General features: G+C 34.0%; 4 protein-coding genes across 8 annotated transcripts; 2 read left to right on the forward strand and 2 right to left on the reverse strand.

Annotated features, from left to right (window-relative positions):
- Nucleotides 1-1214: 1214 nt before the first annotated feature.
- On the reverse strand, nucleotides 1215-38594 carry LOC141447414 (uncharacterized). Of its 3 annotated transcripts, none has more exons than XM_074114926.1 (6): nucleotides 38065-38594; nucleotides 36304-36576; nucleotides 19241-19354; nucleotides 11382-11697; nucleotides 10347-10746; nucleotides 1215-6308 (listed from the first exon to the last, which is right to left on the reverse strand). In XM_074114926.1, exons 1-5 carry the CDS (start codon nucleotides 38209-38211, stop codon nucleotides 10352-10354), a joined length of 1245 nt encoding a protein of 414 aa, XP_073971027.1. In that variant the 5' UTR covers nucleotides 38212-38594; the 3' UTR covers nucleotides 1215-6308; nucleotides 10347-10351. The 3 variants fall into 3 exon arrangements, with proteins under 3 accessions (XP_073971027.1, XP_073971028.1, XP_073971029.1); XM_074114927.1 differs by having other exon boundaries at nucleotides 1215-8402; XM_074114928.1 differs by lacking the exon at nucleotides 38065-38594 and adding an exon at nucleotides 37673-37693.
- Nucleotides 38595-40648: 2054 nt separating this feature from the next.
- Nucleotides 40649-55533, reverse strand: Trc8 (TRC8 ring finger protein). 3 transcript variants are annotated; one of them, XM_074114924.1, is made up of 9 exons: nucleotides 54853-55533; nucleotides 52606-53107; nucleotides 52090-52345; nucleotides 49051-49280; nucleotides 47135-47381; nucleotides 45985-46100; nucleotides 45701-45908; nucleotides 44443-44599; nucleotides 40649-40791 (listed from the first exon to the last, which is right to left on the reverse strand). In XM_074114924.1, exons 1-8 carry the CDS (start codon nucleotides 55121-55123, stop codon nucleotides 44462-44464), a joined length of 1968 nt encoding a protein of 655 aa, XP_073971025.1. In that variant the 5' UTR covers nucleotides 55124-55533; the 3' UTR covers nucleotides 40649-40791; nucleotides 44443-44461. The 3 variants fall into 3 exon arrangements, with proteins under 3 accessions (XP_073971025.1, XP_073971026.1, XP_073971024.1); XM_074114925.1 differs by lacking the exon at nucleotides 40649-40791 and adding an exon at nucleotides 41072-41905; XM_074114923.1 differs by lacking the exon at nucleotides 40649-40791 and adding an exon at nucleotides 41072-44342.
- Nucleotides 55534-59078: 3545 nt separating this feature from the next.
- Nucleotides 59079-62729, forward strand: LOC141446602 (cytochrome P450 6a2-like). The gene is made up of 4 exons (XM_074113147.1): nucleotides 59079-60087; nucleotides 60924-61148; nucleotides 61552-61800; nucleotides 61884-62729. The coding sequence occupies exons 1-4, from the start codon at nucleotides 59187-59189 to the stop codon at nucleotides 62048-62050; spliced, it is 1542 nt and encodes a 513-aa protein (XP_073969248.1). The 5' UTR covers nucleotides 59079-59186; the 3' UTR covers nucleotides 62051-62729.
- Nucleotides 62730-137803: 75074 nt separating this feature from the next.
- Nucleotides 137804-139831, forward strand: LOC141447412 (uncharacterized). Its single transcript, XM_074114922.1, has one exon. It carries the CDS (start codon nucleotides 137865-137867, stop codon nucleotides 139716-139718), a length of 1854 nt encoding a protein of 617 aa, XP_073971023.1. The 5' UTR covers nucleotides 137804-137864; the 3' UTR covers nucleotides 139719-139831.
- The last annotated feature ends 4348 nt before the right edge of the window (nucleotides 139832-144179 follow it).

The raw sequence follows: 144179 nt of genomic DNA on the forward strand, positions 1-144179 counted from the left end.
TCAAGAAAAAATAAGAAAAACCATTGGAAAAAGATGATATTATCATCTAACTTTACAGGAATGATGCTGCTCCTGGATTTAATAGTTGACACTCAAGCCAATGCTAGATTGCAAGGGTCGATCTATTTTGAAAAACAAGAAGTAAAAACAGTTGGGAAAAATGGAATTTTTCTCCAAATTTTACTAGAATACCTATGTTTCCGTATTTAAAAGTTAATTTTAAGACCAAAGGTAGATTATGTAAGCTGGATCAATCAATTTTGGGAAACTAGAAAGAAAAACCATTGGAAAAAGTGAATCAGCAGTCTTCCTGGGGACAATTTCTTCTATATCCAATACAATTAAAGATTGCCTTTAACACTAACTATTAAATGCAGAAACAGAATTAAGAGACTATTTCCATTTTTTCCAATGGTTTTTCTTCTTGTTTTTCAAAACACATCAATCCAAAATTGACCAACTTTAATTGACCTTATTATTAACAATCAAATACAGAAACAGCAGTATTCGGAGAAATGAGGCAAGAACTTCAACTTTTTCCAACGGTTTTTATGCTTTCTTGTTACAAAAAGATCGATGCTACATTTACATTCATAAATCTGATTTAATACTAACTATCAAATACGAAACAGGGGTTTCGATGTATTCAATGTTTCTACTCGACACAGTTTCAGCGTTTGAAGACTTCTGATTGAGCAAAATTTCGCATGGATCCTTAAGAATAAACAACGAGATATTGTAAGTCGAAATTTGGGTGCTTTGTGTGACCCTAAATTTTCAACATCCTGTATCTCCGGCACTAATGTACGTTCAATGTTTCTATTCGATACTGTTGTAGGGTTTGAAAATGTATTTAATTCAGCAAAATTTATGATATTAGTATCATAAAATTGTTTTTCTAGACAATCGCATAGATCATTCAATAATAAGGGTGTTAAACAAAAGAGAAAAATTAAATCGTAAGATTTCAGAAAACCTAATTTTATAACTTATTTGGATGCTTGATTACTCGTACGTGTGAAATAATTAATTTTTCAAGCAAAATATTTATTAAAAATTTACCTGAAAGCTTTAATATTTTGTTTTGTAAGAAAATAACATTAAGAAGTGCACATTGCAGTTTATTTCCAGGAACAAAGGAAAGTGTTTAAAGGAATATTTTCATTAATTTAGATTTTATTATTCCAAAATTATATAACAAATAAATCAAAAGATATTTATACATTATAATTTATTTATTTTTTTAAATAGAAATTATAAATTTTTGTGAATAAGCTCAACATACCCTTAAAGCAAGTTGTTTTGTAATTTCAAGGAGTTTTGTTCATTTAATTTCTATTTCTTCTTTGTTCCCCTTTGCACTCACCACACACTTTATAAGGTTATTTGAAGTAATTTCACTTTATTTGAACAGAAAAATAAGTACCTCATTTTTACATTTATAATTATAGGAAGATAAAAAAAAAAAAAGGAATGTAGAAAATTTTAAGATTCAATAAAAATCATAATAGAAAATTAATACATAAATATAGAGAAATCTTGGCAAGCACTTATAATTTAAGAACAAAGAAGTGTTCAGAGTTTAATAATTCACTTTTTGAAGTTTAAATGTCTAAGCATGAATTGAGAATGAAGCAAACCCCAGGTACGTATGAATCAAAGTGAAAATAAGTTATCAATATCTTAATTTAAGAGTGATGTCCGGGTCATCTGGCTTATTCCTTACTAAGATTCCTGTAGAATCTTAAATGGCTGGGGGTCTTAGATCACGCTCTCAGCTTTACTTTTGCATCACAATCTATTTATTTATTATGTTTATAATCAAGAATAAATTTACCCGGCGTAGAACATCCTTCGATATGTACCCCAGCAAAATTAATCAAACAACATATCCACCAAATGTTCTTTGAAAGTCATCGGTTCGTTTCAGCAGCCTCTATATTCCAAATAAGCGTACCAAAATTTCTAAACAGCATCCCATAGATGAAACAGAATGTCTTATCTTCTTCTATTGCCCTGTATAAGATACAATTCTCTGCTAAAATAAAAATGCTTGGTTTGCTCGTAAGATGTCAAGCACTATCCACCATTCCCTTATCATTTGCAGAGATACTCGTATTTAGTTGGAAAGTAGATCAAGTTAAGTTCAATCGTAACTTGTTTGCTTCTTCTACTTTCAAATTAAACTTAGCTCGATTAACTTATAATAGAAACCACGATGTTACGTGTTATTCGATACGTTCCTTTAGTTTGCCTAATTCTTGTTCATGAGCAAAGTGCATCACCACCTCCCTTTAGTAAAAACAATACAATAGACAAAACTAGAAATGCGATTCCTAAAAATAAAAACTAATACACCAAGTTTTTGTTTTTGACTAGTTACACGATTAACTTCAATAATGTTATAACAATGACAATTGTGAAAATAATACAATTAATATAAGTTTTATTTCATCACTTTTGTTGTTAAGGTACTTAGAAAATTTTAATTGTTCTTCTCACAAAAAAAAATGTATTGATCTTTAATCAAATCTTGAAACAACATCAATACAATTTTGTTTTTTCAATATATGAGCTGCAAATATTTATTCCCTTTTTTCCATATTGTTCTCAATAGTTACTGATATAATTTAAAGTATTTTTTAGATCTTTATGATTAATATAATAATGAAAATAGATACTTTTTGTTTGGTTTTTTATTTTATAATTTTAAAAAATCTTTTATTTTATTACCTGTTCTTGGTTTTATACTTTGTATCCCATTTGCCAGACTTTATAGTTTGTTTTTTTTCAATTCTTTAATATTCTAAATTGTAGAAAACATATATGTATATAATATAAATATATTCTCCATTAAGAAAGAGACAATCAATTTTTATATATATATGTATTTTTGTTGTTGTTAATTATTAGCAAAAAATGTCTAAACTATTTTAATAATGTTTTATGGACATATGGAAAGATTACTTATTTTCGTAATAGAATATTTTTCTTTTTATATTAAATTCTATAAAAAACTTTGAAAAGGGGAATAACAAATTAGTGAAACTATACTAATTACATTCAATTCTAAGGAGAGAGAAAATTTTATTTAAAAAACTTTATTTCCAAAATCCTACTTCCATTTTATACTTGTACTAACAATTTATATGAATATTTAATTTTGATTTGAATATTAATAAAAAAAAAGAAGAAAGCTTTCAGGAAAGACAAATATAATAACCAACGTTACATTGAGCTATTTCTTATCAATGTAGAATTTATATTTTGGGATTGTCTAGAGTCATAGCTGTATTTTATCATAGAACTGTTAAAACTAAAATGAGAAGCTTCATCAAATTACTCTCAGCAAATAAAGCTTTAGTAAAATAAAACGAGGAAAATTCTCTTAAATATACATATATGTATATATAAATTTAAGAGAAGAGATTTGACAACAGCTCCGGGCAAGTAGGCGGAAAAGGAGAAAATACTTTTCTAGGATTCATAACTAAGAGATTGACTGGGAAATAGAAATTGGGTTGATACAGAAATTCGTGAGTTCTATTACGAGATTTTTCTACAGGAGAGTAGACTGTGCGATGATAATAATAATAATAATAAAAATGTAACTAGTTATATTCCGTACCTTATCATATTAAGGCGTTTCGAGCGTCTGATGGTAGTTCCTGAAGCATGGAATGTCAAGTAAACCTGAAGTTTCATCTATTAACTGATCCTGATGTAAGAGTTTCTTCCACTCCAGAACTGCTCAAATTTGGCATAACTGGATGGACCCAAAATATTAATCATTTGACTTTAGTAAGTGTTGCAATTGTCGAACATCATCAAGTATACCTTCCACCACATTTTGACGTGTCAAAGTGTGATGTGAATATTCAGAGTATAGAGTCAATGTTGTTGTCTAAATCGTCCCTTCAAAGAAAAAAAAAAAAAAAAAAAAAAAATCACGTCAAACCAGTTTCTGGCCGTCCGTTATACTTGTACAGGAGAAGATTTTCGGTGATAGAACTAATTGAAGATCCATTAGACATTCCATACTTCAGGACCTGCAAAGAGATGGTACTTTTATCCATAATCAGACAACTAATAGTTTACATAAACAATAATAAGTAAACTACATGTGCACATACTGAAAATGATCTTGAAATCTCATGTCACAAATTTCTGCATTAACTCCATAATTTTAGGGTTTGAAAAGTAAATGAAATAGTTTTATAGTGCTTTAATATCAAAACAGCTTCATTTTAATGAACTAATTCATTACGTTGAAGATAATGCTCAAATGTTAATTAGATTCCGATGATTTCTCAACAAATTCATTCAAAAAAATTCTATTTCACTTCTCTTATAATGTGAGTACGAAAAGCATCAGATTATCTTATTTACTACAGGAAACAAAACAAAAAACAAATACAAACATAAAAGAACATTCTTTTATGTATTTGAAGAACAAGATATTTTTACTTTGGGACAATAATTATCAATTTAAAGGGCTTTAACGAAGAAGTAGCTTTATTTAAATAAACATTTCTGCAAATAATACTTAAAGGGCATCTATTTGAGATTGTAATATTCTATATAAATTATGATAAAAAATATTTAAAAATAATTTACCAGTTGTACAATTATTACATTATTCAACACACATATATATACTTTTTAAGCACCTACTATTAAATAAATAAATAAAAATTCTTACAATGAAATTTAATTATTTACAAAAAATAAAAGAAAATAAAGCACTGAGCACAAAACTAAGTTACAATCTCTTAAGGAAGATTAAAACTTCAAATATGAACTATAAAACATGCCGACACTAATCTTTTTATTTAAATTTAGAATATCTCTTCTATTAAAATAATTTAAATAAATAATTATAAAAACAAAATTCAACTAGTAGGCACTGTTGTTTTAATTTACGTTTCTGAATTTTTTTCTTTTTTTTTTTTTAATTAAATATATAAGCGTTTTTACCCTTACATTGTTTCATTTGTTTGAAGCACGAGCATTCAGCATACTTTCAAATTATAAATTTGTAACCTAAGAGCAAATTAATGGCAAAAAAAAGAGGGGTAAACTTGGTATCAGATCTAATAAGCACTTCCTGACATTATTTGTGATGTCAATATTTTCTTTCCCTGAGACTGAATCTACTTTTATACGGAAATTTGATTAATATAAGTTAATCAATTCCTAAGGGTTTTTAAAATACCTTTATTTTTCGAAATTTAAATAAAAATTTATCATTTATTAGAAGCAAGTTTTGAAAAATACTTGAAACAGAAAACTTACAATTTGTGTTTTGTGCTTTAACAGTGAAGACTGTTGCCCAGACGTCCTGTGGGAATCATCAACTACTTTGAGTTTGATGCGAATGCATGGGCAAGCGCATTTAGCTCACCAATTCCTGAGAGTATCTAGCTATTTGATTCATAGAGGCATGGGTAGTAGTTATAAAAGGTCGGCTCCTCCTCATGGCAGAAATAATAAATATGTCCGCTCAAACCACAGGGAAAAAGTGAACCAGTCAAACAAACAATGTAATAAACTAATCTGAAGCTAACATTAATGAATCATCTATATCTTTTCACTAATTACAAAGCAAAAATATTAAAAAGAGAAATCAAAAAAAAGTCTATACATTGTAAATTATTTTTTGTTCACCGTTTTTGGTGACTGATTCATTAATCCAAAGATGAAAGAATATTGCCAATTACTGTAATTATTTCTTTTATATTTTGCCAAATTTTCGATCTAGAGAGTAGGCTATATTAGGAGGGATTATGCTATAAATAATTTCATAATTCTTTTTACATTGTTATATTTATAATTTGCATGTCTTCTGTACTGAATGTGAAGGTGTACATGAACATTCAGGGCAGAAGACACCAACTTTAGACTCAGCAATGCAATATAAAATATTATTATAATTGATTTAGCATAACACCCTGAAGATGGCTTAGTCCCTAGATTGACAAAATATAAACAAATAATTACTGAATTGGCAATAATCTATCTTCCTTAAAAAATCTCTATACAAATCGTTCTTTAATTACATCTACACTCTCGGATCTTCGATCTCAGAACTAAATTAAGACATTCACCAAGCCCATATACATTCACATGTTAGCAATTAGCTTGAAAGATGTTTTAACTACCTGAAAGGCTAGTGAATCTTCTTGTACACCTTAAGAATGATAGCTAGTAAAAGTCTGGGCGAACACAAAGTAAAGGTGGTACTGCAGCAATTACTTCAGAAAAAATTCTTCCACTAGGCATTCTCAGCAAAAATACTAGATGAATTTCTACAAAAACATAATAATTGTAACGTTGGTTTTAAATAAAAAAATTGAAAACATAACAAAACAAAATTAAAATTAAAAAAAAAATGAAAAATATATTTATATCGGAAAGAATAAGCACTTATCACAATATTTCAACTATTCAAAAATATAGTTCAAAATGATAGTTTCAAGAATTAAAAAAAAAACTATAAAAAGTTAATATTATACAACGATGCGATTATCTGCAGTCTTAGAGAGCTATTAGACTTCCTTTTTTATGCTATATTTTTCTTAAGATTCATCTCGGGTACACTATATAAAGCTTTCAGTAAAAGTGAACGTACATAAGGCTTTTATTTAATCCGGTCTTTGGCAGCAAAATGTTATAACGTTCGAAACTACTAACTGGCATTATTTGAGAAAATATTGTCGTATACTGGATTTTTGGATTTACTTATACTATACCTATAAAATTAGATTACAAACGTAATCTCTAAGGGTACCCTTTACACCTTAATTCAGTTTGGTTTGGTTAGTTTGATTTAAAAAAACTTAAAAGAAAAGGAGTATCAAGTACCATGATAATGATAAGAAATACCTGAACAACCACAATTTCAAAGCTATTTAAAATCAAAAGAAATAACAAAAAGAGAGGGCATTCCCTAAAAAAATCTAGGATAACATAGCACTGTAGTAGGGACAAATTCAAGAAACAGTCTCAATTCACAAAAATTTGGTCTTCCCGTAAGGACAAAAGCCATTAATTCGGACAAACTTGACCGTAACCGTTGCCTTTTGCTGTCCCATTAACTAAAAAACACCATTTGTATTTATGAACAAGAGACCTAATGAAGTTACTTCAATGAATTTGGAAGCATAGTAATGTTCCCAAGGATAAGGGAATTTTTGCTCTTAACGGATTATGCTAAAGAATCTAAAACGTATCTTGGTGCAGTAACATACTAGATAGAACTCACCAGAGTTATATATCTTGTCTATATATTTTGATTGACTGATTGGTACGCTGTGTGTCTAGCAACCCGATCTATTTGGGCAGCACCCTTTGTTTTGCAAATATTTGCATTAAAATGTTTCTCTCTCTAGGTTCTTAGATAAACTAGCTCTAAAAACAACATTTTTTTCAAAAGCTCCTTTGAGCTGTAATGCTTAGGAAACAGGACCCCATATTGTTTTCTAATCTAACGCTAACTACACAGAACAAAAATTCATTACATCATACATACTGTAATGAACATCTATTCTTCATAGCTTGATTTTTACAAATACCTCTACCAGATCACTTCTTTTTTATTATGAATGTAAGAATTTAATAACAACATTGTAGAAGGGGGGGGTCTGCAGATTATCGCATCGCGTATACCATCTTATTTTGATAAATATTCTGTATTTCTTTTTGAAATTTTCAAATTTTAAGCTTTCATTTTCCACTTAAATAATGGGAATTAGTAATTATCAAGGTTAAACTACCTAAATATATTTATATATACATATATATTCAATATAAGGCTCTATAGGTTAAAAAAAGTAGAGGGCATTACAACAGTTAAGCACTATTCTACACTTTGTAAATATACTTTTTGAGACTGGGAAAATATACATAATGTTTACGTTTAAACAATGTAAAAAAAAAAAACAACTAAATGTTCAATTTTGTTTTGTTTCAATTAGATTGCTAAGAATTTTGTTTCCTAAACTTGCTGTTTAACAGCATGAAAAACGATTTCATTGAGATCTTATTATAATTTTTATTTTGTGACGTCTTTAATATTGAACGCATAGCAAGTAATAAATTAGCGTTTTTACGATTACACAAAATAAAAAACATCTTTTAAGCCTACAATTGAAAAATTAATCACAATTTGCTTAAAAAAATTATTTCTTTTTAAGTTTTTTCTTTTTTAAACAAGTATTTTTAAAAACAAGCAAGATAGATTAAATAATAAAAGTATGAGCAATTTTCTAAAACTCCAATGGCAAAGTTTTGGCTTATGAAAAATCAATAATTTATCTTTCAGATGTGATTCAAAAGAAATATCGTATTATTTTCCAACTGTCCTTCAGAATGTGACACATTCTCTAAGTATGCAAGAACTTCTGTAAAGGATAAAATTTGTATTATTAAATTTGCTAATACAAAAAAAATTTATTTTTCCAACTTTCATAAATTGAAAATACATGTAACATGATCATAAAAGAATGGATGAGAAAGGAATCTCGAGTTCAATTTTGAGCAGAAGTAGGTATGAAGATGTCACGGAGAAGAAGATTTGATAAAGAACAATGAAAGACATGCTTTGAAGTTTTGTTCGTAAGCTAAGGGGATTCCTTCACTTGAACAGATTTTTGGGACGTAAAGGGAACCTTAGCGTTACAATATACTGAAAAGGTCCTCCACACAACTGGGCAATACCTTTAATTTTATTCATTGTAGCATGCATTTTCACTTTTCATCCATTATCAGAGGTTGATTAAACAAGTTCGGTGTAGAGATTTCGACATCACTTATGTTCCCGTCACGCTATAACACTTGCTGACTCAAAAATGCAATAAACAATGTGTGCGGATGACGTACAAGATATGAAATTTATTTAAAAATTATTGAAAATGTTTTCTAAACAAATTTTAATATATAATTTCTGGCATACCACTGCCAGGAGTAATAAAATGGTGAATCGCCACCAACTTCTGAGCAGATATATTTTCATTCTTTTTTATAACTATCAGCGCATTCTATTGTCTTATGATGAAAGTCAAAAACTGATTTCACTACCACTAAAACTAAAAGCCAGTTGGAGTATAACGGCCATCATATTATTGACAAAACAAGTCCTTATAATAACCCTATTGCTATAATCGAGTTCGGTATATTCCGTGATTATTACAGGCCATATTGTGGTAAAAAAAAAAAAGAAGAAAAGTATCATGACCTCTATGAACGTATCAAAAGTCGATATTATGGGCCAGAATAATGTCAGTTCGATTGAATAAGAATCCAAATCTTCGCATACGATAATTTTATGTTTATCCACTTATTCGTACGACTTTTTTTTAATATAAATTTTTACGACATAAATAAATTTCTGAAAATTGAAAACATACTTTTTCAAAAAATTGTTTTTGCGTCGTATTTTTTTGTCTTTAAACTAAAAAAAAAAAAAATATTTATTCACAATTCAACATACGTGTATTCTAAGTTAAGCTAGCAAAGTTCATTTTTTGTTTATTTTTAGCAGGGATCTTTCAGATTTTCAAGCGGTAGATGTCATTTTAATTTTACATCATTTATTTAATTTAATGTACATTTTTTTACCTATAATAATAGTGACTGGTAAAAAATACAAACTGCAGATTTATTGCTTTCTAATCGATCTACTATTTTAAGCAATGATTAAATACTTCGCGCTAAAAGTTCATACAATCAAGATATTATTACATGGACCATAGATGCTGCGTGTTTGTAGATCTCCAATAAAAGATGAAAAACCTTTTTTCGTTATATTTTGATGAAGAAGGTTAAAAAAGTACTTACTTTGCACACTCTTCATTCTCGGTTTTGTACTTTCAAACTAAAAACTCTGTTAGTGAAACCAGGTGAATTTATCTAGCACAAATTTAACCTCTTCCAGTCTGAATCGAACCTTGTACAATCAAACTTAATCCAATAATAGTATTGATAATGATAGAATTTCCAATCTTTAGGCATTCATCAAACTGCCCATCTGACCAATACCTTTGATTTTCCTGCTAGAAATAACGCTTTGCAAAGAGAGCTCACTGCTAATACCAAATGAAACCAAATCTAAGAACAAGAAGGATCGTCATTGCATGAGTGCCAAATGTTGAAGCGAGATAAATCTACAATTATAGTATTCTCCATCAATATTAAAAACTAAAAAATAATAATTATCGAAATATCACATAAGACATCTACTCGTCGAAATTTGAAAACCAGATCCTTAATAACTTTTCAAATGTGAGAAAATTATAATATTTTCAAATTATTTAAAAAAGAAAAGAAAAGAAAAGAAATATAATCACCGCCATTATAGTGTAGTAGAATCTGTTGAATTATCTTGTAATGACAATAGTTCTAAAGCTGCTTCAGTGGAATCTACTCGTCGGAAGATGGAGTTCGCTTGACGATGTTTATTATTAGAGGCGGCAACACTTGCACCCAACACATTGAGAGTGCTGCCGCCCCCGCTGGTTGGTGATGTCCCTTCCTCTGTGGGCCAGTTTCCGCCAACACCTGTTCCGCTTCTACTACCCACATTATTATTATTATTATTATTCTCCGGTATTGATATTGAATAAATGTCTGAATCAAAATTATAGAACAATCCTAATAGTACGGATAATGCTGACGCGTCGTGTCCATGGCACCCAGAATATCGATAATTGGGTTTTTTATCGAAACGACAACCACCTGACTGTGCACCTGCAATAAAAACATAATACATAAATTCTACTATTAAGAATAATAAGTGATAATGATAATTAAGATTTTATCATAATTAAATATATGTATCATAAAATACATTATTAATTTTTTAATGACGCCTTTATTCCTCAAACTTTCAAGTAACGTAAAAAAGAAAAGTAATACCTATTTTTCCAGGCGGGCTTTACGTCCAACTACCAAATTCGGAGTCAAGGAAAGGGGGCGACTATTAAATTCTTATATTAACCATTAAATAAAATCCAAGGCCTAGACCTGGAATCGAACCCAGTACCACAATACCCACCAGCTTTGCAGAAGATCTCGCTTCTAACCGCTTGGCTACCGTTTTATTCAATTAAAAATTTCAAAAAGTAACTAGAGAATATGTTAGGAGGGAGTCATGTAATTTGTTTATAAACAGCATGTATATGGAGGTTTGAAAATAAAAATATAGGGCTTAAAATCAGGTTATTTTTCGTTGAACTAAGTACATAAAAAACGGGCTAACTCAAGTTATTTAATAATTGGAAGGAGAGAAATGGCAAGTTTATCTAACCAGATACGTTATCAAATTTGTAGACATTTCTTATATTCAAAAACTTTCATTAATGAATAGACAACAGTCAAATTACCTATTGGTTGTATACAATCATGGTTGAGAGCACATTTAACCCAAGGTAATAGCACACTCTGTCGGACCTGCTGAGTATTATACATTAATAATCTTGATAGATCGACCATTGGCGTAAAATAGAAATATTCAGCCGCAGGACTTTGTAAATATTTAAACATTCTAGGATGTGTCAAAGCGGTAACCGGTCTAGAGGCTACACGCCACGTGACCACACCATTAGAACTTGCACGATGTATTAGTGTGCCAATTTCACTGGTCGTTAAACGTTGATCATTCTCTAAATAGAATACTGCACCCGTACGACTAACTGCATCCTGCAACAAAAAAAAAAATATCACATTAGTTATTATATCAAAGAAGCCGGTAAATATAATAAAGATGCAATTTAATTCTAATTTCAAGGAAGGTTTTATCGAAGTAAAATTGGGAATGGAACTCCCCAAGTTTAAGCTGTTTGCTTCTTGCTTTAAGGCGCTTTCTTGTAAGAATAACGCTCAATCAAACCAGCATTCTTGGTCATGATAATATTTTGATATAATCGAAGTAAAGTTTGAGGAAACCGTAGCTGAGAACTTTTTTTTAAAAAAAATACAGAAATCTGAAGTATCTTTCACAATTTAAAGTGAAATAACGAAATTGGGGCATCACATGACCACAGCAGTCGATGCGCTAAAATAAAGAAACCAAATCAGATTTTAAGAGATGGAATCCCCACGCAGAAATTCCAGGGTTCAAAATTCTCGCTACTGGCACTTACGATTTTCTCGAACTTTCTACAGCTCACTGACTGGTGACAGATAGTCGTAGTGTTGTTTGTAAGGAGGAGAATACATTGCAAAGGCGGCCGGCAAATGCATCTGAGAAGGTCAAAGGTGAAAATGAACTTAGATGTTATTGCACCATTATTAATGCAATAAATACAAAAAAAAAATGTGAAGAGACATGGCTTACTTTTGCAAAATTAATATTAGTGATTAGACCAGCTCAATTTATAGACAATGTAATTACTCACATCCTAAATAAAAACATTAATTAGCATAATTATATAGACATTTTTCACAGACAAAAAATTCAAGGCTATAAAAGTTTTATTGTTAACATAACTTTCCCTAATATTGCATTATATCATTACAATCATGCAGATTTTCAATTTTTCTGGATTTCACCAAAAATAAGTTTTCTGCTTTTCTCTCCGACTGTGAGAGTTTATGTACTCTCCTCTACGAGGGTCGTTTGAAAAGTCCGTGCAAAAATAAAAACTACTTAATTTTTTGGGGTAAACCTTTTTTATTTTTCAACATAGTCTCCTTTTAGGCTTATACACTTCGTCCAACGCTGCTCTAGTTTGTTGATCCCTTCCGAATAATAGGATTTGTCCAAGTCTGAAAAATAGCCATTCGTTTCTGCAATCACCTCCTCGTTTGAATATAATCTTTTTCCCGCCAGCCATTTCTTCATATTGGGCAACAAATAGTAGTCCGAGGGAGCCAAGTCTGGAGAATAGGGGGGATGTGAAACGAGTTGGAACCCTATTTCCATTAATTTTGCGACCACAACTGCTGAGGTGTGAGCTGGTCGTGATGGAAAAGGACTTTTTTGTGGGCCAATCGTGGGCGCTTTTTCTTGCAGCTCGGTTTTCAAACGGTCCAATAACGATGAATAATATGCACCTGTAATAGTTTTACCCTTTTCCAGATAGTCGATGAGGATTATTCCTTGCGAATCCCAAAAGACAGTCGCCATAATCTTTCCGGCCGAAGGAACGGTCTTCGCCTTTTTTGGCGCAGATTCCCCCTTGGTAACCCATTGTTTAGATTGTTCTTTGGTCTCAGGAGTGTAGTGATGTATCCATGTTTCATCCACCGTGACGAAACGACGCTTAAAGTCCTGCGGATTCTTCTGGAACAGCTGCAAACCGTCCTTGCAACACTTCACACGATTTCGTTTTTGGTCAAGCGTGAGCAATCGTGGCACCCGTCTTGCGGATAGCCTTGTCATGTCCAAATGTTGATGCAAAATATTATGTATCCGTTCATTCGAGATGCCCACAGCACTTGCAATCTCACGCACCTTCACTCTTCTGTCATCCATCACCATATCATGGATTTTATCAATGATTTCTGGAGTAGTAACCTCAACAGGGCGTCCAGAACGTTCAGCGTCACTTGTGCCCATATGGCCACTCCGAAAATTTTGAAACCCTTATAAACTGTTCTAATCGAAGGTGCAGAGTCACCATAATGTTTATCAAGCTTCTCTTTAGTCTCCTCAGGCGTTTTGCCTTTCATAAAGTAGTGTTTAATCAACACACGAAATTCTTTTTCGTCCATTTTTTGAAAATCACTCGACTTCCTCGATTCAAACGAATGCCAAACACAAAGAAATAGACCGATCTGGCTGAAACTTGGTGTGTGTTCTTCCAAGAGATGCTACTAACTAAACATAACCTCGATACGCGCCAGTGGTGCTATCTCTCTGACTTTGCACGGACTTTTCAAACGACCCTCGTATAACTCAAATAGCAGAATAATAGCGAACTCTTGTGAATTTTTGTACCAATATTGGCTACTAATTCAAAAAATTTAAGCTTTAAGTATAAATAAAATTGATAACCGACTGAATATTTTTTTTTTAGTCAAAAGTTGATACAAAAATAATTTACAACTAAAATAAATTGCTGTAATGCACCTGTTTGAAAAATGGGTCAAGTAATATTTAAAAAAAAAATAATAATAATAAACTTATTCCATGCTCCTTGATTTTTTCCTTCAACATGCAACCGTTACTGTATTTATTTTTAGTTAAAAATAACATTTAAATACCTCACGGGAGAGTTTTGATTTTTTAAATGTCATATTTTAATAAATATAAGGCAGAATGGTGGCGCCTTCAAGTATAACTTACAGGTACTAGTTTGTCATTTTACATTTTGGCAGACTATCAAGTTAATATCTATTAATCAAATTTATAAACAGTAATTGATGTAGTTCAACTTTTTCAAGTTCATTAAATTTTTATTTATTATTTTATTTATTTTTTCAGGGGAGAATTTAATCATTTTTAGCACCGGCCAACTAATGGGTGTTCTCTTAATTTAAAAAAAAATTTGGCGAGAATACTAACATAATTTTCTCTACATTTTAAACTCCTAACATATTAAATTCTTATGAACAATTTCCAGATTTTGCAACACAGCACATTTCACCTATACTATGCCTGGAACGTATTTATGGCAACCTCATGTTCCTTTTGATACTATTCAGTTGTGTTTCATCTTGGGCAAGGCAGAAAGTTCTGGATCTTATACAGAGTTTTGTTTTTACATTCAGTTGCATAACATATCAACAAAATAAAACTTCATTGAAACAGGTAACCTGGAATATTAGCGCCATTAAAACAATTTCTTTTTGGTCCGTTTACCGCCGACAGAAATTAGAAATTTAAAGTTAGTAAAGGGAATTCTACAGAAATTTGTGATTGAAAAACATTTTGGATACAAATGAAGATTATGTTCATCTTCCCACACTTTAAGGACGAAATTTATTTATAAAAAAAAGCGTTAGATACCTAACTTAAGCAGACGACAAAATAAATAAAATATATTTCGGAATTTAAAAAAGAAAAAATACACACAACTAGACTGTGAAATTTTCACCTTTTTCTTGAAAAACAATCAGGCAAACGAATGTGGATAAGTTGAATTATTTTTATTAAAACTGTCCGGTAGGACAGTTGTATAAGGGTTGATCGTCAAAAACTGTATGAAAAAGCGTAACGTTGAAAAACACCCAACTTTGACAATTTTTTTCTCTTTTTCTATAAAAGATAAAATTTTCTTTAAATTATAGGGCAAACCCTCCTTTATAACTGTAATTTTTTCGCAACAACCAAGATCTAATAGGTTTCGAGAAAAATGTTGCCGAAAATGAGCAAAAACGGCTTTTTCAAAAAATGTTCTTGTTCTTCTTCTTCTTCTTGTTCTTGATACCTTTTTTGTAAACAACGTAGCGCCTAAACGCGCGAACCGATTTTCATGAATGAGGTGTCATTCGATTCGGAATTTTATGTAGATGTGCCTTTTGGGGGTCTCGACGCTGTACATCGAATAGGAGAGGAGTTAGCCCTCTTTATGTAAGGCCCCCTCCAAAATTATTATTACTAATTACTCTGTAAATCTTGGCCCGATTTTGAAAAAATTTGGTAGGATGATAGAGTTAGGGCTCCTCTACGTAACATTAAAGCGGCGATCAGCTCTTACACTTGTTAAGGGAAAGTATAGCAATCGTTTCAAATTATCGACACGAGAACCGATTGTCATGAATGAAGTGTCATTCGAATCGAAATTTTGTACAGATTTGCACTTTAAAAGTCTGAACCCAGGCCTCATAAGGACGGGAGTTTGCCCCACCCAAGTAAGGCCCTTTCTAAAACTATTATTACCAATATTTCTATAACGCTTAGTCCGATTTTGATAAAATTCAGCTCGAATAAGTTGTTAAAGCTCCTCTACTTCCACTTGGCTGTGAAGTGCCATCAAGCTCTTGCACCTACTAAGGGGAAATACTGCAATCGTTTAAATTATCAATGAGTGAACCGATTTAAATCAATGAATTGTCGTTCGATTAAAAAATCTTTGCCTCTTTTCCTAGAAGTACTGCAATCGCAGTTTATTTTTCTTACTTCTCTTAAAAGGAAGTACTGAAAACGCAGTTTAATTTTGCTATTTACGTACAAATTCCTTCCTATGTTATTCAAAACGCTTTTTCAAAAAAAATTGTTATTGAGCATGGTTTGGGGGACCGCAACTATAATCATTCTTAAAAAAGATCTCTCTAGTGGTAGTTACGGTTCCTACTTAACACCTTATCAGGTTATAATGATAGAATTGCTTATTCCAAATTTAAAAAAATCTGTTAAGCAGATATGTAACTCTGCAAAATAGACAAAAAGGAAAATCTATCCAAAAGGTACAAAAATCTCCTTAACAAAAACTTACAGTTTAAAATGTTAAGTATAAAGGTTGATTAAACGCCAAAAGGTACAAAAATCTCCTTAACAAAAACTTACAGTTTAAAATGTTAAGTATAAGGGTTGATTAAACGCCAAAAGGTACACAAATCAGCAAGAACCCAACATTTCATTAATTCTTCATTAATATTTAAGTAATTTTACTGCATTAATATTCATTAATATTTTTTAGAATTTATTAGATGTCACCCTTATGCTGGCCACTTCATTTATAATATTTTTTTGTTATAATTATGATAAATCATATATACGTACATGCATGTTAAAGTAGAAAAATACAAAGTTAGAGTCGGCTACTGTCTTGAATTCGTCTTACCGAAATATTCGTGAGCACAAATAACACACAGTTATTTTTAATTTTTTATAACGTTTTTCTTTTTAACCTGTAATTAACAGTTTGATTATTATAAATAACTAGATATTACAGTCAATCTACAGTGCTACTTGAACATATATTTTGTAGACGAAAATGGCCAGTGACATCTAATAAATTCTAAAAAATATTAATGAATATTAATGCAGTAAAATTACGTAAATATTAATGAATTAATGAAATTGGGTACTTGCTGATTTGTGTACCTTTTGGCGTTTAATCAACCCTTATACTTAACATTTTAAACTGTAATTTTTTGTTGTAATGTCGTAAACAGTTTAAATTTTATAAAATGCCTTTAATCTAATCACACGCTGTATAGTTAATAAATTGATGAAGTGTTACTTCAGAGTTAATAAAGCGTTCCCCCTACAGCGATATAACAATGGGCACACCCCCTATAACATATAACAGTTTTATACTAACAGAATATTTATTTAAGGAAGTAATAATGGTACCAGTTTTATGTAATGATTTTTTTAACTACTCAGCTACGAAAGAGTGAAGGGTCACCTTCTCTTTGTTTGGACCAGTGCCTAAATCAGCTCAACACTTGCAACACTAAATGAAGCTGTCAAAAACAGAACCTCTCAGCTAAACCCTTTTCTTCAAACTTTTAATTCTCAAATTATAGGTTTACTCAAAACTAGTTTAAAATTAGAACCACCTCATATTACTGGCAGTATATACAAGCTTGGTATTTTATTTTATCTAAAATGACTAAGTAATTAATAAAATTTCTCTTGCGATAAAGAAAATTTATAAAATAATAAATCGGGCATAAAATTAGGTACAAAATTTCTGGAGTTGAAAGCTGGATTACTTGGAAAACTTAAAGCATTTAAAAAAAAAATCTGGTCAATAATTTTATTTTCTATAGAATGTAATAAAAGCGCCCGGAAAGTGAAGAGAAAAATGTAAAAGTCTGAATCTAAAGAAGCAGAATTAATAGGTGAGCCATGTTAAAAAGCAAAGTATGTACTTTAACTGCCTGACTTCACACAAAAGGGCCTGCGCCTCTCGACTAGTCATAAATCCCAAGTCTAGAGCATATACGTATACAAAAACCTACCCTACAAAGGTACAAGCTAACCTTCATTAAATTTAGTAGAAGCTATTGAGAATAAATTCATTAAATACGTCTACTTCATAAATAGAAACTTCGCCTTGATACATTATTAGCACACATAAGCGCGCACAAATACCAAAGAGAATTCTTTTTAAAGGTAGCCTAACCGGATAGGTTACGATTAATTAAAACAGTTGAAATTGCACAGTGCACTAAGTGATATAATTTAACGACTAGACGGATCTACTATTCATATAAATTCTTTCACAACTACCTTTCAGATAAATACAGGTATGGTACAAGTTAAATCTCCGCATACAACACGTCATGAATTTTATAACATTACTGACAGTAGCGTAATCTCGCTAATACACTTAATATCACGAATTCACCAAAGGATATCCTGTCATTAGTGTTTCGAAATGCACGTTCGTCCTTCTATTTCACTAAGCCTACTTTTCAGACCGATATCAAGCCGGTAGATAATGTGGAAACCCTAAAAAGAAATTTTACACGAAAGGGTGCCGTTTTAGAATGAGAAAATATTCCATCCCAGATACGGTTTATATAGCATTCATCCAGTTTAACAAAAGCTCTTCACTGACCCTATATTTATGTTCCTCTTTTATGGCACTGAGTGAAGGGAAACAACCTCTTAGGGAACCTCACATTCATCACAATAATAACTTCTCTCTAAAATTCTACCTCAAACCTAAATTTATTTGTGTGGAGAATTTCACTTAACTTGACTTCCAAGTTAACTCAAAAACCAGAATTGAAAAAGAAAGATTACAATTAAATGCTCTATTTGGAGACATTCCATTTCCATGACGCGGTTGAATCCGATATTCGGAATTCGTTATTAGAGGTTTTCCTAATGTTAAATAATTGGTGATTCACCCCAGGCTCCTATCTATCCAGATAAACTAATCACGCTACGCTACTGTACCAAACTCATTAAAATTTTTTATTCAACACATTTATCATAACAGATATAGGCTCCACTATCGTTTAGTTAGTAATAAATAAAACAGAATGGACTAATTCATTAAAATTAACCAATTAATAAAAAAATTAAATTGGGTTAATTAAAAGCGTCAGACACAACATTCCAAAAGATTATGATAAAATGAAAACAGACCCAATCAACACTGGTCAGATGTAAACTGAAGTAATAAAGGGGTTTTAAAAATCTAACCATTAGACAATAGTTTTAATTGCGTGTTCACAACTATAGAGTATTCAGAATAAATTTCCAAATAGACTGAAAGTTTTAGAGCAAGTCGCAATATAAAAATTAAGAATAACAACCCACTACAATTGTACACTTTCGATTCCAAAACATATACATTTTAACAGGATATGCAAAACTAAATTAACCACTAACCTGTATGATAAGAGGACGGAATGCATGAAGATTTTCATCAGATACATGGGGCGGAAATACTGACAGTTCAAATTTCACAAGTACACATCTTGAATTGTTGCAGTAATTGGCAAGCTGTAATTTAAAAAAAAAGGAAAACAACCATTAATGGCTTTTAAATAAAACTTACTTCAAAATAAGCAATGATTATTACATTAAAAGAAATGAATTTTGTATAAAGAAACAAAACTATCTGTGTTCAGCGGAAAAATGATAAATCATTACTTTGCATGCGGTTAGGTAATTGATTACAACGTAGGTAGTAATTATGAAACTAAAGGAACTAGATTACATCACATTGTAATTTATTAAAAATTTAGCAATATTCTAATTTTTATTATTATTAGCAATTTTATTAATTTAATTACTTAATTTCACAAATTTACTAAATTGACATGTTTGAAAATACACTCACAGCTAACACAAAAAAGAGATAAGCAGGGCTAGCCACATTTTCAAACTTGGCTACGCTTTAAGGTGGAGGTTATACTCGTGTTAAGTTACAGGTGACAGGCAGCACTTGCCACCGCCATTTTGATTAAGTTTTGAAAATGCTGTTATATTCTTCGGTTTAAATTATTTAGTCTGTTTTGTAACGAATTAAATTGGAATCTCCATTATTGTATTTCATTTTTGGTTATTTTTTAAAATATTTATATATTTTTTATTATATGTATATTTCTTGTTATTTTTATAAGAAATAAACGTTTATTGAATGTACCTCTTTTTAATCATTTCTATTCCTATTTATTACTTCCACTTACAGCTAATAGACTGCGATCTCGATCAACTTTCGAAATTGACAGTCTGGATCTATCTTTGAGGCCTCTAAATTTAAAAATTATTATACTTAGCTAGGCACTATGTATTGTGGTCCTAGGTTCACTTCCCAGTCTAGGCTTTGGATTTTATTAATTGTAATATAAGAAAAAGTAAGTTCGCTAGTCGCCTCCGTCCAATACAACTCATTTAGTTTGGACTTGAAGCTCACCTGATAAAATTGGCATTACTTTCTCCTTGTTTACTTATTACCAAACTTGTGTAGAGAGAGAAAGGTGGAAGAGAACAAAAAAAAAGAAAGTTTAGAAGGAAAAGAATATGATGGCAAATAATGTTAAGTAAACCAACAGAATTCTATATGATAGAAATGCAACAATTTCTGTCTACAGCGAGAGAATGTCAGAATGATTTGTCTGCACTTAAGAGTGGAGGAAAAAATCAACGCCCAACTGTCACAACAGTTTGTCAAACTGAGGTACAGATAGCAATGAGGGAGAGGCGCTTAAGGAAACTAAGGAAAATGACAATTTTAGTGTTTAGATGAAAGAAACACTGAGGAATCATTACGAATTCTTAATTAAAACAGGTTCATAATAAAAATAAAAAGGAACAATAAACTAGTGAAAATGAAATAATAAAAGAATACAAGGATCAGTGATATTAGACTGAGACAGAGAACGTGTATATCCATTTTTTTTTTTTGTAGGCCCCCATTTGATCGATAGAATAGAAATGAGTTGTAGATATGATGTACTGGCGCACTGAAGTATGGCACCATTCGCGTTTATATGTCTGTCATGACTAAACGGATATTACCATTGTTATTATGATAAATTAATGACTAATCTGAATCTCCGTACCCTCTGCCACTTCTCCACTATCACTCTATAAAATAACAAATCCTCTACACACAATGTGTTTATTTCTAGCTTGCATACTATTAATTGAATTATATTTGTTTGCTTTTTTCTTTTCCTTGTAGAAGTTACACTGGTTTTACTTGTCAGGGGAATTTACCACACAATCTGCTTATGATTTTCTGTAGCAATTCTTGCTTTTATCTACCACAACTACATATTTGCGGTGATAATTCATATCTAGTATGACCGGAAAGAGGTAGCATAAGATATTGATGCTTCCCTAATTTCAAGTATTAGGGTCACCAAACTTCCTTCACATAGGCCTTTTCCATCTCATTAATTGGGTGTCCACGGCTGTTTGTCTCTCCTGTCAATGATAGAATCGTTCTTACCGAGATTACAACGTATTTGGCTGGTCAAGATCCAGACACTTATTCTCTTACACTCCAGTATTTTTATTATACTCCCCCATCTTCTTGATGGTGTAAGTTGCCTTTTATTCCTTTTCAGAACCCCCCTATTTCAGCCCCCATCTCTCACAGGCCCTTCTTTTAAAGTCGTTTCTTTCTATTGAGCTGCCGATTCTGTCATTTCCATCTTCTATAGGAGCACATCATTTCTTACTCTGGTCATTCTGGTCTCCACTGGACGTCTTCTTCAGTGATCCATTTCTAACATTCCTGATTTCTGAGAGTTAGTCCGGATTTCTGGCCGTATAAAACCCCTCCAATAATTTATTTATTTATTTTTTTGTAAATATCCCATCCAACTTCCATTACGAACCCATTAAAAACAAATAAATTTAATTGAATCTTCCTCCAGAATTTACTATTTTCGTCAGACTTCCATTTTGTATTGACGCAAAAAAGCACTGCTAAGGGAACACTGCACCAGTAGACTCCCTGTATAGGTATATAATCGAAGTATTATAATGCTGCATTATGCTTACTTTACCCAGACACGCTACCTTGGGAATTTCCACAGATATGCCCTATCTATAGAACCCTTCCGTAATATTAAGAAGCCCTAAATAAAATAAGAAATCAATAACAGGTAAGGGTAAAAAAAAGGACAATTGTTGACTTTTTTTTTTCTTCTTTCAAAGTTTTTTAAAATAAAGTTAAAAGTTTGTTTTTACTGAGTTGAAATTCTGCTCACTCACTAATTACTGTTAATTAAGTAGAAAAAAAAAAACCTTGGTTATGGAACAGTTTCAACCACGTCAAACTCATTCAACATTCTTTTACTAACTTCAACTACTTCTCAGAGGGAAGGGATTAGCTATGAGGTTAGCGTATTGTATTCCCACGCGGAGGACCCGGGTTCGAATCCAGCTGCTGGCCCCTTAGATTTTCTCTTTCTAAGATCTTCTAACACCACACTGTCCGGTCATGGACAGTGTTGTCTGAAACGAGAGAATACTGTCCGGAGGCCGGCAGTGCACTGAAAAAAAGGTCCGGGCGCCAATAACCTCAGATGTTGATGCGCCTTAAATAATAATTTAAAAAAAAGTAATATGTACTTAATTTTTGAAAACCACTATATTTCAATAGTTTTGGTATGGTTATTAAGTAAAGGATAATGCATTACTATTTAAACAATAAAATGGCGTTAGCGCTCTAAGATGTCGGTGGGTGTCCCCTACTAAACAATCTGATATGACCTCTTACTAATCAGAGTTTACTTAATAATTAAATATTCTTGAATATTTCAAATTGTTATTTAAAAAAAAACAGTTAACTTACATTCAGCGGAATAAAATATTGTTAACGTCACACTCAAAACACACACTGTATTCTCTAATTAAAAGCTTCAAAGCAAACAAAAGGCTTACTTAGCACAAATTTGTAAGTTAGTACAGAATGGTGTTTTATTAGAGATAAGCACATTAAAAATGTAAAGATAAAATAATACAGTCGCTACCTCGCTACTTCGCGGTTCATTTATCGCGGCCACAGTACATTGCGGATTGTTCAAAAATTAAAAATTGAGGAATTATGGCGCGAAAGTTGCCCGCACGCCAACAGAAGGCAGGGAGTTACACCTATCATATTAATATCATTTATACATTATTTTATGTATGTTATTTATACTATTAATATTTTATTTACATGTTTGAAACTATTCTTTAATGTTCTAATGATAACATATACACTTATTGATATTATACATACACTAAAAAATGTCCGTATGTTAAAAATGAGAGGATGACTCTACTTCGCGGTTTTTCACTTAAGGCGGCTGGTTCTAGTCCCTATTAACCGCCATAACTGAGGGATGACTGTACAACACTTATAGGACAATGGACAATCTGTCCGACTGCCAAGTTAGCTTGTAAATATAAACCCAAAACGCTCTCCTTATTTATTATTATTATTTATTTTTTGAACAAGAAATAAACTAGATTACCTACGTTAAAGCCAATTAAAAAAAGAACTAAAATTTGTGAGTTTTTTTGCGTTCAAACGAATTTCTATGGAAACTGTCTATTAAATTACAGAAAATTTAAAAACTCTTTTGTTAAATCGTAGTTCGAAGTACTGATAATTTTGGTTACACATTTCATAATCAAATATTGCTTGGGAGTTTTTTTTTTTCCTGTGGCCGCAGTGTGTCCAAAAAGCACACAGATATCTCGAGATAGAAACATGGTAAAAACTTAATTCTTACCTTTTAAAAATTAAAAACTCTCATGACTACAGTTGGCTGGAAGATCGTAGGAGCCATTTTCAAAATTTTTCAGTAAAGAGTAACTAAAGTATCCTCTTCTGAATCAGAGAATAGAATGACCAGGTAGATTTCAAATAAACCATCTCCTTTGCCAAGCATAACCAAGAATAACTAACTAAGACGTTCCTAGTCTTAAGCAAGACTGGGCGCCTAAATTCTCTCGAGATACAATTTTGAACGCCTTTACTTTGAGTGAATTTGAGATCGTGGTAACTAAAATTGGATCACTGAAGTTAGATTCGAAAATATTTTCACTGAATACAGTTATTTGACTATCTTGGCTAGACTCTTTCCTGTTTTGACTACGTTTTTTATCTCGAGATTGAATTGTGTGATTTTTGGACACACTTCGGCCACAGGAAATGATCACATTTTAAAAAAGACTGGTGGGGAATGATCCTAGCCTTTAAACGGAGATTAATGGATGCACATGCTGATTGTACTGCAATTGGGGGAACAGAAGCCCCCAACGTAATACAATAATAGTATTTTTTCCCCCCATTTCCATAAGTAAATCATACAATAAATAAAACTGGCCCATGTTAATAATTTAAACGTAGCACGATTAACAGTCTGCTGTTATCTAACGAATTACAGCGATAATAAAAAAGCGCACCTCGCCTTAATTCCATTAATCAGTTGGCAATATTGGGTCATAATACTAATACTATCATGTCAGCTTTAATTTATAATGATTGAATATCTAATTGTAAATATTTTAATACCTCAATAAATAATAAAATAAAACGCAATTTTTATTTATTTTTTTGGCTTATGAGTGTGCATGAATTACCCAATTCAACAATTTGGACAGTTTGCGTGAGTGGTGGGCTGTTGAGAAACTTTTGAAAGTGTTAGCAAAAGTGTTGACAAAGATAATCGCTGGACATTTCCACGAAATGAATAATGATGATAATTATTTTTCCTTCAGAAATTTTAAATTATCGAAATTTAAAGTAGATTAAATAAGCTGCCAAATTATCAAAACAGTTTACCATTTATGGTAATTTAATGAGTGTCTAGGGAAGGGATTAGCTATGAGGTTAGCATACTGGACTCCCACGCGGAGGTCCCGGGTTCGAATCCAGCTGCTGACCCTTACATTTTCTCTTCCTAGAAGCTTCTTACAGCTCACTGTCCGGTGATGGACAGTGTTGTCTGTAACGAGAGAACACTATCCGGAGGCCGGCAGTGCACTGGAAAAAGCTCCGGGCGCCAATAACCTTAGATGTTGACGCGCCTTAAATCATTAAAAAAAAAAATAAAAAAATGAGTGTCTATTATCTAGTGGAAACAAGACACGAGTTAATAATCTTCTTCAAATTACCGAAGGAAAAAATAAGTTTCCAATGATTATCTTAGTCGACTGCTGCTTACCTAAAGAAAAGTTCCTTAAGAGCCACTAGCTAGCTGTCCAAATCATTGGTGAGCCTTGCCGAAGCTTTGCTGAATTATTTTCGAATTTATGACAAAGGTCTCAAGGCTTTAGACCCAAAAAAGTTGGATTTGAGCGAGGCCCCAATAAGCTTTTTGCTCTAGTAACTATTCTATCAAAAGATTCTGAAATTATATACTTTATTTAAGGGCAAACAAAATTACTACATAATGAAATAAACTATTATAAACCTCCTTGTATGTTTTCTTTTGTTTTACAGAATTAAAAAAAAAAATTAATTAATTAAGTTGAAGTACCATTACAAAGTTATTTCTAATTTAAAGCAAACAATGTAACGAATGAATATCAAAAGCAATAATAAGGTTTATGTTTGCAACGAACACTGCCAACATATTTAGGTTAATTAAATACATTTAAAAATTCAGGACTAGATCAATATAAATTATGAAATAAATTTAAATTAAAAAGCACAGAGATCCTTGGTGGTTTGAATACAGATTCCTCAATCGTTAGATTTTTCTTTTCATAAAAACCTCTTACAGCTTTATTATAGACAATGTTGTCTGTAACGAGAGAACAAAATCCGAAGGGCGGCAGTGCTCAGGAAAAAGCCTTCGGTGTACTTTAAATGGTAAAACCTTACGCAGCATCCTTATGAGAAATGAGCATGGTGCATTGTCGGTAGACCAAACTGGGGGATCCTTCCAAGAATATCGACTATTTGATCACGATCACAGTACTTCCTCTTGCCACAAGAGGAAGTAAAAAGTATAAAATTCAATGTGCCCTGTTCATCTAAATTAAAAGGGGGAAAAAAAAATTCAGCAAGCGAGTAAGTTGAAAGTACTGAAGACAAAAGTAGAGGGATAAAGAAGCAACAGTGATGTAAAGTAATGAAACAGAAGAAAACCACGTCAACAGGAGAGGGAACAGATGAGGTGGAATCATTGAAGACTGAAAGGAAACTAGGCTTCTAAAAAGAGGCACTCTAGATGATGAAATGAACGGAAAACTAAAGCATAGAAAGTTTTCAAAGTCAGAAGTTTCCTACAGAAAACTTTTGAAAAATATAGCGGAGAAAACAGTCACACCATTTCCCGATACTTTTGATAAAAATTTCCCTTCAATCTAAGCATTTTTTTAATGTTCAACTTTGTATTATGACTTGCAGAGAATAAATCTAAATAATACTAAAAAAATTAATTTTCAAGGTCAAAGTACTTCCAGTTTGAGAGAGAGAGAGAGAGAGAGAGTACTTTAGGCCAGGTGGTAAGCAAGTGACAAAACTGCTATAACCAGAGGGGAATGCTGTTCAAATAAACAGGGAGGCAAAAAAATGGGCACGCCAAAAATTAGATGATTGTATATACAGAAATTGAAACAGGAATACTGATTATCCAAAATTGGGGGCAGATAGCCGGATTGTGGAAGAAAGAAATGCTACGGAAGATTCTTAAGCCTAGCTTTTAGCGCTTGTTTCAGCACCACGAAGAAAGAAATTATTCCTATTTTACTTAAGATGAGGTTAATATCAATGACACCTGCAGCATTGCACTGCCACACACAGGACAATGTTTTCTCTTTGTAGATAACACTTTCCCAATACTAGTAGTGAGCTGTAAAAGGCTACTTAACGAGAAAACTGAAGTACATCGAACCTGACATAACCTTGTGAGAGACAATAATTACACTTAAACACTCACCTAATATCGAGTTCAAGTGGAAGTCAAAATCTCTTTACTAAACCTGGATGAATCAACCTCTGATAATGATTTAAAATAACAAAATTATGCATGCTATGACATGTAACTGTAAGATATATTTATGTGTACACAATTTGTTTGTTTTGGTTTTTTAATCTACATATTTTCAGTTTAAGCTGCATTGATAAAAAGAGTGGAATTTGATTAGATAAGATATTTAACGACCATTTTCAGAATCAGTTTAAAAAAAAATCGTTTAAACGATAATCACTTTAAGTATAATAGTGTAATATTCATTAAAAAAGTAAGTTTCAAATTACTATTTTTTTAAATTATTTATCTTAGCCAAGCTTCGGCCTAAGTAATTTTCAGGACTGTGCAGCATGTATGTCCGAAAACATTAAATTTTACATTATTTGATGATATGCAATATATTTAACAAGATTATTTTTTACTGATGGGACTTAACGGTCAAATTTTTTGTTTTGTTTTCAAATAATCTTTTTTAAAACGGTAAATGTTTTGCCTTCTCAAGGGTCAGTACAAAATTTATATTCAAAAGCGGTTTAAATAATTTAAAAATAAGTAATACATAAACAAATACACAATAAATATACGCATTTGAAAATAACTTAAAGTTTGACTTACAAAATAATTTTCTTTTTAGAGTTCTTGATGATAAACAATCATAATGTTAAGAGATATTATGGAAAAATCTTTCACCCATGTCAAGGTTTTGACTTTAGAAACACATAAATATCTGGCACGAGCACTAATAGAATCAAATATAACATACTAGAAGTGGTACTCATAAAAAACAAACAAAATATTTCCGTTAATTTGTTTGGCAAACACTAAAAACCTCTCCAACTTTTAAATAAATATATATTATCTGTTATTCTGTTATGATGGTGAATTCGACAGAAATGAACTTAAAAGATAACTAAGAGACTACTATTTTCAAAAGTACACACATTGTGTATAAATTAGCTAAGCATTTATAAATTACTAGGTACAGAACCAGAAGATAGCAATAAATTTGCTGAAACTTCAATTCTTAAAAAATAAACAAATAATTATTTTTTACCTCATACCGATCCAACTGCACTTTTTTTTAACATGGTAAATGTTTGTTATCCTAAATGGTTTTCATTTCTTTTTTAGTGACCGCTCGGATACTGACTACTAAGTGGTAGGTTTCGTAAACCTTGTTAGAGTTGTGTCAGTGTTGCCATTTGTCAAAAATGTTTTTAATGGATTGTAGTAAGTTGGTGTTTACGTTATGCCGATTGTTATTATCTGTTTTGAAATTTTGTTTTTGTAAAATGAATGATGAAGCTTACGAAATTTAATTTCCATTTTTTTTTTTTTTAAATACTAAGTAAATCCTGAATTACGCTGCATTCTTCTAATTATTTCCAACTTTTCAGGTCATATCTCACGAATCTTTTTCTATTTATTCAGTAATAAAAAATAAATTATTACTGTCCTTTTTTGTTTGTCATTCCAAAGATAAAAACAGAAAGCAACGTAATAAAAGTTGTTTCTCAAGAAAAAGATAAAAAAAAGTTGATTTTATTTTTATTTATGCTGTTAAATTACTAAGTAAATGGATATCAAATACGAAGTGGCAGCTGGTGGTGTCTACGTAAACAAGTTGGACAGGAGGTATAACTTCCCTGATATTGCTGAAGGTCGTACTCTTAACATGAAATGAAGAGAATCTAAATATTCGACCTTCATCAGAGTTGCAAGTAGGCGTGCCAGTCCAATTTACAAAAAAATGAAAAGAAAAGCAATTCGAATATTAACAATTCAAATGCATTTGTTTACTATTCAATACAGTATTAAAATATACTAATTCAAGCACACAACAATGGGGAAATAGCCTTGACCAAATTCAAAAAAACTGCAATGTGGAACTCACAACCTTACTGCAATTTAAGTAATTAATTTATTTTTTTTCTTATCGAATGGAATAATAGGCTCTCTGTTTATTACAGCATGCACTGCAGATATCCTAATCCATCCTAATATAATCATTTCCATGTATGTATGCTGATGACACTGCTCTGATCCATTCCTCTACCAATTAACTACCCAAGGAATAAGTGGCCTTACCTTACAAGTCTAGAGAAATTCTTCCAATCACTGACGTCGTCTGTTACCTTAGGGTGGTTCAACAATACAATGGCACCCTCACAAGTTATGAACACACGATACTGTCAAACCAAACCTTAAACAGTAATTTCTAGTGAGTGTACCGTGGTAGTGTTTTTATTGATGAACAGCCCAAGGCAACAGACATTAGTGTGGTTGGTTGTAATACTTTTTTGTGCACATTTTATAGTTTAATCAAAAACCGTGCACTTTAAATTCTAAGTGTTACTTAAGAAGTAATTAACAGATACTAACTCTCAGATGTACACACACTGCCTAACACCAGTATTGATTACGTAATAGCCCCACATTTCCAATTTGGTAATGCTTGCTTCATTAAATTGTAACTAATTACTTTTAGGAGGTAAATCACAACTATTTTTCATAGGTTCCGTTATTTTATTTTTTCTCTATTTGTGCCCAACTTTTTGGCCATCCTGGGCCATCTTTAGAGGCAAATACAGAGTTACATAATAGAACATTTTCGTATAATATCTTCTTAACAGTTATGTAATTAAAAATATAAGAATATTTTTTTACAGTAAAAATCTTGATTCTTATTTAAATTATTATTATTATTACTATCAGTTTTTCATTTTTATTTACAAGCTTTGTCATTTTAATGCTTTTTGTAGCCATTTTAAAAAACTTATTTTTTCCTTCACAAAGTTTGCTCCAAGATAGTTGTATGGACTTGTTAACCTTGTCTTTCGTATAATTATTTTTTTATTTTTATATTATTTGTTGCATGTTTGTTTATTAAATTGTCCGTATTTTATTATTTTTAAAGAATTTCCAAATCTTTAACGAGTGAACTACGCATATTGGACCGATGTGTTATCTTTAAATTTTATTTTTAATAAGTACTACCAAAATTTTTATGCAACAAAGAGGTAGGAAACTTAGGGAGAAAATAAGAGATCATTAAAATTTAAAAATGGGCAACAACGTCCTTAAAAAAGAAATACAATCAATTTGGTCTCAAACAAGAAAACAAAAATTGCAACTGATAAGAGCGAAAAAATAATTAAGGCAGTAATTAACGATAAAAATAGTTTTAAAAAAGGGAGCATATTTAAGACTAAATTTATTCACCCCTGACAGCTGTTATCATTATTTTCTTTCTAATTATCTGTACGTTACACACAGTTTCAAGTTTACCGATATTTATGATGTAATTATCTAGCTATTAATAAATATTGACAGTGTAGTTACAAAATTTTATTGCCATTTATTTTGTTGTACCAAAATACAACCATTTTATGACACTGACAATTTTTACCTCTCCTAGATATAAGGAAAGTATAGCTAAAATGTAGAAAGTACGTCTAATTTTCTGTATCGAGTTTACAAATTTCATTTTGTGGATCCCAGAGTCACCCCTCTCGCCCCCCCCCAAAAAGAGTTATTTTCAGAAAACAGTTTAGCTCAAAAATGGAAACTTTCAGGAATCTCAGATTTTGGATTGAATTTAAGTAGTCGCTAGGACAGTAAATGTATTGCGATACAGTAACCGTAGCAGAAGTCAAAATCTTTTCACCAAACTGATACAATAAACATGCACGCTACGATAGATAAAAATAAAAAAAATATTATAGAACACTGTGGAGCTAACAACATTTTTCAAGAGGTTATAGATCGAAAAGTATAGTAAAGTTGTTCTTCCAAGTTAACTGATTTAAGATCAAATTCATAAGTGCAATGAATACAAGCATAATTATGCACACACCTTGGGAGGGGAGACCAATTTCTAAAAACTACTTTCAACGTATTCAGCCTGTCCTCAAAACGAATATTTACGTTGAAATCTCAAAATCTATACGATTCCAATTCCTTCTATGAGTATCAGAGTAACAGAAAGCCTCCCCCAAAAAAAGACCTCGTCTTACTGCCTGCAGAAAAAACAATTTATTACAATTCTCTCTAGCTCCTGCTGGTTATAAGAAATATTGGGACAGTATAAGATACTTTGGTAGTAATTGATTTATATTACGTTGAAATATATCCCAGACCTCTCAGCAGGATAAGAAAAATGTTTTTAGAACGTGGACATTCGGTGAGTTGATTATTAGGTCATGACTAAAAATCTGGTGAGTAGAAATATTGACATGATATTTCTTTTAATGCCTAGCAACACAATTCTCAAAATTCTAACTTCAATATTTTTTCGCATTTAAACAAAAATAATAAACTTTGAAATTTAATTGAAAATTAGTAATTTTTGCAAAGTCTTCACAATGAAACTGAACTAATTATGTACCAGTTTACCAAATAATCCCAAAAATGGACTCCAAAAATGTATTTTGAGTCTGAAAACTCACAATATTTTATTTATTTATTTTTTTTTAAAGTAAAACTTTCAAATTTTTTATTGATTTTAAAATGGAATCTGTATTAGAATTCTTCTAATGGTATAATATGTAAGGAATTCAACCACAGAAGGTATAACAATAAAAATAATTTAACCTTTTTTGCTACAAAGTTGCCTATTTTATTTAGTAAAACTAATTTTACAACACTACGGGAACCTGTCTTTCTTGAACAATTTGGAAAAACAGATGAAAAATTAATTGGAGCCTACATATTATTGATATAGTAACTACACAGAAGAATGGATCTATGTTTAGATATCTTATTGAAACGAATCTAATTTTCACTATCTCTGTAAAATGGAAAGAAAACGCGACAGTTCGGAGATAGTTGATCAAACAGATTATAGCGTGAGTCCAAGTATTTTGAAGTAAAATTAATTTTAGAAGATCAAACTATGATAGCATAGTTGAATAGTTAATAGGTAAATATATTTTTATTATTGAGAATTAGTTTGCTGGCAGTAAACACCTATTTAGCGTTTGGCTAACTGAGGTGGTCGTAAAATGATTTTATTTCTAGACTAATCTGTAGGCTCCTTAACTATTAGACTACATATATATTATACATTCTAATCTAGTAGTTTTAGAGCTTACAGTTCGTTAAAACAAACCATATATAGTTACTTACGTACACGCAATGCTGTCAATAAACATCTTATCGATGATTATTTTTCAGGATAAGCAAGCACAATTTGTGATTATCGATAGATCTCACATTAATGATAGGCCTACTGATGCCCATATTCAATATCGGTATGATGCCTAACCATGTTTCATAACCAATAAACTAACACCGGCCCAAGCAAATAAAAAGTACTGAAAATGTGGTTGTTAGGGTCCCGCAGGGCTGGATATTATCGTTTTGATTTCACTCATCGTAACATCGCGTGTTTATTGGACCCCTAACCGATTTCGGACTTCCATACATCATTAGAGGCGGTCGCTTATGTTTCCGTCCCACGCTACACTGAAGTTTAACTGTCAAAACTTATCTAACTGATCTACCTGTGTTGTATGAAAGGAGTACTATAAAAATGCGCATTACGACGAATTAAATCGACGAAATTAAAAAAAAAAAACAGAACTCTAACTTGGGATCTATCTTCCACTAACTAGACCGCACTTACAACCACTACACAAAACCATCTTTTGCTTCAAGATAAAGCACAACTTAAAAGAAAAATTTAGTCTTCCCTTTTAAGGACCATTTCGGTTCTTTTACAATCAAAGAAGCTTAAATATGGTTGCTTTAAGTTTAAAAAAAATTCTTTTTACTATATTTTTATTGTAAATTAATTTTTTACTTTTTGGAGTTTTTTTCGAAAATAATTAGGGGTAGTCCGAAATGTCCAAACGTTTCATTGTATGAGCACTCTCTAAAGGAGGTTACTTGATTGTTTATACAACCAAATATATTTATGTTTAATTTAAGATTATATACTGGTTTATTTTTCGAAAATAATTATACACATTAAAAGCACATAGTTTTTTAATTTAATTTTTTGAATAATAATTTTTTCAAACAAATTCATTTTTTTAGAAAAGAGATAGGAAGGAGGTAACCTCAATTTTTCATTCATTCACTCACTCAGAGTGTGGGCTATTACCCTCCAAACCACAATTTTCTAAAAATTCTTTTACGACTTTCTAGAGGGGTGTCAATGTTTTTACATACGAAGTACTTGTCTAGAAAATGAACAGCGTGAAAATATGGTCAAAGTTTACTCCAAGAGAATAAAGTAGTTTGCTTTCATGAATAAAACTTGCGACTAAATATATTAAAAAAATTGAGGCCTTTGGCAGCAGTAACCCAAAAAAAAAGATGCGAGGTATACGAGCTTTGTTAGAAAAGAGATGGATATTTGACACACAAACTGTGGCTATAAAGGGAGTTCTATTGTTGTAGAGAAGACAGTAAATCTCAAGAAAGATACCTGAATTACCTATCTTCAGGGAATCAGAGAGGAGGGCAAGCGAAATTGTAAAATCTGATATTAATGGATGACGCAAATGGAAACATCTAGCATTGAAGGTAAATAGGTAGAGATACTGCAATTACTTTGGCGAAGCAATTAAGTTAATACAGATGCTGGAAAGTCTAACAGTGTGTACATCAGGCAATTTGATGAAAGGAAAGAAGAAAATACTGACCGAGTTTCACAAACAGAACTGATGAAAAAGATATGGGATATCTCAGGTTCGAATACAATCGTTTGCCCTGAGATTTCCAGCATAAAATTTAAATTAAAGCAGCTCATCAGAATTTTCACGGTGCAAAATAGGACATCGTGAGAATAGAGGCAAATTTTTTTTTTTTTCATGCTCCGCCTTGACTTAGCTGACATAGATAAGATTTACAGGGCAGCAATTATGACTTAGCCTTGAAAAATAACTGACAAGCACAAATAAACCAGACTTTCTAAAAAATTGTAATTATTTAAAGAATAATAAAATAAAGAATATGTACGAGAAAAAGGCAATCGACTTTTATAATAAACATCCCACCGCAGTGAAATGACATTGAAAGCTTGACTTCATAGCTCTCTTACGAGCTACACTAAATTCAATTTCCTCAGAAAAAGATTCCAGTCAAAGTGGTAAGCCCAATGGTAAGTTATCTACAAGTTCAAAAGAAATCCTTTGACAAGACTAGAGATTTACAGACAACTCAAAAAAGTCGTTTTGAACAAGAAACCATCTTGAAACTATCAACACATCTAATACTCATAAATATTTAGGACTGTGCAATATATTAAAACGTTACATTATACGTGAGTTATTTGCCAAAAAAACTATTATAACAAATATTTATTAACATTAATATTAAAAAGAAGAATGTTAAATAATGACAAAGTAGCCATTGAATTGCATTGTGGCGATTTGAATGACCCTGAATTAAAATTTACTGCCCAAGTAATTCGCTAAAATTACTAAAACGGTCGAAATTATATGTGAGCACATTGTGAATAAACTCTACTGTTGGTGTTAATTGGACAAAATAGAAAAATAGCATTGCATAATTCTATAGTTAAATCGTACCATGAATCTTTTGGATGCAATGTCTGTAAATACTACACTTATAGTTCCATTATTTAGCTAGAAGATGTTTTATTAAGAGAGGGAATAAAAAGAACCTTTTGTAAAATATTTTCAAGTCATATCTCTAAACTATAATAATTTCAATCAACACTGATAAATTTTATAACATTGCATTTTTCAAAACCCAAAATTATTCTTAACCAAAATAATCGTATTCCAAGGAGTCAAGTGAAGAGCTAGGAGTTTTGTCGCCCTGTGCAGAATTATACTCCAAAAACATGTAAAGCTTAAGACTACCATAAATTTAAATTGGCGTAAACACGTCTCACCATTAATAATTGGTTAATGTAAAATAACAGCAATAGCATTAATTATCAATTCAAATAATCATAAGAAACGTTTTCACGAAAAAGACAACATTTAAAAGAAGTAATAAAATTGGCAGGCATAGAACGTCCCACTTAGATATAATACAACTGACGCATTGCTAAGCAAAATTATCATGACTTCAGAGATGTTATAATTGATTAGTTGAACTATAATTACCTACTTAAAATCATAAAATGTTTCAATTCTTTTTATTAAATAGTAAAATTTCTCAACTAAATCCAAGATATAGGATAAGAGAAAGAGATTTAATTTAGTGCTGTTTCACTCAAGGATAACGGAAAAAAACCTGCGGAGAAATAAGTTTGAGATAAAGGATATTTTCTTTTATAAAAATCCTTACTCATCGGATAAATTTTCGATTTTCGAAGAGGCCAAAAAAAGAAATTATTTTCAAAGATTTTGGAAGTTAAACAAGCATTCGGAGTTAGTAACCGTAGTGAGTGACAGAAACACATAACTGAAAGTCAAACTCTCTCCAATAAACTGATAAATTAAGCTCTAAAGATGGATGAAAATCCAAAAACCAGTCATAAATACCCATATTCTTTTGATGGGGGAGCTATGGCTTCAAGTTTTCTTTAAAATTGCCACTATTGTAATTTACGTTTGTAATTTTAAGGCTAACTTTTTTTTAAAAAAAGTAAAAATTCTAAGCTTCATGAAAGATTGTTTACGTGAAATTAGAGAAAGACATGTAGATCTTAGCACAAGATTATTCACGTTACATTATTTAATGTTTGTGAAATTTTGGCCACTTATGCTACTATGTGCACATTCGCGTGTTTCAACCATGGTAGAGTCGACCGTTCATATTTATGAAGTTTTTATGAAAAGACAACAGCTGATTCTTCTAAGGCTTTTATAAAGCTTAAAATAAGTAATTACGTAATACTTTTAAAAAATATAGGGCAACAATAAAAATAACTTTTTTCATTAACATATCAACTGAAGTAATTTCAGGAAATAATGGTACATCGCAGGCAGCAAATTGAGGGTAATATCGCCGAAAGCAGTAATGTATTTCATTAATTCATCTTTCGCTAATAAACACTAATATTTTTCTAGGAGATTATATTTAATAACTGTATTGTAAATTAAATTATTGAAATAGTACAGGTAAATTTTGAGAAAAATGGTGGCCAGTGAAGTGCCACATTGCTTAAAAGATTTTTATAGTTTTCACTGATTTTTTTTCTCGAAAATAGTTCCATATTGCCAGAAAAAGTAACAAAAATAATAATAATTAACCTTTGCATCTTCATTCAAACTTTCTCAAATAATATCAGTAAGAGATATACTGGTAGAAATTAAACGAAAATAGTCTTCAAAGGTACAGGTATTAAACTCAAAGGGGCCAAGGTCGACATCAATACGCTGTTGACTTATTTAGATAAGTCGTTATTTGCGAGCTGATTTTTTTTTCTTTTAAAATCATTGGGGAATTTCTTCGATTACTTGCTTAAAGAATTTTTGGGCGATAGCGATTAATAGATAGACAAATGTTTCCAGTTTTCAACTTTGTCTCTCTTTAAAAAACATTTGAGAGTAAAAAAATAATAATAAAAAAAAATATATATACAATAAATCTACTCACCGTTTGTAGTTGTTGTTCAGGTAAACCGAAATTATAGATGAGTAAGGTATGATTTGGTAAGAAGTGGGCAATATTTCTCGCAAGACCTACAGCCTGTCCTAAATCACCAGTTCTAACATAAGATACAACTACTGGTAAAGAGGAATTGGTCCATACATCATCTGGATACAGTCTGGGATGATCACCACTCAAACCGACTAGCGTAAGGTAACGTTCATCAGCGGATGCACCTTCTTCATCCGACGTAAAGTCTCCGCCACCTTCAAACTTTTCCTGAAAGTAAAAGAGAAAAATTTAACTAAATAAATTATTAAAAATGAATCGTTCATTTGATAAGGGCATAGGCCAACATTTTTCACAAAACTCACTTAAGAAAGATTTCGATAGGTCTATGAAACCTGAGCGTGAACAAAAAAAAAAAAGCAACGCTTTTATAAATGAAGTAGAAAAGCTAAGTCTCAAGTTGCATAAACAACTTTTTTCTAAATAGACGTTCTTGAATACACTCCGACACAATTTGTGGATACAGTTAACAGTATAAATTTCTCTCGTAAGAAAAATCAAACTTGATATGACAAATTTACGAAATTCAGTTTTAATTATTTATAAAATTTCATTTAAAATAATACTTTTAGCTCGTAGCCTATATTTACAAAAAATGAAAATCGCATGATGCTCAAACTTAGTATTGGATTTTGATACTATGGTGCCTTCTTTGGGAAACTTTTTCCCAAAATTAGAAATCGGAATAGCAACTGTACTGAGGAGTCTCAAAAATACCAGTTTAACTTTAGGGCCAAATCTTGAAAAACACCTAATCCAATCAATAAACTCGATAAGAGGAATTTTATAAAAGTTTCATAGTGGTTTTTTAGTAACAGAAATTTAAATTTCTCTATTATCACCACTGAAACCACTGAAATTTAAATGAAGATTGAATTGAAGCGCAAGCGGCTAGATAAAAGACAAATAAATACATTGCAATCTGGCTCCCTAGGGCGTGTCAGTGTTTATATCAGAATTCTTAATTGTAAATGAGTGCGTGACGAACTAGAGATAGCCCTTGGGTCAAAGCAGAGCACACATCAACTCTTTTTTTATTGCTTTGTTGGAGGGCCACAATTGAAGTTGTAGGACTTAAGATAACGGTGTACGCCAAGAACCTTGAAAACTAGCTAAATAATTCGTTGAATATGATATCTTGACTAGTTCTCAGACCTAAACAGAACTCGTAAGAAATATATAAATTGACATCAAAAAATTAAACATTCAACAAATATGAAAACTTCCTAATGGTTTTACGTTTTTTAAAGAAATTCTTAACACGTTCACAAGTACAATAAAAGACTGCCAAGTTTAGAAACATAACATTCATTAATGACAGTTGCGGTGATTTCAAATTCGGTAAAACTATAGAATCTTTCCCGGACCTCGAGTGCAGACAGGTAAATTGCCCTCACCGGACTTTACTCTTTAAAGAAATAACCAAAACCCTCCTATTGCTGAACACAATAGCCCGGAAAAGATTCTTAAATTTAACCTCAAATTATTTTTAAAATAAGAAGTAATGTCTTGATTACTTTAAAATTATAAACAAAAAACTATTCAATAACAAGTCAAATATCAACTAATGGGATAGTTGGCAAATCCTAGCATGAATTTAAAACAATATACGACTTTGAAATGATAGGATACAATAAAAAAGTTATTCTATGTATTTTCAAATATATAAATAAACTACTGATAATTACTTAAACATACCTTGATATTTTTGAAATTGTTTTTCAATTGTCTGTGAGTCTCAGATACAAGACTCTGAATCTTAGGCCTTTGATCACCGAATGTCAGCAGGATAATCGTTGTTGCAACCGTGCATATAAATCCTATCAGGGAAGTTTTGGCCCTCATTGATCATGGATAACAGCGGCATTGAGCCTTTTTATTCACAGTTATAACACCGGTAAAATAAAATTTGCACAATATTCGATACTATCCATAGTAAACTTAATTTTCATATTTCTAACTTTGGTTTTAATATAATTAATGTTATAAATCATTTCAAGTCTGTAAAAAATACAATTTACAACCTTACATAATCATTAGAATATGTAACGTTATGACTCAAGCAATATCACTTTTGTTCATAAAAATATAACTCCTTTTTCTTAAACGAAACTCCCAAAACTTCTAAAGCCTCCAGTAAAACGATCGAAATATAGCGTAATATACTTCACGCTCCATCGACAATAATACCCTCGAGCTAACTAAAAACTAAACAGAACTGATTAACAAACATGCTTGATAAACACAGCCCACACAGTGTGACCAACATAATTACTAAAAATACCTTTCATCTATTCTATAATCTATTTCTTTATATTAGAATAAATATAAAAATAATCTCCTAAAAAGTAACTACAAAAAAAGCTTTTAAAATTAAAATAAAAACCAATCCATCAGTATAGGAACCGTAAGGCCCTCTATTTGCTGATATAGATTAATATTTGTAAATTGTACAAATATAACTGAAAGGCCCCCCCACAAATCCCAAGTGATTTTTTTTATAATAGTCTGGATTAAAAGGAACTCGAAAGAATTCTTAGGTACGTCTTTCTAATCATTACACAAGTCTGTAACCATGTATAATGACAATGCGAAATATTTCCACATTCCTAACATTAATCTTTGAATAATCTAGCTACAATCTATTCAAAAACTCAATATGGACGTTGTTTCTACTCCAATTAGACCATGAATGCGTTTAATGAGAAGAGATGGAAAGACCTTTTCCTACAAGTGGAGAGCCATATATCTAACAAACACATTGTTTTCTTAAATTTCTTATTCTTCTTATCATGTTATCGACTTGCTAATGCCTTTTTGAGCCTTGAAGCTTGGATGATTAATTAGGTATCGCTTACCTGGCAAAAAAGGACCTCAATAAATGCTACTGTCTGCTTTGCAAACAATGCTTTACAAAATGTGATGACAAGAGTAGAAACTAATCTTAGAACCTCTCGAAGAACCCGTTAAATCTTAAGAGAAGTGTGAAGTAAAGATGGCATTTCGAGAGAGAGGCACAGTTTAGGGATTTTGTTTATTTAAATTAACTATTTATAACAACAAAAAATATTTGCAATCCTTGTAACGGAAAACCATGTAGTATGCATCAAAAATAACCACTTAGAAGTTGATTCCTTTAGTTCCAAAGCTACAACCAATTGCAAATCAACACTGTGATTGATATTATATCAATATTCTGTAATATTGTTTGAAAAAAAAGCTCAGTTAAGAAGAGAATTTCAGAAAACTAACACGACCCATGATATAAAACCTAACAATTTCTTTTATCCAATTTTCCTCCCTCTCTAAAATTATATCTTTAAATTTGGAATTTAAGAAAAAATTGATTTCATTGAATATAAATTTATAAAAAATAAATTGTAAATTCGGTCTATTATATTTCATTACCTCTTCAAAGGGACATATTTATATGTAACAGCTTGGGGCAGCAAGTAAAACTGTTTTCAGTAAAGCTGAAATTCTGTTCGACATAAATTGTTCCGACAGATTTTTGTGCATTTCAAATCCTTTTGATGACTTAAAACTTTCAAATTCACTTGAGCTAATTCTTAAAAAGTTTCTTTTTAGTATATTATACACATACTGAGCATATATTTCTCGTAAGGAAGCTCGAGTTCCCAAACTAAAAAAAAAAAAATATTCTATAGTTACCTAACTCATTTAATTTTGTAAATAACAATTTTAATCTATAACTCGACATGTTTTTCGTATACTCACCAGCACCTTGATTACTTTAAATTGCCACTGAAGTCCAATCCTTGGTAGTAAGGTGCGACACTTGATGAGCGTACTGAAAATGTTCTGCGAGTTCGCATAATAAATAAAGACGGAGGCAAGTATTTAAAATCGAAACCGCTGGAATTTCCTTCATTTAAAAGAATAATCAGAGCAAACAACCTGCGGTTCGCTTTTATATTCGCTATTGCCGTTCATTAACTTAAATTTCAAATAAAAGAAATTTAAAAACAGCATTGTGCGTCGATGCGTTGTGGTGACACAACCATAGTGTTGTAGTGGTGTAGGCTGTCTATAGCCAAGCCTCACGAAATCTTAATCTAATCTAAAAAGTGGTGGTGTTCATTGGCGCTCGAAGACTTCACACAGTAAACTACTTGCAACCAAACAATATTCTCTCGTTACATCACTGAATAGGGAGTGAGAAATAATGAAGCCTAGGAATCGAAATACTAAAGGTTGTAAGTTGGACTCGTACCCACAATCTCCACGTTAAATGATTTTTGCAGTCAACAATTTCAATAAGTTGATTATTATTGGTATTATATTTTGTAGAAAACAAAGTGAAAAATACTTTTCATTGCTTACATTAAGGTAATTTCGTTTTTGTTTTGTTTTGTTCTATGCGTTGTCTTCTGTATTAAAGCCTAGGGAATCAAATTTCATGACCTAAAACCCATAAAATCAAAATTATTGCACAAATAATATTGAAAAAGTTTACGTTTCCAATCAGTAGCACTAATCAAACTGTCACTCGTTTCAATCATTACTTATGTATAAGATTATTGTTAATAATATTGACAGTATAGGGTTCTTCTTCGCTCTAGTTAAACGTAAATTCTGGATCTGCCTGTACTGAGTTGCCTTCCACATAAGGACAAAAACCCCTGAGAATGGATTCGTGTATAGACACAGCGAAACATATAATAAAGTCACAGAGAGGGAAATGTCACATTTACATATTTAATAACGCTGTAAATTAAATTAAATTAATTAGTAATAAAAATTGAGAATAATATTAAGAAAAGACACAACTTTTTGTCAATTTCTTTTCTTTGTTTTTCTTGTTCATCAGCTTAATTCCAATAGTTATTATTACAATAAATACATAACACAGCTCTAATTGTAATTCTTTGCGAGTATAGAAAGAATAAATGGCGAAAAATAATTAATTTCACATTTCTTTTTCTTAAAATAAACATCATTAAATATTATTTACACAAAAAATAAAACAAATAACCGCAACGATACTATGTTTTCTGAAGTTGAACATTACATGTAAATATAAAAATACACATATCTCAATAATTGTTAGATTTTTCAATTTATTTTATTTTTTGTATATATTATTTACAGTGTAAATAGGATCAAGTAAATATATATCACAATTGTTTTCTAAGAGTTCTTTTTTTGTTTTTAAACAGCAGTGCTCCAAAAAAAATGTTTAAACACTAATTAATTTTTAAAATTATTCTTGTAATAATGGAATGGTAAAGTGATACATTTCTAAATTGAATACTTAAGAATTATGAAAGATTTTCTTTGTGTTTCCCTAAAAAATTAAACATTAGAAAATAAAATTCTTTTTGAAGTTTAGTCAATAATTTAACAATATTTACTTTCCTCTTCAACGTTTCGACTGACGTATAGAGAAAGCCAAGCCCATGCTGGGCCTATCTGACGCCCATTGAGTTCGACACCATGTCCATTAGACGTAGACGTGTTCTTCGAAGGCTAGCAATTTCTTCAGGGATCTTGGCGTCGTCCCGGCGGGAATCCCAACCTACTAACACGAATAATACGCTCACATAATGAAAAAAACGTTTGTACCGTTCCAATTTATTTTGTATTTCATGCCGCCAAAGGTTGGATTTGCATAGAACCGGGGCGACTTCCTACCCTTCTCCCTCATTACTAGACTCGTGATTTGCAGGAGTAAATCACTTTTCATTGAATAAACTGCGTAGGCAGTGAGAATGTGAACTCGCCGAATACATATCTTCCTGAAGACAGTGAATCTAAGAAGGGGGGCTATACTGCCAACAAGAGATTGACACAAAGTCCCATAAATTAATTAGAAAAGTTACATTCAGTAAGAATATGATCTATTTTTATTTATAAATAAATAAAACATTTATTATGAAGAAGAAGTAATTTTAACTCCGTGGAAACGTTGGCTTGAAGTGTAAATGTTTGTTTTATTGACCTTTCCCTCAATGAGAATTTTATTTCGTTTAATAGCCGTAGTCGAAAACTATTTCTACATTATTCATTACCTAAATAAATTAAAAAAACAAATTATTTTCTCTCAGTTAAGGAAGCAAACATTTTATGTTTGTTCTTAGTTGTTTTATTTTTAAAAAAAGTAAAAAGAGAATAGATTTATTGGCAGATTTAATTAAATCTTTTTATTACAACCAGCCACAAAAAAGCTGAAAAGGAAAATATGTACAATACGAGCAAAGCGTATAATTATTTGACTTCGGTAGTGGAAAAAGCTTAAAAATTATAAACAACTCTAAGTAAGGATTTGAACTGCTAAAAAAAAAAAAAATCTAGTGAGTAGAGCAATTTAATTGATTTTAAATTATCCAGTAATAAAAATAATAAAAACCTAAGCCATAAAAAATTCACTTAATTCACTTTTTGTCTCGTTTTCAACTATCATCAAGAGATTGGTTCTTCAGATTTCGTGAAGAGTATTTTGACTCCAACGTAGGAACGTTTCGACACAAAAGAGTATGAACTTTTTACTGAATGTGGCATGATTACTTTAACACATCTGCAATATTAAAGTTTAGAACCTAACTCAGTCTCTCCAAAAAAAGATAATTATGGTTTTGAAAGAAAGAAGAGTATTATTTATCTAGGTTCTTTGGTGGGCGTACTAAATTGCCAAAAGAAATTCTCACGAGCATGGGAGTCATGGACTGTAAACAAAATTAAAATGAAAAGCGTACCAATCCTTAAGTATATTAAGTTCTCCAATTTAATCCAATGCGAATATACTACACTCTTAACTACCTCAGAGTTTTATCCTTTACAGCATCATCCAAAACCACAATAATATAAGAATCGGGATAGTAAAAGCAGCCATTGAAGAACTAAAATATGCCTTACAAATATCATTTGAAGAAACATGTGTTTTAGTAAGGCCAAGTTCTTGAATTCGCTAGTAAATCGCCCTTATAGTGACGTTGGACTTTACGAAAACTGAAAGGGGACTTAGGATAGAGTGAAAGAAAAAAATCGATTATTAATTAATTATGAAACACTAGTAAGCTGAAGAGAAGCATTACTGGAAAAACGGGTCAGATTTTATTATAACTTACACAACTAAAAAGTTGCTTTCTTTAAGGCCTTTGCATTGATCTCTTTTTTTTTATCAATTTTATCTCTTCATTGTTTGTTACAGGTCTAGAACGATAATAATTGCAGAGTGTGCCTTTTTCAAAAGCTCTGAACTTGTCACAGATTTTTTTTTTTTTTTTTCGAGCAGTATACCTTAAAAGTTTTAAACTATTTGGTTTAGTGATGAAGGAGTCACCTGCAAATATTCTATAAAATAAACTAACACAAAAATTAATTTATTTTTATTAAAAAAATAAAATTAAAAAAATAAATTAAATTCACACATACATACATTATACACTCATGCCATTCAGTCAGTCTCTAGATGTTTTTCAAGATATAAACTCTAAAATATAGCTTATTATCGTTAAAGATTCATCTAAAATCTGATCAGTTAAACTTCACAATTTTTAGAGCAAGCTCTAAAAAATTAAATGAATTTGGGAACTCTTAAAAAAGAAGTTAACTAAAAATTGTTTTCTAAATTTTAAAAAGAAAAGAAAAATAATTCAAGTAAAGCAGGTTATACTGAAAAGCTGTTGTGGCTAAATATATGACGTCAGTTTTTCTTTTGGGGATAATATCAGGTAAAACAGAAAAAGTAAGAAGCCCATTTAAACAAATTAAGTTGTCCGTCAAAAAATAACTAGCAACAAATTGATTTTTTGTTTTTGTTTTTTAAGGTACATATGTCCATTAATAAAAAGAAACAAAACAATATCACTAGATATACCCAAGAAACAGATTCCTCCAGAGATACTTTTATATGCCATAGAATCAAAATAATTATGCGAAGAAATCTATCACCAGGAGTATTTGTATTTTTTTAAATTTATTTCTGAGGTTACCACCGTTGTTAAAAAGTTTACCTGTTGATTAAAATTCAAAAATAAATAATAATGAAATAAAGAAATTAAATTGTTTTTCTGTTCGATGTTTAAGAAAAAGATTTTATTTTGCTTTACTAACCTAAATTTACAGTCGTGATTCACCTAGGTTCTTCGATGTGTTGTACATTTTGGTCCAGTGCAACATCACTTCGATTTGTATTGCTATTTCGTCCTTCTTCATTCTCCTTATCTACTTCTACTTTATAAAGAATATCATGACATAATGGACATCGATCCTGGAAAATTAAATTAAAAACAAACAATAATTACCAATTATAACTAAACACTTTTAAGGTTTTTCTAAGTTCAGATCTCCTCAGATGAAAAAATCTGCTTGCTTAAATCCCAACATTTTTATATTTTATTGTAGCATTTTTATTTTAAACCATGGCATATTACTTGTTTATCGAATTTGGAGCATGCCTTTGATTCAGTTGATTGTAAAAGAATAATATTGGCTATAAGAAGAGGTGAACACGAAAAGTTAATAAAGTTGATTAGAATGAACTAGAAGATATCGAATATAACAGTTTAAATAAGGATTCAAGATTGGCGAGGAATCGGTCTAATAAAAATCTAAATACGGTCACGAAACCATAACAGTTTAAGAATGAGAACAATTCTGTCAACTGAAGACAGAATGACACATTACGGTCAGCCATCTTACAATGAAGCCTTGAAATGCGACATCACGGTAAAGATTAAATCTGCAAAATGTGCTCAGAATACCTTGCATAGCTAGCTGACTTTAAATTGTTCACAGATTTGACTCGCAAGTGCAAAAGCTTTATCAGCCTCAAAGAAAAAAGTTACAAGTTTTATTTTACAAACTTAGAAGTGGTTCTGATTTCAGTATTTATATTTAAGGCTACCCAAATTGTATGCAATTTGTTTTACTTGCATAAAATAAAATATATTTTGCATTTCAGTAAAATGCCACTTACTAAAGACACATGCCTTTTACTTAGTAATGTTGGATGTGACCACAAGAATCTTTTTTGAATTCTTCGACGAAATCAAACCCAAATTCATAAAAAACGAAATCGCGCCATTTTCACTTCTAGTTATTCTCTATGAAATTCCAGATTAAACTGCTAGTGCAGCCAAAATATAAGCAGAAAAGAAATAAACTCGTGTTTAATTTTAAAGCAATTGGAATGCGAGAAAAACCACGGCAGAAATGCTTCCGAAGGCAATAGATTACAGCTAGTAAAACACTAGCCCCATATTTACCCAAATGCAATATCTACAGAACAATTTTTACGACTGCTATTAACTCAGTTCTTAAATTATTAAAAATAATACAATATAAAACTTAATAAAAATCAATGTCTTACCTGTACATAAAGCCATTTCCTGAGACATACACCATGGAAAAAATGATTACATCTGGTTATCTTAGCTGTTCTCATCTCTTGGTAACAGATGGCACATACATCATCCAGACGAGCAAGCTGATGCTCACTAGCTTCTGGTAATGATTCAATTTTATTGACGGCAGTTCTACGTTTCATAAAAACTGACCAACCAGCTCTTGCTTCACACCTGAAGGAAATAAATTATACTCTTTAATATTCATATTTAGTTATTTGATTTATAATCAATCATTTGATAAATTTACCATATATTAAAGTATGCATGTATGCCCATCATCCCAGCACGAATAGCACCACCTGATTCAAACATTAATATCCAAGCTCCGTTGAAAAATAAAAATATTCCAAAGCAGAACTCAACCTAAAATTTATGAAAAAATAACTTTTTATTTTTACAATTAATAATTGTTTTGGGTTAAAGTTCTTAAACTATAGGGCAATACCGGTACTCACACTTAAACTTGTTCCTAATGTTCAGGAGCTCTTACAATAGTGAGAGCTCACAAACTCGCGTGGGACACTTAAGGCAACGCAATATATGAATACATATACGAGTATTTAAACCGAATATCTAAGGAGCAAACGTAAGACCAACCTCCGCCTAGTAGTACTTTTGCGAGTTAAATTGGGGTCTATTGATACTACTGAAAATTCTACAAAATATGTAAGACAAAGATTAATGTTGCACCAATATTAATGTAGTAACTACTGTTATTATTATTTTTATTGAGCTTTTTGAGCTTCTGGGTTTTATGCTCACGATAATTACATTAAATTTATATTTTCGATTTCCAAATTTGGCGCATCGCTCATACTGAATCAGAAGAAACTTTCTTCGAATGTAGACTTAAAGTAGTTAAAAGGACGTGTTTGGGTTCATAGGTTTACATTAAATCTCTTTATTTAGACTTGCTCTGGCCTAAATTGAATTTAACTTGTGTTGGGATCTACATTCCAGCCAAATTTACTACTAGGTAAAATGTCTACGCCATGCGGCCCTGTACTGTTCGTAAAAACATATTTCTGAAATAGTCAATGGCTTTTATTTCAACACCTCTTAAGCTATCTTGTAAGTAAAAAATTCTGTATAATACAATAGAAGATATTTATTATTCTACAAAAAATGTTATGAAAAATCAAGGTTCCCTGGTTAGAAAGTTACGTTTGGCTCCTATAATACATTTATATTTGAACATTTAAAAAATAGCATCCGAAAATCGACCACTTTTCTATTACAGCTATGCTTCTTGTTTGGGGCTTATCACAATTTCCAAGCTAATACCGGATTAAGAAATCATCGCAAAGTATATAGTATACTAAATGCAACTCAAGATGTAAAATAATATTTACAGATATTACTGAATAATAAATTTGTTAAACGCAAAACATACTTACAGTATTTCCAAATGCCCTAATATAGTAAACATAATCATCTAATTTTTCCCAAAATGTAGATCTATAGGCGTCAATAAGGAACAGGGCGTAGATCAACAGCGAAACAACTACCTTAACAATAACTTCAACACTGAACGCTGAAACAGCAAGTAACCAGGTGCTCATTGGATGATGTGACCACAGGTATGCTAATAAGCTCATCGGATATACAATTAGAAATAGACAAACAGCTAGAGCACGTACATGCCTGCAAAAATAATGATTGATAATTAGATAAAAATAATGATAAAAACATATTAATTAAAGAGAAACTGAGCAGAAAACTTTCTCTTTTTGTTAAATATGCAATACTTAGCCGACAAAACTCTCCCTACTTTTAAATTGTTCATTGCTTTTCTGATTACTTCAGCACACAAAAATTCCAAGCAGTAGTTAAAACTAAATTCCGAACAGAGTAAGAAGAAACAATGCTTTTACAAGCAAAATATATTCATTCTACACCTTGGTGACTAACATTTCTATATTACGACTTCTCAAACTTGGAAAGGAAATAAAGATTTTTCACATTCTTAGAGGCACAGATTAGCCATCAAAGATGGAATTTTAAGGAAACCAGGGACGCATCCAGTATTTTTTTTCGGAGGTTTTGGTTTGAGAAGTAAATCTGGTACTTATTCAGTTTAAAATTATATTTTCATTTCAGATAAAACAGCGTAACTTTCTTATTGCAAATGTTTCTGAGAATATGTTTAAAAAATAATAATTTAGGCAACTTGATAGCTTAGGTACAAAATGAACATTAATAAAACACTGTCATTAATAATTACATGGTCATTAGTAATCTCTTTAAACTTAAGACTGTGTTGATCCCGAACGATTTCAGAATAGAAGCAGAGGGAGCCGAAATTTACGGTGATAATCCGAGGTAAGATATCGCGAAATAGGTCTAAAAAAATTGCCTTTTCAGACATAGTTAGTTGTAATTAAAATTGTGATTATACGAGCATAATAATAGCATAGTAATTTCGTTTACTGATTATCAAGTCCTATGAAGTTAATTCAAGGAATGAAACTGCCCTATGGGACATTCTAATGAGTATTGGTTCGTATTGACTCCATGTTTTCAGGATTGTCAGATAATGAGATGGCAGTTTATCTGGCCCAAGAATCCTCCCTATGATACTCACAAAGAATTTGGGCCATTAACAGCGAAATAAAATGCCGCAATAGTAAAAAAAGGCGATGAAATTAGACGTAGCAATTGGTACGAGAAGACCTAAAGCTTGAGGCTTGAAAGAAGTTCATTATTAGCCATTCGAACATTATTAAATTCTTAATGTTTACTAAGGCATTACTTCAACAAGACGTAACTCGGATGATCGTTGGTCTATTGAAGCACATCCTAATTTTCAACGGTTAGCATTAGTAGATTAATAGAAAAGAAAAGAAATAACGCTACACTTATTGAGTATTTCCTGAAAGGGTGAAAAGCATGAAGACTAAATAAGATTCAACACTATTCAACTCGTTCCTCTCTCCGGAAGTCAAACGGACGGGAGAGATGCCACAGGAAATCTCTGGGTTGGTAGAATGTGATGACTAAACAACAAAAATACGTTTAGAACGAAGATGGATTTGGATAGAGTTTACCCACTTAATCTTATAGCCGGAATTTCGTAAATATTGCATGTAATCTTCGTGACAAATACATTTTTTTTATAGCTTATCATTGGAAAACTTTCTTTCTGCAATTTTAGGAGAAGTTATCGACTCATAAACCCTTCTGAGTGCGCCAAATGCACTGATCAAACAGTCACAAATTCCAATTAAATCAGTTTCTACATAGCCAAAGTAATACAACTGCTATCTTTAAATTAAACATATTATAACTATATTTACAAATACCAAATACCAACCTGTGAAGAGATGGATTGTGCGAAGCGCTTAGAGACATCAATAATGGATTAACAATATTATGTATAAAATGCAATAATGCGGTGAAAAGAAGACAGAAATTTCTACATAAGCGGACAAATCTTTTTTCAGGTTCTAATCCCGTAAGTCCAGTTTGCAAAGCAAGTATGTAAAACAGAATAGCCGATACGGTACCAATACTTTTGTCATCTTCATCTTCAGTCAATAGGACCTAAAAAAAAAAAAACGCAGAGATGATAACTATTTACTGGAGTTTATATTATTTACAATATCTAAATTGTTTTACTTCAATCTTTCAAGTATGTGTGTAATATTTAGTTTCATCTTGAATTAACAATAAGAAATAATCTTAATAAAATTTTAATAAGTTTTCTATGTAGCTCCAGTCATCAATGTACAGTGACTCCCATTAATATTGGGACAGTACATACAGAAGTTAAAAACTGACGAAAATTAAAAGTGGCACCCATTTATTCAAATTTTTATAAATTCATTTCATTTTATAATTACTATTAATTAAATAAAAACTATTTAAATAAGTACATAAAAATGTTTTGGTAGATTAAAAAAAATATATATAATAATAAGAGCAAATTCTACCTCTCATAAATATTGGGACACTATTATAATTTATAGTTTGTCCAAGGTTTTGCCCGAATATTTATACAATTTGTAAATATATACCTTAAGCATATATTCAATATGAAATTAATAATTAAATTAGTTTATATAAATCAAGCCAGGTGTAACATGTCGCGCAAAAATACAAATACAACGATTGAACAAAGAAATATTATAATTTCTTTGCACAAAGACAATAAAAAGTGTTAGAGAGACAGAAAAACTGATCGGACCTAAAACATCTACTGCGTGGAACATCATTCAGCGTTACCAAAAAGAAAAAAAGAATTGTTTCAACCCCACAAAAAGTCCGTCCTCAACTGCTCTCTGAGAGGGAGCAGCGTTATATATTAAAAGAATTAAAAAAGATCACCGACTTAGTGCTCCAAAACTTCAATGTGAAATTTTTGACATGTTCAGAGAGCAAAAAAGGAGCAGAAACAGTTCGGAGAGTGTTAAGAAAACTCGACTATCATGGTAGAGTAGCCTGGAAGAATCCTTTTGTCAGTAAGATAAATCGTGTTAAGAGAGTGAAATTTGCCGAAAAATATTCCAATGTAAATAGTGACTTTTGGAATGATATACTCTAGCGATGAATCAAAATTTAATGTTTTCCAGTCAGATGGAAGGGTTATGGTCTGGATATCCTTATTTTACACTTTTTCAAAAAGTGCTACCTAACAGTTTGGAATTTCATCGATTTATACTTATATATAATTTCTACAGATGTTGCTAATGTAATTTAAAAAAAAAAAAATTCCAAACTTTTGTATGTTGTTTTCATTTTCCTTTTAAATCATTTTGTAATAAGTGTCCCAATATTAATGGGAGTCACTGTACATGTCACATATCAAAATTTCAGCAATGCGGTCTCAAAAATTGAAACTGATTAGACATATAACAAAATCTTCAGAGAAATTAAAATTTAAAAACAGAAAAAAAAAAGAAGCTAATTCGTTCAAAGAACCTTCAAAAATGAAACAAGGAAATTAGATCCAGAGGTCATTACAGGTTAAGATATTCTGCATGTTTACATACAAATGAATTGCCCATTTGATTTCTGTTAATGAATAATAATTTTCAGATCTTAAAAAAAGCAAATTTTAGCCCTAGCAGGAGGAATGGTAATGGAAATAAATTTTTAAAAATTTAGTTTTTGCAGTAAATACATGCACATTTTTACTCCAAAATATGATAAATGTAATTTAATATCATGCTCACGAATATAACAAACATAAATAGAGTGAAATGATCATGTCAATGGCTTTATAGTTGAATTTAACTTAAAACATATTTAAATAAAAAAACTCGTAATTTAAACTGTTCGATAGGAGAGTTTGTTTAAGTTAATAAATTAATACTATTTTTTAAAAACCTTCAATAGTATAAGATAATTATTTTATTATTATTTATTCACAAGCTGGGAGTTGTAACAACAATGCAAATACAGTAAAATTAATACAGTAGTAAAGTAAAGGAAATGTAACTATAATAGAATAAGATAATAGAAGATCTAGTGTTGATGCAAAGTTAAATTGAAATTAAGACAGGAATATTTTGTTTAAAAACCAATTAGCAGAAAATAGATTTTTAAAAATATTTTTATCAGAAAGGGTTAAGGGTTAAAAGCGAATTTAACTATTATCAGCTTATTTTTATTTTATTTTTTTAAAAAAGTTTAATATTTTTAACATGAAATTTTAGGAAAGTAATCAGTTTGGAGAGAAAAAATTGAGGAAAAACTACATTAACTTGTTTTTTGTTTTGATGTTAATGAGTTTTACAAGGTTATTCGGAAAATAATCTCAACTGAATGTGTGTGTGTAAATTTATTAAATGAGTAGAACGGAAATCATAATAGCTGAGCTTATCATGATGCCCTCGCAAATGTAACCAAGCTACCGCATAACTATATGTTAAGTTAAATAAAAAAAAAAAATTGGAGTAAATACTCTTTAATAATTTTTCTTGATACATAGAATTTGTAAACTAAAATGAAGATAGTTGACTTAAAGATTATAAATGTTCGCAAAAATAAAATATTTTTAAAAGGAACGTAACGATATACATCAGAACTACAATAAAATAGTTATTTCCTCTGAGGAAGAAAATCTCAAAGCAAATTATAGGTTTAACACACATTGGATTTGACATATGCACAATTTAAAAAATTCACATGAAATCGTTATAACCGTTATCAAGAAAACCGCCAAAAACTATATCTTGTCAAGTTGCCCTAGCAGTTGACCGACTTAGAAGGAAAGATTTCTGCGGGGCCTTCCCAAGAAAGAAAATCTTGTGCAACGGCAATATTTTCTCAAAAGATAGTTAAAAGAAAGTTAAATTCATATAAGCCTTTTATATGTTTCTTAAATTCAAAGTAGAGAGAAGATACTTACCCACTGGAAGAAACAGCCAATATAGTGACAGATATAGGAAATCACCGACGTCATTCCAAGAACAGCAGTCAGCGTTTCACAGCCAGTAATTAGTAATGACTTCCCAGTTAATAGCAAACTTCCAATATTCAATCCAACTGGGAGCTGAAGAGCCACAGCTTGTTCAATCAGACGAACTAACCAGAAAGTACGCAAAACGCAAGGTACATTAAGTCTTAACCATTCAGTTTCCATTAAAGCTGATAATCCAAAATTGCTAGAAAAAAATAAATAAATAAATCAAAATTTTTGATAGCACACACTGTTACAATTAAGTATCATTTAGTTTATCCAAGTTTCAAACAAATAAATCTAATTTAAAAGGTTATTCCCTGAATTCAGAATTTTACTCTTCTTACAGTACCCGTTTTGATGAAAAATTATTTCGTATTTGCACATATAAGAGGGGGATAAAAAAAATATTGTGAAGAATGAATCTTAAATGCAATAACAACCATTACGGCAAACTTTACTTACCTCACAAATGTTCTGGCATGGACGTATCCACCATAGACAGTTTGTATTATAGAAAATGAACTGCTCCATAAAACAAATTTTACCATTGCAAGCGGTAAGACGGCAGCAAAAACTGGTGCATGATGTAATAATGACTGTGGTAACGGCAATAAGCACAAAAATGAAGGAGCAAGAAATATTATAGGCCAAGATTTTTGTAATAAGGGATATTTAGGTCCAAGATGAACGTAGGAGAATATATATGCCATACCACATTGGGCTGCACAATTTTCTAGCAATACCATACCACATCCATCGATTCGCAATAAACGTTCAAAATTTAAGGATAAAATATCTTCAAGTATACTGGTCGGTGATTCATTCATAGACATCATAATTGTTTTTATAGTTGTTACGTTGCCCCAGTAGGATACAAAAACAACTCCTACTGAAATTAGATACATATATACTACAAGCAAATGTTTCGTCCATAGCATAAATGTGCAAAGAGCAGCTAGACAACCTAAATCAACATAAAAAACAAAATAATTGTCAAAAACAAGTAGTTAAAAGTTTTTAATAACAATATAAACTGTAGTAAAATTATCGCAGCACCTTTAAATAAAAATTTAAGTAGTACTCCAGTTCATTTGATTCCAACTACAAAACTTTACATTCCTTAAATTAAATGAATGAAATTAAAGATTCAGAAAATAAAATGTAATTGAAAAAAGTACAAAATGTATATTTCAAAGTGTTTGTTCGATGCTCTTAACACTGTTTGGCATTGTTAAAATAAGGTATTCATTTGTTCTGATGATCATCCCCAAAAACTTAATTAGGATGTGTATCATAACTTCTCTAAAAGTGAGATCCGTGTCTCTCACCCGACATACAAGAAACAATAAAGCAATCTATTGCGAAGAAAAAATTCGACCACTTTGATTCACTTATGTCAAAACAGACCATAACTTCTATCATTCTGGAACCCATTGTGCAATATTTTCTTGTAATTATTAAGTAACAAACTAGGCCAAATTATCATTAAATCCAGTAGACAACGTAATGTCGTCACACACTGCCAGAAAGAGAATCTACTGAAGACTTTAAAAATCATCTCACAAAAACTAGTAGAGTGAATACATCGCTTACCTTGTCTGAAACCTGACGATTAATTCTATAACACTTTCATAGCCAGGTTTTTGTACCTCTTCAAAGGGATGTGGAATCGAATGGGTATAGAGACCCATACCATAATGGAGATTGCTAAGGGTTCTAAGATGTTTCAAAGAAAATATGTATTTGTCTAGAGTTTTCTTTTGGTTCAGAACTTCAAAAGCCCTCTAGAGCACAACAGCCACAAACGATCATTTCTTCACCTTGTTACAGTAAGAAATCAATTTTCTACTGGGCTCACTTGATTAATTTAATTTAAGAGACAAAAACTCTACAAATTCTAGGTTAAACAGCAAGAAGATAGTTAAAAGAACCTGTTGGTGGCTGTTAGAAAACTGCAACAGTTCCTTTAATCTCTAGCAATCACTGAGAAGCCCTGTCGACTATTGCCCAAAACCATCTTCATTGTATACTGAGTTTTTTACTCTGAAATGAAGATAGGTTTGCTCTACCTTCACCAGATGAAAGATAACATGAATGGAAAAGGGAAGAGTAGAGTCAGTTTCGAAGGAAGATCATTATGGTGAGTGGGTGGACAGGAACCAGCTTTCTGGAACACAAGGAATATTTTTCTGCACCAAGTTGCCTTAGGCTGCACAAAGTAAATCTGCTTCAAAGTATAGTATTTCTAAAACGTTGGTATCTCTCCTCTAACAATGCCTGCAATAAATTCTAACCTCAATGCTGTTAGACAACCTCCTTATTGAGAGACAACAATATATTCCAAGTATTTTAAGAACCCTTAGCGATAGTAAGCTATACTATTACAGAGTTAATGTAGAATGGTATAGTATATCGTCAGAACAGATAAAAATCTTATTTCATCCATGCCCCTCACACTAAATGAAGATATCCAAGTTAGTGTAGCTACACAAAATTCTACTGACAATTGTGAAAGATAGAATTTGTATTTTAGTTTCTTGCTATTCAATCAAATAAACTGAAATGATTATATTACACTTTTTGTGAGTTGAATTTCAAATAACATGGAAATATAACATTACTAAAATATATAAATGATTTTTTCTTATTTTGAGGGGAGATGCGATTATTTTGCACAGCAGTACCACAAGAAAAATTAAACCTACTTACCTACACATGAGAAGATAAATTTCAATAGTACCATAAAAAATAATTTATAAAACTGTGCGTCATATTGGAAAATAGGACTACCAGTTTCTGTCACTAATTCACCATCAATATCCACTATATGTATTGTTTCATTACTTTTTTCATAATTTGATGGCAATGAATGTCCTTGAGGTAAACCTAATCCCATTCGAAATAATTCATCTATGATAAAAAGTGGAGGAACTCGTAGTAGTACATCCACTAAACTTAAAAGTCTTGTTTGTAAAGACATTTATTTAATATATTTACACAAAAACTTGGTCCTTCTTCCTGATTAAAAAAAACGGCGAAAAAACTATCTTCTCGTGATCACTATACATGCACTAAAAAACTGAAAACGGACTGTTATCCTTCATTCAAACAACATGTACCTTGCACTGATAATAGTTGAAGTTAGGTAAGGCTATGCCCTTCTCCTACGCCAATACCCCTTACCAAAACAACAATAAAACCCGTTGTGAACAGATGTTGGTCGAACATCACGGCCAGATTAGCCAACGCAATTTAGATTCCCCGCCATTTACCCGTTTCAAATTGGCTGCTTAACTTGTATAATTTTTCCATTATCAATAATTTAATTTGAGTACTAAAACTATGTTTATGAATGAGAGAATGTGACGTGTCTTAGTGATGATTTCAGGTGATTATATGTTTTAAAAATGTTTAACAGTCAGCTGATTATTTTACTTTTAATGATTTATTCTTATCTTATTGATAGGAAACGTAAACTTTTTTTTATATATTTTACTAATTAAGAAAAAAAAACAATAAAAATGGTAAAATATATTATCAATGAAAAATCATCAGAGGCATTTCAGCAAAATAAACCATACTTCTGATTTATAAAATTCGTTTCATTTCTTTCCTGATTAAATATTAAGCTTTACTTTAGATAACAATTATTACAATGAAATTTTATTGGTAAGAGAAAATTGAAAAAATGAAGATAAATTGACTAAAGGGTGGGGTCATTAAAAAAATATCGTTACTCAGCACAATACTATGTATGACCTCCAAATTTAGTGAAACTTTTCTTCACTTCCTTATTTTAACCTTGCAAAGCGATTGTTTGCTACAAATTGATTAGAAAATAAGATGTCCTAATTTTGTAGAATTTTAAAAATAAATTTCTGTTTTTTACTTTTATCCAATTCTTCTACGAGTAAAACTAATTTGAAAACACATATTCGAAGCTTTTAAAGGCTGATTATCCCTTCTAAGGTTGTTATTTTAATGTTGTATACTTTCTTTTCATTTAACAAAGTTATTTGAAAAGTTCAGACTATGTGTATGCTGCAAAAGCGAAAATATGCTTGTTATTTTTGTTACTGTGTAGGAACAGTTTGTTGTATAACTTTTTGTCAAGGACGGTCTATAAATTGCAGGCCATCCTAGAAAGCGGGCACTGCTGAATTTGACTTTGCTGCCCTCTTACAAGCATCTAACTAATCTAATTCGATTTGATCAATAAATGCTTTAAGGATATCCTACTGCTAGTATTACGAACTCTATCAAGGAATTTCTTAAATTAAACCCAGTACCACAATACATATTAGCTTTGCATGTCTCGCCTCTGACCGCTCGGCTACCGTGGCGCCTTCTTATACATATATAATCAATATTTTATAATATGAACGTTTTTTGACAGAATAACAAATTGAACTGACATTTTATTTCCTTCAAAATCATCTACTGCTCGGTGAAGGTGTGTTGTCAAGAGAAAACGTGCAGCAGTTCGTTTTTAATTTAAGAACGTGCAACTCACCGCAACGAAACGGCAAGAGAGGGCCAAAAACACGTGAAAGCGAAGCACGAGGCGCGGCCGCGGATGTCAACTCACCTCTTCTCAGTTATGTAACTATGGCGGATACCCTCAACAATGTTTTTGTTTATTTACTTGCACAAAAACTGCTGATTTGCTTTTATTTGATGTTAACCTGACGAAATACCTCCATATTTTCAGTAGAATATCTATTTGAAAAGCTTTGGAATTTGGTAAGGGGTCATAGATACGTGTAATAACTCCTACAGAAAGACAATTACTACTTACATCCAGTTTGACAATTCTGGGACTTGTCCCTGTTTCACTAGTTCATGTTTTAGTAAGAAACCACGATCCTTGTGCACATTGGAGCACAGTTTTGCTCTTAAAAATTCCTCATTCACTTAATTCGAGTAAATAAAATTGCTGAAAATTTTAATGAACCTAGAATGAGTTAATAAATTAATCATAAAAAAAGATTAATGTAGAGAAGCGAGTGTAATTTTAAACTCACTTCCATGAATTATAATATTTAGCACAAATACACAAACAGGAATAGTAAGAACCAAACATCCTTCTAAACGTGGAAACTTGAATAGCAAGTAGAGGGGAAAACTTCTGGCCAGCACCAAACTGGATTTTTGAAGATCAGAAATACATTTTAAAATCCAGAAAAAAAAGAAAATATGTGATAACGATGTAAGTTACTTATAGTTGTTTCAAAAGGCAGAGGAAAAGAAATGGAAATGGTTCAAAGAATAGAATGGGCAGAAGGAGACTGGTCCAAGAGATCGAGGACTGAAAAACCCGTGACTCGAAGATATAGATGCACAACGAAAGTAAAGAGACTTAGACTTTTTTTTCTGCAAACATTTTTAAAATAAAAATTTTAAATATTACATGTGGAGTGAATAAAAAGAAAACTGGAACTGTTTTAGAAAAAATTATAAAAAAAAAACACCGTAAAGTGGCATTATTGTTTGACCCATATTATCTTCAAGTTTATTTCTGGGTCCCAACGTCGCACAGATTCGAAATTTTACAGCATTACAATTTAATTATCTGCTATGAATGATAATGCGAGTAATGCTGAGTTATGTAGAAAACTATTTTTCAGACTCCGAGACTTGTTCTGCTGAAAACTCAAAATTCGAAAAACAGCACCATCTTTTCTTACTTGAAAAACAAGAGAAAAGACGAAATTCTTCAATTAAATTTTCCATTGAACGAGTTTCTCTTTACGAATTTTTATTTATTTAAAATAAAACTGAAAATAAATCACTTGATTTCGTTAAACCTTGAAGAGAACTTCATTATAGGTCATGGTCTTTTCGGCACAAACTGACACTTGAAGGTGTAAACCCTTAAAAAAAATATTTTTACAAAAATTACTTTGACCTTCAGTCTGAAATGTAGAGCATATTAAATTAGTAATTTAAGTTATTTTCAATTTAGGTTAATACAATTAAAAGTTGAACGTTAATTGAAATTGATAAGAATTTTTTTTATCTTAGTATACATTATGAATGTTAAAGTAGGGTTGAATTCGAATTACAGTATTTTTCGTTGATAGACTGTAATTGTTAGTGATCTAAGTTGGAGTGCCAAGCGCTATTGAAATAACGTCTTCAAAGCTCAGGTAATAAATTGCTCAGGTTACATTAAGTTGAAATGGAATAAAGATAAAATAGTTTCCTATCAAAGAATTGTAATTAAATAGTTTTTGGCCAGTCAAAATTATTAGCTAATTATAGCCAGAATTAGCGTATTGTAACTTTAAACGGTGAATTGTTTAAAAATTAGTTAGGTATAAAGCTTGCTTTTTGGTACAAAACCAATAAAGCATTGGAATCTATCTCTCGGTGAGTAACATCCTGACTATCAACATTCACTTAGCAAAATTGTTGTTGTAAAAGACTATTGAATAAAGTATGATTAAACAAAATAAGCTAACTGCAGCTTACCTCCAATTCTTTATTTTATACACTGCATTCGTAGAATGTATTACTTTTACAAACTGTAATTCTTCATAGATGAATTAAACTCAGTGTAATCTAAACAGCCGAGATTCATAGTTGTATTTCTTTTTGTAAATCTGAGAAAATTATTACCCTTAGGTTATTAAAAAGAATTACAAACTTATCAACTAGTAACATTTTTAACAATGATAAATAAGAAAACTTAGAAGCCTCCACCAAATTTGATATGTAATTTTTTGTAATTATTGAAAATTTTACAATGTTAGAAAATATTACAATCATACATTTAATTAAATATAAATACAAAGTAAATTACATGATATAAATTTCAACTTTTATAAGGAAAAAACTGTAACTTATCTCTTTGATGAGGCACAAAAATTATAGACCCACCTTCAAATATAACTTAACAGCATTTGCTTAATATTATTTCTAGCTGTCTCCTCTGTTGTAAATTAACATTCTGTTAAGAAAACTGTGCACTCTAATTTCAACTTCTTGTCCAATTTCGTTTCTCGAATAATTATTAATTTATTCATTTATTACTTACAGAAATGTGGGAAACTATATCATCAGTTCTTTCTACTGGACTTGTACTCCTAATAATTACATTATTGCTGCTTTATTACTATGGAACCAAGAACTATGGTTACTGGAAGAAGTTAGGCGTACCCTATATGAAACCAAAATATCCATTTCTTGGAACGTTATATGAATTTCAATTCGGCTATAAATCTGTAAAAGAATTTGATGAAGAAATTTATGAAAAGTTCCGAGAGAAACCATACATTGGAACATTCTGTTTTACCGAACCAGAATTATATTTAATAGATATAAAACTAATTGAAGCAGCATTAGTAAAAGATTTCTCTTCATTTTACAACAGAAAGAAACGTATGTTAAAGAAAAGTGGTTACATTACTTCACATTTACCAAATTTGGTTGATCATCAATGGAAAAGTCTAAGACAGAAATTATCACCAGCATTTAGTCTTAATAAATTAAAAGGCATGATTGAACAATTTCTATTTTTTTCTCATGGCCTAATGAAAAATATTGACACCTTTATCGAGAAATCTGAACCAATAGAAAGTGATTTTCTATTTAAAAGATATTTATCGGATGTTATTGGTTCTTGTGCTTTTGGAGTGAATGCAAACGCTTTAGACGATCCAAATGGTGATTATTCACACTTTTGTGAAAATATATATAAACCATCTTCTTACAGATTACTTATGCGTTTGATTAGAGATTATTATCCAAATTTAATGAAATTGATCAGAGGAAATCGTTATGATGAACGTTTAGAAGAGTTTTTTGTGGGGTTAATCAACAAGAACAAGGAGTACAGAGAGAAAAATAATATAGTTAGAAATGATTTTTTCCAGAGTTTAATAGATTTGAGAAAACAGGATGGTGAATTGGCAAAGAATGGTGGACACACTTCGAGTCACCGTAAGTAATTTGTCTAATTACTTTTAGGGGGCACTTTCTTTAGCTTGCATATTGGATTATCACCTACCTACTCACGGAAATCAATTTTTAAACAAGCTAAAAGCAGAGAAATAGAAAATCTGGCCCCTCTCCAAAAGTTTGCAAGCTCTGGCTGGCGATGGCTGTGCATCGAGCTTAATCAGGTCATTTAGTTGACTAACTTAGTTTAAATTAGAGCATGAGACGGGTGCTGTTCTCCACACAGCAAAGAAAGTTTACCGTGCTTAACCCCTGAAAATTCTAGTGGCAGACACCGCTTCTTTTTAGATCCGGCGTTTTTTTGCCGACATTGTTTTTTTTTGCGTTTTATTTCCTCAGATCAGCAAGTAGCAGAAATCACGTAAGTTAAACTAGCGATTACAACGGAATCTTTCCCTCTTTCCGAAGCTACAATCTTCACAGAGTCTCTCCTCACTAGGACATCCAGTAGAGATGTTTTCTGAACTTTTCTAGCATGGGAATGATGACATGGATACAGGTTACAGGCATGACTGATTACAGAAGTGTGATCAGCAGCAATGTTGGGCATAAAAATAAATAATACCTAAAGGGCCTACAGCCCTAAAAACCCTCGAGTAGGATAAGCAGGTTTTTTTTTTGTCAGAAAAATGATTTGTTCGGTCCATTGCAATAGAGGTTTTGTTGGATCCCCCAAATTTATTTATTTATTTTAAAGGGGACATAGAATTAACTTCAATTTAATGTGCCCATAAATAAATTATGCTACGCTATATATATTTTACTCGCTACTACTTAAAATATCTAATAGTGTTCTATTTTCGTGTTTATTTTTTCAGTAATTTTCGATGACGTACTCATGTACTCCAATGCATTTATCTTCTACACAGCTGGTTTCGAAACGGTGGCTTCTACACTTAGTTTTTGCCTTTATGATTTGGCAACACACCACAAAGTACAAGAAAAATTACACCGCCATATTGTAGCCGTATTAAAGGAGCATAAGGGCAAAATAACCTATGAGTCAATTAATGAGATGCATTTTTTAAATCAAGTGGTATCTGGTTAGTATACACAGTAGGTTAAGTCAATATAACACCGGAAAAAAACACGGATATTAAAAGAAATACTACTTATCGCGAAATTCAAATTCTTCTGAAACTTTTTGAATAGTCTCCTACTCACAAAAGAAATGAGAGTTTTTCTGTTGTTGATTGTTATACAGTGTGGTGATGAAATCCGGATGCCGAAGATGCGTGGAAAAAAGCTTTCGGCGCCGACGATGTTAGTTGTTAGCGCGCCTTAAATTAAAAAAAAAAAAAACATTACGGATAAATTCGTTCAAATTCAGCACTCATATCTATCATTGAGCAATCACATTTTTATACACTTAACAAATAAAAACTTATAATTATTTTTATTTATATACTTATTTAAACTTACTAAAATTCTATTTGCTTGTGGCAGAATCACTGAGACTACGCCCACCAATTGGCGAAATACGAAGAGCAGTAACCAAAGCGTATCAAATACCTGGAACAAACATTGTATTACCAAAAGGTATATCAATAGTTGTACCAATACAATGTATCCACATGGATCCTAAATATTTTCCAGAACCGGAAAAATTTCTACCAGAAAGATTTGATCCAGAAAAGAATACAATTAGAAAGGAAGCATATATGCCGTATGGTGCCGGTCCTAGAATGTGTATAGGTATGAAATAATATATGATGAATTCAATGTTTTCAATAATAAACTTTAAATGAATTGATTTTAAATAACTTATACATTTTCAGGAATGCAGTTTTCAAATATACTTTTAAAAATAGTCGTCTGTCAACTTATATTAAATTATAAATTTAAACTTAATCCTAAAACTGAGATACCATTGAAATATGCAACTTCTACTTATTTTACTGCACCAGACGGTGGAATGTGGTTTGATGTTGAAAAAAGAGTGTAAAAGTATTTTAAAAATTCAGCTAAACAAAATTTTTCTCAAATTTACGATGACTATTGATAGATCTTAGAAGTTTAATTCAAAACATAATTATTGATGACCAGATTTAGCTTACTTAACAAGTGGACACCTATGCTATCTAACGACAGAAAAGTAAACTAATAACAGTACGACTAAGAGTTTCAAGCTTTAGTTCACCTTATTGCCACTAGATAGCAGAAGTATTTACATTTCAGTAACTTAACTTTATTTTTTACCAAGCTGCTCGCAACGAAAACTGTGCTCTGCTTTTAGCAGAAATTATTAATTTTTGGATAGCAAAGAATAAACTAATTTAATTACAATTTTTTTTTTCCACAATTATTTTGTATTTACGAATAGCCCTATCTGCAAGCCCTTACAACGTTACAGGTCAAAGGATCATGAATGTTAAATAAATATATCTCCTGTTTTAATCAGAAGTAATGTGTGCAGCAGTTTTTAGATGTTTACATTTGTATTATAAAATTTATGAACATTATTTTTTTTTCTAATTTTGTGCACATATTCTGTGTCTGTTGCATATTTTGCGTGCTATATGAGACATTGTATTTTGAAAACAATATCTTTCTGATATGCTTATGAAATGATTCATACTGCAAATAAAGTAGATTTTGATTAAGAAATTATTTTCATTACATATTTTGTATTTAAAATTCTAGGATTTAAGAAGTTTTGTTTTAGTTGTTTTACTATAATGAGTATTAATAAACATATTATTCTTTCATTCTTTCTAATCACTTCACCCTAACTTTGTGCAAACAATTTAATTCCTCTTTCAGTTCACGAAGGACTTGGTGGCAAAATAGTCACTGTTAATTTATTTTATAGCACTGGGTTTATCAAGAGAAAACTACAATTTAATTGTTGAAACAGCTTCGTAAATCTGACGCAACAAAATTGTATTTGAAAGAGGTACTTACGTAGTAAGACAGTGGTTTTTATGTGGAACTACTTCTGGCCTGGAGAAAGCGATAATTCAGACAGAAATTCCTTGGGTAATTTCTAAAGCTCTTCTCATCTAAAAAATATAGAAAAAACAATGTCACTTTGTGCTGGCAGTCCTTCACTTGTAAGAATATAACCCTCAAATTACCTACTTGCCAATTATGCCAACATGAATCACAATAAATAAACCTATTTTTTTATTTTGCAAAGACAAGATTGTGGCAGCAACTGAGTAAACTTGAGAGCTGAAAAAAAGACACTTAGAAGTGAAATGATGTCACACATATGTATTTTTCTTGCAAAATTCTTGTGTTTAAATTAACCATTTAAAGGGAAGATTGAGTTGGTTAGGAGAGGATGGTGGAGAACAGAATCCTTAAAAGTCAGGGCCGGATTTAGAAGAAATGAGGCCCTAGGCTATTCCACTTATGAGGCCCTTTCACCTCCTATTTTTAAGTTTGTAAATTACATGAGAGATAATAAAATACATCATTACTGTGTTATATATCAATATGTTGAATGAAACATGTTGTTAATTGTACTAACTTTCTGAAAAATGTGGCACGGATAATAAATAAAAAAAAAGTCGACTTTGAATGTAGGCCCCCTCTTGATCTTGAGGCCCTAGGCTGAAGCCTAGTTAGCCAATAGGAAAATCCGGCCCTGCCTATAAGACTTTTATATGGAAGACGTCAGGAGAAGAGGTAGGCCAAGACTAAGTTGGTTTTATGAGGTCGAAGAGGAAGAATGGGTGTGCGAAGGTGGAGACTAAAGGCTTTTGATAGAGCTCAGTGGAGAGCCTTGATTGAGAAGGCCCTGGTTCTTTCAGATATGTAGCGCCGAGGAAGAAGAAGAATGATCTTTTAACATTTTGAAACACTTTCACCCACAGATATTAGCCCGATGTCTATCATACAGGAATCTATTTCTGATGTCCAAAAAACCCCACTATATCTAAAAGCTAAGGTTGGAAAACAAACAAATACCAACTCATAATTTTTACCCACTGTTTGGGCAAAACCATTGAGTATTAAAAGAAAAGATTCGGATACTAGTATCGTATCGGAAATATTGGAACGTCTCCCAGTAATTGGGACACTCCTCGAGGTACCTCCAGGCAACTGATACTCAGAGTAAACAGAATGTACGAGTAACATCACATATTGTAATTCTAAGAACTTATTTTTAAGAACTGAATTTCGGACGTAAGGCTTGAAGCTTACAAGCGTTTAAAAAACAACACAAATTAATCTGGATTGAATTTTTACGTAAAAGATATTTTGCTAAATTCTGGACACCCTTATTAAATCAATAGAAATTTTTCATCCAAAATGTGAACGGAACAGTTTTCTTAAAGAAAAACGTTCGATTACCTTATTGATCCATAATTTCCAATGTAGGCACTTCAAAATAAAGCTGGTAAACTTACCGGAACTATATGTCTAGTCATATAGTTTGTATTAGAGATTATAGGTGACATAAACGTTAGTTCTTAAAACGAAGGAGGATGATAATGTTTGAGGGAGATAAAATATTTGTAATAAATCTAGTAGGAAGATAGAGGTATGGAAAAAGATGGAGATATTAGTGAAGAAGGCGGAGGTGGCACTCAAGTTTACACACACACACACAATCTTGGAGGTGGCATATTGGCGGCGGGGGTTAATAGCAGCATCTCCTTCACTGGCCCCGACAGTCCTGCCAATCACCAAGGCTCACTCAAGCAAAACCGACCAGATAAGCTTTTTCCCTTCAAAGCTCTCCTTTATAAAAGTTTCCTATATATTACCTATACACATGTATAGCTTTTACTGAGCGTGTTTGCTTGTGTTGAGTAAGATATCCTGGCACACAAGCCTTCCTTCAGGATGATAAAAATGGGTGTCGCACCGAATTGGCCGGAGCAAATTCTTTTTTCACGCCATCTTGAATCACCCTTTCCTATCCTCTTTTTCTCTCACAGACGCACGCTCTATATCCTGCGCAACTAGGCAGCCGACTAGGTTACACACCCTTGCTACCTCCGGATATTGCTTTCCGATCTTTTCCCAACACGTATAACCTTCCCCCATTTACAATGCCTCCAGTCAGATAGTATACTTTTATGGGAGGTTTCCAACACTACATAATACCTATTTTCTTTCTTTTTCCACCCACACCCTCGTTTTAGCTTTGGCTACTTCCCATACTACCAAGTACTTTTTTATCGGTCCACAACTTTGCATAGCAGAGCTTGTTAAACAAAATTTCTGATATTAATACGATTTTCTGTTGCTATTACAAAACAAAATCTGACGTAAACAGTTACACTAATACTATTCTCTTTATTTCTGGCTTTATCTCAACTACTATTTATCATAAATGTTTAATATATTTAATCATAAAACCTATTTTTGCAGAATAATTATTCAACTTAAAGCTTTAAATCAATAAATGGAATTTGGATACTATGGAGTTCACTTTATACATGCAACAAAACACTGTTTCTTGAGCAATGAATCGTTTAGAAGACGGTGAATCAAAGTTAATACACAAAAAGTGTTTAAATATCACGTTCATAAAGACCGCAATAGAGCACAGAATCACAACACATCTTAGTTTTGTGGGCCTTGCCTCCAATCACTTGCTACAATGGCGCCTGAGTAAGAGTCCACTGAATTAGAATAGAAAAGAAATTTATTATTCTGGGACAATTGTCCCCTAAGAATAAAAACAGGTACAATTAGTGGTTTTAGTAGTTTGGCCTGTGATTAAACAGAAAATATACGTAAGTATTTACAAAAAGTGAAAATAAAAATAACAATAGAAATTAAGGAAATAAATTAAAACAACTAAAATTCCGGAGGAAGCTGGATAGAAAGGAGATAACTGAATAGACGGGATTTAAAGATGAAAAGGGTAAGAGCATGGCGGACAGATGATGGTAAGGAGTTCCAGAGAGAGGTAGCACGTATAAGGAAGGATTTGTCAAAGGATGAGGTACGGTGAGAGGGAATATAGAGATCAGATCTAGTGTTACGGGAATGGATCGACGATTTAAACTTAAAGATTTGAAAAATATAAGATGGCCTTTGAGACTGGATGACTTGAAAAAGGAAAGAAGCCAAAAAATACTGGCGGCGGTAGACAGGAGAAAAGCCACTTCAACTCATCGTAGCAGTGCGAAATGCGAGAGTCTCTGGAAATGCTGAAAATAAATCTTATGAAGTAGTTCATGGAGGCGCTTGAGCTTAGCTTCAATATCACCAAAAAGACCGCCATACACTAAACAACCATAGTCGACATGGGAGAAAATAAGAGAGGAAACAAGGAGTTGCCGGGTCTTAATTGGGAAAAAGGTGACGGGAACTATTAAACTGCTTTAGGATATGGATGGAACGACGAGAGATTTGAGAAACATGGTTTTTCCAGGATAGGTTTTGGTTAGAATTACGAGTATATCAGACCTTTTCTTTTTCTTCAACAGTTCAGGAAGAAAAACAAATGTTGAGATTCCCCTAAAATAGAAATAAAGTCTAATAAAATGAACTAAGATCACTAGAGTTCCTATTCCCCTTCTTTTTGTTTGCAATGTACGGGATGTTTGTTGTCAAGTAATCTATAAGAAGTTTTGAAATCGTCTCACATCTTACAGTCTTGTATTTGTTTCTTTAACTTTTCCCCTTATTTCCTGTTCTGAAAAACACTCAAGATGCATATCATTTTCATTGGCCTTGGAATGGGAGGGGGCCTGTTTTCCGTTATGGAAATTTACAAAAGAGTAACATTAAAAGATTACCCGAGAAGAGTTTGTGTATTCAGAAGTTGTTAGTGAGAAAGAGAGAGGAGGATGAGTGGACGACCCTATCTGCTCATTAGGACTATTGTTTAAGCCGCTTTACTGAAGGACATTTTAGGGATAACTTAATAAGGGAGTCTGAAAGATTCATGTCTCCAGCGGTAGGGTCCTGTGGATGGGTTACTCCTGCTCCTCTCCTGGACGTCCCTTTATAATAACCGTTCCTCGTTATTTGTTCACGTCAAATACCTCATTAAAAAAAAAGAAGATCATAATCTACACTCCATTAATCCATGCTTCAATTCCCAATATGGCGCTTTGATTATTTACTTCTTTTTCCCTGTTAGTCTGCCGTACCTATTAAAAGTCCTTTGGCGTACTAATCTAGATCTTGTTAATCAATTTATTTAAACAACCCGTAGTTATCTGTGATCAGAAGCCTAAAGAAGATATTAGTCGTAATGAGGACATCGTTTCTACCAAGAGGTGATTAGAATTTCGATGCCTACTACAGTTAAGTTTTCTACAACTACCGTAATCTAAAACTCCCTTGGAATTTGTTTAATGCTGAACATCCTTTTTTTTTTGCTAATTCAGTCAGTCTTAAAATTGCTGAGTTCTTATTAAATTAAAATATTAAGACAAGAAGTGTATATCCTACCTAGAAGTTTCAAGAATTTGGCGAATTCGTTGTGGGATGTTTTTATGATGATTCTATCTTCTCTTATTTCCTAGTAGTTCTTTATACATAGATCCAGGGAAGGTATCACATGTTGGTGAAGAATATATGACCTCTTCGAGTACAACAGGGAAGGTACATAGAATTTAGGCACCAGTTAGAGTTATTCATGATTGCCAGCTTTCTGAAATGCAGAAAAATAGAATAGATTTAAAGTAAATCACAATTTTTTTAACTGAAAACCCAAAACAAATAGACAATTTGATTCAATCAACATGCTTCCACATTACTCTAACCTAATTCCGATTACCTTCCTAGCCCTTTATCTTTTTAGCCAGTGATGACAACAATACTCTAGCGGCTACAATTATAATTACGACGAGATTTGTTGAAGAAAAAATTAACTTATCGACCCTGAGAATTCTTCAGTTTCTTGTTTTGTGAAATGGAAATAATCTTTTTTTTCCCCATTTTATTGATATATAATATTAAATAATGAATTCCACGACTTGTACGTTCAATGAATTGTAAAATAATGTAGTATAATATATATTTTAGGTACAAAAAAAAAGAAAGTTATACCCAAAGATTTTCATTCATCCCGATTTTTTTTTTTCACTCTTTCTCGACTAAAGCAGGGATATTAGTACCGTTCTTGTAACTTTCTCACGGAAATCTTTCTCGCATAATAGTCGGACAGTCTAGTTTATAAATCAAACTTAATAAAAACTTTTATGGATGACTTTAAACAGATTTTTACAATAAAAATTATTGTATAAAATTAGTCTAGGGCTATCTATCTTAACATTTTTTTTTTTATGTTGAAGTTTTGGACGAACATTTTTTTCTTTTTTTTGGATGAATGGTTAGGTAATAGGTGTGTGTAAAGTACAATAAAGCTTTTGGATTTTATCTACCTGATGAGGTGTTTTCATAGAGAGTGTATTGTTCAATGAGTGTCTGCAGACAGTGTTAGTAGAACTTGCTGCCTCCTTTCGGACAAAAACTTCAATGGCCATACAATCATCTCCAGGACTAGTTGAATGGGAAGATATCCACTGATAAAAAAAAAACAGCCTCCGGTGAGCTCCAGCTTTGTAGATATGCCGACTTTTTTTTTTTTTCTAATTTCTTGTCCAGTTGAAGGTGTTTTGTTAAAACGGTTCTTTCATATATATTTTTTTTTTTATCCCTTTTCATTTCTCTTTGGACTTCAGGGTTATAGTTATTAAGAATGGGGAAAAAAATTCCTTGTTAAAAGCTCGATGTCACTAATATCCTCTATTACAGCGTGTCAGTTCATTAGCATATTGTTAAACAATTTTTATTGTGTCATTGTTACTTATAGGATGATTACTAGTCTTATTGGGGACATAGATTTCAAAGCAAATTATTTATTCTACAGCTATACAGGTCAGGTTGATCTAAATTTTTAAAATCTGATGTACACAACTATTGAATAACTTTTTATTTGGCATTGGCTTTCGCCATACAGCCAGCATCGTCTAGGTGCTTAACACTAGAATATCACTCACTCTCCATTCTTGCTTATAAATACATTCGCTTCACACATTCATCCCTCTACTGTATACAACTATTTACATAAACTACAGCAAATGGATGGACCAGTACTCTGTGCTCCTGCCATCCTTATAGCTTAACCGAAATTAAAATCACCGTAATTCTTCTCTAATCATTTTCTTCCATTCATTCTAATCGGCTATAACTTTTAAATACATTCATATTTCTTAGCTATAGTGCTATAGATTAAATAACTTTCTTTTACTATTTTTTCAAGGTTCTTATCAACATTGTGAAACAGCACATTACTCTGTATCTTATAGGATTCATTTAGATGCAAATGAAAACAAACACATATAATGTAAAACAATTTTTCACGAGTGTAAGCCCTGAAGATGACCAAGTTAGTCCTTTAGGCAAAAAGCTTGGTATTAATACGAGTACAACAAAAAATTATGTCTGAAATTGGCAGTATATTTTCTTTCCCTTGAATTATTGAATCAGTAATCCTAAAAATAATAATAATTATTATTATAATAAAGTAAATAATTGGGTCCCAGTAAGACTTCAACTAAATTTTGGGTATCATTGCAGAGAAATTGAGTAATGCTAGGTTACAGCTTGAAATTTACAAGTTATTGAGTTACTTCAAAATCAAGCTCAAATTGTTCAATTGTAAAACCGAAGTTTCGTATAAATGAATAAAATTTGTTTCAGTTTCAGGTTTATTAAATGTTTAAACCCAACCCTCTACTTAAACAAAATAAATGGATATAATTTTTAATGGATAAATAAAATATTATGATTTACAATAATGGCCGTTACGTCAAATAAAAAGGCATGCTAAGTACCTTTAAGTTCTAATCTAAAGCTTTTGCATTACAGAAAGCCCCTCGTATCTATAAAGCACTATGAAAGTATTAAAACTTCGTTACTCTCTCCCCTCGTAATTTTGACAACTTTGTCCATTTATTGCCATCCACTGGCGGGAATATCTTTTACTATGGAGTATTGGTACTGCTTATGGCTCCTCTCACTTCGTATATCGTCTATTGATGGCCTTAGTTAATATGCTACATTGCGATTGGTAGGGATTGTTAACAGTTATTACACGTAATGGGCCATTAAGTAGTAAGTAATGTTCATTGCTTTTAATATTGTTTACATAAACAGAATTTCTAAACAAAAGCTTAGGACCCTCTTGTATTGTAGCCAGCAGGAGCTCCAAAAGCAAATTCTTGAAGGATCAAAATTACGTATTAGCAACTTCTATGACGTTTTAAACTTCCTTTTAAATTTTAGGTATTTCTTTTTTATTAAGCACCTGGGGGAATCTTTTTGCTTTCTAAATCTGTTTTATTATTTTTGATTTTTATAATGAAGCTTAACTGGACTTCTTCATCGTATAATCAATCGTTTTAGTTCAGGAATTTTTCGGAACCTTGCACAATACATACCCTAATTTAGGGAGCTGTATTCATATTCCTCAGCACTATTCTTTCTCCAGTTATATCGGCATCCTTGCATTTATCCAACTCCCATAGAAAACCCTAATTCTCAAGCAAACTATCACAGACACTCTCTCTTTCAAAAAGCTTCAGAGATAGTGAGGAGCGGCCGTAAATTCAAAAACAAATTTTCTTACTTCATACCAACGTTTCGGTAAATATTGTTACCTTCTTCAGGGTACGGTAAAATTTTTTTTTGTGGAGTTAAATGTTTATTTACATTATCATAGCTTTCATCATCATAACTCCACAAAAATGGTATGAAGTGCCAAAATTTGTTTTTGAATTTATGATCGCACCTCAATATACCCCAAAATCATCCATCAACAATGGTCGAGAACCAAAACCATCATTGAAATCTTCAGAAATGGGTTTATAAATTCCTCCATCTGAGGTAAATTCACACAAAAGATCCTTGCCGAATTGTTCAGGTCTAAGGGGCTAGTCTGTTAATCAACACTTCTATCTATCTGTTCCTCAGACGCTTCTAGTTCCATAAGGAAGTAAAGGAGGTAGACTTCTTTTCTTTTTTTTTGCCTTCTGAATGCGCAGATTAGTCATGAATACGGTGTAGGGGTATATTCAATCGACCTGTAGCTAACTAATTACTTATATTGAAATTTGATTACTGTTGATATGTTTTACTAATGCCTTGAGTGTTGTCAGATTAGACTTCATCAGTAGTTGTTGCAAATTAGTCGGTAGTTCCAACTTATTGTCCCATATTGCTTCCCAAAGTAAGTCCCGGCCTTTACTCCTTTGGGAGCATGCCAAAATTAGGTGGTTTGAATCAACCTCTGATTCCTCCCCACATGTGCACTTCTTATCCGGGAGAACCCCAATGCGGAATAGATGGCTTGGAGTAGACTTCTTTCTAAAGTAGTATTTCATTATGGTGTACACTTTTACAAAGTGTATATTTGTAAGAAAGAGTTAATTTGTTTTGAAACATTTTAAAGTTTCAACTAGAAGGAGACCTTCATTGGTTTCGATGAATGTCACACAGCGCGAGGTGTAATTATTAGGATGAATGTAATGAATGTAGTGTATATATACTTTGTAGAAACAGGTGGTTTTAAAATTTAGGTTAGATCTCTATGGGGTGCGAGGATTATCGAGTACTCCACCTCAACATTAGTATGGTTAGGTTAGAAGGAAAGACAAGTTAGGGCAACCAATAGGTTAGTTTCTACTAGATCAGATGTTGGTGTAGGATTAGGCTGTATAGCAAAGTGTCTATTCTCCAGTATAGTTCAGGTGCAAAGGACCTTCCACTTTGTGCACCTTTTCAAATTGAAAAAATGAAATAAAATAAAGTTTAAACCGAATTTGGAGGCCGAAGAATTTAGAAATTGTAAACAAAGTCGTGTCCGTTCATTTTTTCCTTAAATTTCCTGGTTACAAAACTATTATTTAGTTGTAACATTTACGTGAAACATGCTCGCATATATGCACTGATATTTGAGACACTATTTAACACCACACACTAACTATTATCTTAAATAGAGATGTCAGCATTGGCCATGGTACACTAAAAGGTTAATTATGTTATGTTTGACTTTGTCATATATCTATCTCATACTGTGAGCGAGTACAAGTTCGTCGGTTTTGTATGTCCATATCGTACTGAACGTCTATTGTAAAACTGGTGTTCGAGTGAGACAGTATAGGACGACCGGTAATGGAAGTAACCTTCTCAGGTGAATGGAATCTGTTTTGCCTGCGATGTTCCAACCACCTGTCGTACGGTGTAAGTGGAGCTGTTTATTTGGTTTGGGAGCATTCTATCATTTCCTAGTGTATCCCCTCTGATAACTGTCTCGTACACACCCACACACACACATACACGGCTACGAAAACCTTTTCTCCCTAGGTTGGTTATATTGAGATAGAGTACTCAGTGTTGTAGTCAGTATTGTTGTGGCTAACACGTATGAAATGACGTGAGGGTTTTTGGTTATATATATATATATATATATGTACAAGGATGCCATCCAACACGGATAGAATTCAGAGTATGGTGAGTAAACGGGGGAGGGGCGGAGAGGTTGCAAAATGATTTGGAGAAGTGAGAGAACAAGGTGAGAAAAGCTTTTTGCATGGCCAATGAATCTAAAGGAAGGAGTAGATGCTTTTGGTAGCTATGGCTTCCTCGGGCAGAGTAAAACAGTATTTCAGATAGCGATAATTGGGAAAACGCTGGTGAATCCTCCACAAACCCTTTTGGGGGGGGGGGGAAACTTTCTCTGTCCTCTTGGATGGGGTAAAACAGAAACTATAGGGTAAGAGAAGGGAAATGTTGCGCGCGCCATTCTCTATTAACACTCTATCTTCTCCCGCAAAAAAAAAAAATATATCCGCGAAAACTTGTCCTTTATATTTTTAGCGCGAAAGTTATACCGGAAACCGGTTGCAACGGCTTCGTTTTTTTTGTATTTTTTTAAAAAACAAAAACTTCTCTATCATTTTTTTTTGTTATTTTTGTGCGTATGTCGTTGCAAAAAATCTCTCTCCCTCTCTTACCCGACACCAGTTCTTCCTCCAGCTATTCCTGCCCCCGTTTCCCCTTACCAAACCGTCAACCAAAAGCCCCTGAAGTGGTCTACATTTTCCCTAGATAACACCATTTGTCAGTTTGGCCCTGAGCTTTTCAATTAAAAGTTGTTTCATTTTCCAACGGAAGTTTGGTTGACGTTTATACCTCACACCTTCCTCTTGGATGTTTGTAAACCAGACAAAGCGAGCTCTGTACGAGGTTGGTTGGTTAGAAGCTCCACTTTCTACCACCCCCAATCATCATCAACAACATCAACAACAACTGTATACTGCAAAGTGAATGTGTCGATTGCATTTTTGGCCTGCCAAACACGTAAATATAGGAGACTACAACCGCAAACCACCTCGCACCCTCCGTGGAGGGGGGCCTGGTTAGCACCTTCACTAACTCAAAACAACTCCGTATCTCATTCAGGCAACTTCCGCCTAGAAGCTCTGTATAAACCCGTTACATACATACATTTACTACACCACAAATTTTCTCCATTTAACTTCAAAAAACCAGGATTCCTTGTCATGGTATAATACAATATAACTGCAGTACTGTCATATTGGATTTTTTTTTTTTTCTTTTATCGAAGTGTTGACTTTTTTCGTTTTTAATTTCGTAAAAGAGGAAATACTTCGATCGTGTAGATTTATATTTTGGATAAACACGGAAGTAGGCACATTTTATGTTGGGTATATATACCATAAGTAAATAGGAAATGAATGAGATGAACTGGTGCGGGAAGAGCAGGAGGAGAGAAGCTACCCAGCGGTAGCACTCTCTATAGGCGAGAGGAGAATGTGAGGAGGAGAGAGGAGAGATAGGAGAATAATGACGTTTAGTTCTTCAGACCGTAAGGAAGTCGCGGGGCCACTGGCGATTAAGTCGGCGAGGAGTATTGTTAAGGATGTCAGAGGAGGCGAGAGACAGTACAAGAGGATTAGAGCAATTAGAGAGAGCAATATAATATTGGCGATTCAGTCAGCGAGGAGTATTGTTAGAGATGTCAGAGGAGGCGAGAGACAGTACTAGAGGATTAGAGCAATTAGAGAGAGCAATATAATACTGGCGATTCAGTCGGCGAGGAGGATTGGTAGGGATGTCAGAGGAGGCGAGGGACTGTACAAGAGGATTAGAGTAATTAGAGAGAACAGTATAGCACTGGCTATTCAGTCGGCGAGTATTGTTAGGGATGTCAGAGGAGGCGAGAGACAATGCGAGAGGATTAGAGCAATAAGAGAGGACAGTATAGCACTGGCTATTCAGTCGGCGAGGAGTATTGTTAGAGATGTCAGAGGAGGCGATAGACAGTTCAAGAGGATTAGAGCAATAAGAGAGAACAGTATAGCACTGGCTATTCAGTCGGCGAGGAGTATTGTTAGAGATGTCAGAGAAGGCGAGAGACAATGTGAGAGGATTGGAGCAAATGGAGAGAACAGTATAGCACTGGCTATTCAGTCAGCGAGGAGTATTGTTACAGATGTCAGAGGAGGTAAGAGACAATGCGAGAGAATTGGAGCAATAAGAGAGAACAGTATAGCACTGGCTATTCAGTCGGCGAGGAGCATTGTTAGGGATGTCAGAGGAGGCGAGAGGCAGTAAAAGAGGATTGGAGCAAATAGAGAGAACAGTATAGCACTGGCTATTCAGTCAGCGAGGAGTATTGTTACAGATGTCAGAGGAGGTAAGAGACAATGCGAGAGAATTGGAGCAATAAGAGAGAACAGTATAGCACTGGCTATTCAGTCGGCGAGGAGCATTGTTAGGGATGTCAGAGGAGGCGAGAGGCAGTAAAAGAGGATTGGAGCAAATAGAGAGAGCAATATAATACTGGCGATTCAGTCGGCGAGGAGTATTGTTAGAGATGTCAGAGGAGGCGAGAGACAATGTGAGAGGATTGGAGCAAATGAAGAGAACAGTATAGCACTGGCTATTCAGTCGGCGAGGAGGATTGTTAGGGATGTCAGAGGAGGCGAGAGGCAGTAAAAGAGGATTGGAGCAAATAGAGAGAGCAATATAATACTGGCGATTCAGTCGGCGAGTATTGTTACAGATGTCAGAGGAGGTAAGAGACAATGCGAGAGAATTGGAGCAATAAGAGAGAACAGTATAGCACTGGCTATTCAGTCGGCGAGGAGGATTGTTAGGGATGTCAGAGGAGGCGAGAGGCAGTAAAAGAGGATTGGAGCAAATGGAGAGAGCTGTATGGTTACTTGTGATTTTCGTCTTAACGAGTTGGTTTACGAAGGGAATGTTGAGATCGTAGTGAAGAGTAAGGTTAGTCACCGTAGAAAGGTGCCACGATAGACGAGTGGATATAGGCTCGTCCCGCAAAGCTAAGATGTGTTTAAAATAGTGCTTTTTTTTTGAAAAAAATTTAGTTTCATGTATCACCTTAGGCGCTACCTGGAAATCCAGCAATAAGATTTTGGTGAATAGAAACTAACTGTAAGTTGCCATATCACTGAAAGGATAGTTTTATATTTGCTCGAAAATGGCTGGAGTTTTCAAGAAATGGCAAAAATGCGTAGGCCTATTATTTTAATTTAAAGGACATTTATTTTTAAGAAATTTTATTAAAGCGGAAATACAAGAGAAGGGTGAAGTTAAAGGTGAAGATATATATAATGGGTCGCCGAACTAGCCTAGAGCTGTAACGGGAGGACGTGATGTTGAGAAAGCAGCCAGCGCAGGCACTCTCTAGGTTGCAGGAAAAGGTTGAGAAGCAAAGAAGTTTGTAGTTGGAGAATTATCATGGTGGAAGTGTGTTGATAAGAATTAGACGAACAAAAATTTGACTGATCTGCCGAATCGGGTGTGAACTTCAATGCCATGATGGTGGATACGATTGGAGATATAGTAAGGTATGTTGACAATCCTGCGAAGGACTTTGAACTGGAAGGGCTGCGTAGGTTGAATATTGGAAGGTCCAGGGTGAAAAGCTGCTAATCGCAGTGCGTAGTAAAAATTAAAAGAGATTTACTGTTCAACAACAGAGATGCTGTATCCCCCTGAAAAGAAGGAACGAGAATGGGAATGGTGGTTGTAGCAGTTAAAATGAGCACTCTGAGGGGGTGGAGCAAAGGTTTGTCCAGAAATGGTTAGAAGAGCGAACTCTGGAGGCCGATATGGAGAAGTGTAGTTCGCATACCCTACAACAATCCTGGCAGTTCAAAGTAATTTCCTGAACGTTTCCTCGCCTTCTTAACTGGGCGGCCCCCTTGCTCTGCCGTCTCTGGCGTCACCAGAGTGGTGTGGCCGAGATTGTACCACCCTGCCGTGTTCCTAAATATTAAAACTCAACACTCGACTATTGTAGCTCCTGGCTACTTACAATGCAACTCCTACTACCACCTACAATACCACACTTCGGGAGGCTTCTCCCCATAATGAACATGTCACCCACACGTGTCTTCTGTCTAAATCAACTCTTCATTCATATTTGAATATTAAATCTCTTTAACAAAAAAACTTACAGTTTAAAAAGTTAAGCATAAGAGTTGATTAAACGCTAAAAGGTTCACAAATCTGCAAGAACCCAATATTCTCATTAACTATTATAACCAAAACATTGCAGTTAACATCAGTTATATAGACCTAACTTTTCTCTACAATTCGTTGAAGAATTCATTAAAATCTGTTAAGTACGAAAAGAGACATAAACGTTTGAAATTTGAACGATTTCAAAACGTACATCGAGTACATCAAAAATGTAACCTACCATCACTCATTACCTATTATCACTAAAACATTGCAATTTCTACCAGTCATAGAGCTAACTTTTTCCTACAATCCACTGAAGAGTTCATTAAAATCTGATAAGTACGAAAAGAGATATAAACGTTTGAAACTTGAACGAATTTGAAAACATCCAACAACCTTCAATATCTCGTTAATATATTACTGTACCATTTTATTGATGAAATTGCCGACTTAAGAGGCTGTGATATCTGATAAATTCGGACATATAATTAAGGAAATTATATGTACTTGCTGATTTGTATAACTTTTGTCCTTTAATCAGCCCTTACACTGAACTTTTTAAACTTTTTGTTAAGGAGATAATTACGCCATTTTGATAGATTTTTCTTTTGGTTCCTTAGATGGGAAGAAGATGAGACTAAAAAAAAGGTTGTGAGATAAAGTGATGTCTAATTACATCCTATTATAAGAGATAATAGAAAGAAACTTGCGATTACTACTGTACTCTTTCCAGTATGAGCGGTAAGACAGTGATAACATTAAACTCCTTAAGGGATGTAAGAGAAGTTAAGCTGTGATCACAATAACTTCTTCTAAAAGAGCGGAAAGAAAATTTATCTGCAATTACAGTTCTTCTTCCGGGCAAAGAGAGATTAAACTTTGAATTCGGCATGATTGCATTACTTTCCCTTAAAGGAGAAGGTAACAACAAGTGGAAGAACAAGAAAAAGAACATTTTCTGAAAATGCCGTTCCGCCAACGTATTTCCAGTAATCTATTAGGTCTGAGTTGTTGCAAAAAAATTACAGTTATAAAGGAGGATTTGTCCTATATTGTAGAGAAAATTTGGGAATTTTATCTTTTATAGAAAAAGAGAAAAAAATTGCCAAAGTTGGGTGTTTTTCAACGTTACGCTTTTTCTGGTGCAGTTTTTGACGATCAACCCTTATACAATCGTCTTACCGGACAGTTTAATTAATTACTAAAATGATGTTAATTTTGTAGTCATTTCTGTTGTAGGTAATTCAGTTGAAGAGCCCCTAATATGTAGACCCAGAATCCATAGTTCCTAACTTAGTTTTACTAAAGAGAAGCTCAATTAAACCCTTATTGCTTACTGGTAGAATTAGATTAGATTCTAACGAGAGATTGGATACAAAGTCTAAGCCACCGCGACTCTTAATGGTAATAAGAAAAATATCTGGCGAATATTAATAAAAGATTTTATATAAAAAAATTATTTGCAGTCTGGAATGGGTGAAAATAAAATGGATTCTTTATCAGCAGTCACTTCGCGAAAGGCAGAAAGAGAGGTGAGGAGGTCTCTTCGCGAAAGGTAGACATTCATAATAAAGAGAGGCGAGGAGGTGTCTGAGCGAGGTAGTTGGAAAATGACAAATTTATTCCACTCCTGTACCCGCGTTCAACTTATTTCTATTCAAATTATTATTTTTATTACATTCATTTTATTAAACTGAAACATTTATTATATACAATTTAATTTTTATTACTTTTGCTTACTGCGCATCAGAAAGAAAATATTTTATTTCCGGTTTTCACCGAAAGTATTCCGCTTTAAAGTTCCCGAGTTTGACCAAAAAAAAAAATGGTTTTAACCAATTGGTTTTTGTGTTTCTGTGAAATTGTGTGAAATTTTACCGCAACAAACTGTAGCAGGAAGTTGATATAAGAGATTTCCTTTAAGTGCCATTAGCGACCAATTTCATTCAACAGTTTAAGGAAAAACAATCCAGTGTATTGTTTAAAGAGAACTGAATCATATGACAGCTTGAAAATTAACTTATCAACTGAGAAGACGATATAGCTAGAAGTCAAAATTCAGGCCGAAACGTCTTCGATCAAGTGAAGATTTAGATTCTGACGAGAGATTGGATACAAAGTCTGGCCACAGCAACTCATAAGGTTTTTATTGTGGCACCCACCAGTTAACTGTTTACGACGAAGATATTCGTCATGAAAGAAGTGTAAAATTTTGTGTTATGACGAATATATTTCGTCATGCTTTTTCAGTAGTGACAATCGGCAATTCATTTTACAATTTTTAGTTAAAACTAAATTGCGAGAAGTTTGGAATATTTTGAGGCCATATCAAAATAAAAATAACTAACAGATGTAGTATGAATTAGTCTTCGTAAATGTATCCCTTTTATTAATCATCACTGAATCAATAACGAATTCATAGATTGTGTAATGCTTGACTATGCAGTAAGTGGCACGCCTGGGATGAAAAAACGGGATGAGGATCCTTTTGTTCACTTTTTACCTGTATTCAAGAGGCGGAGCTTTTGGCTCATGTGCAGAGGTTCAAGATTTAGCGATCATCCAAATTGCTGAATCGTGGGCTACTAACCTGCCAAGATATTTCCCTGTATAATTGCTGGTATTTTATTATCTGGTCAGGGATTCATTGGCATAAATACCATTCCTGTAATGTTGCGACCTACTCGGGATAATTGCAGCAACCCAATTTCATATCAAACATACACTGGGTTTGGCGAATATATTCGTCATCACTTAATTTTGTATGACGCACTCATTTTTCCAACAAGGTCGAAACAGTTAACTGGTTAAAAGCCCTTAAAATTACTCCACAGGAAATACCCAAATCTTTTGTTCTTTTTCTTAAATAGTTTCCCATAATTTTATTAATGTTAAGCATGCTAAGAGCATAAATGTAGTTCCTAATTTTGTCTGAACCTTTTATTTCATGAAAATTTGATTTAAGTTCCTTCTAAGACGGTCATTAAAACAGTTGCAAAAAATCTCATTAGATCCTCAGTACTGGGTAATCCAACTCAGTTGTCCATAAGGTAAGCCAAGAGAACTTTGAGAAGTTCTTGAACAGATGGTGGTTTAAGTCTCTACTTAGCAATCGCACACATGGCCGCTCTTAGCAGCCTCCACATCAGCGGCGAAAACATTGTTCTTCATCCAAGTTTTTGGGACCAATCTTTTGATCTCTTCTGTTGTCTACAGAACTTCACTGCGAAACACTAAAAAAAACCTCTTTAAGAACCAAAAATCTCTCTTAAATCATTCAAATCTCTCCAGTTATTTCCGGTTCATTTTAATGGCTTCCAGTTTTTGATGGAGAAATTAAATTAGCCATAGATAAGATCTTCTATTCTTTCACTGATTACTTTAATTAAAGTGATCACAATAAGGTGACAAAATTGAAATCAATTCCTTGAATTGTAGCTAATTCTTCCTTTCCCAAATGATTTTCGGAAAAGAATAAAATCGTTAAGGACAGAGAGAGAGAGAGAGAAGGATAGATAAGAGAGCGCAGGACAAAAAAAAAAAGAAGGGATTGTGTGAAAGAATGCTGAGGAAAATTACAGGAGCCCAGAAGAAGTGGGAGGTGGTAGAGCTAATAAAAAAGGGAAGAGCACTCATGTTTTCAGGTCGAAGTGTATAAGTGGAGTGCGGCTTTTCTCACTTCGGAGGCAGCGGAGAAAATTGGAAGGAATAGCGTGCACCCCTCCGGGGGTGGTAGGTCGCTTTTCACAGGGAAATTACCTTTAGTCAAAGTGGCATCTACTCCTCGGCAGCACTTTGCCACCCCCGGGGGACCGTCTCTCTTCTACTTCTCACTTCTTCTCGCTTCTTCTTCCACAGGACTATCTTTCATTTACGCCCGACTTTTCTTATTCCAATTTCCTGAGCTGTCCCCCTTTTGTGTACTCCCCGACACCTCTCCTCCACACAAGGTCCTACCCGCGCGTTTACTATCCTTCTCCCTTCGTCAGACCGAAATGAGCCATTTTCTGATAAGAGTGAAGCCGAAGCAGCATCCTCCCTCTATGTGGGGAGGGGGCTGCTGGAATGAGGTGTGAGGCTGTGCCGTTCCTGTTCGCCACTTCTTGGCCTTCCTGATGGTTGGATATGTGTGTGTGTGTGTGTAAAGTGTGATCCTTGTGGACGTTGTAATAGTGACTCCAGCCCAACATCCCACTAAAGCTATTATGTTACACTCTATATGATTGCTCCATTATTATACCCCTACCGCTCTCCGCAATCTCTCCCTCTTCATCGTTAACAACAAACTCCTCATTCCAAACAGATCCAAGAGAGTGCGCCGCCGCTTTACAGCAGGGGGGAACGCGCGCGTCGTGCGTCGGGCTGACTACCCTCTACAGATTAGCTCACAATGGCCCCAGACCGGAAATTGCCCTTACTCCCCAGTTACCCCCGTCACCACTCTGGCTATTCAACTCTAATTCCCAAAACTTATCTTCAGCACAAACTCTTCTCGTTGCTCTCTATTGTTTACCCTTCCCCCCACCGCCGTTACAGCGCTAACGGAGAGGCTCAACAGTTTGAACTCAATTTGACTTCACACACCATTACTAAACAATGAAGATCGTACACTCCTCTCCCTATTTAGTACTATATTTATGTACATAATGATGTTAGAATATTTGCCCTCAACCTTCATCCCTCAAAATTCCAGTCAATCCTAAACCGTAAAATTTAAACAAAACTATTTTGTCAAAAAAAAGGTAACAAAATGTACGGAGCATGCAGTTGGAGTATCCGTCACTGCTTTGAAGTTAAAACATGGTAGAGAAGAATAGACCAAAAGAATTTTATCTTAGCTATCAGAAGACTTCGTAGACGAGAAACCAATTAGATTTTTATACAATTGTAAGAAATAACTGTATGACCTTTATGTTGTAAAAAAGAAAAGAAGGTACGATTAGAAATGATAACGGAAAACCGATTAACTTATCAGCTGATAAATTAAAATAAAATTAATTATCGTATCGTATAGAAAGAGGATAGAAAAGAAACTCTTCTTGTTCACTCTAATTAGTGAGAAGAAATCTAGTGGAAGGAGGACGGACTAATTAGGGCAATTGTTTAAGGGCCCGTAAAGTGTCGGCAAGCCAAGGGACCCTTGGCCAAAGGCCAACCAGAGATTACTCTCACAAACGCACACACTCAAGAGCTTGATATCAATAGCAATTATGCACTGTTTATATAATTGGTTGGAAGCTAATTGAATGGATACGATAAAACTAGGCGGCTAAAGAACCGGGCGGGAATGGAGAGGTAACCTATTGTTAACGAAGGCAGCGGACCCTATGGCTGCAGAGTGGATACAAAAAGAAAAAGAAAAGAACTAGAAATGGTTACTAAGAAATAGAAACTGAAGTTCCTAAATAGTTAAAACTAGAAGTCTATTATAATTAGTGGTTAATTGCAAAGAAATGGTGCATTAAAAACGATTCAGTACATTAGAGGGAAGCCTAACAACCGGAAATCGTTTAGAGAAAAGCTCAAAAATTGTGGAAAAATCGAATTCAGTGAAGTAGTGCTACCAACAGAAGAATTCAAGTTTACATTTGCCTCCTTAATCGGGTAAAATAAAACAAAATACAAAGTTCCATCTTCTTCGGATTATTGGTCCATACTTTGTTCAAACACAAACCCACTTGTACTGATTATTTTTTTGAAAACTAACCTTTCCGGTATCACAGAGGACCTTCCAACAAATAGTCATTGTGAAAACTTGAATTTTGAAAATTTGTGACTTACCAGACATTTTTAACCAAAACTATTCAATGATTCCAAAGTTTCAGCCTCCCTCTGCCTAAAATCCTCCAAAAGAAATGCTCCTGAAACAAGAAAAGATGTATGAAATACAATATAATTGATACACCAATAGATATTCTTAGGGGAATTTAAAGACAATCTTACTGGCAAATTTTGTTGAAAAATGCGGATATCTGAGAGCAAGATTTTCGCAAATTTAGAATTCTGGCTAAAATCTATATTCATCGCTTAAAAAGTTTTAGTTGCCTCACAAGAACCGAGCAATCCTTTGTTTGAGCCAAGGAGGGCCCTATTTAAGGGATTAAACTTCGCAATCCTTAAGCCCAATTATATTATAGTATTATTACGTAGAACGGTGTGAATTTGAGCACTGTAGTATTTATGAACTTAAGTATACTCTGAGGATCAAATTAGCTGGAGATTTGAGTCAATCAGCCCACATCGATTAACTCATTACTCAAGAATTTTGATTTCAGAGTTATTCCTTGTTTTATAAAAAGTTGTGCTAATGTGGTTCAAGGATTCTGTACAAGTCCTAGGGTCTATTGGTCGGCTAAGTTTCCCGTACAAGTCCTAAGGTCCAGTTCTAAATTAAGGAACCCGTTCGAATCCTACGGTCCAACGGTCGGTTAACACTGCATTGCCAATACTCGAACTTAGTCAGTTATTGCCAATGTGGGGTCATATTGACTCCATATCTTATTTATTTTTTATATCTTTTTTACATTGATTTCAATTTTAATAATAAAATTTGCATTAAAGGATGCGGAAGAATAGGAATTAAGAACGAAAAAAAATTTTTGGCGCTGACCACAAATCGGCTTCAACATTTCACGCAGAAGGAATTAACTTCAACTTAAGATCGCAGTAATTTCGCAGAATTTTCTAGAACCCTGATTGGCTGCCTTCTGATCAGGGACTTTTTCATTTTTTTTTAAATTACATTCACTATTTTTTCAATTACTGTGCGCTGTTGACACGGATCGGAAATTACCCAATTCGCTGCAAGTTTTTGCTGCAATTCGGACAGAAAATCAATTCTAGAAAGAGGCTTTTTTTTGTGCCTTGATACTTTCCATGAAAATTATGTTAATTTATCAAATAAGCATTTAGGCAATAATCTGGAGTCAAGATAATAACAGAAAATGTACTTATATTGCCAATTAGGAGTCGATATGACTCCATTATATTTAAGTGTAATGCCAATCTGGAGTCAAAATGACTCTTATGATTCAAGTAAACTAATCTGCAAAAAGAAACTAAGAATTCCATGGTCTTCAGCTCTTGACTATCGAATGGAGAGAGAGTGGGGATAGCATTTTGGGATAGCTATGTGATGTGGGGAAACAGAGACCATTCCTATTTTTTTTTTTTTTGAAGTCAAATTGACTTCGGATTGGCAATGCAGTGTTAAGGAAACCGTAAAAGTCCTATGGTCCAGCTCTAAGTTAAGGTTCCCGTACAAGTCCTATGGTCCAGTTCTAAGTTAAGGTTCCCGTACCAGTCCTGCGGTCCCAACGGTCAGTTAAGTACAAGTCCTATGGTCCAGCTCTAAGTTAAGGATCCCGTTCGAGTCTTATAGTCCAGCTCTAAGTCAAGGTTGAAGCACAAATCCTAAATTGCAGCTCTCAGTTGATGGGTCTAACCAGAGTTAATTAATCAATATATATATTTTTTATCTCTTTGGCAGAAAGAATTAAAAAAGTGTAAGACAGCAAGTGCTAAACAGCTGACCGATAATTGAAATTCGACACTTTGGATAAATAGCTTTTCTTTAAGTACATGAACAACCTTTTTTCAATTCATAAACCTATTAGATCCGACACCAATTCATGTAAATTATGTTGTGTTTTCTTTACATAAACAAAATCAACGAACAAAGAACTAGGCTCTCCGATGAACCATGGGCGCACCATTCACCTATGTTTTGCTCCAAATTAAGAATAAAAAATATTCGATAGCATAAAAGAAAAATAAATAAAAAAAGAGAGAACAACGAACGGTCGGAGGACAGTTATGGTAGTGTGCTCGCCAATTAGCGGGGCTGGTTGTTCCACCAATGGGAGCTCGCTAGTCAACTCTGGACACATTTTATTCTTCTTCATTCATTCCATTTATCGTGGATTGTTTTATTTTTTCGAAATCTGTTCTCTGTATTCTTTTTCCCTTTTAATTTTCTGTTACTATTCTTAACAAAACAGTTTTGCAAAACTTACGAGATGAGTTCACGCCAGAAAAATCCTTTTTAAGAGCTGGTGAGTTGGAAAACGTTATTTTCACCGTTTGGTGAGCGTGTATTGTGAAGCTCAAAACAACTGGCACGATAATAATAATAATAATAATAATAATAATAAGTAAGTTTATCTCACATAATACCGTAAAAAGAAAGAAATACATTCATTAATACATATGAAAACTTAATACGGCAAGGATAACCGTCTGCCGGGGTTTGGTTAGATACAATTATGGCAGTGCCTTTTATAATATATATAATATAAATTCAACAAAATATTACCATTAATTTCAAAATTTATTTACTACAAATTTAATAATAATAATAGTGACTATTAACTGAAAATTAAAAAGAGAAACAAATATAAGAAAAGAAAAAAGAAACGAAAATTTGAGAGAAAGAGAGATAAATAAATTACAATTTTGTTATTAAATACAAATCAAAAGACATCCAAAACTGCTAATAGATAAAACAATTCATTATTGAACAATATTTATATTGTATTCGTTGAAGAACTACTGAATACTAAATCTAGGGCTAGTGCGTTTATAATTAACAAATAGTATATAAGAGAAATTTAAAAATTAAATTCATTTTTTATTATTCTCCTGTATTGCCATGCTGCAACCACGTATCTAATTAGGTGAGACCAATCAGGACCGTTCAGCAGATTGAGGAAGAAACCGAACGAAAGAAATCTTTCCCCAAACACAGATAAACGGTAGGGAGCAAGAATAGGGCACTCTGCAACAAAGTGAAAGGTGTCCTCCTTTACCCTATAATTACAAAGAGAACATTCCTCCTCTCTGTCAAGGTTGTAAGGTTTATGGTTGAGGTTCAGCAATTCTCCTCTCAGCTTTAATATCCACCTTATCTCAGTAATACCGTTTTCCATCCCGCCACCACCAGTCAAATCTGCGCACCTGACCTCGTGGTCAAGCAACTTGTAAATCGTATATCTATGTGAAGCCTGCGCCCTTTCAAGTTGGTTCAGCAAAAAACCCTTCCTCAACCAAGCAATAATGGACTGAAAGCGTGAAGGGAGTCCCTCTCGCTCCAGAACGCCCAACCTCAGATTAACCTGAGCCCGCTCAGCCAAAACGTTCCAACTTTTAGCCCATGATATACCCACTCTTACGATCTCCTCAGCAACTATCCTGGGAAACCTCGATTGACAACTGGCACGAATTTACTTTGTAATTTTGGTTACATATTTGATTTTATATCGATTTCTGCTGACTAATTCTCTTCAAAGAGTTAGACCAGAAAACGTTCTCAAACTTATTTCGTGTACCGCCCCACATTGAGAATCAATTATTTTCCTAGCGCCTCTTAAAATTTGTAACTTTACCACATCTTAAAAAATCACAATCGCAATCATTACTTTAATTTAATTATAGCGTGCCTTATGAGTCTTATCCTGTTTCTGAGTTCGAACTTACATTTTAAATGAGAATGTTCTAGTGAAAGCAATAAATCGCAGCTTCATAAATAATATTTAGGAAAAAAATTTGTATTCAAATTAAAACAAACAGTTCAATTTAAATTTTGAAACTAATCTAATGCGAAGGAATGAATCTGATGATCTTTAACAAGTTTGGTTAATATCAGGCTGGAATTTACTCAAAAAAACAGCCGGGTAAATCACCGGGCTCGGTAACAAGCAAACGATTTCTCTTTCTAGTTAGCAGCGTTGCCACAGCACTAAATCTTCGTTCACACAAAATACGACGATGGGAATGCGATCAAAAATCGACCACTATCCAGGGGTACAGCTGCGGGTTTGGCTTTTGTAGCCTACAATTAACGAAACAACGAAATAATCGATGTGGTAAGTAGGTTTTGATTTTAGTTTAAAACATAATAAAAACATGAATCAGCCATCGCCTCCCAATTTTTCTGTGGGCCTATTTCGGCCCCCCCCCTATAAGGCCTCCAACTCCCACAAGGGGGGTGTTATCGCTCACTTTGAGAAAGACTAAGTTAGACCGTTGACCCATCTTGGTTGGCTGACTAACACCCAAAGCCTAGGAAGTTACAGTAAAGTTTTGCCTACAAAAGATGGAAGTAGTCTAAAAGATCCGGTTTATATTGGATGCAATCTTAAACTAAGTTACCGCAATCATGCCAATCACAACAATGCTAGTAATCAATAATTTGATCACATCCAAGCAATAACAATAAATAATGATTTCACTCGTTATTGATTCTGTTTTCACCATATATAAAACTGGACTAATAAAATAAAAAAAAACACGATAAAATCGATTACACCAATCGATCCAATTGTCCTGATTCAGCTACTGCTTAAAAGTTTCACAATAATGATTAAAAAAAAAAGAAAAAAAAGAAGACCAACAATTCACATAGTCTTACTGGGACAAAGACAAGTATAATAAAACTTAACGGCACATTTAAAAAGACGTTAACTGTTAACTGATAACGTATTTATTTATTTTTTAAAGATTTCTCTACTGAGCGGTCTAACCGGTAAGGGCGTCTACATCTCCACTTATTTGGAAGGTATTTCCCTTCTTGGAAACACTTTGCCCACTGGATCATGTGCAATCCAACAACTCGGTCCACACAGAATCCGATTGCTTAAAGGCAATTTTTAAATACAGTTTTCTTATTGGTATTTAAAATAATTTAATTCCTAATTTAGCCAAACAATAAACCTATTTCTCTAGTTACCAGTTTCAGTTCAATTGCAGAATTTCTCACAATAAATTAATGATACTTCACAATAAAGTGTTCATTTATCTGTCTTATAGCTACGTTGTAATTGTTTGTATTCTTTCTTATATGGTTTTACTTGATTAGCAATACATCTGACGATGTTTTGTCATTAATTATTTTTTAGAAAATCTTGTTTAGTTATAAACATAAAGAAAGAAAATCAAGCTGGCAGTGTAATACCGTTAAAGTCGTCTATAAAAGCCGTCCATAAAAACAGGTATGCTTCCATTCCATAATTCTGTAAGAATGTATCATGTAAGATGATCCATAAATTATAAATGATCACTTTGTGCTTATTATAAAGTAGTTCTTACGTCATTTGATTGTAGAAACTGATTGTAGAGCTACAGCATCCGGACCCCCTTCACCGGAAGAATGAATGATGAAGAAAGTTGGAGGGATTGAAGGATTTTGGAGGCGGTGGATATTGGATCACTTGGCTGAATTCCATAACTAGATTTCCCAAGTTCAAATTGGTTTTAATCTATCCAGCAGTTATGTTTTTAGACCTATAAGTGATTTCCAGATCAAGCTATTGTCTATAGAGTACTTGAAACAGTGTATGTTTCAAGGTAATGTCGTATCATCTCCCTTTTATACATTCTAATACAGCTTATAGATCATCCCACCCACAAACAAACCATCCATTACAGATAAAACGATATCAACATAAATACCTGACAAACCTGGTCCACAAGATCAAAACTGATAAAAACAAATGCATAAACTTAATCCTAAAACATGAAGCCAACCTCCCACCTATCCTTCTCTGTGGGTCCATAATCCTAAATGTTAATATAATCCGGATATCCTAGATCAGTGATGGCGAACCTATGACCCGCGCAAGCTTTTTCACTGACCCACAATTGCCAGGCAACCATTTCTTTGTTTACGCGGGTTGATTTCGATTTTCTAATTGTGGTGGATAATTTATATTCTGTCTGTATTTTTTTTTCAATCACGCATTGACACAAAAGCAATTTAAATGCTATCTATAACCTTTAGTTTGATCATTACAGTTCTAAAACGTAAATGACGACAAATGCTTTTGTAGTATGTGAAATAAAGCAAAAGTGTTTAAAAAATATCAAATAAAATGTATAATTTTACTCATATTTTGTTTGTTAAAAAAAATCGGCAACCCAAAGCAAATAACCATATTTAGATTTCTCTTCAGATAAAACACACTTTTATAAGGTTTTGTTCAGTTATGTTAGTAAAAAGAGAGACTTCTATAGCACTTGTTTCGTTCCGTTTTACCCGTTAAGCCAACTGAATTTTAAAGATCTTTAGTATATTCAGTTTAACATTTTTAAACTTAACTCTTGTGCAAATGGGCATTAGTGACCCAAGAGCTAGTACTTAAAAGAAAAAAATGAACAAAATTTGACCCACGTCTCAAAAAAGTTCGCCATCCCTGTCCTAGACTCAATCTAGATGAGCTGGAACTAAGCTAAAACTCTTCTCTCAAGACTACTTCAGCCGAAGTTCTAAATCCCCAACAAATAACTAAAGACATATACACAAAACAGTCATCTACAATGGATCAAGCATTCCAATACCTACTGTAGCCAATCATTCCAGTCAAAAGTGCTGCGGAGATCAGTCCCATGGTATCTACTATGTTTTAAATCCACCCCTTTACTCCGACCTTAAAATTTTCTGTTGTCCACCAACTAACAATATTCGGCTACAAAATAAAACACCATGTCTGCCCTATCCTGGATCCTCTTTTTTTTTAAAAAAAAGGACTATTCACACTCTTGCTATCCCTGATGATCCTCCCTTGAAGACTGAAATGTCGTTGAACACCAGATTTCCCTTAATACCTCCACCATACCGTCCAATGGAAGGAATCTCTTGACTTTGTTCCGTACGATTAATTCTATAAACTTTGTATAATATGATTCATTATTTTTGGTGACTGAAACATAGTTTCAATAGAATGAAAAATTATTGCCAGTTTCAGTCATTATAAACTTTATTATGCTGAGCTTTCGACCTAGGAACTAGGTCATCTTCAGGGCTAATTTACAATATACTGTTTTACATCATTAGAGAGTTGGTGTGTCTTCCGTCTTGTCTGTTCATGGACTCTGATTCGATTGGCTCATGAACAGACAAGACGAAAGACACTCCAACTCTCTAATGATGTAAAACAGTATATTGTAAATTAGCCCTGAAGATGACCTAGTTCCTAGGTCGAAAGCTCAGCATAATAAAGTTTATAATGACTGAAACTGGCAATAATTTTTCATCCTATTGTATAATATGTACTATATCTTCTACTGTGAATTCTAAAATGGAAGAAAAAACAAGAAAAAGAAATCAGTTTAGAACCTCGAGACGTCTGAGAGTGCTTCACTTCAAAATGGATGAAGATTATCCTAGCAGAATCTGTAGCTTATAAAATTTAAGATTCGAAGCCAAAATTTCAAATGTTTCAAGATTTTAACTATGGAGAGACTTTCAATGCTTAGCTTGGATACAGAGAGAGAGAAAAATGAAGCGCCTACTTATTTGAAGCACGTACAGACATCAGCTGTGAATTCTTTTAAGCTTTTTTTTCTATTATTTCCCTTTTAATTCCCTCATTATCGATTCTTTTTTTTCTCATTCTTTAGTTCATAAGGTAATTTGTTATCACTATGTATGGAATGAAGTGGGAAACGTACATATAACACTCTGCTTCAGTCAGTACGTCTCTCTACTCGATTTCTTCTCTAGGATTTTAATCACGTACCACAGATCACTTAGTAATATTCTACTTAATCTTCTTTTTAGGAAAATTTAACGCAAGAAAAAGGAAGAAGGAGAAAGTCAGTACAAAAAGAAGAAAGAGAAAAAAAGGCCAATTGTAGGAAATATAGAAGGCAGTGGATTTACCGTCATTAAGTAGAAATGTTAGCAGCTAGAACATTTTACCTTGAAATCACATAAAACACAAGGCGGGGGGCACAAAAAAAAACCCAAGCAGATATTCTCATTATAGAATTTTCACTGCCTTATAAATAGACTTATTAGGCGATACAGGAGGCACAATCCTAGCCAAGGATAGATCGTAGAAAGCCGCAAGGTGGGGAGAGAACATTAAGACTCTACTGCGAACTCTTAGCCGCTGTACTAATGGATCAACTATCACACACTCGCGTTATTGGTTGGCCATTGCTATTTCCTTTTTTTTTTTATTCTTAGTAGTTTATTCTCAACTATTCGTTTTCTTCTTTATTGAACTATCGTGACGTGGGGCAACAATCAAGTGCTCAACCAGTGTGTGGTCAACCATTCTTATTGGCTCATCTCCATCAGTTTTCTTTAAATGCAGGGAAATTTAAAATACCTCTTTAAAAAGTTCATACCTTCGTTCACTTCCTCAAGTAGAACTTTCAGAAATTTAATAAATATTTCATAGAAATAACTGTATTCCGGTTTAATCTCGTCAAACTTGTTGAAAATATATATATTTCTTTTGTCAGGAATCCGTAATGGGGAGGAGGGTGACCCAGATGGCAGACAGCCATGAGCAAGACATTTGCTGCTCGCAAAGGCTACTAGGAACTGGTTGATGATTTACTAGGAATAATGAAATCTGGCAAGCGGTGACTTCTTTGGGAGATTGATCAAGGGTGCAGCGCAATTCTAAGGTAGTGATTTTCTCGGACATCCAGGCGGCTCTACAAGCTATCGGTTCTTACCAGGTCAATTCAAGGCTGTTATATGGGACTGTCTGGGTGCCCTGATGGAAATTAGAGACCAGAATAAGATCTTTCTAGTCTGGGTAATGCTGGTCATTCAGGAACTGGCCAGGAAAGACTCTGCAGGCCACTTCATTGGCCCGGAGCCCTATTTTGGGAGTCTCCAAGTGTCTTAAAAACTGCGGCCATTAAACTATGGGTGCTGACTAGGTCTCAAGAGTGGTGTTTGGCCCGCTACTGGTGTGCAGAGACAGGCGAAGAAGTTCATCTTATACGGGCTATTCGGCTAAGGCTGACTGCAGAATTAATTTGGTTATCAGAATAATTGTAGGGCTACTAACTGCAGCAACTGCGGGCTCAGAGAACACATGCATCGCATGGGGGGTCTGGCGGATGGTAGCCTCTGTAGGTTCTGTCAGGAAGAGGAGGAGGAGGAACGTGTTATGTCAGAGTGTGAGGGACTTGACTGGCTAAGGATGTTACTCCGCGGGGAGTGAAAAACCAAGGCCTGTGTGCTTTACCCAAGAGTCTGATTAATAGGACTGGCTTGAAGGGCGAGCTCTAGAGTGGAGGGAACCACAATACATCCAAATGGGTCGCAGTGGCGTAGGCCTTAATAGAATCTTATCTTAAGGAAGCAGGGCCTTGGACAGAAAGTAGGTTAAAAAAAAAGAACTTTTGAGTTTACAAGAGATCAGCAATATGTTTAATTACTTCACGAAGTATATGCGAAGAAGGATCTACCCAGGGATACCAACTATAGAGCATTAAATTAAACAGCTGTGTTTACCAAGAGATAAGTTCAATGCAACAAGCGTCTAGAAATTATGCACTCCGTCTTAAGTTGCTAATTTATTGTGCAACAGAATTTACTTATTTTACAAAAGTAAAGATTTTTAAATAATTTAATTGATTCAAGTTGAACAAAAATAATTGATTATATATAATATATGGACACGAAGAGATTCAAGTATAGTACGAGTATTTAAAAATAGTGTGTGGTCAGACTGCTTAATTAAATATTATCAAGATTTAAATTTCTTGGAAATGGATTCAACCGACCCTTCAGACACCACACAGCTGGTCAACAAAACTCTTGGAGGTCCAGCTGAAAACGAATAGAGAATCATGTTTGTTTAATGAGCAAACCGAACTATAGTTATCTGGGCTAATCATTTGTTGGGAGAAAATGCTTTGAAAAGTAAAAAAAAACTATTTTTTTCTCTTTTAGAAAGAGAAAGCGGGAGAGAAGAGATTGACGATCTTTTTAGGAAGGGATTGTAAAAAAAAGGTTCATGATTTGGGATCAGCCATTGAAATATCCGTTTTGGAAAGCCCTTAAAAAAGTGTTTTTTTGATTTTTAAGTTGATTTGAGTGTTGGAAAAAAGGGGAAATCGTGGAAACTTTGTATCCGGTATTTTTTGCAATAAAGGTACTTAGATACACGGTTCTTAGCTTTTGAATGAAACACCGGAAGTGCTACTTTAAAAAAAATAGATTATCCATTTTGGCAGGGGATATAATCACAAAATGGCTTCGATATTCTCGTTTAAATGTAGTTAACTAATTTAATTTTGCATATATATATATTTTTAAAATCTTTTATTGGAATTTACCACTGCCACGGTTGTTGCAACAAGCAAAATGTGGTACCTGATAGCAAAAAAATACGTGAAAATCACGAGTGGAGAAGGCACCCAGTGGTGTCACTCCAGTAACGTGCTCTTGCTATACTGCTCTCACGATAAGAGTAGAATCACGAGCACCATCTTCTCGTTCAATCTCCTTAGAGGATTACCCTGGTAATGTGGAGGAAGATAGGTTGAGCTGCTGTAGAGTGGAATGATGGATTTGAGAAAACGAGTGTTTAGCAAGAACCTGTAATGAAAGGGATTTTGAGGTCATAATAGACGGTGAGGTTTAGATACATAGAACGGAGCGTTAAGAAGTTTTCGAAGTATTTTTGTGACTGTAATGCCTGGAGGCGTAGTGAGTTGAAACGCTTAGGTCGATCCCCGATACTTCGATGCCGTATGACTCCAAATAGGTCGCAGTAACAGTAGATATAAGAGTCTTTTGTTATGTAGGTTAAGTTTCGAACGTTTGTCAAGTAGTCTGGCGAGAAGTTTTGTAGCGTTGGTTAGTTTCTTATTTGCATATCTAATACTTTTAATTTTTGAAAATATTTTGTTCAAATAATTGAATTCATATTAGTATTTTTACCGCCAATGAGACTGCATATTGCACTTAAATGACAGTTTGGAGAGGAGCTTCTTTTAAATGAATCTTCTTCAACGTAAACAATGAAGAAAATGACAACCAAAAATCTTCCATTTTTTGTAAGGAAACTGGTGAAAATTACATGTTTATTGCAAAATACCGGTTTGCCATACATTTTCACGATCTGAAAAAAGGGGAAATTTTTACAGCACAACCATTTTACGCGAAATAAACGCTACCTATGGCATCCCAATTACGTTAAGAATTAAAGTAATTGGCCCAACTTTACCTTAATCTTAAGCGGTGAATATAGCGGCTTAACATACAGTTGTTTGTCTATAAGTAGTATGGAATTGCAAAGGTGTCGTCTGGGGTTATAGAGAAAAACAAATAATTAATAAGCCTACAAGAATTAGAAAGACTAGAAAGAAGAAAGACTGAACTGAAATTAAGAACGGAAGCTAAAGTTAACCGTTTGAAAGAACAAGGAATAAGTCTCTCTTGTGGAGGGGATCTTGTGGATGGTTGGGTTCCGTATACGGGCTAGCAGAGACATTACTTCTTTGTCTTCTTTTTTTTTTTTTTAACCACTCTCTTTGGAAGTTGAAGAGAAGTATGTTGTACGCGCTCTCCTCTGTGCTCTTCTCCAGGCTAGCCCTGGCAGTTGGCCACAGTGGCCGCAGGTTGTCCTGGGAGAAGGTGCACAGCTACCGTCCCATTCTTACTCTAATTGGCAGTATAAATCCTGAAGCTACACTCAAAGCCCAGTTAATGGTCCCCCCTCTCCCCTTACCACTCCATCCACAGTGTGTGCTTTAAAGTCTGCCACCATCTTGATACGCTACTGTCTCGTTTCCTTCCATCCTCTCTCTCTCGCTCTCTCTCAACGGCCTTCTCTATCATCAATACTTCTTCATTGTCCACCACGTACGACCAACACTAACCCTCGGGGGGACCGGTGTGCGATGCAAGGTAGGTGTTCTTGGGAATATCTTACATTAGTCATTCGGCTACTGTCTTTAAAATTAAAGAAGAGAAAAAAAGTACCTTCCTTAAAATGGACCCACAACTTAAGAAAAAAAAATCAAAATTAATTTTAGGAGTGTTTAAAGTGGGCCAAAAATTGAAATACCTAAAGAAGTCAATTTTAATCCTTACAGCCCATTAAATAGTTTAGAATCCCATTTCCAGTGAACCACCCATTTCTCTAGGTTAGGGACTCTTCTTGGACAAGCGACTCCCGACTAGTGTTTTATCGTTCGACCAGCTGATCGCGAGGCCATCGGCGCCTCAGTCTGCGAGAAGGATTTGACGGGAGGTTAGTGCAGGACAGGTTGCTGATTAAGGGATTATAGTGTAGTTTTGGAGTGGAATTTGATGTATCTGGGCAAGGTCAGAAACAAATGGGATTCGCAGGTCTGTGTGGATGATATGGTTGCTTACATAGAAGGGTGCACCAATGATGGTTCGAAGGATTCTTTCTAATCTAAAATCCTAACTCATAACTGCTCATCCAATGAAGGCAACCCCAAATTTTTTCAATTTGTATTTCCAAATTTCTTTCCTAACCAAAAGCAAAGTTCCTAAGATTCTAGATTTATTTACAGATCTTTAATTTCCACCTTACTCCAAATTCTTTATCCCACTTTCTCGACACCCATTTCCTCTCTAGACACCACGAACAATTCTCGAAACACTTCTTAAATAACTATCAGATGGTTACTATTCTATCTGTTTTCAATTTCGATTTCACAATAACAAACGCTAACAACCCAGGACGAAATTAACGAACATAAAATTAATGATTGGTTAGCCAGCAGCAACTGAGTACTCCGAGTACTTCTTTTCATCTTACCCACCACCATGATGCTGCGTACTATGTTCTTGTATTGTTATTCGTGATTCTCCATCTCTTTCACGCTAAAAACGGAGTCAGTACCAATTTAATTGGGACTGATTTAAGAATATCCAACCTTTACAATAAGGGAGATTGAGATATCTGCTTTGGGCTGCAAATAAAATGTTGCCCCCTCCAATCTCCCTCCTCACTGCCTTCACCAATAAAAAGCACACACTACAAAACACACACACACACACAGACACTTACATTATATTTATATATAAAGTTGTTACATGTCAAAACGACATTCAACACAAAGTTAGAGAAAAGTATGGCGGAATGGTAATCCAATGCGCGTTGACTTTATACCAAGAGGATATATAGTATCACCCAATCGGAGTACTCGTTAGTGTGGTTTTAAGGGCCTATCTTCCCGTTTTGCTTCCATTCCGTCCTCATGGTAGTTTGTTATAATACAGAACTTTGATCTACATCAAACTTGTTGTCAATTATATAGAAAGAAGGTCTCTGGAGCTTAAATAATGTGTACAAATCAAAGAAAGAAATTTTTACGTAACAAAAATACAAAAAAACTTTAACAATAATTGAATCAATTAACCAAATAATAATCAAATGATTCTAGTCATTAGATTTGCTCGAAGTTGACAAAAAATTCTAACAAATTTATTCTGAAACTGGAATTAGTTTTCGAAAGTTTATTTGAAATGTGCTTACTAGAAAAGTAGAGCTAATATGTGATTTCCTTCCGAGTCTGCGAATACGTCAGGAAAGGTATTAGTCCCCCTAAAGTTGAAGCGACCATACTTGGAAAGGATAGTCAGCTCAAGGGGGTGCCGTCTCTTAGAGATCTCTTGACGCCCGATTTATTTTAGTCTTAAGGAATGTTAAATATATCAGAAAAAATATCTCCTCAGGGGTGTTCCGCTCGCACACAGGATACACGGACATGTCAGGGGAAAAAGGACACGGTCAGAAAGAGAGTCTTTTATTCCCAGACAGGTTGAATTATAATCGTTAATTTACGATATGAATCCTCAGATTCTTGGAAGGCAGTAGAGAGAACTGCTAGGAGAGATCCCGGAACTTTGATTAGTATCTTTCCCAACTAGACGCCACTAGGAGCTGTTTCTGTAAGTCCTCTTTTCTTTACAGGATCGAGTTTGATTAACCTGTATAGATTGTTAGAAAACGGGCGCCCTTTTTGACGACACACCAAAAATTCAAAGATCAAAAAAGTAGTAAAAGTAATCGCCTATTTTTTCTGGCGGGGCTTAATGTCCTACTACCAATTAGGTGTCGTGGACGGAGGCGACTAGCAAACATACTTTATTGTAAATTCCTTTTATTAACCATTAAATAAAATCCAAGGCCTAGACCGGGAATCGAACCCTGTACCACAATACATATTAGCTTCGCAGCAAATAATTGCATATCTTTGCATATCGCAAAGAGGACCAACAAGATAAACCCTGGACCATACAATGGGGGTGCTGCTAAGCCTTCTACAGATTCAGCTTAATGATTCCATAAGCTTATTGGGTGCTTACTGCAATGAGAAAAGATGCATTTCGCCCGTGAAGTAATAAATCTATTTATCATTTTATGTTGCCTCGCGATTTTCTCTCTTCTGAGGAGAGTAGCTAATCCTAGAGACGACTAAGGGAGTGTTATCACTGGGTCAGTTATTGTCATTGTTACTTATAGCGTATCCAGCGCTGGTGTATCTTAACAAGTAAATTAAAAAAACAGAAAAAATGTTGCAATGAAGATGATCTATTAATTATGAAAGTTGATTGGAGTTTTTACTGTGTTCTGTAACACGAATCAGGAACATTCGTACTTTTTAATCGTACTTGAATTTATGATTACATTCCTAATTTGAACTCGTTTTCATGTTTGATATTTACTGGAAATTTCAAATTTGGATTTGTTCGATGACATTTCATTTAACCTCCAGTTTAAAAATGATTGCACCTCTTTCATGGAACGGTAACTGGAAACAAAAATGGACTACTACTTTTCTCTCCTAATTTAACTTAATAACTCATTAATTTTTTGAAGCAACTTATAAAAAATGGTCCACCCGAAGGATTCTGTGAAAAGAGAAAGTGAATAAGTGAACAGCTGGCTAGAAAGAAAGAGTATTACCTGGCAGTAAAGTTATGCTCTTTTTTTAAAGGAGTGGCATCCCTTCCCAGAGTATATTACAGAGCTAACTATAAATCATTTCACACATCCCAGTTATTATATTATATACATATTGTGGAGAAATAACAGGAGCCTATGCTGTCCAGTTTATATATCTACTCTTCATTTCTAGTCGCAAGTGTATTAGGTGTAGATGATGAAGTAGTTCGGGTAACAGGAGAGAAGCTGGCCGAACAAAACGGATATTCCTGTTTAATTAGTGTTAAATTAAATTATAAATCAATCGGACATAAATTAAACTTTAGACAGGTAGTCTATTACCGGCAAGCAACCTCCTTTATTGACGGGTAGGGTAGCCTGCTCCAAAAAAGAGAGAGAACCGTTCTCGTATTTTTACATTCACTATCCTCTCTTCTTCATAAGATACAAAAAACTTATTTGTCCTTTAATCATAATTATTGGATTGTAATTGTTAGCCTGATGGTTCCAGGGCTAACCTGCACCAGCCACTGTTTGACTTATTGATATTAGATCTCTTTTATTTGTTACGAAACGTTTTTTTTCAAAAACCTTTAATAATTTACGACATGTTTACCCCTACCTTGACCATTCTTCGCTGTTGAACATAATCTGAAGGTGGAAATCCAATTTATATTAATGTAAGAATATATATATATACTAAATAGAAGCAATAAACGCACGCCATCCATACATATGTACTCGCAGACCAACCTAAACGCTTATACATAAATATAATGAATCATTTTTCTTTATCGAAATCTAACTGTTCTCTACAAATGCTAACTCACCCAAACGATTCCCTCCCAGCTGTAGATTACAGCTTCCAAAAAAAAAAATTAGATTATTTTGAAAGCTTACACCAATCTTTCTGCCCTTCTCTTTCTCCGGGTAATTCATTATTTAATTTATCTTTAAAGCAATAAATCAAAATAAAAGGCAAAATTAATTACCAGTTTAAAGAATTAGGTTTCTTTTTTGAATGGTTCATTTTTATTGAATATTATATTTAGATTTTTGGTTAATCTTTTATTGGAATATACCACTGCAACGGTTGTTGCAACAAGCAAATGTGGTACCTGATAGCAAAAAAATCACGAGTGGAGAAGGCACCCAACGGTGTCACTCCAGGAACGGTGCTCACGATAAGAGTAGATCTCGAGGCCACATCTATCTCGTTCAATCTCCTAAGAGGATTACCTGGTAATGTGGAGAAAGACATGGTTTTCTATGAGAGGGTAAGGGATGAGCTGCTGTAGAATGGAATGATGAATTTGAGAAAACGAGTGTTAGCAAGAACCTGTAATGAAAGGGAAATTTTAAGGTCATTATGGATAGTGTGAGGTTAGATACATAGAACGGAGCGTTAAGAAGTTTTCGAAGTATTTTTGGACTGTAATGTCTGGAGGTGTAGTGAGTTGGAACGGTTTAGTCGATCCCCATACTTCGATGGCCAAATAGGTTGCAGTAACAGTAGATATAAGAGTCTTTTGTTAATGTAGTTTCGAACGTTTTTTCAAGTAGTCTGGCGAGAAGTTTTGTAGCGTTGGTTAGTTTCTTGTCTTTTCAGTCTAGTATCGGAGGATTCCAGGTCAACCGTTTGCTTCTAGGTGCAGTCCAAGGTAACGTACTTTGTCCTCAGTTGGTATAGGAGTTTGGTTCAAGATGATAGGCGGTAGGATTTTCCGTCTGAGAGTAAATACTATAAATTTTGATTTCGTAACGTTAGTTTTGAGTCGCCTATTTGAAAAGCCAGTCCTATAAGGAGCGTAACCCTCTTGCCGTGTTTGACCCCAGAAAGCATCACCCAGTACTTTTCATGCTCCAGATCCAATCTCTGAGAGCCTCACGAACTGTACACCCTTAGTAATCCCCACGACTGGTTCCAGGCCAATGAAAGGAGTACTAGCTCCATTTTTGGCCTGCAAGGCCCCCAAAGAAAACTTTTATATTGCAGTGGACGTTGTTTTGTGCACAGCCAACCTTATTGCATACATAATATCACCCATAATGATACTAGGCGCTACCCACGGTGGACGATTGAACTGAACAAGTGAGCTAGTTTTCTTTGCATTTTTGTAGGTTTTGGTGCAACTAATGCTAGCAGTCAATCTTTTAGACTCAAATAAGCGTAGTAAGGTAGTAGAGGGAAAATGGCGGTCCTGGCGCTCCTAAATTGTGCCAGATCCAAACACCTCCAAATCTGACCGGGTAATCATCGAGTTCAACAAAGCTGTAATCCATACCCATCAGCACCATTCTAACCCCACCTGTCATCGAATTTGACGAGGCTGAAATCCGCACCATCACAAAAAAAAGAGGAATCGTTTAAAAAGTTCTAAAGATTTAAATCGCTATAGATATACTCAGATCTCAGAACAGATTATTCGTATGAAATTTTGTGATCTTACACACTCTGTTTTACTGAGTAGTATACTATAGTTTTCAAGAGTACAGATCCATTAGTTCAGAAGTTATTGAGAGTTGACATTTTTTTGGGTCATGGTTTTGCTGTGAAATTGAGCCCTTATAATTCCCACTGTAAACAACAGATTATTCGTATGAAATTTTGTGCTCTTACACACTCTGTTTTACTGAGTAGTATGCTATAGTTTTCTTGAGTACAGATCCATTAGTTCAGAAGAAATTGAGAGTTGAATTTTTTTTGGGTCATGGTTTTGCTGTGAAATTGGGCCCTTATAATTCCCACAGTAAACAACAGATTATTCGTATAAAATTTTGTGCTCTTACCCACTCTGTTTTACTGAGTAGTATGCTATAGTTTTCTTGAGTACAGATCCATTAGTTGAGAAGATTTCAGATTTGTGTAAGAGCACAAAATTTCGTACGAAATGATCACGAGGTTTTACTTTAAAGTTTGCTAGAAATCTGCCAAACAAAATACTTAATTGAAGTAAGAATATAAATACAAAAAACAGCTTCTTTTATTAACTTTATACACTAACACGAACTAAATGACGAAACCTTAATCACAACTATAACCTAGACTATAAAGAAACCTACACTCCACTGCCTACTCAAGTTAATAAATAAGCGATATAAATAAATCAGCTGTTACATCTTAATCACATACTGTTTATATTATGACTTTTTTTTTATTTTTTGATACGCCATAATTATTTAACATTTTTATGACCACCCCTATTCGCCCATTTTTGTTTTCTTCCAAATTGAAATCGATATAAATATGTAAATCATGTTTATTAACTTAAAGAAGACAAAATAAAAATAAAAATTTACAGCTACTTATGTTGCGGTTAATGTTTTGAAGCAGCTGTGTCAGAATGAAGTTAAAAAAAAAAAAATTCAAGTTCATCATACCAAATAAGGGAACTATTAATTTGTAAATAGCGTATAATTTTCTTCCTGTTTTTTTTAAAAAAAGGATAGAAGATAGAAACCAGTAAAACATCTGTCCTGGTTGCATTGTAATTATGAAGGCGTGAAAAATGATCAGGTATTAAAAAGGTTTTATATTCAGAAATATGAGAATCCCATTTATATAACGTCTACATGCACAACTAGACAAATTACATTTTTAGATGCTTTATGTGGTTATCCAATTAAACAATTAGTCCCTGATCTGTAATTTATTATTTGACTAGATCAAAAGAAGATGGCGGAAAGATCTTGAAAGATGATTTGTTCTTAGCTAATAAAAGAAGCTGTAAAGTACAATGGGCCATTACAGTGATAGCTATTTCCACTGTCAGAAATAGTTCTTGGTACGGAAAACCATCTTCACTTATAATGGTGTAGTAAGTCCAAGCTGGCACCAGGAGAGTGCGGAGAAACCGTAATTCATGTGCTGGGCATGGCTGGGGGCCAGTGACCATTCTAGGCCTTAAATAGGAGACGAAGTCTCCTATGTAATGGTACCACCGGGGATCGTGAGTCAGCCCGTTGGGGATTTTGTCCCCAAGCTCACGAGTTGAGGAAAGGTTTCGTGGTGGTCGAGGTATTGCAATGATGATGGTGGAGTCCCCATGATCTATTGTGTGGGAGGAGGATGGTTGGTTTGCCTTCGGTAATAGATACGCCACCTTCTAAGGGTACGTTTACAACGGAGCTGTGAGTATAGATGATAGCAGAGATGATAACTGATAGAGTAAAATATAATCGCTGATTAGTGTGCACAACGGAGCTGTGATACATGCAACATGTCCGAGAAGTGAAGAAGAGTTTTTATGTTCAGCAGCAACAAAAAGGTATATTTTAAAGAAAAAACGCTTTAGAAAATATCATGTACATACCATAAATAAAAAACGAAGTACTTTGGGCGAATTTCACTATTTATATAAGGAACTTAGAAATTATCCGGATCGTTTTTTTGAATATGTGAGGATGGGTCCACCCACATTCGACTATATTTTAGAAAAAATAAGGTCAAAATTAAGAAAACTTTGGAAAAATTGTCATGGAAATCCTATAACCATAGAAGAAAAACTAGTGATTACTCTTAGGTAAGTAATGATTTTATTGAGAAAAAAAACAAATAAATACACATGAAAATAAATGTAAGCACGATTTAAAAAACAAAATATTGTTTCAAAGTAAATAATAAAAAATAATGAGTAAAGACAGCACTAAATAATTTTTCGACGTCCATTTTGAAGCTCCGATACTGGAGTTCAGCTAGCAGAAAAATGAAAAATTCAATTCTATCATCTATGCTCGTTTATACCAGCGCGTATGAGTCACTAGTCGAAGCTTCGTTGTGCACGCTCACTTAAGAATGTACTAGGTTATTCTATAAGCGCTGATGCATCACTGCTATCATCTCCGCTATCATCTATGCTCACAGCTCCGTTGTGAACGTACCCTAAGTCTCCACAAGAACATGTCAGAAATAGTAAAACTGCGAGAGACAAAGTACATAGTACTAGAGCAGCGTTTACCAACCTGTGGTACGCGAGTTGCTGGTTGGTGGGTACGCGAAAAATAACCAATAATGGTGGACATCAAAAAATTAAATCATAAAAATGTCATAGATACGTTTATAACTGTAATTTTGTTGCAGACAACATAGATTAAATATGATTTCGAGAAAAAACGGTGCTGAAAATGAGCAAAAACAGCTAGTGCTGCACGAGAAACGAGACAAATCTCGCAACAAATCGAGACGAGACTTAAGCAACCGAGACCGAGATCGAGACATGATATATATGAGAAATCTCGGCCTCGTCTCGGTTTTTCAAATATTAATTTTTAGCTACAAAATTATAAAATTGTGTTCTTTATTAATAAATAATCATTACGGGTATTGAATTAATTATTAAAAGATACGATTTTATTATATATTACTTATTATATATTACGAGACCGAGATATCTCGACGAGACCGAGACCGAGACCGAGATCGAGACTGCATAAAGTCTCGCCTCGTCTCGGTCTCGTGCAGCACTAAAAACAACATTTTCAGAAAAATCTTCTTCTTCTACCTTTTTTTTTGTAAAGAACGTAGCGCCTAAACGCGCGAAGCGATTTTCGATGAATGAGGTGTCCTTCGATTTGGAATTTCATGTAGATGTGCCTTTTTGGGGTCTCGATGCTGTACATTGAATGGGAGAGGAGTTAGCCCCCTTTATGTAAGGCCCCCTCTATTATTGAAGTCAGCAAGCATTTAGTCAAAAAATAGGAGTAAAGAAGTTTTAAAACAAAAACAGAAAGATGCATATTTTTGTTCTTTTTTTTTAAAAAACTTAATCAACTATCGATATATGTATTTTTTGAGAGGGGGAAGGAAGAAACCAATCAAATCAGACGAATTAATAAGAAAAGGTAAACTAATAAATTAAAAGTTATGGCAGTTTTATTAGATTGTTTTTTTTGGTTTAATCTCAATATGAAACAATCTAAAAATGATTGGTATGATTTGGAATTGATTTGATTTTTGATTATAGAAATCAAAGCCCACATTTAAATTAAAAAGAAATTTATAATTTCATTCATTCAGCGAATCAAATTTAGAAAAGTGAATCAATTTTAATTTAATTAGATTTCTGCTTTATTTATTATTTTATTATTTACTGTTAGTGTGCCTGTGTATGTACACGATTAATTAATACAATGCACACTCAAATAGATTAAAGTGTTGCTGAGATCAAACAACAGAGTTACCGTCAATAGTTCAATAGAAGATTACATCCTAAACTTGAAACTTGTAAAAGAAATAACTGATCGAAACTGAACTTTTAATGTTGATTATTTATAAACTATTAAAAAAAAAGAACACCATCCAAAAACTGAACCACTTATCAATATTAATCAATGTTTTAATTAGAGAGAGATAGAGAGAGAGAATGAAAGATTGGTCCATACAGTCTCCGCCAGTTAGCTACAAAAGAAAGCGAGAGAAATCATAACACAAATTAGAGACTTCTAAAAGAGGCGTGAATCTACTCGCATCTAAGCATTTTATTATTATTTATTAACCCAAAAGTGGGCAACAACTTTTATGTGTTAAATTTTAATAAAGCAATTTATTTAATAAAGAAAATAAATAAATTTGTATATAAAGGTGTTAGTAAAAATTATTATTTATTATACTTGATTCAATATATATATATAATACATTAGAATATATATTGAATAAGAATAATTCTTTGACATCCCTACAATTAATTGTAATCGATTATTTTTAATGTTTTATAGCTTCCTGGATAGAAATTGTAGGACCTTTAATTCAAGGGTTCATCCAACTTCTGAGATGATTGGCGCCTGAATTTTTTTTAAGGAGGATCTGGGTCCTTGAATGGATAAACTGGTATATCGTATCATCTTAAAAAATTTATGGATGGATTATAAATAATGAAAATTAATCCAATGCTGGCCGAAGCCAGCTCCTTTATTTTCAACTAGGATGAAAATAGGGAAGACGAGTAACGGTGGTCGCAAAGGAAGAGAGGAGATCACGAGGCCAAACTGTCTTTTAAGGCGTCTTATCCTCGAATTATCAAGAAGAGTTCTTGAAGAAAGATTTTGAGCTAGAGGATTTATATGAGATTGCAGGGTGAAGTGGAGTTTTCTGTATCGTGTTTTCAGCGACTTGTGTGTCAAAAGGAATGTTAAGGTCAGTAGAGTTAAAGTCAGATTGGAGACCATAAAATGGAGCGAGTACAATATTTCGAAGTATTTTAGATTGAAGAGATTGAATCCTTTGGAGATTTGAGCGTTTGGTTGAACCCCACAGCTCTATTCCATACGCCCAGATAGGTTTTAAAATAGAAGTATAAATCAGCCTTTTGTTGTCCAGAGAAAGTTTAGATCTATCGTCTAAGAGTCTTTTAAGTAGTCGATAGCGTCTGTTTAGTTCTGCTCTTTTAAGTCTAGTGTGGGGGTTCCAAGAAAGTCTTTGGTCTAAGTAAAGTCCAAGGTAGCGGGCAACGTTCAGAGGTGTTAGGTTATAGAAGATTGGAGGAAGAGTAATGCGACGAAGAGTGTAGGTGATGTTTTGTGACATCAAGAATTAAAGATCAATTTATGGTAATGGCTAAATATACTACTTAAAGTCGTTCAACTTAAGGCACGCTCAGTTCAAAGTTAAGAGTGAATCTAGGAATTCCTCTGAATTAAAGTGCAATGGCTGCTCGAAAAGAGGAATTAAATTACAGTTATCTAATTAGAAAAAAAGGATCGTAATTAATTGGGCAAACGTTTTGGAAATTGTATTCAATTCAAGTTAAAAATAAGATTTCAAAAACACACAATCAGAGACAAAGTGTTAGTGGAATGGCGCTTAAAGACGGCAACAACGCAGATAGCGGCAAAAAAAGTAAGAAACCAGCCACTACCAGTTTGTGGTGCTGTTTTATATAGTACGATGGCTGTTCAGTTTTACTTGCTGTTATTGTTGCTGTTGTTGTTGTTGTTGCTGTTGATGAAGTTGATGTTACTCCTACTATTGAAAGGCTACTGTTCTTAACTCTTTGCAAAGAGCAATTAAGTCTTTAACTACATATACACGCGAGCGTGCCTGTGGCTATATACAACCGTTTTGTTTCCCTTTTATCCTGTTGTGTAGGGATGGGGAAAGAGAGGTCAGTTCCGCCATTTTTATTGTACATTTTATAGACAACGGCTTTACAGGACTACCAACTTGCCAGGTTAATAATAATTACATTTTATTGGTTCGTTGCCTTTAAAAATTTGCAATGGTATAAGTTGGAATTCACTGTCGGCAAGCTGTACTCTCTCTCGCAGGAACTAACTTTATTATAAGACTTCCGTACATCATCAGCAACTGTTGCTGTACTCTAGAAGTCTTTTCCTGTTTTTATAAAAAACATTCTTATTGCTAACTTGTACTATATTTGCAATATTATACTTCAAAGATCTATTGTAGAGCTATTTAAGAATCAGTGTTCAGCCCGCTCTTTACACAAATCAGACACTTACACAACCATACTCCTGTTCTGTAATTACAAATACGAATCACCCAAACTATCGGCAAGCTTATATCTAATCTTAGCTCATAAAAACGAATCTAAGGCAAACGAGTGCGAATTAAAATGAGAACCCACAGGACTGCCATATTAATGAGGGATCCCCATCTGTCTTCACCCTCTTCGTGGTTGCAGATCTGGTGCGCTAACTCTTCATAGACAAAACGATTCACTCGGAACCCTCAGACAAGTCTTAGAAGACAAACAATGCGTAAGCAAGCTAAATGTTTTGTTTTGGCAGGCGATCTAAGTTGCCAATAGAGCTCAAATAATTGATATCTTTATAATACTATCCTTGTCAACTTATGGGCTAGATTAGATTAGATTAAATTAGGGCGGCCTCAAGGCCTACGCCTCCCTTTGGATCCATTGTGGCTCCCCTACACTAGAGCTCTCCCTCCAGACCCGTCCGTATAATCAGACTCTTAATTCTGGAGAGTGGCTCCTGGGTAAAGCTCTCAGGCCTTGGTTTTTTCCTCCCCGAGAAGTAACATCCTTAGCCAGACAAGCCCCTCACACTGGCACAACACGTACAGTGCCGTTTAAACTTATGGGCTAGAGCTTTGGGGTTCAACTAAACCCACAAATCTATTGATTCTAAAAAATGTACAGAGATTCCAATGTATGTTACCACGATAGAAGTTGCGTCACAAAAACCTTGTACATCACACAAATCTTATCTTAATTTGAATGAAGAAAATTTGACAGAAATGAATGAAATGATGGATAAAAATCAACGAAATTATGCAACACTTAAACCCCAAAAGATTTGCAATACAAAAAGATATCTTGCTAAAAGTCTGACGGTGAAACAAGAAACTATAAGACTATGCTAAGATTTCTATTGAAGGACCTACAGCTAGCTATTTGAAGATGACAGATTGACGTAGGCCACCCTACTACGGCGCTGTAAAGTAGTAAGTTGGTAGCGAAGATCATCTAGAAGTTGTATCACGTACAACACTCTGCAAAGTCCCCTTCTTGAACACACCCAGACGTAGACGGACTGGCAGAAGGTCGGATGGAACATCGTTTTACTCATACATGTTAACTAGACGCTATCCACTCCACATGAACCTTTTGTTTTTCTAAAAACTACTTCCAGAGTTTGTTGTAAAAATATATATGTATAGTATAAGTGCAATCAATTTCCACAAACAACTACAACAAACTAAATCAACCAAAAACCAACAAACAAAATCTTTTGTTGTCTGTGTGGTAAGAAACAGATTATCTCTAGTCCAATTAGCCATACACTTATGAATTAATCATTTTATGATCTTAAAATACGATTTCTACTCTTTTCTCTTTTTTGAATACTGACAATGCCTGTAATTTAAATAAGATCAATGAATCAGTTGTTTGTGTTTACAAACACATTCTGTTGATTTGAATTGTTAACATGATAGTTTCTAGGCAAGTTAAAACTATAACTTTAGATCTAGTGACTATCAATCTTTAAGAACAAGTTTTTTAAATATTTTTTTGTTGATTTGAAACAAATTTCTTAGTAGAGAACAACAATAACAGCAGTGCGTTTGTTGGTCAAAAAGTAATCAAAAACATAGCGCGACAGTTCTTTTTTGGATCACTCGCCATTTTGCTGAGGTTTATCCCAACAGAACCACTTATTGGTCCTGTAATTATTGACCTTGTAAAAATGCAAGGAGAAATTCATCACTATAAAAACATTTTACTAATTAAATCTTAAGGTAATCTCCAGACTACAAACTGGTACAATTAACTGTGGGGTACCGCTATCTACTGGAATGTGAAACATCTCCATGGACAGAGAATAAAGAGAAGTCTAATTAGATAAATTCTAATCAAATTAATAAAAAAACTAAGTATTACGTCACTAATTAACCTTTACATTTGCTTTCTTTAATAAGAATTACTTCTTTATTTTATCAAATATTTTAATCAAGAATTTTGAAATTTATTCCCTAATTGGCTGAATTAAAATTTAATTCTTATCTACTAGTGGTTAATTAGATAATTTGTCTACAAAAAAAATCTGTTGCTAAAAAATCTAAACTACAAATTTAAGATGAAGGAAAACAGATGATACTATGGTGGGATGCCTGCAACCACAGCCATCAAATCAAACGGGAGGCTGTTCCTATCGCGAAGATCTTTCAGAAAAACCAGAAATGGGTTTCCAAAAATCAACATAGAGGGTTCTGCTTAAACTCGTGAAAACCGCTTGGCCAAAAAAGAAATGAAAAAAGTACTCGTATTTTCTTTTGGACGGGGACTTTACGATCAACTACCAACTTTGGGGTATCGTAAACGGTGGTAACTTATAGGCAAAAGTTTTCAGACAATGACGTGCATACAGGTCGAACGCAGGGGGGGGGCCAAACAACCAAAAGTTTACAACGTCGTAATATTCACTTGCAACCACTTTTTCTGCAATATCTGGGGGCCTTGAGATTACCAGAGCAGTCTGTGCTCATTTTCAAAATCTTATACCACTTCTTATTGCTCTAGTTAACTACGGACGCAAGAGCTTTTACAAGGAAGAAAAAGAGCTTTGAATTCTGTGCAAATTGAAACCATGCTCGTACTGAGGTCTGAATCTCTATCTGGGCATTGCACAAGGGTTGAGAGCTTCTATTTGTGTGCGTAATTCCCCAATCTCTAATGCGGAGACCAAAAATCTACCAACCACTTATCATTTGGCTGACTCCTACAGCAGTTCTATTGGTTAAGATAAAGGAAACACCCCACCAAATAATATTCTTATTGTATTTTAATAAAATTTCGAGTTTTTATAGTTAAGGGCAATTTTATATTTTTCACAACGTGTATACACGACAAACGCGCTTAACTGGTTAATGGACGTTTTTGAGGTAAACTTCATGCAGAACTCTAATTTTGGCACATTTAGAAATAAATAATTTGTTAGAGATGATCATTCAATCAATTCAATAAATTCAAGCTGCGCGGTAAAGTTTCACTACTTCACTGTTTACATTATAAGGCTTACTGAAAACATCTAAATCTTTTTCAATTGCACTGAAGTCTTGATATCTTCTTTCACAAATACTCCATGATCTGTGCTTATACGCTCGCGCAAGTTTCAAGTCAGCAGACACAACCAGTAGCTTATTATACGAGGGTCGTTTGAAAAGTCCGTGCAAAAATAAAAACTACTTAATTTTTTGGGGTAAACCTTTTTTATTTTTCAACATAGTCTCCTTTTAGGCTTATACACTTCGTCCAACGCTGCTCTAGTTTGTTGATCCCTTCCGAATAATAGGATTTGTCCAAGTCTGAAAAATAGCCATTCGTTTCTGCAATCACCTCCTCGATTGAATAAAATCTTTTTCCCGCCAGCCATTTCTTCATATTGGGGAACAAATAGTAGTCCGAGGGAGCCAAGTCTGGAGAATAGGGGGGATGTGAAACGAGTTGGAACCCTATTTCCATTAATTTTGCGACCACAACTGCTGAGGTGTGAGCTGGTGCGTTTCCGTGATGGAAAAGGACTTTTTTGTGGGCCAATCGTGGGCGTTTTTCTTGCAGCTCGGTTTTCAAACGGTCCAATAACGATGAATAATATGCACCTGTAATAGTTTTACCCTTTTCCAGATAGTCGATGAGGATTATTCCTTGCGAATCCCAAAAGACAGTCGCCATAATCTTTCCGGCCGAAGGAACGGTCTTCGCCTTTTTTGGCGCAGATTCCCCCCTTGGTAACCCATTGTTTAGATTGTTCTTTGGTCTCACAAGTGTAGTGATGTATCCATGTTTCGAAACGACGCTTAAAGTCCTTCTGGAACAGCTGCAAACCGTCCTTGCAACACTTCACACGATTTCATTTTTGGTCAAGCGTGAGCAATCGCGGCACCCATCTTGCGGATAGCTTTGTCATGTCCAAATGTTGATGCAAAATATTATGTACCCGTTCATTCGAGATGCCCACAGCACTAGCAATCTCACGCACCTTCACTCTTCTGACATCCATCACCATATCATGGATTTTATCAATGTTTTATGGAGTAGTAACCTCAACAGGGCGTCCAGAACGTTCAGCGTCACTTGTGCCCATATGGCCACTCCGAAAATTTTGAAACCACTTATAAACTGTTCTAATCGAAGGTGCAGAGTCACCATAATGTTTATCAAGCTTCTCTTTAGTCTCCTGAGGCGTTTTGCCTTTCATAAAGTAGTGTTTAATCAACACACGAAATTCTTTTTCGTCCATTTTTTGAAAATCACTCGACTTCTTCCATTCAAACGAATGCCAAACACAAAGAAATAGACCGATCTGGCTGAAACTTGGTGTGTGTTCTTCCAAGAGATGCTACTAACTAAACATAACCTCGATACGCGCCAGTAGTGCTATCTCTCTCTGACTTTGCACGGACTTTTCAAACGACCCTCGTATATAAATCAAAATTCGCAATAGTACCCCAATTTTTTCTACTCTTATTAAAAACTTGAAATTTTTACTTAACCAATGTAACCTTTCACCGGGCCGGAATTGGCCCGCGGGTCGTAGTATGCCCATCACTGGCCTAGATGATGGGGACACAAGTTAAGATTGAATCTCAGTCTGGTTATTAAAGTAATAGAACTTGCTGCTTGCGCTGAAGGCATGGGCCCAAGCGAAGTTAAAACCTTTATTATTGTTATAAGAGAAACTCATCAGGGTATCCCACAGCTGATTTTTACTGATAATTGGTTGGTTAATTACTGTTAAAAGATGATAAGCCCAATCAAAACAGCTGTTCAGTTTTCTAATGTCCACAATATTTATGCGTAAATTATTCTCAACTAATTTGACTGTTTTTTTTGCAACTAAACAAAAAGGTTAACAGAAGGTTTTTAAAATAAACATTCTTGCAAAAAAAAAAAATATAAAGAAAAAACAAAAAAAAAGATTGAAAAGAGAGAGAGAGAGACAGCGTGTTGCGCAGTCGCAAGAAAAGGATTCAATTGTATTTAAATAAAGGTTTGCCTATTAGGTTAGGAGAAAGGAGAGTGTTGCAGGCTGTAAGAAGGTAAAGAAGTGGAAGGATGTTCAAATAGCGAACAGCAGAAGGGCAAGGTTTACACAACCATTGTATGTACCATACACTAACAGACACACTCGGATACCTTACTGAAGAGAGATGCCGGCCGTCCTCAGGGTCTTTCCTTGCTACAAGAAGACCGACTTGCTAACTAAGAATCAAATCTGCCACCCGACCAACTATCGCTAACTCCAATCTTCCAATTATATTTATCTTTTATTGCAACAATAGTGATTTTTTTATTTTTCTTTTCTAAGTTTAGAATCTAAACAATTTGCCAATTACACTGAGTATGCAAAATGTAAGTTTATTTTAATTCGTTATAAGAAAACTTATAATGTTTCCAACAATAGTTGAATATCAAGGAAATTATCTTTGAATTTACCAATGTTTATTGCAACGCCTGATAAGTTTCAGTCTTTAATGCATGATCAGAGGTACGAGTAGATTTATCAGATAATTGTAGAAAATTCGCCTTCAGTCAGTCAGCCATAATAGTCAAAATCTCTACAACCAAACTGGATTATCTATCTCTGATAAATGGATGAAAGGACGAAACCGGTCAAGGATTACAACAAATATGATGGATAAAATTAAATGATAATTATCCAGCATTGCGGACTTATCATTTTCATCATCAGAGATTATCTCTACTAAATTTAGCACACCAGAATTATTGCTCCAAACTTTGGTCCTGTAATGGCAAACCCTACATAAGATTAACCAGCAAGAGTGGCTTATCCTCTACCCTCCGAATTGCCGCGCGCTCTCTCTCTCTCTCTCTCTCTAATCTTCCTACAAGGAACTGGATAACCTACTGATAACCATGTAAAGAACTATCTCAGATCAGAAAATTAAAAGTTCATATTCACTGGGAAGGAAAACAGAAGGCACCATTAAAGGTATAGACTAGGAATATAGACTAGTACCGCAATACATCTCAGTTTTGCGGGTCTAACCTGTAACCTCTTAACATACTTTACTAATAAATTTCCCATGTTAAACCATTAAATAAAATCCAAGCCCTAGACCAGGGGGCATCGAACCCACTAAACCAACAACACATCTCAGTTTTGCGGGTCTAGCCTATAACCGCCTAACATACTTTACTAATAAATTTCTCATATTAACCATTAAATAAAATCTAAAGCCTAGACCGGGGGAATCGAACCCACTAAACCAACAATACATCTTAGCTTTGCGGGTCTAGCCTGTAACCTCTTAACATACTTTACTAATAAATTTCCCATGTTAAACCATTAAATAAAATCCAAGCCCTAGATCAGGGGGCATCGAACCCACTAAACCAACAATACATCTTAGCTTTACGGGTCTAGCCTATAACCGCTCGGCTACCGTGGCGCCTGATTATTAAATAGCTAAAGCTTTAAAAATGTAAAAATTAAGAATGAAGAATTAAACTAATTTTTTTATATTGATGTTTATTAAAACTGTCCGCTGGTTGATCGTCAAAAACTGAACGAAAAAGAGTAACTTTGAAAAACACCTAACTTTGACAATTTTTTTTTAATCTCTTTTCTTTTAAAAGATAAAATTTCCCAATTTTTTTAAAAAATATAGTGACATATCCTCGGTTATAGGTGTAACTTTTTTTTTGCAACAACACAATTCAAATAGATTTTCAGAAATTGTACTTACAATTGCTCCCATAACTGGCAGAGATAGGGGTAATCCTGATGAAAATTAGTTACGACTGTTATACTATTAAGTTTCTAAGTTAGTTATCTGTTAGATTTAATTTGAAGGAGATCATTTACAGAATACTATTCACCACATGATCATACCGTGAATGTTACAACAGTAAATGAGGAGGTTTCTCTTAGGGTTACAGGAACAGGTGTGCCAAAAGTTTTTATGAATTGCAGAGAAAGAGGAAAAAAAATAAATACTCGTACATTTAATTCAATTGTTAACAATAAACTTACTCATTTTAATTTAATCATCCAGCCAAAAATTCGAAACTGTTATTTCAATAATTTTGAACACCTTGTTAAGATTAAATAAAATTTTAATTTTAATTATTAACTGGAAATTCGGTGATAATTTATGGATCAAGATTTCTGGTTATCGCCCAGCGACGATCTTTATAGCGCTTTTGGATAAGAACCCATATATGTATATATATATGTTTAGATAGAAGAAATATATATATATTTTGTTTTGTATATAAGTGTGGAGATAATGGTATGTGAGTAATGCAGCACCAATTACTACCATATTACTAATACAGAAATACCATTCTTGTCGACCATTACTAACACAAAGTTCCACATTCTATGTGTGTATCTATATATATGTATATATATATATGTATTCACTCACACAATGGCAGAATCTCGCTCTCTTTTACAGAGAGAGAGGGTGAGAGAAAGAAAGAGCGAGCTGTTTCCCCCCTCCTTACATCCCAGCACACCAAAACCATTCTGTCAATTATCAACAATTTATTGTTTTAAAGAGGCTTTCACTAAAAGAGCTACAGTCGGAATACCACCAGTTAGAGCTAACATTGTCTGTCTGTCCGTCTGTCATTGTGTGTGTGTGTGTGTGTGTGTGTGTGTTTGTGTGTAGCTTTTTTCTCTTCCTTTTCTCACAATTCTCTTTCTCTTCAGAGTAGCAGTAAATATATATTTTTTTTTTGCGAGCAATTATTTTTCTAAAATTTTATTGATTTTTTTTATTTGTATAGATCGCTAATTTAAGCAAAATAACTTTGAATATAATTACCTTACATTGTTATTACATTTATTATAACTACAAATCATCATCACCATCATCATTTATATCAATACTTTGGGGACAGATGGTCTGCGCGTACTTCTTGTAAGTTGCAGATCCCCAATTCGGATTTTCGCGTATAACAACTTCTTATTAGTAATAAACCAAATTAGTGGTTCTTTATAAATGCATATAATAGGCACTAGAATCAAACAAAAAGCTGAGAATTTGAAGTAGTGATTCAGAATTTAAAATTAGAAGATAATTTAAAAAAAATACTATAAACGTTCATGTTTCAAGGCAGTTTGACGCAAGTTTTCATCCTGGGCATAAAGTAGACAACGTACTATCTAATGCAGAACGGAAATTTAGTCTATTTTTCAGAAATCTCTAGAACTATAAATTTTTAATAAAACAAATACTGGTTAATCAAAAAAATATAATAACGTCTAACGAATGCTGGAGCTGAAGTTAATGAAGCATTCAAAAGTCTAGCTTTAGTTTTTAGTCTAAAGTGACGAAATTTAGTATTTAAATTAAAGTAATGCCTAATTTTTCGGGATGGCTTTACGTCTAATTAGGTGTCGTGGACGGAGGCTACTAAAAAACATAATTTACTACAAAATTCTCACATTAAATATTAAATAAAATCTAAAGCCTAGACCGGGAGAATCGAACCCACTAAACCAACAATACATCTAAACTTTGCGGGTCTAGCCTATAACCGCCTAACATACTTTACTATAAATTTCTTATATTAAACATTATATAAAATGCAAGGCCTAAGACCAGTGAAATCGAACCCACTAAACCAACAATACATCTTAGCTTTGCGGGTCTAGCCTATAACCGCCTAACATACTTTGCTATAAATTTCTTATATTAAACATTATATAAAATGCAAGGCCTAAGACCAGTGAAATCGAACCCACTAAACCAACAATACATCTTAGCTTTGCGGGTCTAGCCTATAACCGCCTAACATACTTTACTATAAATTTCTTATATTAAACATTATATAAAATGCAAGGCCTAAGACCAGTGAAATCGAACCCACTAAACCAACAATACATCTTAGCTTTGCGGGTCTAGCCTATAACCGCCTAACATACTTTACAATAAATTTCTTATATTAAACATTATATAAAATGCAAGGCCTAAGACCAGTGAAATCAAACCCACTAAACCAACAATACATCTGAGCTTTGCGGGTCTAGTCTCTTGACCGCTCGGCTATTGTGGCGCCTTCAATTTTAAATTTAGCCTTTAATGAATCGCTTAAAGAATTCAGAAGTGCCGAAAGAGCTCACAAATTCTCGAAAATAGCATTAAAACAAAAGCCTAGAGCAGCCTAATTACATTACATAAACCTTGTTGGCAATTCTATCCATCAAAATGTCACTTTCTTTAGGCAGGTTAAGATTGGAAAGGCAAAGAGAAAGAGAGAACAGAGTAAGTGGAAGAAAAAAAGAAATAAATATCTGCTTGTTAGAAGCATGGAATTGGTGTGAAATGTTGGCGATAGATAGACAGAGAGAGTAGGAGCTCAGGCATGTTTACTAAGGGCACACTCTATTTTGTGAAGTGTCCGTGAGTAAGTGTGTTAGTTTGCTTGTTTTAAAGAGCTCCTAGTTGTCACCTCTTTGTGGCGCACTGAGTGACTGTAATTGGCACACATATTGTCTTCACTTATACCACCCATGCATTGGCTAGTTCTAACTGCTCCCATGAATCACCCACCATTTGCTAAATCTAATATTCATGCACATCGTCTACTTCATTAGATTTTTTTGTGTTGTCTAAAACCACTAAAGTTCAAAACAAAATTTAACGTAAACACAAAGGATTCTTTTATAAATTTGTTGTTTTTCAAACTTTGAAAATTTGAGTCCTATTCCATTCACAGCAACATTACAAACTTTGTAACATTACATAGTTTGTTACGTTACACTGAAATGAAACTTTTTATAGAAAAATTCACACCATTCTAATACGATGTTTATGAGAAAAACCGAGGAGCCATTTTGAAGAAAGTGAATCACCCATTGAGTAAGGAATCTTCTTCGTACACAGTTTTACCAACATAAAAATGGTTTTTTGTTTTTTTTAAATCTATATGTTCCATTTGATCAAAAAATCATGTTCGTCACATCCTGTTCCCTTTTAAAATTTATAATATCTAAAATAAATAAATACAAAATAAAAAAATGTTACGATTTTATAACGGACTTTGCAAAACTTTATTCTTCTATTGTATATATAACTTATTCAAGTGTTAGTTACTGTGATAGACTTAACGGACATGTATAGTCAGCCCATATGTAATTGCTATTTATTGACGGACATATTTGGTCTTCTAGATCGTGTAGACACCAACTAAGCCCATAACTTGATTATTACTCTCTGGCCAAGTCGTTTATATACTTGGAAATATTTATATAAATACATAAACAACGCTGAAAGAGAAATGAGATCGATAGATGAAGAGAAAAGAGAAGGAAGGAGTAAAAGAGAGAGACAAAAATAATCACTTGTTTTTTAAAAGGTTTCTTTTTTGGGACGGTTCAAAAAAAATCATGAGTTTGAAAGTTCAGCAGTCCACAACAAGTGTACAAAAATTATTATAAATTACAACTCTACCGTAAAATCTGTTCCACAGCCCTAAAGATGACCGCAGTCCCCGAAAGGTCGGCAAAAGATTATTAAATAAAGACAGAAATTGGCATTATTCTAATAATAATAATCATAATAATAATAAGGCATAATAATAATAAGAGTGGCATATATCGTCGATATCGCCATACCCAATAATGATAACATGCAGAAAAGCAGGGGCGATAAGATCCGGAAGTACCAGGACCTTAGTTTCCAACTAAGAGAAATATACAACCTGGAAAAAAACGACGATTGCGCCTGTAATACTTTCCACGAGTGGCCTCGTGCCCAGAACAACGGTGACTACTGTCAATGAGTTGGGCCTATCCACTGATCTGGTTGTAGAGACGCAGAAGGCAGTCCTCCTAGATACGGTCCGTATCGTCCGAAAGTTCCTGAGTGCTGCCCATTAAGCAGATCAATACAGCCAAATCACCGCGTGCAGCCCGTTATTATTTGGATTTAGTTTTTTAACTCCGAGAGATAGATTATGTAATTTAGATAAGGGGTTGTGGCAAAGTCCACCCCCCCTGAGTGATCGCCCTAATAAGGAGTCAGAAGTGATAATAATAATAATAATAATACTGGACTCCTACGCGGAGGTCCCGGGTTCGAATCCAGCTGCTGACCCCTTAGATTTTCTCTTCCTAGGAGCTTCTTACAGCTCACTGTCCGGTGATGGATAACAAGAGGATACTGTCCAGAGGCAGTGCGCTGAAAAAATGCTCCGGGCGCTAATAACCTTAGATGTTGACGCGCCTTAAATCATTTAAAATAATAATAATTTATTGAATGAAAAGAATCAATCTCTCTCTGAGAGCTATTGAAGTTCCGCCTCTTGAGTTTAGTTTAGAGTTGCCAAAATTGAACGGAAGGATTGTCTGAATGAAGTGTATCATTACCGGAAATCACGTAATTCAAATATTGGACTGAAATCATTCTTCCGGCTTTGAGTACGGAGTTTTGGCTTCTTCGTTTTATTTATAATAATTATTATTAATATTTTCTTTTATTAATACTAAACAAACACTTTTTTTCTTGCTGAATCAAATTACAGCGGTTATGTTGCGGAATTTACCCTAATAAAGATGTGAATAGGTGAATAAAGAATTTTGTATGGCGAGAGAAAGAGAGAGCTGTATGTAATTCTGTCCATCCAATAATAAATTAGGGCGCGTCAACATCTAAGGTTATTATTGGATTGTTAATTTTGATCTTTATAATAGCCAATTAAACCAGTTATTTTTTAAATTGGTCATTATTATTGGATGGACAGAATTACAGCTCTCTCTTTCTCTCGCCATACAAAATTCTTTATTCACCTATTCACATCTTTATTGGACATTCAAAAAATTGTTGCCCCCCCAACTAGTCGAGGGGCTGGTGGCGCCCTTGATGAACTGCCGTTGTCACGCGTGTGTTCATGAACTTCAGAAAATCCCAAAATAACTCTGAATGCTGATTGATTGTAAACTAATTAGAAGGAAAAGCCAAAAACAAATTAAAAAAATCTAATTGGAGGAATTTCTTTTAGCTTTTTTGTTGTAATAATGAAACCGGAAAGCCTGTTTCAATTAGATCTATTACTTCAGCGAGAAAACACCGGAAATGATTTACAGAAAAAGTGGTAGAAAAGAGAGAAAGAATGAAAACAACAAAACTCCTTATCAAACAACCTCATCTTCAACAACAACAACAACAGCAGCAATAATGTCGTGACAAATATGAGTATACAGGTACAAATTTGATATGCAGTTGATTTGCTGTCATGACGATTTGCTGTCTACTTCCTGATGTGGTCGATGTTGTCGTTCTGCAAACCAGTTCGACAAGATATTTTGCTCTTAATGTCCTCTACATTTAGCTCCTCTTACTGCCTTTGGAGTGTTAAGATTTTTTTTTTCTTTTTTTTTTCTATATAATTCTACAACATTAATGGTTGCTGCAAAGATATTTTGTTAATTTTGATCTTTATAATAGCCAATTAAACCAGTTATTTTTTAAATTGGTCATTATTATTGGATGGACAGAATTACATACAGCTCTCTCTTTCTCTCGCCATACTAAATTCTTTATTCACCTATTCACATCTTTATTGGGGTAAATTCCGCAACATAACCGCTGTAATTTGATTCAGCAAGAAAAAAAGTGTTTAAGATTGTTTAAATTCCTAATTTGTCCAGTAGAAAGAACTTAGCCTGAACTTCGCAAGATATTCTGTTCTAGGAAGATGAAAATCTGCTGAAATGACTCATTGAAACTGTGTTCATAATTAGGCAATTGAAGTGACTTGCCTAAATCTGCAAGGCGGACATACAGAGATGTTGCCAAGGCAAACAAAAAAATGGATAAGGAAGGCTTTGGAGGTTAAAAAAATGAAACAAACAAATATCCTACCAATCTACACTATTGGAACTGTAATATTAGGCGCCACGGTAGCCAAGCGGTTAGTGGCGAGACCTGCATGTATTGTGTTATACTGGCTTCGATTTCCGGTCTAGACCTTGGATTTTTGTAGAACTTTGTAGTAAAGTAGCCTCCGTCACAACACCTAATTAGATAGATGGATGTAAAAGCTCGCCTTCAAAAAAATAGGCAATTACTTTACAATTGGAACTGTGCTTCGTGTCTCCAGTAAATGCCACTAAAATGATATCCTGCAAATTACTTATGCCCTAAACTAGGCCAGCGCTAAAAAGGAATAGTTGAAAGTGGAATGAGTAGGCATTTCTCTTCAGTACAAGAATATAGAAGTGGTTCATGATTCACTATTTTTTAGGCAGGCTTTAACGTCCAGCTACTGCAGTTAGGTACACGGAGACGATTAGTAAGCATACTTTTTATTATATACAAAAGTTCTCATATTAAACATTAAATAAAATCCAAGCCCTAGACCACGGGGAATCGAACCTACTAAACCAACAATACATATTTGCTTTGCGGGTCTCGCCTCTAACCAGCTCGGCTACCGTGGCTATAACTCAGAGTTTAAACTAAATTCTTCAATATTTTACCACTTTACTGAATTACGTAGTAGACGTTAAGCTTTTATAATTTTCTTAATTCCCATTGGACCTTTAATGGGCTTTAAAAAAACCCAATTTCATTATTATTTACAATAATAATTTCTAGCTTTTCCATGAGGTATGAGAATCATTCCAAATATTTTTAAACTTGAAAATTGTGCTGAAATTAGGATCAACTAATGGACAGTTAGGGTTATCAAGATGGCTGGAAATTCTATAAACCGAAGTAACACTTAAAAAGAAAATGAATTTTTCACTTTTCTGCTATTTTTGTATTGTTTTTGTTTTTGAAAATGCTTTCAGTGATTGTTGTCATTTTTATGACATTCTGAAGACAGATTTAAGTACACTGTAAGTATAATTTCGTTTTAATGTACAGTTTTACAATCTGGACGTTAGTTAGAATGAAATATGTTACAAAATTTGAAGCACGAAACTTATAATATGTGAGTTATAACGTCCACAATAATTTACATGGGTTTTAAAAAACAAGTATAAATCAATCTTTAGTTGTCTAGAGAGAGTTTTGATCTATCGTCTAAGAGTCTTTTAGGTAGTCGATAGCGTCTGTTTAGTTCTGTTCTTTTAAGTCTATTGTGGGGGGGATTTGATCTTCTGCAAAATTAAAACTGAATAGAAAATGATATTTCCGTAAAATGGGTTCACATATGCGATCTCTTGAATTATCAAAGTTCCAACTTATTCATTGGTTAAGAATTAATAATATTTTCAGGCTGTTAATCCATTAAAAATCGGTTGAAGGATTTATGGTCCAGTTTTCGGCACTACTTGGAGACTCCGAGAGAATACCGTGAGCTTGATACTCTGTATGGGGATGAGAATGTGGTCCGTTTCATCAAGGCTAGACGATTGGAATGGTTAGGCCACCACATTGCAAGAATGCCAGAAGACAGGATGCTGCGTACTGGTACCGGTCATAGGCATGAAGAAGAGAGTTGGCCGACCGCAAAGACGTTGGCTTTCTCGATGTCGAGAAGGACTTGACAATCCTTGGAGTATCGGGATGGAAAGCAAAAAAACAGCCAATAGAGACGTCTGGAGTCGAATTGTTAAGGAAGCCAAAGCCCACCCCGGGCTGTAGAGCTACGTAGTAGTAGAAGTAGTAATAATTTACAGCTAATGGTGTGAGTTATTAGAACAGTTTTTTGTTTTTTGAGGGGGAGTTAATTAATATTTTAAAAAATGTCTATTTATAAGTTAAACGTCATAAATTAATGCGAAGCTACTTATTTCCTGTATTTCTCTTCTATACCCATTTATATTGTTGCACTAAAATATGAAATATGAAAATAAATACACATTATATTTTTATTAATGACTAGTAATTTCGTCTAGGAATGGTGTACTCAGTTCAAACTAGATGTAATAGTAAAAACTGTATGGACCATATGTCTACCTATTTATCCCCCCACTCTAGATCGGAAATAAAACTATTTAAAAGAAAAAATAGAGTGAGTGGCTATATTTAGTTGGTTCAGTGAAGCCAGGATACTAATAGTGGGATAGTTAAACGGTTTTGTAGCTGGATAGTTTTGTACACACTCAAAACTATGGGTGTGATTTACAACAAGTCCATGTCAGTTTGGTTGGATAGTAAAAACAGGGTCTCCCGTTTTGTATTCGTGTAAAAGATGTGCAAGAGAGAGAGAGAGAGAGAGGGAGACTCCCGGTTGTCTAGAATCCCCCTGAGCCCGAGGAACATATCGTCAGCGATCCTTACACACGCGCGCGTATTCCCGTTGATTATTTAGGAGGATGTTCAAAGTTGTCGCCTGTCAGTTGTTGGCTTACCCCCACCCATTTCCTCTGTGGTATTGAGCTCCATCACTCAAGACATATTAACTCTCGTGTATAATCGTTTTAAATACACCCAGTTACTTAAGTGTCCTATGTTTACTGCTCTTCTCCCTCTAACAACCGTTCCGTTTACAAACCACTAATCAAAATATTTATGTAGAGAAACCGGAAATCTTTAACTCTCTAATTTATGTTCCTAAATGATTTATGGATTTTATTTTATGTTAATTTTAATTTTTTGTTTAATTCTTTATTAGCTAAAAGTAGTGTAATTTTTTAATAGTTTTTATCTTCATTTTTTAGGGCTTAATAGGAAGCTACGCTACTGCTCAAGGAGGCCCTGCAAGGGCCGTAGTTTCAACGCATAGACAACAAAAGTTGTATTTTGAATAAGTGTATTGAACTTGACATAAATTATTATTTTGCAATATAACTATATATTATATATTGAAGGCAAACAGGCCAATAACAAGTCAGTAACACAAGAGGACAAATCTATTATACGAGATGGTGGTTTGGATACTAGAACCGCAATACCTGTATGTCTTGATATTTAGTATAACCTATTTGCCGTTCACATGAAACAATCATGTTTCAATTTGACCCAAAATTCATTAATTTTATAATAACCAATATAATATGATTTTACTTACATTTACTCCCAATAAGGGGAAGTAGTGTGATCGAGTTAAATTTTTGTTACAGATTTTTGTACAGGAAATGTACATTTTGAGATCCCCGGAGTTCGAAAAAAAAAAAATTGTTTTTAATAAAATTTTATCATCTTATATCTTACGTATATTTCTCGATTGGCTTCCTGTGTAGTGCCCGGATATAACTTAAGAGCTTTTATACTTTTTATGGATTTCCGGCTTGCAATTTTCCTGGTAATAACACTAAAGATTTTCTAAATTTTACTCAGTGCACTTATGCAGATTTATGGAAATTTATTTCAGATTTTTCTTCCAGGGAAATTTTTGATAAAGTAAGGGATTGGTTAGGCTTTTTTTTTTTTTTGGCTAGTAAGGTTCGTCATATTATGGTTTCTTGTTGTAACATGTAAAGAAAAGTAATGCCTACTTTTTAAGGCGGGCTTTATGACCATCTATAAAATTAGGTGTCGTGGACGGAGGCGATTTAGCAAACATACTTTACTACAAAGTTCTCATATTAAACATTGGGAATATAGACTAGTACCGCAATACATCTTAGCTTTTTGGTTCTAGCCTATAACCGCCTAACATACTTTACTGTAAATTTCTCATATTAACCACAAAATAAAATCTAAAGCCTAGACCAGGGGCATCGAACCCACTAAACCAACAATACCTCTTAGCTTTGCGGGTCTAGCCTATAACCGCCTAACATACTTTACTACAAATTTCTCATATTAACCATTAAATAAAATCCAAGACCTAGACCAGGGGAATCAAACCCACTAAACCAACAATACATCTTAGCTTTTTGGTTCTAGCCTATAACCGCCTAACATACTTTACTATAAATTTCTCATATTAACCATTAAATAAAATCCAAGGCCTAGACCAGGGGCATCGAACCCACTAAACCAACAATACCTCTTAGCTTTGCGGGTCTAGCCTATAACCGCCTAACACACTTTACTATAAATTTCTCATATTAACCATTAAATAAAATCCAAGACCTAGACCAGGAGAATCGAACCTACTAAACCAACAATACACCTTAGCTTTGCGGGTCTAGCCTATAACTGCTCGGCTACCTTGTTGAGAAAAAGTAGATATTTAAGCCATTTGTCCCCACTGACCTACACAAAACCTGCTTCTCAAACTAATCGAAGAAACCTAAAAAAGGTAATTTTCCAACAACCTTTTTGAGTCTTCATGAAAAACCGATCAGAAATCTACGTGCTGTAATACATTTAACTGTACATACATTTTTTTTTTTTTAATAGTCAGTCGTTTGTAAACAATTAGGTGAAGTCCTAAGGCGGTGCTACCGTAATGATGCGCCCTTAATTGTTCACGCGGTTGTTTCATGCACTCTTCTCTCCTCCCCACCAACTTTCGTGAAACAAATTTTTAGTGTGAAGTGGTGGGGGAGAGACAGAAGGTGCCGTGAAGAAGAAGAAAAAGGAGAATCGCTTAGTTGCCCAAATGAGATTGAAAAACCGACAATGAATAGGAGAGGCAGATAGAGGCAACAAAAAGAGAAGAGAGTGAGGTTTTGGGTTTATTTTTTTATCCGTGGGTGTAGGTGCGTGAAATGGTTGTCTCCCCACTATGCTTTCATGACACGCCCATATCTCCATCTAGTTTACCAATAGCCGTAGCCTGGAGGCGGAGTTCCTACTCCCACCTCCATTACCTGCTCTCAAGTGTTTTGTAGCTTGCACTGCAGATAGAGGGTATATCTGTGTGTTTGTGTATTAGAAAGGTGTAGAGGCCTTGTCAAAAGGCTGGTTGAAGGTCTCCCCACCCACCCGCCGCGCACAGTCTGGGACCGACAGTTTCTCGGAGTACTTCAAGGGTGAAGTACAGTTAGGGGTGGGAGTGAGAGAGAGAGAGAAAGAGAAAGTGACGCGAGAAAACCCACACAAGAGGGTAACGTACAAACTTCCCCTCCTTGGTGGTGGGGATGGATAGGTGGTTTGAGAGAATGAACGAGGTAACGCGCAGCTCGTGCGTAGTGGGGCGGACAGATTGAATTGGTAATGAGCCGATAAATATCAAGGGTGCCGCCGAGAGAAGCACTGCAGTATGTGTCTGTCCGCCTCCACACGGCCCCCACTTAGATCCACTTCTATATCACTAACCCCTAATGAGTCTCTTCTACTAGACGCTATACTCTGTCTGAATCTCAGTTCGTCAGCTATACCAGTTTTTGCTCGTCTATCTCCGGACAAACATTTCATTCTTTGGCAATTTCCTGTCTACTCTAATGTTTAGATTCTCTCCTTCTAGAAATCGGGGATATTGCAATTATTTCAAATTTTATAAATTTGTCTTTACAGGAAGTACAAGTTTTGATATCCCCGAATCCACTAAATTGTTTTTCTTAGAAAATGATAAGTGCATGTGCATCATCCAGTCCTGAATTTGGATGCAACGCTGGAAATCATATTAATCTTGACTTTAAAGTCACAATTTCTTCCTGAACTATATATCAACATACAATAACTAAAAACGGAAGTCTCACTATAAATGAAATACTATCAGACGAATGTTTAATTTCAAATAAAATAAATGCCAATACAAAACCATTACTACAAAAATAAAACCCATTAACTACATTTGCACAATTCATGCACTTCGCTCAAGAACAGAGAAAATATTTACACGAAGTTCTGCAAGTAGCTTGTCTTACAAGTGCAGCTATGTATCTTAAGCACAATTATTGCCGCACTTAGAAACAATGTCCACGAGTGCGGTTTTTTAAATTTTTAGGCAGATAGTTTATTTGTACAGTGGTGCTGAACGTTAGCATGAACTTTGGGACAAAAAGTGTTGCACCAATATACAGGGTAGACGCCCACAACCAACCAAAGAACACTTCTTTCTTCTAACAACACTGCCAACCATCTTCTCGGGACCTGATGCAGAAATTAAGAATATACAGAACCATGTCCCTATTTTAATGAAGGATGGTTTAATAATCATGGAGAATTGATAGGAACAATAGAAAATGAAACAATGAGTCAGTACATTACCTTCACCTTACTAACAAATTATTCCCCGTCCCTTTATCAAAACCGAATTCCTCTTGGAACCCCCCCAAACTCATCTTAGAAAGACAGAAGATGAAAACTGGCTACAGACAAAACTAAAATGGTTGCTAGGTGACGGATCTCGACTGCCAAATAGTTCCAACATCTACCGTGATCCATTTCCTTAACAACCCAAAATCCTTCTAATAGACGTAAAAACGCCTATGTGCCTAATCAAATGATCCACAATGACCTACATAATCCTAGTACCTACACAAGCCAATCCTCCTAGTTCGTCGCCTTTTCAACACAATCAAAAACACCTTACAATGCTCCCCGATGGACAGCTATCTCGGGGGATCCTTTTTCGTGAAAGTCTGGAGACAAAGCAAATCCATTGGGTGGTTTCCCAACTAATTTGTATGTATTTATATATTATTTTCGACATATTTATTTGTGACACTAGGGTGCCAGTGTAAATTTCAAATAAAAACATGAAAGCACTTTTTTAGTACTCGGGTGTTGCCTAACTATAAAATATAAATATAGATGCATATAAAGCACTAACCTTTCTCTTAATTTGATGCAAATTAGGCGGCATGCGGGACCTGAAACAAAAAGAAAGGTTGTTTTACTGGTCAATCCTCTGGAGTCTTAGGAGCTTAGCAAATCGCTCTTAAGAAGAAGTATTAATTTAATTAATTAAGCACATAGTTGGGCTAAGCATTCATCCGTAGTGAGAATAGAATAAATATTTATTATAATAAATATATACACAAAAGAAATATAGAAGTGTAAATGTATAATACATTTCAACCTTCTTAACTTAGTGAAGTAAGAGAAAAGTTATGTGAGGAGGATTGGAATGCAGGGAAAAAAGGAGAGGAAAAACCTGCAGCTAGTGTAGAGAGTTAGAGTAGGATATGGTTTAGTCTTCTGTGTCTGTATGTTGTAGAAGAATCTGTAGGAGGCTATGTCGCGACAGAGTGGATTTGGATGGCAGTCTAGGATGGAAAGGAGTTTCAGCAGACGATTTTGGATAAAGGATTGTACGGGGGGGTTAATGGACGCAGTCTCCGTGGAGTGAGTCAACTCTAGTACGTCGTGGAGAGGGTCTGTTGCGAGTCTGAGAAATTTGTTTTGGGTTATCTGAAGTTGCTTGATGTTGCTACCTACAAGTCCAGGCTCCATGCGGTGCAGGCGTATTTTTTTTGTAAAGGAGTAGTTTGTTAGTCACAGTCATTTTGGAGTCACGTGAGACGAAGAGGAACTAATAGTCGTGTAGTCCAGTTTGCCTGAGTTTACTTTGTCCTGAGCGTAGTGAGAAATTCAGCGAGCCAAAGCAGGGAATTGATTTTAAATGGGATTAAGGCAGTTATGGGGTGGGGGGGCCTCATGTTAGGAAAAGGACTTGATAGGTGTTTATGGCTGCTATGCAAGGAATATTTTTTGGTTGTGCGAGAACTGATATTAGTCTCAAAATAAACCACTGATTCAAACACCTTCTGGCGTCATTCTAGAACTATCCGTTTAACACATGAGATAAGCTAAGGAAGCTGCGCCACCTTCTGGTTGAAAGAAAGAAGAAATCTTCAGTAAAGCTCCAGACAGAGTTGCTACAAGAGTGAAGAAGAAAACAGTAAATGCAAAAGCTACCCAAATCTCTGGGGGGATTCCAAAAGGATGGGAACATGGAGCTAGAGATTTTACCCAGGGAAGCACTAGAAGCAGAACTCCAGTATGCCTATTATGTTCGCTTCGCAGTTCACCACCGTCCTGTCTAATATCCGTGCAGTCTGAACCACATCTATTGAGATGTAACTAACCAAGAAACCTCCTAGCAGATTTCATTAATGTACCCTCCTAATCTGAATTCTGATGAGCCCTTGCTTATTAAAAAACGTCTTCTGGTATTTCTTCAGCAATGCTTTGTTAATATTACAAATTAACATGTCAATATGAATGATATATGACATCACTAGTTCTATAATTTATACAATTATTATTCAATGATTTATACAGTTAACAATTAGACAGGTGTATATTGTGAAAGTATAGAATAGCTTGTGATTGAGCTAATTGTGAGCAAAGATTGAGTAAACGGAGGGGGAGGGGATGATGTCTGTGAATGAGGCTTATATTAATCATTTGCATAAAATAAAAAACAGGCTAAATTATATTAGCAAACTTAAAATTAGTTTTTAGTTTTTAGTTTTTAGTTTTAAAAATCATCAATCATTATTTTTTAGTTGACATGATGAATGAACTAATCATTTAAAGAGACTGTAAAGATTTATTAAGGCGGATCTACTTTGTATTTATTTTTCAATTTTTTTTGTTTCTTTTAAATTAATTTTCATGATGTGTTTTTACGAATTTAATTTGAGAATTTGATTATTTTGATTCTGTTTTGATTTTAAAATGATTTTATTGCATTTAATATTGATTTATTTTTAATGATATGTGTAATTTTCTTTGCAATAATCTTCTGTGTCTAATTTTAATTTGCTGCAAAGATAGATGAGCTTTATAAGATTGAAATGTTGCAAAATAAAAAATAAAAAGGTTGTTTTTCCTAAATAAAGGAAACGCTTAATATTAACCTGTGTAAAGAAAAACTACAGTAGAAGAAAATAAATTTTCTTCGATTTTTGAAATTCTATTTTAATATTTGGCCGTTCATTTTCAAATAACTATTGAAGGTAGGATATTGATGGGAAATATTGATGGAAGTTGGGTTCATGTACATTCTAAGAAGTTGGAAAAAAAGAAAGAAGAAACAACCGTTAGATAGTGGTAGATAATGAACAGCCAATAATAGTTGAACAGCATAATAATGTAAGTACTAGATAGTGGAGAAACATCTGTCCACAGGCCATAATTTCTAATAGTGCCAACAGATCTGTAGTTAGCGCAGGTCCGGGTATTGTGGCGAGAGAAGATGAACACATGGAAGAAAGCAAAAAATAGAGATAAATAAAGCAGACAAAACAAAGGGAAAAAGAAGAAGAGGAGGAAGAAGTAAAACGCTGCAGTAGGAACGCTGCTGCCTCTAGAGACAGAGAGGGCACAGGGACCACAACGAAGGGGAAGGCCACGCTGGAAGAACGTGCGCCATAAACATGCCAATATCCAGCTAACTTAATACTTTATTGCGAACACCACAATTGCGCGGCGGCTAGGCTGTACTTCATCCACTATTTCTTAGGCTAAAACTGAGTGTAGTCATTCAGACAAAGACATATACACCACAAAATAACTCGAGGAATACTCGTTCAATGTGATATTTAGACAATATAGTTTAACTTCAAAATTCACTGTTAATAATAACCAGTTTCAAATTGTTTTTTCCCCAATTTTGTGTACCAAAATAATATCTCAATGAATAGCCAACGCTTAACTCCCACATTCCCCAAAATTTGAACGCCATCCCTCTTTAAATACATAAATATTTTTTTTAAAAATTTATTTTGTAATTTACAATCTGTATACGTTGTACCTATACAATAAGTAAATATGGAGAGAGTGATGAACTGGTGCGGGAGGAGAGCAGGAGGAGAGAATCTACCCAGCGGTAGCACTCTCTATAGGAGAGAGGAAAATGTGAGGAGGAGAGAGTGATGAACTGGTGGGAAGAGAGCAGGAGGAGAGAAACTACCCATCGGTAGCACTCTCTATAGGAGAGAGGAGAATGTGAGGAGGAGAATATGATGAACTGGTGCGGGAGGAGAGCAGGAGGAGAGAAACTACCCAGCGGTAGCACTCTCTATAGGAGAGAGGAGAGTGTGAGGAGGAGAGAGTGGTGAACTGGTGCGGGAGGAGAGCAGGAGGAAAGAAACTACCTTGCGGGAGCACTCTCTATAGGAGAGAGGAGAGTGTGAGGAGGAGAGAGTGATGAACTGGTGTGGTAGGAGAGCAGGAGGAGAGAAACTACCCAGCGGTAGCTCTCTCTATAGGAGAGAGGAGAATGTGAGGAGGAGAATATGATGAACTGGTGCGGGAGGAGAGCAGGAGGAGAGAAACTACCCAGCGGTAGCACTCTCTATAGGAGAGAGGAGAGTGTGAGGAGGAGAGAGTGGTGAACTGGTGCGGGAGGAGAGCAGGAGGAAAGAAACTACCTTGCGGGAGCACTCTCTATAGGAGAGAGGAGAGTGTGAGGAGGAGAGAGTGATGAACTGGTGTGGTAGGAGAGCAGGAGGAGAGTAACTACCCAGCGGTAGCTCTCTCTATAGGAGAGAGGAGAATGGTGAGGAGCAGAGAGGAGAGATAGGAGAATAATGGCGTTTAGGCCTTCAGCCTACAAGGAAGTCGCGGGGCCACTGGCGATTCAGTCGGCGAGGAGTATTAGGGATGTCAGAAAAAGTGAAAGTCAAGACAAGAGGATTGGAGCTAGTCGAGAGAGTAGTATGGAATTTTTGGTATTTAGTCTTGGCGAGTTGGTCTATGAAAGGAATGTTGAGGTCGTTGTGAAGAGTGAGGTTAGTCACCAAAGAAAGGAGCGTCAGCTATCTGTCAGAGGAGTTTTGATTGAAATGTCCTGCACTGTCCGTATGTTTGTAGGTTTGGCTGAAACATAAATAGAATAAATTAAATTACTGTCCTCCAGCAAATGCATCTTTTTCAAAGATGTGCAAACAAGAAAATGCACGGAGGAGTTACTTGAAGTTATATGCGTAAGTCTAAACAATTACTCTATTTAATCCTGAGCTATCAGAGCATCCAGAGTTACTTCATAGCCCCCAAAGAGGCTATGATAGCCTAATTTTGGGGGAAACTATGTTCTAATTCGTTCAGCAGAAAATTTCGATAAACATTTTTAAAGAGAAAGAATTATATGTTATTCTTTAATTAAATATGGATATTTGTTTTCAGCTTTTGTTAGAATTTCAGTTATTAATTTCAGCGGACGGTAATAAGCATGATAAGGAGGAAGTGATTCGAGTTTCAGGTGTAAAGTTTCTTGATTAGAAAAAGGATATTAACAATGAGAAACCTCAAATGGTACAGTTGGAAGTCATCCCAATCTGAAGACTTTAGGATTCTCCTCCTGAGGAAAACTTAAATTGGTATTGCTCGAATTTAGAATAATAGGCTAAATCGACTTCTTTCTTAAGCGGATGCTAATGGTAATAGTTTAGAAACACAATTTTAAAGTAAAAACTCTGAAGCTTACACATTTTTCCCTTCTAAACTACGAAATAATATCTACAATTCGAAAAACTAAGAAATGTGCGCACCAATGATTAAATTAAAATATAATAAGTTAACAAGCTAGCCAATTAGAAAACGAACGAAACAGCGAGCATTATTTTTGCCCAATAATAATAGGGCAGAAGTGAGATAGAGTGAAATAGGGGACTTAACTAAGCCCTAAATAAACATAACCCTAAACTTAACTTAGGACATATCCCCGCCGTGTTCCTCTATGGTGTACCAAACCCTCCTCCATTGTTATAACTAAATAATTCCACAAAGAAATATGCTTTCAGGCGTAAATTAAATGCGTGATTTATGTGTTGGCACCCCCTCTTTTGGCAGGGGACTTTGCAATATGCCCGTTCCAAGAATATATTATTAATAGCAGTCAAAGGGGAATGTGTCATTTATTAAGGGAACTTATCATCATTATTACTCTATTTATTATAGTTTTTACTACCTCTAGATATTGGTGAAAGGAAATGTGGCGATCGACTTCAATTTTTGATGTCGACTTATCGCAGGAAATGCTCAGTTTGAGATCACTGAGGTTAAAGAAAAAAAAAGAAAGATGTAGAACCATCAAACTTTAATATTAAGGTTGGACGTAACCTGGAGATTAGACTGTAACTTACTCGTACAGCAATTTTCTCTACTTCAATTTAATCTAGAATCCGGGACCTCCTTCAGGAAGCACCAAGATGTCGACTTAGGCTACACGTTGACGTATTGTGTCTTCCCTGATAATACCACTCACTTCAAGTACAGCATCATTCAAGAAGAACACCAGGGCTTTGCAAAGGCTTTGAAACATCAGTTCGGCTCCTGTTCGCCAAATCTTTAGGAATCGTTAGCGAGCATAATACTGACAATTAGGAGATGCAACGGACTTGTAACTTAAGACGATTAAATTTTGACCTTAACTGGTTGTAAAAGAAAACAGATTACCAATTAATGATGATGATGATGTAGAGATTTGATTCAATGATTTCATGTAACATTCATTCAGATTCTAACTTTTTTTTTAAAAATTTATTTGCTTTCACAATCTACAAAGAATAAAATGTGATAAGTGAATATAATGAAAGAAGACTTAATGACTGGATCAACTTGAGGAGAGAAGCTGCCCACCGGCAACACTCTCGCTGGAGTTTCTTACACTACTGAAGCTGGTCACGAGGCTAACAGTGTTTCAATCGTCGTGGAGGACGATTTGGAATCGTTTTAGAGGCAAGATTTTGAACAAGAGGATTGGTACAGAATAGAAGAGAGTCAAAGAATTTTCTATATTTAGATTTAGATTCGTCAGTTACGTATGAGATCTTGAGGTCGTTATGGAGGGTGGAGTTAGAGACATAAAATGGAGAATTCGTAATCTGACGGAGTATTTTTGGGTTGGAAGGACTGTATTATTTGTGAATTAGAAAGTTTGGCTGAACCCCTCAGTTCGAGTCCGTAAGTCCAGATCGGTTTGAGTACGCAGTTGTATATTAGTCTTTGATGTTCCAGTGGCAGCTTAGATTTTCTGCCAATTAGATTCTTAGGCAATTATTGTCTTTCAATAATTATTGACCGGATACAATGATTTTTTCAAAGTTTTGAAATTTTTTAATTAGCGCACAAAAAATACACATTTTGTTCCCCCCCCCCCCAAAAAAAATAAGATTGGAGCCCAAAGCTTCCCAATTAGAAAAACAGGCGCTTTTAGACCTTTTTTCTCGCTGAGCAGATAAAATACTACGCTCCACACAACGAAATAATCAATCTCAAATGAGAATTAATTTGGTGAATGCATTCCACTGCAGTCTATCGTGGGCTTAACCAAAAATGTCATAGAAAAAAACCATTTACTAGCTCAATCAACTCAACAAACCACTCGATTTGCTCGCTCGTGAAAAAGGATAGAAAATAAAATTCTAACCTAATAATAATTAAAATGGAAAATTAGTTTTTGGCGCACGCGTGTGTATGAACATAATAATAATAATTAAAAAAAATCAGGCTGTCCAACCTACTTCTATTAGCAATAAAAGAATATACTAATTAAAAGTTGTTACGAGGTCGTGACAATCTAAGATATAATTGTATAATGGAAATTGTAAAGGACGAAATGAAAAAAAAGAAGTAAATGTAAAAGTTTAGGACAGAGCGGAACAGAGGACAGAGAGTTGGGGGCAGAATGGAAGGAGCAATATTTAGGAGCCGGGGGCGGCGATATCATTGGACAAAGAATATATATATATATATATATACAATAATGATATAACCGTAATGAAAGTTACAGTTAAATAAAAGTTGTTAATGGCCGGCCTCCTCCAGTCGCCTCAAACCGCTTCTTATTTTCCTCTCTGCTGAAAGGTATTTTCCACAAACAATTTATTTAGGTATAAAGTTTTCCCTTATTATAGGTATATTACATAAAGTAATAAAAGTTTGTTCCAGGAAATTACTTTTAACTTTTATTTTCACCGAGTTGGAGAAATAGAATGAATTTGATATGATGCTGTATAAAAAAATATAAAGTTTTTTTTACAGTACAATTTCTTTCTTAAAACAAAAAAGAAATTGTACTGTAATTTAGTTTGAATTTTATAGAGTAAATAGAAACAGTATTTTACAATACCTCGCGAAGAAAAGGAGATTCTTAAGTCAAAGAAGGCAGCTAGAATGGACGACTAAGAACTATCAAAAACACTGAGTAAATTCTGAGACTCATCTTCTGTAAGGAAATAGGAGATAGCCGACTTGAGAATGGGGCTAACATGGGTGACCCCAGGTAACCTTAAGGGGGGGGCAATTCAATACATTATTAGGGTGCGTTCCACTAAGCGTTCACAACGATCTCGCTCACGACCGCGCGGTTTTGCCCGTGCCATTTGCACTTGCGAGCATTTACAATAGAAAGCCCAAGTGGAATGGACTACGTAGCGTTTTAACCGTTCATGTAAACATTACAAATGGCGACCTCGAAAATGACTCAGAAGCTTGAAGAGGTTGTTTTTTTAATTTTAACCCCATTTATAAGCAGTGATAATAAACTTTACTAATTATTGGTAAAGTTGACTTATATTAAAAATATATACAGGGTGACCAGAGTTATATGCTCCACCCACTTTTTCTTTTAACGGCGGGAAATTTCGAAAAAATAAAAAACACGTATTTAATCATTTTTAGTCTAGTTTATTTTCAGTGATTGACCCATTTTTTTAAACCCCTTGAATCTCGAGATACAGCATCCAACTTTTGTTTTTCAAATGGAACGTTATATTTTTTTTTGTTGCACATTTTTATAGTATTTGAGCTCCTAAAATAAACAAAAAAATTTTTTTTGAAATCGGTTAGGTTTTTCAAAAGTTATGGTAATTTAAAATATGAAAAACAAATTTCAGTTTATTGTCAAAATTACGTTATTTTTTTTAAATAATCTGTTCAAACTGGGCACAATCAACGGATAGGCAAGCCAAAACTCTAGACTCCCACGCTTTGCCTGTAGCAGTACTTATGGTGGCGAAGTCAAGATCTAGGCAGGCTAGAGTTATTCGACGTTCAGGTGGTTTTTTCTACAAACGTTTGGTGTGGAGTTTTAGGAAATCACCTAATTGGCCCATACTTCTACAGAGAGAACTTAACTGATGCAAGGTATCACCAACTTTTTTTAAGAGACATTTTGCCAGTTCTGCTTGAAGATGTTCCGCTACAACGTCAGCTAGATATGTATTTTCAACAAGATGGTTGCCCGGCATATATGCGAGAGTGGTTCGAGGTTACCTTGACAGAAATTTCCATGAAAAGTGGTTAGGGACTCATTGTCCCATCCAATGGCCACCTCGATCTCTGGACTTAACCCCAATGGACTATTTTTTGTGGAGATATCTAAAAAATAAACTGTACAGTAACGTTAATCCCTTAGCTTCAGTCGATGATCTGAAACGTCGAATAACTCTAGCCTGCCTAGATCTTGACTTCGCCACCATAAGTGCTGCTACAAGCAAACCGTGGGAGTCCAGAGTTTAGGCTTGCCTATCCGTTGATTGTGCCCAATTTGAACAGATTCTTTAAAAAAAATACCGTAATTTTGACTATAAAGTGAAATTTGTTTTTCATATTTTAAATTACCATAACTTTTGAAAAACCTAATCGATTTCAAAAAATTTTTTTTGTTTATTTTAGGAGCTCAAATACTACAAAAATATGCAACAAAAAATATAACGTTCCACTTGAAAAACAAAAGTTGGATGCTGTATCTCGAGATACAGGGGTTTAAAAAATTGGTCAATCACTGAAAATAAACTAGACCAAAAATGATTAAATACGTGTTTTTTATTTTTTCGAAATTTCCCGCCGTTTAAAAAAAAAGTGGGTGGAGCCTGTAACCATGGTCACCCTGTATATAATTCAATTTTTATATTACATTTTCGTGGAGTATTTATAAAATTTACGTTTAAATAAAATTAAAATGTCTTTTGTGTCAACAGTAGGATATTTATTAATGGAACGTAATAATGCTTTAGAAAGTTCTTCATCTAGTTCCGATGAAGAGTGGTATGCAATTTTACAAAATCGCAATGGTGAAAAGCGAAAACTTAGGCCACGTATTATTAACTATCAAAGTGTAATTGGTCGTTATTCAGTGATTTAGTATGTAAAGGGATAAGTAATTTTTCATTATATTATTTTTTTTAGACTTTCGAGAAACACATTCAATTATTTGCATGAGATAATACTTTCATTTACCTGATATAATTTTTTCGGTCGCTATCTTTGCTTTTAAAAATTGCGCCAAATTTCTGAAAGCCCACTTTGTCCCAGCTCATTAGTGACGTTTTCGCCACGACCACAACGATCGCCAGTCGTCAAGTGGAACGGCTGAAGGTACATTTTGATCGTTGCGAGAGCTTAGTGGAACGCATCCTTAATACAATCTATCTAAGTTTACTAATTATTATTAAATTATTTAATATTTCTAACGGGAAATAAGTTTGCAAAGTACGTGAAAACCAGCCAAACGTTTTCCTCCAATAATATTTAATAATATTCTTTCGTAGATAAATAAATAATTACTTCTGTGCGGTATGGAGGGGGAATGAAAGAGAAACGTACCCTACAAAGAACTGGACAGTCACTTTAGTACAGGTAAAGAGGTTGTCAGGTGACAAGTTTGACAAAGGGACTAATTTTCTTTTCAAAAAAAATCTTGTTTTTCTTTTTACTTTAGTTTCTTTTATTTTTTCCACTTCTTTGACTTAGTGGCCATCATTTAATCCCTAGTTTGTACTTGTCTAAACACTTTCAACAGTTTCTGATCATGCCACCCACGTTCATTCCTCTGTAGGCGGACTTAAAATGTACTTAGTACCCGGTAAAATGCATACTAATAGGGATTGGCCTACTGGAGCAAATTTATGGTCAAGTTGCTAAGTGGGATGCACTTATGAGATATTTACAGATTAGTGTACTTTGTAATATCCCTTAACAAGAATTGACTTTTTTTTTTATAACAAGTGACTAATAAAAGGAAAAAGGTATTTTTCATTTTCCCTTAAATCTGGTTGGTACTGCGTGCAGATATTTTTTTTAAAAAAATTCTCTCACTTGTTAAGAAAAGTATTAAGAACATTCTAAGTTTTCCCAAATTCAGTTTTCTACAGAAATATCTGTAAATACGAGGGTCGTTTGAAAAGTCCGTGCAAAAATAAAAACTACTTAATTTTTGTTGGGGTAAACCTATTTTATTTTTCAACATAGTCTCCTTTTAGGCTTATACACTTCGTCCAACGCTGCTCTAGTTTGTTGATCCCTTCCGAATAATAGGATTTGTCCAAGTCTGAAAAATAGATCAAGCCATTCGTTTCTGCAATCACCTCCACGTTTGAATAAAATCTTTTTCCCGCCAGCCATTTCTTCATATTGGGGAACAAATAGTAGTCCGAGGGAGCCAAGTCTGGAAAATAGGGGGGATGTGAAACGAGTTGGAACCCTATTTCCATTAATTTTGCGACCACAACTGCTGAGGTGTGAGCTGGTGCGTTGTCGTGATGGAAAAGGACTTTTTTGTGGGCCAATCGTGGGCGTTTTTCTTGCAGCTCGGTTTTCAAACGGTCCAATAACGATGAATAATATGCACCTGGAATAGTTTTACCCTTTTCCAGATAGTCGATGAGGATTATTCCTTGCGAATCCCAAAAGACAGTCGGCATAATTTTTCCGGCCGAAGGAACGGTCTTCGCCTTTTAGATTGTTCTTTGGTCTCAGGAGTGTAGTGATGTATCCATGTTTCATCCACAGTGACGAAACGACGCTTAAAGTCCTGCGGATTCTTCTGGAACAGCTGCAAACCGTCCTTGCAACACTTCACACGATTTCGTTTTTGGTCAAGCGTAAGCAATCGCGGCACCCATCTTGTGGATAGCTTTGTCATGTTCAAATGTTGATGCAAAATATTATGTACCCGTTCATTCGAGATGCCCACAGCACTAGCAATCTCACGCACCTTCACTCTTCTGTCATCCATCACCATATCATGGATTTTATCAATGATTTCTGGAGTAGTAACCTCAACAGGGCGTCCAGAACGTTCAGCGTCACTTGTGCCCATATGGCCACTCCGAAAATTTTGAAACCACTTATAAACTGTTCTAATCGAAGGTGCAGAGTCACCATAATGTTTATCAAGCTTCTCTTCAGTCTCCTGAGGCGTTTTGCCCTTCATAAAGTAGTGTTTAATCAACATACGAAATTCTTTTTCGTCCATTTTTTGAAAATCACTCGACTTCCTCGATTCAAACGAATGCCAAACACAAAAAAATAGACCGATCTGGCTGAAACTTGGTGTGTGTTCTTCCAAGAGATGCTACTAACTAAACATAACCTCGATACGCGCCAGTAGTGCTATCTCCCTGACTTTGCACGGACTTTTCAAACGACCCTCGTAGAGTTTATGGTACCACCCAATTCTTGGTTCTACACTGTACGATACGTTCCTTAGAAAATCGTACTTAAAAAAATCGCGTAAAAAATTACGTGCGACGTAATTTCGGGGATATCTTCCACAACTTTAAAAAAATCTTGTAAGATGAAAAAACTCTCAATTTTTTCTTCAAAAAAAACCTTCCAAAAAAATCCATATGAAATCCATATTACATATTAAATACGTATCTAATTAGAAAAAAAAAATTCAAATTAGCGTACAGTAAAAATTCAGTACATATAAAAATTTAAATTGAAATTAAGAGTAAAAATCAATTTAGCAACAATTCATCGCTACTTGATGACAAGCGTGCACGTTTATCACGAACTGGATCAAAACAATGGTATCATCAGTCAGTAAATGTGATATACTGAACACTTTAAACACTGAACAACGATATGCTGGGTCCCAAGTTTAAGTACAACGAGATAAAGAAAAAAAGTGATAATAAAATTCGGGTATTCCCCCGGTAACTCCGGAATACAAAGTAAACAAGTCATGAAGTCATGTGAAGTCAACAAGACCAAGTCACTAACATAAGTGTGGGCATAAACTGACCGGACTTCTGGATCACACTGTCATAATTAGAAATAAAAAAAATAATTTTTTTTTTGAGGGGATTCGCCATAGAACCAAAAATTCGTGTGAAAAAGTTTTATTTAAAAATCGTGTAAAAAAAAAAAATGCCGTGTACGATATATAAAATAAAATATCACAACTACGAACAAATCGCTGAAAATTTGAAACTTCACATTACGTTTTGATCCTTCTAGAGATCTTAACTGTAATTTAGCAATCGAATTCCCATCACCGGAAGTATCGTTTTACTTAAATCGATTTCTCAAATTTTTATTTTTTAGATATTTTCAAAAATGATTCCATCTAAAATCTAAAATATTATTTATTTTTTTTAAAAAAAAAGATCTAAAACCAAAAATAAGTGTAAGCCATTACCATAGAAATGTCCTGAATTAAAATAATCTAAAACTAAAATAGTTAGATCAAGAAAAAATAAGCTAACTTAAAAAAAATGGCGCCAAACAAATTTTTAGATGTACCCAAGTCAGTAGTTATTATAATAAAAATCCGTGGTATAGTTACTGAGCCGAAATGTTGGACGGCCAGATATTTTGCAAACTTCGCCATAAGTACAGCGCCCAAACGTTATGAAATGGATATGAAATTCTTATTCGAATTAGAATGGATACATTTGAAACGTACCATGCATACGGAGATTTTAGAAGCGAAGCCAGAATGTGCTGTCTGGATTAATGAGACGTACATTGGTGATGATATAGCTTTGTACAGATTTCTGAGACATGATGAACATATACCGCTGAATTTATTGGACGATATTATAAACGTTTCCGTACAGATCTCCACAAATCCATTAGAATATTGTCCAAGGAATATGGAAAGATCGTATGTATATTTTAATGTTATTTTAAACGGAAGAGATATTGGCAGGATGTTGTTTGAAATATTCAATGATTTAATGCCGATCAGCTGTGCTAGATTCCTTAAAGAATGTGTACGTTATAACGGCTCACCGATACATAGAATCGCGCACAGTGGATGGTTTGAGACTGGCCGTTTTGAAAATGAAGATCATCCTATAAGGGAGAAACGCCCTCTTGGATTAAGCAATTGTCGAGAAGGTATGCTATCCTTAGTGAACGCTGGTAAATCGAATAGTAAAAGTAGTACATTTCTTGTGACAATGGCACCGGCTACTTACCTAGATCCGTATCAATGCCCTATTGGTGCTTTACTAGACGGAGACCAAATCCTAAAGGCTATAGATAATGTCGGAACCCATTATGATTCCCCAAAAGAGCTAATCAACATAGCCAATGTAAACATACTTTATACGCCCAATCATGTAAGCGAGAAATTTAGCCTAAATTCCGTAAAAGTTGTGGAAAAACCATCATATGTTTGGTCATTAGAGAGTAAAGTGCGTAGGAAAGTTGATCAGAACGAACTAATGAAATTCAGGATAGATTTGAAACCAGATTTCAAACCACCAGCTGCTACATGGTTAGAACAGAGAATCACTGAAATACGACGACAATTGAACCAAGAAAGTAGTAAATTCAAACAGGTGGTTGATGAAGCAAGATTCCAAAAGATTGTCTACAGATTATTGCAAAAGAAACAAATTTCTGATGATGAATTTGATTTAGAAAAATTAAAAATGGCAAAAGATGATGAAAAATGGTACAAGATCTTATTGAACGCTGATAGTGATTTTGATTTATATTACAAACAACCGCATATACCAAAAGTTTGCCTAGAATCGGTCAATGATTGGCTAGAAAAAAGTTCAACAATTGAAAATCCAATAATATTACGTTTATTAGGATATGTTGACAAAAAGGAGCTATTACAAGTTATGGATTTAATAAAACGTCTAATTGGGGAGGCCATTGAAATAGCGATAAACAGGCCAAATGAACTGTATTTACTAGAATATCAAGCTGATATTGATTATAGTAAACCTTTCGGCGATGATATTGATCGTTTGCCAACAAAAGTAAAAAATTTATTAAATAAGGAAGTGGTAAATTTGACAAAAAGTGGTGTTGAACTTTTACGAACAAGTCTAAGGCATATAATTGAAACTATATCAGACACTAAACTGGATGATAAGTCAACAATTTCAGGAAATGCAGTGATGATCATATCGGCTACTAGTTCGTTATTAGGCGCCAAGATGCTGAGCCAAGAAGAAGTTATCAGCCGTAAAGAATCATTAGTGAATGATATCGATTTGTTTACTAAGAGCATAATCATTGCGCATGCTAAGACAAAAAGTGAAGAATTGCCAAAAAAAGAAAGACATCCTGCTTATTTTAAAAGCATTTCCAAAACGACGTTTTAAAAAATTCTCTTCTGTCTCTGTCTTTAAATACATTTTTTTTTTGTTGTAAGGACTCCCACAGTCAGAGGGCGAAAATGTATTCTTGAGAATAAATAAAATATATTCAATTTGATTCAGTGTAAATAAGTGAAATTAGTGCCAAAAAAAATATTGTAAATCTGTTTAGGTTCACAGTACTGGATAATCTCTTTGATTTTATCGGGCATGTTTATTGTCCATCATGAGAGTCTACACTTGCTGACTCTTGTGAGACGGTAGTGCGAAATCACTACACCAAATCTGTCCCTGATGATGCTCGAGCATGCGTGCTATGACGTATAAAAAAAATCAAAAGACAAAGAGTTTCATTTCTTGCTACTTTAATTGAACGGTAACTTTTTGCTAAGAATATAATTAGGATCTTTGGAGCAGCTGTAATGTAATAGTTAATATTTGGTAACTATAAGTTGGTATAATATTAAATTCAACCATCTTTTAGAATAATTTCTAAGTTTCAATGGGATTTTATTATGTACATTGAAATTATAGAAAGAGATGTCAGTGTTCATTATACAGGTTAAAGTACCATCAAGTATTTCCGGACTTAAAAGACCCCATTCTCAACCACAATTTTTCCGTTCAGGTTGAAGTTATGCCCTCCACCTTCCTTGCTTCATAGCTATTCTAAGAAAAAGATCTTCCTTGGAAATCCCGCAAACAGAATTATACCGGAAATAACCCCTTACCAAGTTATTAAACTTACTCAATAAAACCAACCCAGTGCCAAATAAATCGTAAGTTCAATTCATCTATGAAAAATGACACCCAAGATGGCTTTTTAATAACCATTAACTTAGTTGAGGAGGTCTTTTTGCTTTATTATTATTATTTTTTTTTTGTAGAAGCATCTGTTTGCTTTGCTTTGAATTGTATACAGATTGGGTTATGTATTATACATAATAGGAGGAGTGTATATGAGTGAAATGACGGAGATTTCCTAAGGCTAGTAGTAGATGACACCCGGTCTTTAGAGGGGGGTCGCCACTCAGCCATGACGTTCGCCTCTAACGTCATCTAAAACGATCTGCATCAATCTGTACACCCTTAACTGTGTCCCTATTATGTGCATAATAAATATTTATTTGAATGTATATTATTATAATATAGTAACATTATTATAGAATTAATAGGATAGACATTAGTGAACTAGGTTAAATTATTATTAAAATGTACAAGTTTTTAAATATTTCGAGCAGTTTTAGTCGGTAATTGGATATAAATCGTTGAAGGACTCATTTCAGTCAAACTTGGATTCAGTAAGTAAAAAGAGGGTATATTGGCAAAATAGGTAAAACTTCTTTTTAAAAAATATTACATTAAATATACTTATAAATACAAAAAATATTAAGACTAAATTCGATCCTCATAGAATATAACAATGAACGATTTCCATTTATTTTAAATAAGTAGTAACAATAAGTAATTATTCATATTAGTATTAATATTCGCCTGTAGAAGGAAACCCTGCACTTTCTAATCGCTCTTCTAATGGTTATGTTGTAAATGCCAATGCTTTATAGATCATGATCACATTGGTGTGTAAAATAAAAATATTACCTCTTTGGCCACGTCATACCAGTCATAGTTATCCCTACACTTGGTTATATTTTATACAATTAGAGGTTACCATTCTTGGTTTAAACAGTATGCGCCTGTCTTATCCCGCGCAGCTTCAAAAAAAAAAAAAAACCGCAACAGTTACCGGACCTGGAATGAAAATTCAATCCCACCTAAAATTCAGAGCAACCGTCTCTCATCTTCTCGATCATCAAACAGTTCCCTACCAAAGATCCAAACTAAACTAGCCTCTTCTCATAATCGAGAACAAATCGTCGATAAGATGGATGATGGGGTGTTATGGAGTGTCTCACAAAATGTCCAGTGAGAGAAGAACCAACTTCAACGATCCGAGAGAGGTCACAATTTCTGTACTATCACCAGTCCGCAGAGTTTATACCATAAGAATGGATGCTGTAAGGCCATCTGCGCGACCGTATGCCTGACATAAACGCCTGTCAAAGAGCAAAACCTGATGCGGACACCGATATCAAGGAGTTTTTAAGTCAGAAAATCCCGAAATCCTGATTACATGGTCCCTGTGCTTCTCTATATGCGATGGATCATATGAATTTACTAATCGATAATGGAAACTATCGCGCGAACAATTGAAGGATATCAATTAATCGTAATTGTTACCTTTTCAGTACAGACAATTTTATGCTTGAAATCAACAATCTTTTTGCGCAAACTCTGTACGATAAGTTAGTGGTAAATAAGAATAAATACTTAGAAATAAAAAGCAAAACTTACTGTTTAAACCAAGAATGGTAACCTCTAATTGTATAAAATATAACCAAGTATAGGGATAACTATAATGACTGGTATTACGTGGCCAAAGAGGTAATGTTTTTATTTTACACAACAATGTGATCATGATCTATAAAGCATTGGCATTTATAACATAACCATTAGAAGAGCGACAAAGAGAGTGGTGTACACGTAAGTATATTATCCTCTTTGTTATAAAACATATGGTGATCATACTTCAATGTCTACCCTAATCGTCCTAATTAAATTTACTATATAGGCGATTTGCATTCAAAACCTATTAGCAAAGTTAACGTGGTGTCAATTTGGAAATGTTAAAAAGTTAAAACCATGTATATTTGAAAAGGGGCAGAGAGATGTGGGGCGGGGGCGGGTGGAAGGGCTATAGGTGCAGCCGTGAAGTGAAATAATGGCAGTATGGCGACCTGATCGGGAGACAGATAGAACGAGAGGTAAGAGCGGTATTCAGCTACTTTTACATCTCATTTCAACTCTAGTTTCTTAAACAATGCACCAGCAACACTTGTATGCACTTCTTTAAACTGCACCACCGAGACTATATAGATACAAAGTCAAACATTAATTGGATATCCCCTGCACTTATCAATGTCGAATTGGATTATTTTTTGTTTTGTTCTGTTGATCTTAAATTGTAGTTGTCTACATTGAAATTTAGCTTTCAATATTTCAATAATCAAGTAATGAGACTTGGGACAATCGACTTAGTTTGCCTAATTAATTTGGCTTTATTATCAAGCGCATAGATCGATTTACTTCTACTTCCTACTTAATTAAACTTAAACTAAAAGGACCAAGAACGCAAGAAGATGTAAACGTAAACATTCGTTTGAACTCCAAATTAACGTAATAATAATAATAGCCTGGAAGCCCTCAAGAAGAGAGGAAATATTAAATGATCAGGGGCGCTAATGACCTCCTCAGAAATCTTTTTTTTTTTGGCATTGGCTTTCGCCAAACAGCCAGCATCGTCTAGGTGCTAATCACTAGAATATCACATCCTAATCCCAACAGCACAAGCCTTATCCACAACAATCCATCCCGACAGTCCTCCACAGACGCCTGAAACGACGTTGGCCCCCGCGACCTTTTACCTATTTCCTAAACTTCCTTTCAACCTCTAGAGGGTTCCAGCATTGGCTGGCCCCTCTCTCAGCATGCCTTCCAGATTGTGGCACGGGATTCTCCAGGATTCAGCCTACAATCTGTGCATAACTCAATTAAGCACACATTTACTTAATGTATATGTACGTATATGTACAGGTTGTAAATAAAATAAAATAAATAAAAAATCTAAAGGGGATAAAAAGTGAAAATTTAAATAATGTAGGACCAAAATAATTAACTCTAATTTATATGTTGAGGGTGGTATACCACCCTGAAAAGGGTTAACAACCAGTTAATATTTTGTAAGGCTAATAAGCCTAAAGGGTTTCTGCTTTAAGGCTACTAGCTGACACAAACTGGTTAGTTTAAACTGCTAAACTTTATTTTTTTAACCCTAGAATACGCGCTTCCATAGCCGTACCAAACAACCCTTCTTCCTTTGACAATCTTATAACAGTTATTTAACCTCTTCTCATATTTACCACCATTGGGAAATTTATATAAAAGGGTGTCATGGTACATTAGGTAACAGCTGGGGCTGCTCTCCACCAATAGTAGCCCCATTCTTAACGCCGCTAAACAGGCACTCGATTCCGTTTCCCCCCTTTATCAACCCCACATACATGAGCACCATATACACTCTCGATTCGTATACTAAACGGTTTTGCTCAATTAATAGATATTAAATGAGTGAAAAGATGGTCGTAAAAATAAAAAATACCTATTTCAAGTTTCCAATAGGGGAGAGAATCCATTTTGTATGTCAGTCTATTTATCTAGTCCTTTTAATTTTGTTTTTCCCCGTCCCTGTTCCGGTAAATGAATAGACAGGGACCAGGGACCATGTATTCCGCTATAACGCTGACACTTTGTGTGAAGAGCGTGCTATATTGGGTCTGGAATGTACGATATTTCATTTATAGTTTAGAACTGCAGTCCTGACTATGACTAATCATAAAATATAATAAA

The sequence above is a fragment of the Rhodnius prolixus genome, unplaced genomic scaffold, assembly GCF_049639745.1.
Source record: "Rhodnius prolixus isolate KJV_2025 unplaced genomic scaffold, Rpr scaffold_7, whole genome shotgun sequence".
Lineage (NCBI taxonomy): Eukaryota > Metazoa > Arthropoda > Insecta > Hemiptera > Reduviidae > Rhodnius > Rhodnius prolixus.

What these genes read in the sequence shown, in the direction of transcription:
- LOC141447414 (XM_074114926.1), bottom strand. Translation starts at nt 38,211, where the DNA reads ATGAGGGCCAAAACTTCCCTGATAGGATTTATATGCACGGTTGCAACA. An exon ending in CTGAACAACAACTACAAACG is followed by an intron (nt 19,355 to 36,303) that starts GTGAGTAGATTT and finishes TTTAAATTACAG; the next exon opens with CTTGCCAATTACTGCAACAA. An exon ending in TGATTGTATACAACCAATAG is followed by an intron (nt 10,747 to 11,381) that starts GTAATTTGACTG and finishes TTTTTATTGCAG; the next exon opens with GTGCACAGTCAGGTGGTTGT.
- Trc8 (XM_074114924.1), bottom strand. Translation starts at nt 55,123, where the DNA reads ATGTCTTTACAAACAAGACTTTTAAGTTTAGTGGATGTACTACTACGA. An exon ending in CACAATCCATCTCTTCACAG is followed by an intron (nt 47,382 to 49,050) that starts GTTGGTATTTGG and finishes TTATTTTTGCAG; the next exon opens with GCATGTACGTGCTCTAGCTG. An exon ending in TTAGGGCATTTGGAAATACT is followed by an intron (nt 46,101 to 47,134) that starts GTAAGTATGTTT and finishes CATAAATTTTAG; the next exon opens with GTTGAGTTCTGCTTTGGAAT.
- LOC141446602 (XM_074113147.1), top strand. Translation starts at nt 59,187, where the DNA reads ATGTGGGAAACTATATCATCAGTTCTTTCTACTGGACTTGTACTCCTA. An exon ending in TGGACACACTTCGAGTCACC is followed by an intron (nt 60,088 to 60,923) that starts GTAAGTAATTTG and finishes TTATTTTTTCAG; the next exon opens with TAATTTTCGATGACGTACTC. An exon ending in TTTAAATCAAGTGGTATCTG is followed by an intron (nt 61,149 to 61,551) that starts GTTAGTATACAC and finishes TGCTTGTGGCAG; the next exon opens with AATCACTGAGACTACGCCCA.
- LOC141447412 (XM_074114922.1), top strand. Translation starts at nt 137,865, where the DNA reads ATGGCGCCAAACAAATTTTTAGATGTACCCAAGTCAGTAGTTATTATA.